Source organism: Ambystoma mexicanum, chromosome 14 (assembly GCF_040938575.1).
Source record: "Ambystoma mexicanum isolate Mex_15411 chromosome 14, UKY_AmexF1_1, whole genome shotgun sequence".
In the NCBI taxonomy this organism is placed as follows: domain Eukaryota; kingdom Metazoa; phylum Chordata; class Amphibia; order Caudata; family Ambystomatidae; genus Ambystoma; species Ambystoma mexicanum.
In genome coordinates this window covers 183,731,230-183,875,408 of record NC_090940.1, presented here as the reverse complement: position 1 = coordinate 183,875,408, position 144,179 = coordinate 183,731,230, and the positions used below count along the sequence as shown (strand labels likewise).

Sequence of the window (144,179 nt, the reverse complement as noted above, 5' to 3'; positions counted from 1 at the left end):
TCATGCCCTTCCTCGGGGCCTGTGATCATATATCTTTTATCTAACATGTGGTCAAATCAACGTAGATGCATGAATTATATAGTCCATAATCAAACAAACCATTTGATGACAAAGTATTCCATCCAGATTCGTACATGAAAGAACATTGCATATGCATGCGTCGTTTTTCTGCATCAACAGTTAGAAGAAATAACATTGCAAAATAATAACATTCGTGCGCATAGAATAGATTTCCAAAATATACAAATATCACATTAGCATTATCATATACATTACCGAGTATCATGTCATCTGATGACTAATTAAATGAAGCATCGTCAGGGATACAAGAAATAAGAAGAAAAGGGGAAAGAAAATGTAAGAGAAATAGTGAGCGAGATATGTAACCGTTAGGCTTTGTTTACTGCACTTCGTAAGAAGCACCATATTCATGTGTGCATGTGCGTAAGGAAATGTGCCAGTCTTACTGACCTGCTGGTAGCGTTCGTGCTGTACTACTGATAGTGGCGAGAAGCGTTGCTTGTAATTGCCGTGTTGTTCTCGTGGATCGGCGTCTTAGTCTACAAAAGACATACATGGAAGCCTATACTGATTACTCGATTCGGAATCGTGTTGGATCTTTCTATGTCGGACCTAAACTAAGATCTTTCGCTTACCTGTTGTCAGGGTACAGACCTTGAGCTTGTGTAGTAAAGGGCCCGGTGCAGGCTACAGACATGGCCCACAAACAAACATCAACAAAAAACACCTACAAAAAAGAATCCAGCCTTACAGAAGGCTTTTGTGCCCCCTCTGCAGGAAAAATAACCTGCAAACTACAATACCCAGAGGAACCTGGGACAGGAACTACAAATCTCCACCCACGTAGGGTGGGGCACGCACACGCATGCGCGCGCATGCAAAGGCACGGGGCTTGTGCTTGGACATCCGAGTGAAGCGGACGTGTGAACCAGAGCTCCGAGGAAGGGGACGCAGTCGAGGGGCCACACTCCAGTCAACCTTCATCCAGGCCCCTCGCAAGCCAGAGATAAGTACCGCAAGCGTAGGGGAGCCAGGGCACACGCGGGGGAAGCCGCGCCTGCTACAGCAAAGCCGCGCCTGCAATAGTGAAGCCGCGCTGAGGAGACAGTCAGCAGGGAGCCTTCCACAGGAACCTGGGCATACGCAGGGGTCACCGCCCATACTCTTGAGTCCCCCTGCTCTTGAGAAGATAAGTTCAGCACGCAGTAGCATTCATCCCTGTATTTAAAACTGCACAAGGGGAATTCAGAGGCGCAGCGACCCAGCGAGCAGTGCATATACTTAGCATGCATAATTAGCCATGTGCGCCTTCTAAAGAAGCCCCGACTTGCAAAACGGCGTGACTTGTATTGAAGTCGCACCACACCACGTGCGGCTAAGCAGCACATTCACAACTCAATCTACGTGTGCCTTTTGACACGTGGATAAATAGTACAGCGGAGCCACGTGCGGCATTAGCCCGCATTACGGTGTAAAACCCGGTTTCCTGGGGCATGTAAACTAATACGCACCCAGTCTGAGTCACGTGGGTCTGCATGGGGAAGTGTTACTAACCCACTGATTGCATCGTGTTGTGTGTGTGAGGAAACACCCACAAGGTAATAACTCAAAACTCTCTTTGCAGCATTTACTGCTCCGGATACCGGACCTGAGAGTGCGCAGGCGGGAGGCCAGCACTCAAACCCAGAGATATGTTTTCTTTTGTTCTCTTTACCTCACTGATAAGACGGGTAGTCTTATGAACATGCAATATGTGTGAATTGTGAAATGAACATGTTTATTTGTTAGCATTGTGTTTAGCCACATTCCCCTTGCCTGTCCAGCTCCCCTCTCCTCACCCTCTTTCCGGTTACCCTGAAACCAGTTCCTGTCCAACCTACAATTCCCTAACCCTCTTTCCCCGCTGGGGTCTCGGAGGTCTGTGTAAGTTGTAACTTGCAGGCAGCTAGACTGCGGAGGGGGTGGTTGGTTCATGCCACTCCTGCGCCTGGACAAACGAGGCCCTGACAAAAGCACAAGCCCAAGTGTAACAGGCGCCCGGGTGGTTCGGGCCAACCAGCCATGGAGGAACTCACTAAGGTCCTGCAGGACCTAGAGGCTGAGCTCGCTGCCACGAGGCAACATTACCCCAGCTGTTGGTTTTAGCAATTATGCTCCGCATGTTACGTTGTTGGGATTGTTGAGTTTCCTGGATCAAGAGGTCAGAGTCACGCTACTCTTGGACTCTGGGGCCACAGGCAATTTTATTGATATTGCGTATGCTACCAAGCTGGGGCTACCTTTGTGTAGAAAGCCAACTCCAGAATCCGTCAAGGCAGTTAATGGCACCACGTTATGCTCAGGGCCCATCACCCAAAGTACACAAGTTGTGACATTGCGCTGTCAGCAGAACCATCCAGAAAATATCCAGTTTGATCTGACAGCTGCACTGCAATTTGGAATTCTTTTGGGTCTCCCTTGGTTTTACAAACATAATCCTGAAGTAGTATGGTCGAGAAACAAAGTGTGTTTCCCATCAAAATTCTGTCTAGAACACTGCCTACGGTCAGAAGTAGAACCGTGTATAGCCATAGTAGAGTCTATAGACTTGAGTGCTCTGCCCGCTGAGTATGTGGAATACAGGGATGTGTTCAGCAAAGAAGCTGCCGAAACCCTGCCACCTCATCGGTCGTTTGACTGCCGAATCGATTTAGAGCCTGGGGCAGTCTCACCCTGTAGTAGGGTGTATGCGCTTACAGAAGCTGAAACAAAACATCTGAAGGAATATATTGACAATAATCTGCGAAGCGGATTTATCAGACACTCAAATTCCCCGGTCTCCTCGCTTCTCTTTTTCATACCCAAGAAGACCAGAGATCTAAGAACGTGCATTGATTATCGCGGAATTAACCGTATCACGATCAAAAATCGGTACCCTCTACCGTTAATTCCGGTCCTACTGGATCAAGTGCGTAAGGCAACTATTTACACAAAATTGGACCTCCGGGGGGCATATCATCTGGTACGAGTATGGGCTGGGGACGAATGGAAAACAGCGTTCCGGACTAGGTTTGGCCTGTACGAGTATCAGGTGATGCCTTTTGGTCTGTTCAATGCCCCGGCTGCCTTTCAGCACTTCTTGGATGAAGTGCTGCGTGAATATCTCGATATCTTCGTGGTCGTGTACATCGACGATATCTTGATCTATTCGCAAGATATACACGAACATGTAAAACACGTCAAGGCAGTACTCCAGCGTCTGCGAGAGCACAGTTTTTTGCTAAACTGGATAAATGTGAATTTCATTGCACTACCGTACAATTTGTGGGGTATTTTCTAACCCCGTCAGGGGTACAGATGGATCAGCGAAAGGTGCAAGCAATCTTAGACTGGCCAGTGCCCAAGTCAGTGAAGGAAGTGCAATCCTTCCTAGGATTTGCTAACTTCTACCGGCGGTTTATCTGAAATTTCTCGGAGTTGGTGACCCCTATCACTTCTTTACTCAAAAAAGGACGAACCTCTGTGTGGAGTGAGTCCGCCAAACAAGGCTTTCAGCAGTTAAAACGGGCTTTTACATCTGCCCCGGTGTTAAAGCACCCAGATTTGGCTTTGCCCTTCATAGTGGAAACAGGTGCTTCCAGCTACGCAATAGGTGCAGTCCTTTCACAACGGGATTTGCAATCAGGGCTACTCCATCCCGTAGCTTATTACTCACGAAAATTACTTCCTGCAGAAGCTAATTACACCATAACTGATCGGGTGTTACTAGCAGTAAAGGCGGCCTTCGAGGAATGGAGACATTATCTCATGGGGGCTCATCATACCGTGACCGTGCTAACCGATGATCGGAACCTGCAGTTCATTAAAACAGCTAAGACACTCAGTCCACGCCAATTACGTTGGGCATTATTCTTTGCCAATTATGATTTCCTCATTACCTACCGGCCAGGAACTGACAATAAAAAAGCTGATATTTTATCCCGATGTCCTGATTCCGATGATAAGGGAGCAATAGAAAGTCGGCCTATTGTGCCTCCACCGCAAATAATAGGGGTAGTGGGACGGCCTAATATTTTTGAAGATGTACAAGCAGCTATGACTGTGCAAGATTTACAAGATTGGTGTGCTAAAGGATCACAACATTCCTTAGTGAATGGACTCCCCTATTATGCTAAGGAGTTATATTTGCCCACGGAAGCACTTCAAAAGGAAGTTATGCAATGGTGCCATGATTCTATTTCTGCAGGTCATCCAGGTGTAGCCAAAACCCAGCGGAATGTAGCTCGGCACTTTTGGTGGCCTACATTGCTTCGGGATGTACGCCAATACGTGACTGGATGTAACGTTTGTGGGAGACAAAAGTCCAGCCATCAAAAACCAGCAGGGTTGTTACAACCCTTGCCAACTCCCCCGACTCCGTGGCACACTATTACTATGGACTTAATTGTGGATTTATCACCTGTCCAAAAATGTACTTCTATTCTAGTAGTGGTTGACTCTCTGACGAAAATGGGTCACTTCGTGCCATGTAAGGGTGTACCCACAGCTGGGGAGTTAGCGGAATTGTTTTTGCGAAAATGTAGTGCGGTTACATGGCCTTCCAAAACGAGTGATTACTGATCGTGAGCCACAATTTACCTCTCGCTTTTGGCACGCCTTTTGCCAACTGATCGGTATGGAAGTAAGTTTATCCTCGGGGTACCATCCAGAAACTGATGGGCAAACCGAGAGGTTAAACCAAGGCTTGGAACAGTACCTGCGCTGCTATGCTACAGACACTGAAACCTCTTGGGTGCAATATGTTTGGTTAGCAGAAATCGCATACAAATGCTCTTCATAGCTCCACAAAACATATGCCATTTTTTGGGGTTTACGGCTTCCATCCAAGGGCTTTGCCCATAGCTCCTAGTCCGTCCCTGGAGGATTTACCCACGCTAAGAGGGCAACATATTTATGCTCAACAAGTCTAGTCTGATATACAAAAGAATTTGAATGCTGCAAAACAGTCATATAAACATTACGCTGATTTAAAAAGAAGACAAAGCCCTCCATATAAACAGGGGGATCGTGTTTGGTTATCTACACGCAATATTCGAATGTCTGGTCCACGTAAGCTGCAACCACGTTTTTAGGGTCCTTTTACTATCTCTGCAGATATTAACCCAGTGGCAGTGAAGCTAGCCTTGCCAAAACAAATGAAAATTCACCCAACTTTCCACGTGTCTTTATTGAAACCCGTGCCTCCGACTGTCCCTACTGAAAAGCCACCCCCTATACTGGTTCAGGGACACCCGGAATATGAGGTTAAGGCCATTCTAAATTCCCAGCAACGCAAAAATGGTTTGTACTATTTTATTGATTGGGTAGGGTATGGCCCTGAAGACTGATCTTGGGAGCCGGCTCACAATGTGCATGCACCCAGGTTGATTAAAGCATTTCATCAGAATTACTCGAATAAGCCTAAGCCCAGAGCCTTCTGTGCGGGGGGGAGTACTGTCAGGGTACAGACCTTGGGCTTGTGTAGTAAAGGGCCCGGTGCAGGCTACAGACATGGCCCACAAATAAACATCAACAGAAAACACCTACAAAAAAGAATCCAGCCTTGCAGAAGGCTTTTGTGCCCCCTCTGCAGGAAAAAGAACCTGCAAATTGCAATACCCAGAGGAACCTGGGCCAGGAACTACAAATCTCCACCCACGTGGGGTGGGGCACGTTCACGCATGCGCGCAAATGCAAAGGCACGGGGCTTGTGCTTGGGCATCCGAGTGAAGCAGACGTGTGAACCAGAGCTCCGAGGAAGGGGACGCAGACGAGGGGCCACACCCCAGTCAACCTTCATCCAGGCCCCTCGCAAGCCAGAGATAAGTACCGCAAGCGTAGGGGAGCCAGGGCACACACGGGGGAAGCCGCGCCTGCTACAGCAAAGCCGCGCCTGCAATAGTGAAGCCGCGCTGAGGAGACAGTCAGCAGGGAGCCTTCCACAGGAACCTGGGCATACGCAGGGGGCACCGCCCATACTCTTGAGTCCCCCTGCTCTTGAGAAGATAAGTTGAGCACGCAGTAGCATTCATCCCTGTATTTAAAACTGCACAAGGGGAATTCAGAGGCGCAGCGACCCAGCGACCAGTGCATATACTTAGCATGCATAATTAGCCATGTGCGCCTTCTAAGGAAGCCCCGACTTGCAAAACGGCGTGACTTGTATTGAAGTCGCACCACACCAGTGTGGCTAAGCAGCACATTCACAACTCAATCTATGTGTGCCTTTTAACACGTGGATAAATGGTACAGCGGAGCCACGTGCGGCATTAGCCCGCATTACGGTGTAAAACTTGTTTTCTGGGGGCATGTAAACTAATAGCCACCCAGTCTGAGTCACGTGGGTCTGCATGGGGAAGTGTTACTAACCCACTGATTGCATCGTGTTGTGTGTGTGAGGAAACACCCACAAGGTAATAACTCAAAACTCTCTTTGCAGCATTTACTGCTCTGGATACCGGACCTGAGAGTGCGCAGGCAGGAGGCCAGCACTCAAACCCAGAGATACGTTTTCTTTTGTTCTCTTTACCTCACTGATAAGACGGGGTGTCTTATGAACATGCAATATGTGTGAATTGTGAAATGAACATGTTTATTTGTTAGCATTGTGTTTACCCACATTCCCCTTGCCTGTCCAGCTCCCCTCTCCTCACCCTCTTTCCGGTTACCCTGAAACCAGTTCCTGTCCAACCAACGATTCCCTAACCCTCTTTCCCCGCCGGGGTCTCGGAGGTCTGTGTAAGTTGTAACTTGCAGGCACCTAGACCACGGAGGGGGTGGTTGGTTCGTGCCACTCCTGCGCCTGGACAAACGAGGCCCTGACACCTGTTGAGAAGTGCTTCTAACAATGCGGCTGTAGAACGCTGTCAAGTGCGTTCACCGCGTTCCTCTAACTAAATTGTTTACGGTTGCCCAGGCGACCGTAGTGAATGCGTGGCGGCCATGTTACTCAGTTACTCATATAGATGTAAACGTTATGTTGGTGTAAGATCAGCTGTAGTAATGCATGTAGCCATGTTAAAATGGTTCCAGATAGTAAAAAACTAACACGCTGGCTATAAAAGTATGTTGTGGATGTAAATGACGCACTATGTGAGTATGTATGAGAGATACAAGTGAATGGTGAAGGATTAAAAATAAGTAATCATGATGAATGAGACAATATTCAAACAAAATTATTGTATGATAATGTAAAATAGTAGAACAAGCGGAAAGTGTGGAAAGATTGGAAGTACTGAGTCTGCGGAAAGATAATACATAAATGTGAGTATACAATCAAGTGACCCTAAAGTGTGGATCCCCCACCTAGAGTTACCGGATTCGAAAAATAGATATAAAAATTGAAATAAAAAAATAAAAAATATAACTCAAAGAATACCAAATGAGAAATAACCAAAATAAAAATGTTTAAAGATATAATAAAAACACAGCTGGTGTATATCTACTAAGGAAGTGATAATGGATGCTTCATAAGAAACAACTCATTTGACCACATGTTAGATAAAAGATATATGGTCACAGGCCCTGAGGAAGGGCATGAATGCCCGAAATGCATAGACCTACGATGTGACATACCTGCCATTTAAAATGACATTGAATATTAACCTAAAAAAAACTTTTGAATTAACTAGTGGAAATAAAAATGTCTTTCAAAAACAATATTTACTTTTGTGGAACAAGAATTACTTTATTATACCACCTGAGTGTGGTTCTAGAGTGTGCAGCCCACAACGCTGGCCTCACAGCCAAGGTCCTTTTCCATTATTTATGCAGTAAATATATAAATAAATACATTCTTTAATGTGGTTTAGTTTACATAATAAACTTTACACATAATAAAAAATATAGAAACTAGAAAAATATAACAATATGTACAATATAAAATATACAATAAATGGTGAAAGCAAAAACAAATATAAAAACATACAATACCAACCAAAACTATGGAAATATGGCAATCACAATTCCACCTGTGTTTAAAGCCAGGGTATAACTTAATCACTTCATTTTCTGTCTACGATTTAGATCACATCTTTGTATATTTACAAAATAACACATTACAGTGTTACATTCTACACATCCTGCAGAGCATTTTATAAATAATACAGGGGTAGCTTCAGAAGTCTCTTAATGGTCTATTCATAGGTTGGAGATACCCCCAATGCTTACAATGAAATACCCGGTTTTGTTTCTACCTTCAACCAGATATTATAAAGGGCAGTTAACAAACGCATATTCTCAGTATTAGTACAATATATCCAAAAGGGACTCTCCCCAATCGTATCCTTGTTGTGTACATATTTGCCAACATGATTTTTAATTACCTCCGCCACGGTGTGGCATTCAGTCAGCACATGTTTGGCCATCTCAAGGATATCCTGGATGTTGCAAGACGGCAATAACTGTGTTCCAATGGGACTTTATCTATTACCCCGTGTTTACTTTAGTGGGAAGCTGTTCCAACCTTAGAAGGAGACTAAATCTTCTTAGTCTCTTAGAGGGACATAAGTTCAGGTATTTCTGTGGGCTCTTAAATGTATAAAGCCTGTGCTGTATAAATTGATACTTTTTTAACCTTTGGAGATGTTCGAAATTCTCCAGCCAGTCCCATAGTTCTACCCTTCTCCCTAAGGCATTAAACATTATCTCTGAGTAATCCCCTGTTCGTTGGTACCAACCTATCTCTTTCAAAAAAATGTCCATATGTCTGTTCATTGGACAGGTGGTACTTTCTTTACTCAATTCTTGATGCACTGTAGTAAGTAGTGCATTATCTAATCCACAAGTCATTTTTAGATATAGCCCAGCCCTCTTTTTCATTACAAGTGCTTTAAGGGAGATCAATCCTAGTTCAAGCCTTATAAGGGCCATAGGAATACAAGGTGGGAGGCCTAACATCCTCCTCCAGAATTTCCCCTCAATCACCTGCAGCCAGTCCAGATCAATTTGGCTTAACGCTTCCAGGCCATATATCATCATGGGGGAAAATACTTGAATATAAAGTTGGCGGGTTCCCCACAGTGTGTAGCCTCCCTGCTTTATAGTAAAGCTTTTAAACAATGCAGTAAGCTGTGCTGCTTTGATGGTGCGATTTTGATTACGTATGTTAAAATTACCACTAAGTTCAAAATCAATTCCGAGATATCTATAGGACGGTACGTACAAGATTTCAGCATTGCCAACAAGTAACTTAACGCGTGCCGTTTTTTTACTGGTATATCTTATGGCTTGAGTTTTCTCCAAATTAATACTAAGACCATTTCTTTCGGAGTACTCCCAGAGTGCAAGAGCAGATCTACGTAACCCACTGATGGTGTGATTAAATATAACTAGATCGCCTGCATAAGCTAAAACCAAACAATGAACTTTGCCGATACTAGGAGGACACTTGTTAGCTAAAGATATTACTGCAGGTATGTCATGGACATATAGATTGTACACCAGTGGGGCAGTCATGCACCCCTGTTTAACCCCTCTAGTCTGCGGGACTTCTTCAGTCATATGACCTTACTGATCTAACTTCAATCTCACAGTTGTGTTGTGATGTAACAATCTGAGGTAGAAGAGGAGGTCATCGGGACAGCCCATCAACTTTAACTTACGCCACAGTTTAGACCTTGGGATGGAATCAAATGCGGCCTTAAATCATTGTACATTAGATATAGAGGAGGATACCCGCTTTTCCGAGCTCTAGTTCGCATAATGTCCATACCTAAAATGTTATGTACAGTGGAATATCCCTTTCTAAATCCACATTGGAACTGCAAGAGGATGTTAGTCTGGTCCACCCTTACCGGCAATTTTTTAAGAATTAGAGAAGCAAATAATTTTCCTGTCGTGTCTAGCATAGAGAGCAGCCTGTAATTATTTGTATCAAGGCGGTTTCCCTTTTTAAATACCGGGATTAAAATCACTGTTTGCCAGGTGTACGGAATTTTACCTTCGGCTAAGATTTTTTTAAACAGGATGTTAACAATGAAGCCCAAAATTCGGGCTGAGATTTCATAACAATGTTGGCCTGTCCATTGGGCCCAGGAGCTCTAGAAGATTTCAATAATTTGATCTTGGTCCGAAGTATAGCGTGTGAAATATCAATTGTGGTTTTAAGTGGAACCTTCCCCATAGGTATTGTTTCCTCTAGGGAGGTAGTAGCATTACGATGTTCAAGAAACCTTACGTCCAGATATCCCGTGACCTTTTGGAGCAGCTTTTGACAAGATCTAATTCATTCATCACTTCTCTTGGCCTTAATCATAGCACGATATCTATTCTTAATTTTCCTGATCGTCATCAGATAAGACCCTAAAGGCATGCAGAGTTTCTTAGCCTGCCGGAGCTCGGCCCTCATTACTCTCTTAGCGTCTCATATCTGTCTGTCAATGGGAGGTTGTTTCCCACAGTCACAAATCATGGCTTTAACTGGAGTGAATGCATGTTTACCCGCAAATGCAGAAATCCAGTTTTCAATCGCATTTACAGACATCAAGTGGAATTCCGAGAAATCAGGGTATTCTTGCACTGACAGTGCCTCCTTCGCTAACTGCACATTCTTATCCAACCAACAAATTGTTGTCCCTGCATGATTTACATTTATGTTTCCTATAACTCCACATTCCTTGTTCCCGACTCAAACAGAGAATGTGCATGCTAAGGTGGCGTGATCACTCCACTTATTAAATTCAATGCTCATGTCTTCAACATGCTGCACCATTGTTGGGCAGACAAACATGTAGTCTAGTGTCCTAACCTTTGTACCATTTCTCCATGTGTGTCTGCCCGGGTGGTCACTGCTCATTCTTCCACTGATCATTTAAAACTCCCAATTTTCAAAAAATTGTGACCATCCCAATCCCTCAATGTCAGACTTTCCATGGACCGTCACACAATCAGATTTTAGTTTCACGTTGTTTACTCTTCCCCTTACCCCCACCATATGGCAGTTGAAATCGCCAGCAATGCATACTGCTACATTCTTTTGGAACATCAACCAGTTTGCCAATAGGTCATGCAAGGCATCCTGGATAGTATCTCTCAGTACTGCCCCAGGGGGGTTATAGAGGTTCACTAACAGCAATCTTTCACAGATTCCCTTGCATACATACTCTATTTCAATTGCTATTATATTGTCTTCCTGAAGCAAATTAATTTGCCTAGAGTTCAGGGCATTTGTTACCCCTATTAGTAATCCCCCATAGGGTCGGCCTCTTTCTCCTCTCTTGGCAAAGGCCTGATACACCTTGAAGCCATCAAGAAACAAGTTATCCATAGCCAAAGTCTCTTGTAGACATAAGCAACTGTGCATGGCTATGTGGTCCGTAGATCCCTTAGGTGATAATAAATGGGTAAAGCCTCGACAGTTCCATGACAAAATGGAAAAATCTCATTGCTTTAAGATCATCGTAGGCAATGAGTCTGCCAGCCACTTTAAGATCTGTTGAATGTCTGTTATTTCCGCCTTCTTGTCAGTGGGTAAAATAGGACAGGATGTATTAGTGGCTGGTGCCGTGGTATCCGTTTCTACGCAATCAGGGTCTGCTTGATTCAAGTCAGCCTCTATCTCCACATCTACTGCTAACATTTCATCTTTGTAGGTCCTCAACATTTGAGCTGTAGACAGAAATTTACAATGCAATGCTGAAATGTTTGGGTTAGGTCCACTTAATGGTTCCACAAACTGGAAATTATCTGATTGCAATACTTGTAATTGCGGGACTGAGTACAATCTTGTCATAAATTCTGAGGGCGAGAGCCATTTAAGATCACTACTTTGGTAAAGGTTTTTAATCAGGCAGATACGATTACCCCAGACTTCTTTCTTGTCTTCGCTTGGGGATGATATAGCAGCTACTCGAGCTTTTGATGTTTTGTGTGGTCTGTTGACATTGGACACCCTTGAGGGGGTAAGATCGTCGACCATCCGTGATCCCTCATGAGGACTGGGAGCATTAAGCTCTCTAGACGGAGTAAGGTCGTCATCTATTTGAGACTTTATGATCGCAGCGTCCAGGTCTTTCGCCAACTCCTGGATGGTCTCCTGTTCAGGTATCAGCCAACTAGTCAGACGACCCCCGCCCAGTGCATTCCTTTTCTTAGCTCTGGCTGCTCTTTTTTTTTAGCTTTTTTAGAGCGAAAGGGGACTGCCCCAGAGTCTGCTAATGGTGAGGCCAGAGTATTCGGTCTCACTCTTCTGGCCAATCTTTGCTGTTTACAGGAAAAAAGTGCCTCAGTATCTTCTGAGTTTTCCGATTCCTGGGGTAAGTCCTGCAGCTTCTGTATATCCTCCGCAATCTGGATAGCCTCCGACAAATTACAATCCGTATCAACCTCGGCTTTCCTTCTTTGTACCTTTCTATTGCCAGTAGATTTGTGTTCACCAGGATACGTCCTGACATTTGAAGAAATATTTTAAGAGCAAATTGTAAAGATGCCACTGATGATTGGAGCTCAGCAATTTCCACCGCCCCAGGGTAAGCACCCACAGCTCTTTCCATTTAGTATCAAGCGTAGTGTCTATGACTAAATTGGGGGAGTGTGATAGTCTATCCATACCCCCCACAGGGCTAACTGGTACTACTGGATCTCTAATCGACTTTCCGTCAACAGCATGCTTGTGGTCCCCAGACTCACTGGAATTTGTGGTGTCATGCCCCTCTGAATATTCAGGCTTAATTCCAATAATGAATTATTGTCAATGTCTTCAAAGTTCATGGAATTCACCAAACTAGGAGCGTTGTCCTCTAGGCCAGTAGTTTCCTCCATGGCAGTAGAATTAATTTCCACTAAGGGAAAAAAGCCGGTGATTACACCCTGCTCTGGCGGGACCGTCCTCTTAAGATTCTTTTTTGCGTTAATTCTCTCTCCTTTAGGTTCCTCCTCCGAGAGTTCTTTAGCTTGTGCTTTCTTTTTCCTTCAATTATATTTAGGCTGGGTAATCTTCTTTGTTGCTGGCATTTCGTATTATCCAACTCAAGATTTCAATGAAAATTTTGTATTGCTGATCCCTTTAGTTGATTTGAGATCAAATACAATTCAGTGTGTACTTTAGTATGGAGTGCTTGCACCACTAGGCGCTAGTAGTTGGCAAAATAGGAACACACTCAGACAAAAGGAAGATCAACTCTGTAGTTCGCAGTTCCAGAGAGTTAGGGCCGTTACTGTCCTACAGCACTGCAGTCATTAAATTATCTTTTACCCCAGTATCTCTAACAAAAGAACTCAGCTTGAAGGAGATCACTCAGAGGGAGTCCTGAGGCCACCGCCCCTTGATACCCCAGGAGTCCCCCTATTTTACAGGCAGCTATGTATCCTAGCAAACCGTAGATAAATGAAGCGAGCAGGATCAAAGGGTAACTCTCCCCATAGTCTCCTGCTCACTTCAGTAGTGTCTTATGTGTTCTACAAATGCTCTTGGTGTTACTAACTCAGAGCGAATACAAAAACACAGGTAAACACTACAGGGTGCCAGCCACAGTGTCTGACACTGGTACACTAGGCAGCCTCTCAACCCGGTGTCAGAGACAACTAGCACATGGCTCACCTACTCCGCATATAAGACTGTATGCCAGATGTGAGATAACAGTAGAGGATGGGCCGTACTTGCACCAAAAGGCCGTGCTTGCACCAAAAGGCACAATAGCACAGCACTCTGCAGTGGTTGCAGAGGTTGTTTTCAATCGCCTCCTAGCCCCTCCAGCAACACCAAAGATGGGGCGTCACCGCTCCAACCACTCCAACACCACATCTCGCCTTAGCCTGGTGTCAAAAGACAACTAGCGTATGGCTCACCTTCTCCGCATGTAGGAATGTATGCCAAATATAACATGACGGTAATGGTGGGGCAGGACTTGCACCAGAAGGCACAGTAGCACAGCACTCTGCAGTGGTCGCTGGGGTTGCTGTCAATCGCCTCCGAGCCCCTCCGGCAGCCCCAAATGACGGGGCGTCAACGCTCCAGCCGCTCCGATACGACCTCTCGACTCACGCTGTAGCCGCTCGGCTCATTCAGCCCAGCTCAAGGCGATCCAATGATCAGAGTAACGGACCCTCGGTCAACGTAACACGGCGCAGCCTATCCAGTGGGAATACGTGTGTCAAGCCGCACCTCGTTAGTCTCCAGTGAACAGCGAACAGGGAGAGAGGCTGCCTCTATCACACGTCTCTGCACGCTCCACCACACGCTCTAAGGCACAATGAAAGAATGCTACATCAGTGAAGCACTCTTTCCAGTGGGTTTGCACCCCAAACTTTACAAGTTATATAATTTTATCGAATTAAATCGCGTTTGAACACTGAAGTAGTGCAAAGCTCACCCGCAACCTCATAACAGAGTCATTTCTACTCAGTGATGTCTTTTTTTAGTTTGGGCTATGTGGTGGTGCTTTTCGCCACCTATAAGGCACAACTACTGCATCAGTTCAGATAGGGAGACATGGAATATGAAGAGAGACACAAATCTTACAGGTGTTGTTTGGTTATTTGCCCACCCATTGACTGCCCATGGCCATGCTAATACCTATGGCCGTTCCCACCAAGTTCCTGCCCCTCCCCGCACAAAAATCCTCCTTACAGGGACTCTGAGCTTGCTTTAATTAAACCTTACCATAAAACTTTGCAATCAAGTGCCGGCCAGTGTTTTTTTCAAAGCAGTCCTCTGAGATTTAATACCATAATTGTAGCTGTAAATGCACTACTGATGTAAAGAAATGTCTTAGCCAGATCTGCCATCAGCCACTCGATTTATAAGTATAAGCACTTTGTCATTCGGTAAAGTCCAGTTAAAAAAAAACAAGGGCAAAGCCAACCGTTTTGGCTTGTGTATAAGTATTTGGTATTGGCCAGGTATGTTATTAGATACGCGGGTACTAGCACCATTTTGCACATGCTATCATCAATGGCCAGTTAATACCACTAAGGCAGTGCCTGGCAAGTGCCTTTCCAATGCCTAAACAAAATACAAAGTGGTTGGCATTGCCAATACTTGTTTAAAAGTGTGACAGCAGCAGCTTGAACTGCTGCTGTTAAACTTGCATTTCTATTCCTCAATAAGGGATAGAAAGGCTTTTTTCTATTGAAAAGTGGATTGAATGTTCTGCAAATACTAGCTATTTCTGATATCTTTTGTTATGGTTGACTAGGCTTGTTTCTAGATTGGTTGGCACTATTGATTTAATTTAATACATTTTTTTTAAAGTCCTGATTGCTACTGAATGATAGATAGCCACTCAAATGTAGCCAGCTGAAGAATTTCACTCATTGGCGAAAAGACAAGATATGACCAGGTTTCCAAAAACTGAGAGGTATCATTTGGGCTATCGCTAGGACTTACAATGTTAACTGGTCTTAATGAAATGTGGTCTTGCAGTGCTTAATGGGCATAATAGCCTTGCAGTGCTAACTTGGCACAATAGGAATTCTAATTCCATTGATAGAATCACAACTGTCAGTTGAATCTTAGGACTGATTGGTACTCTAAGGCATAACATGCAGGCTCCTATTATGCAAATTTCAAAGGCGTGAAAAAACAGTTGTTGAAGCATGCAGGACAGGTTTGTAACAAAATTTACAACATGTGGATATTCAAATGGTGTGCGGCAATAGTGTATGCAAAAAGAAAAGTGTTAAAGAAATAATATGTCAGGATAGTTGAGCAGTTGGCTTACCTTCCCCACGTTTTCAGCAAAGGTCAAGGTAGCATGTTTGAGCCTTGCACACACTCTAGCTTCTCTGCCATGAGGATGCAGTTCAAAGCATATGTATCAGGGCTTTCTGTCAAAGCATCTTTCTTAATAACAGTCTCTCACTGCAGAGGGCCTGTCGTAACAAACAAGCACCAAAGTTCCTTTCTTATCAGGATTTTCACATTCACAAGTTCTCACCTCCAGTGTTCATCATGAGTCTCCCCTTCCTTCAGGCTTGGGCCCCTTTTCTACAAAAATGATCACAATTCGTCTCCCTCCATCGGACCATGATCTCCCTCATTCAGGTTTGGACCCCTTTAGCGCAATGTTCAGAATTGGTCTCCCTCGCTCGGGCTCAGACCCCTTTAGCACAATGTTCACAATTGATCTCCCTCATTCAGACTCGGACCGTGTAATCTCACTTTCTACATTTTCCTCTTTATAAAAAAAATGGAAGACTTTCAAATGTGCGATGGGTTTGGCTTGAACCGTTGCCGGACCACTTCCATTCACTTCACAGGGATAGACGTTGTTATATCTGTGTACACATGTGACTCTAACTAGAGTCACATTCTCTAGGTCTGTTGTTGTTGTAACCAAATCGGCTCTTATGGTGGTCTGCTTGCTGCCTGAATCAATTAGTGCCTTCACAGGTCTTCCATTCACCTGGGGTTTTTCAAATGTAAAGTCAGTTAAAGACTGGCATAGACATATGCTGAAGTTTCTTAGATCTGCCTCTGTTTCCTCCCACTCGTCCTGTCTTAGCACCCTGTTTCCATAGGTTCTTCTTTTAGATTTTTAGGGTAATGTCGGGCCAAAAACAAATAGGAGTGGACTCTTAATTCCTTTAAGTTCTTCTCTCCTGCTTTCCTCTCAACCCTTTGGGTCTCGTCTTGACTTCTATTCCATCTTTCAGGATCCACTCTTTTGGTTTAGAGAGCCCTCCCCCCTTATCTGGTACCTGGGATTGGGGGCAGTAAGGGGTTTTGTGATCTTTCCGCTACTCCCTTCTCTGTACAGAGTGAAAGTATTTTACTGTGTCTGAGTGCTTTTGGGAAGTCTCAATATACATGGCTAGGGTGGGTCGGTCTAGCTGCAATACTGCTTTCTGTAAAAGGAGGCAAAGAATTGGAGAATTGTTCCAGAGTGATCGTTACTACCAATTCTTCCATGGTCTTGTTGTTAATCCAAAGGGATACCGTGTACTTAATTTGTTCGCCCAATTCGAGAGGGGTTTTGCCGGAGTTTAATCTAATGGCCCTTAATTCTGTCGATAGAAGTTACAGGTTTGGCCTAACCTTTTAAGAAGTCCCTCTTTTATGGAAATAAAGGTAACCCCCTTGGCAAGGTTGCCTTCTCCTGCTAACAGTAGCATGAAAGAGACAGTGCCACCCTCCCCCTGACTAGGGTTTACCCGAGATGTCCAGCCCTTCATTATCTCTGGTCTCCCTTCCTGGTCACATGCGCACAATTTTATAAAAAGAGATGCTCCTGCAAGCAGGTTCCTGCTTACCTAACTACTCTGTTACCAAAATGGAAACTTGCCCCTGCCCCCACCAATTCCGTCGCCCCTTGAGTTAAGGTCATATAAAAAAAACAAACCCAATCCACATAAAACCCCCTGACACTTGCTGTACTTGCACTTTGCCTCTCCAGAGAGAATTCCGAGTCCATTCTGTAAAATTCAGAGTGTGTACGGCAGAAGGCAGATGAGGGTTTATGGGGATAGAAACTCCCAAACGCACCCACCTGTTCTATGAAACAGAGCCATGTTGCCACCTCCGCTGTCACTCCCAGACTATGTTCGACAGAAGGGACAGGGCTCATGTGAACCTTGATTTGGTTGGATAACATGTTGGGAGAAAGAACTGTGGTCTTTAAGACCCCACCACCACATATCCCTCCTGCCAAACAGAGATCCACTCCATAGGCCTCACCTCTATCTACTGTACAGCTGGTCACTGGCCTTACTTTGCTAACTGGGTATAGTAGAATCTGGCTTCATTGTGATAACCGGCCCTAAGTAGATTTGCTTCAGTATGCTAAGCAGTCATGCTGGAATCTACCCGTACTGTGCTTCCTAGAATCTGGACCTGCCTACCTAACTTTGCATACTTCCATCTGCATTTATTGTGCTAGCTGAGCACATGTTAATCTGTGCTAACTGGACCTCTGGAGTCGGTCATACTCTGGAAACTAGGCCTACATAATCTGCTAAGGAGGCATACTGTTATCTCTCCATGCTATGTTAGTTGGTCAAACTATAATCTGGTCCAACCAGGTTGTTTGGTATACTGCAATTTGGCCTCATTGTGCTAATCGGGCAATAAATGGCTCTCCTATACCAACTAGTAGACAGGGTGGCAGCTTCCCTCACTGCTTTCATTGAGCATGAAGGAAATGTACCGTACTGTGCTAACGTCCCATACTGTAATATGTGCTTGCACCCCTAACTTGATATACTGAAATGGCACCTTATTGTGTTAGCTTGTCATACTGTATAATATGTGCTTGCAGCCCTACCTTGATATACTGAAATGGGACCTTAATGAGTTAGCTTGTCATACTGTATAATATGTGCTTGCAGCCCTAACTTGATATACTGAAATGGGACCTTATTGTGTTAGCTTGTCATACTGTATAATATGTGCTTGCAGCCCTAACTTGATATACTGAAATGGGACCTTATTGTGTTAGCTTGTCATACTGTATAATATGTGCTTGCAGCCCTAAATTGATATACTGAAATGGGACCTTTTTGTGTTAGCTTGTCATACTGTATAATATGTGCTTGCAGCCCTACCTTGATATACTGAAATGGGACCTTATTGAGTTAGCTTGTCATACTGTATAATATGTGCTTGCAGCCCTAACTTGATATACTGAATTGGGACCTTATTGTGTTAGCTTGTCATACTGTATAATATGTGCTTGCAGCCCTACCTTGATATACTGAAATCGGACCTTATTGAGTTAGCTTGTCATACTGTATAATATGTGCTTGCAGCCCTAACTTGATATACTGAAATGGGACCTTATTGTGTTAGCTTGTCATACTGTATAATATGTGCTTGCAGCCCTAACTTGATATACTGAAATGGGACCTTATTGTGTTAGCTTGTCATACTGTATAATATGTGCTTGCAGCCCTACCTTGATATACTGAAATGGGACCTTAATGAGTTAGCTTGTCATACTGTATAATATGTGCTTGCAGCCCTAACTTGATATACTGAAATGGGACCTTATTGTGTTAGCTTGTCATACTGTATAATATGTGCTTGCAGCCCTAACTTGATATACTGAAATGGGACCTTATTGTGTTAGCTTGTCATACTGTATAATATGTGCTTGCAGCCCTAAATTGATATACTGAAATGGGACCTTTTTGTGTTAGCTTGTCATACTGTATAATATGTGCTTGCAGCCCTACCTTGATATACTGAAATGGGACCTTATTGAGTTAGCTTGTCATACTGTATAATATGTGCTTGCAGCCCTAACTTGATATACTGAATTGGGACCTTATTGTGTTAGCTTGTCATACTGTATAATATGTGCTTGCAGCCCTACCTTGATATACTGAAATCGGACCTTATTGAGTTAGCTTGTCATACTGTATAATATGTGCTTGCAGCCCTAACTTGATATACTGAAATGGGACCTTATTGTGTTAGCTTGTCATACTGTATAATATGTGCTTGCAGCCCTAACTTGATATACTGAAACGGGACCTTTTTGTGTTAGCTTGTCATACTGTATAATATGTGCTTGCAGCCCTAACTTGATATACTGAAATGGGACCTTATTGTGCTAACTAGGGGTGGGAAACATTCGATAGGGTGAACCAAAATTAGCACATTTCACTGTATAATTCGGCTCTCCCATTATGTGGAAAATTACTTCTGGACAGATAAGCGCCTCACAAAACCCGAAAAATGTGTGCTCCACTAACACATATTTTTCGGTTTACAACTGCAATAGGTTTACAATAGCCATTTCGCCTGCAAAATGCAAAATGGATACACTTCAAAGATTGCGTGTGGGAAGCAGGAATTATGAGTGGAATGGGGTGCAAGCGAGTAAATGTCCTTGTGCTAACTCGGTAACTCGGTATACTGAAATGTGGACGTACTATGTGAACCAGGCATGCTTAAATCGTACTATGTAGTGTTAGCTGGGGATCTGTACTCTGCCTGTACTCTGACCAGTAGACACACTGAGATCCAGTGCCTACAAATGGAATTTGCCCTCCCTGTGCTTATTGGACTTCTGCAATCTGCTATGTTATGTCAACTGGCCATACATAACTATGTCCTTACTGCACAATGGAGCCTTTGTGGAATCCTACCTTATTGTGCAATATTACCACACAGGGATGCGCCCTTGCTCTGCGAACATGCTTCCTTAAATCTAGGCTTAGCATGCTATTTGTGCATACTGAAATGGGGCAACGCTGTACTAACTGGGCTATACTGTGCAATGTAGACATAACGGACCTTGTCACTATTTCTTTTAATGAATCTAATGCAATGTGGCACTTCTATACTCTGACAAAATTGCTGCTGCACTGTCTGAGTACAGCGATGAGTAGTGGCTAAACTGTCTACTGAGCCCCACACTATTGCTAAACTAGCAGTGATCCCAATTATAAAGGTGAAGCAGGCACAGTCCTTATGCTGTAGTCCAGGCAGGGGGCACACTATCCTCAGGAGGGCTGTGAGCTGGTAATCGTAGCAACCATAACAACTATAGTACTTAGACTACAAAATAAAATAATGTCCAATCAAGGTTCTATACAAATATATACTTTTTAAACAATACAAATGCAATCAACTAACTAAAAAAACGAACAAAATCCCACCTCTTTAAATAAAACGTAAAATGCTGACTTTTGTACAGTGCGGGGTAGATGAGCCGGGGTGATCAAGCTTTCAATTAGCATAATGTCAATGTTCAGGAATGTCTTACAAGACAAAGGCAGAGAAGGAGTCACTAAGGTCCCAAAAGGTGGACCAGGGACCCTTCACAGTACCCAATTTCTTTGTCTTGGGTGCTCAACAGCAACAAGCTAGGTTTCTATACATTTTCCTGTGTTCGAGCCGGTGTCGAGACTGGGCGGAGTGCGCTGATGCAGCAGCGATTCAGTGTCAAATCAGTTAGGAGACAGACTCTGTGTGGAGTGAGTCAGTGCTCGAGACAAAATGGGTCAATGATTGTCAACATCTATGAGTCAGCGGTTGGGTCAGGTTGAAACAATGCTTCTGTTTGGTTGAATTGGCTATGACATGATGGCTTCCAGCGGTTCGAGCCTGGGGTTGAGTCAGGGGACGACACGTTTCTGTTGGGTCGATGCACTGCTCGAGATAGTGCAAGTCACATGTTTATGCTTCCACACCGTGAACCGATGTGCGAGTCACTATAGCGGTGCTCTTCACTGGTGTGAGATGCCACTGAGGGCTTGAGTAAATGGGTAAGCAGTTTGAAGTTTCTAGAGTGCAAAAAGCAGCACCGTGGGTCCTGCATCAGCTCAGAGGGCGTTGAACACGTTTGAATCTGCTTGAAGATGTCTTGAGGCAGTAAAACAGGACTGAAGTTGCTCTTGGCCATCTAGGTTGCTGGGAGTCACAATCCATGGGATCCAGGGAATAGCGAGTCTTTCTGATGCATTCCCACTCAAGGGAGCTACACTGTTAGCCACAGGGGTTCATTCACCTCCAGTGGCAGGAGCCTGGCTCCATTGCAGCCAGCAGAGAGTGTCTTTCGTCTCGCAGCAATCGCCACACTGTCCCCCGGGATGGTTAGGGGACAGAGCTCTCTTCTACAGTGGATGCCTTCTGTCTTCATCTGTACCCAGAAGAATTTGGTATTGACGGCACTCCCAACAGAGGACCAAAAGTGCTTCTTTTGGTTCTCTTGAGGGTCCAAAAATGAATCAAAAAATGATAAGGTTCCCCTCGTTTTATGAAGACAAAATGTCACCGGGGATTGGTCTAAAGCAAACCTGCTTCAGGTGTCTAATCTCTTTTGTTGTAATGAGTGCCCTTTGCCTTATGGCATCAAACCCAGACTGCTTTGCTGGTAGGAAATGGAGGGGGCATGAAAAAGTAAGAGAGTCCTAAACAAAAACCAAGATGGTGGGACCCCTTCCCAGACATAACTTCCATATCTGGCTATTCTAACCTTACCCTCTTTTCATGCCTGCTGACTTCAAAGAGACTCCAGTGGACAACACCCTGGTGTGATGCTGGCTTTGCTTTGTCAGTGCTACCCCCGAAGCACCATTCCCAAAAAGACCTGCTGGGGATGTTTCTATTCCTGAGGAAAGGTACTATCCTTCCTGGAGGAGAAGCAGCATGGAGCTTCCTTGCTATTGTGCCACATAGGAGCTATAGTGACAGTCAGCCTAGATACCAAAATACATCACTCCTGTTATAGCTGGCCCTGCTCACAGAGCTGACACTGTTGTAATTTCAAACTGCTGTGGATGCATAATTGGTTGTCCTTAGCAGTAACCATGCCACAGCCAGGCATGGCTTATGTTTGAAGATGTACGTGGCACTTGACCGACCAAGGCAAGCGATCATAATTTACATTGAAGGTGGAGAAGATTAAAAAGACTTTGTGTTCCAGTAGCAGTCAGGGTTCCACAGGTGACCTTTCAATCTGCTCAAACGAGAACACCGAAATAATTTCAAGAGCACTTGCAAGATATTTACAAGAAAAATTACAGGATATTACAAGATAATTACGCAGTAATTACAAGGTGATTAGGCAATGAGGCAGAGCCTAGCAACGTAAAGTAGCAGAGAGCAGTGTGGGTTATTGAGATTGTTGAGACAGGTGGAGGATTTGAGTGTCCTGCGCTATGAGCCACATTTTAGCTTTATTCTTGAAAGCGTGGAAGGAGGATCCAGATCTAAGTGGATTGTGCCATGCCTAGGGATGTAACGGTATACCGTTAAAGATACCATGAACCACTTAATTGAACAATAATAACCGTCACATTGTTTATACCGGTATACCGTTTATACTGTTAAGTGTGCTTTTCAATCTGATTTGTAAAGGCTGCAGTAAGAAAGTTCTGCGCAGTCTTGGTCTTGCACTGTTGGATGTGTCGTCTGCAAAGTAGTTTCAGTTGGAGCAGTTTTTAATGCCATTCCATAAACCACACATGCCTGACACAAAATCAATGTTAGCAACAGGAAGAATAAATACAGTGCCAAGAAGGAAAAGGGTTTACTTTGGGTTGGTGGCTTTGGGGTTTATATATTTATAATGGATAATGTTGGCTAAACATATGACAATGGGGGATTTCCCTGGCTCTATCATTGAATTTACATATAAGTCACACTGCAAAATTCACTCATCTCTGTGGGTATTCCCTGCTGCCATACCAAAGGGTAACATGTCCGTGATTACTGAACACCTTTTGGCCCGCAAGTAAACTAAAGGCTGTAACGTAAAGCGAGAGTGCGTGTGTGTATGCGCACAAGCGTATACTACCATCAGCCTCCATTGATCTGTGGCATGCAGGTTATCAAGATGGCAACATGTTCATCTTCACCAGTAGCCAGTGGGGGAGCTAAAAGCCTAAATGACCACTTAAGAAAAGCTATTCAGTTTGCTTTGCCAGTCGCAGCAGGGCTCCCCACCCCCCCTCCTCCTCCTCTCCACACGTGCGTTTGTGTTTGGTGGAAGCAAGGGGTGACATTTCAGTGGAAAGTATGTTGAAAAGCCCAATTCTGGCGCTGGGTGCCTGGTTTTGTTTGTGTTGATAAATCTGACAATTTATGACCTTTTAGAAAATATTTGTTAAGATTAGTTAACTCCACCTGCTATACTGCGATAACCATGATATACCGTCATTTGGCAAGAAGGTTATCGTACCGTCATAAAACTAATCTGTGATACCCCTAGCCATGACTGCTTGTGCCTTCTCCGTACCGGTCTTCTAATGGCACAATCGTGGCATGTGCATTATAGTGCCACCACTAGTGTTGCAAAGGGAGTGGCCTGACATACAAAAGAGCATGAACAGGACTGACACTATCACATCCCCTCCTGCCTTCCAGAGAGCACTGCAACAGGGAGGGTTGTGTGTTTATGTGTTTTTCTTCACTTTTCCTTTGCCCCTGAACTACGTAATAACACATTGTGCCATTCAAATGCAGAAGACTGCAATGTTTTTGCGGTTTTGAAAATCTGTAATGCATGCCTCTCTGAACAATCTACAAATCAGGCCTACAGGCAGGCACTTGTAAGGGAATCAAAAATCCCAGAAGGGGTTAATTAAGCCATTATGCTTTTGAAATGCTTCATTCCATCTCTGCATGAGGAAGCGCTCAAGACCTCAAAAGCTTGCAAATAAATGACTTTAGCCAAATTCATGTATCAACTGATTTTCTTTTGGAACTACCCTTGCCTAAAGCAGTACAAGCAACCTGAACTTCACATTTGGAAGATTACATATTCACATTCTCTGGGTAATTTGTATGTGTTGTTCTTGTAATGTCTTCCTGTCTCTGAGTGTTTCTCCACAGTTTTGGGGCATTTTATGGTTCAGTATATTGTTAATCATGTTGCTCTGTGTTCAACTGCCTTGTCAGTTGGATATCCCATCCATTATTTAATGTGTCCCTACTGATTCCTATGGATCAAGATCCATTCGGACAAGATCTTATTAGCCGTCCTTTAGTGGTCATAGATTGCGGCAAAGAGTTTGAAATTACTAAAATTAGTGATGTTTTAAGTTCCTGGGGTTGATTGCAGCTTTTGGTTTCTGTGGAGAGCAACATAGCGAGTGACAGATCTTGGCAACTTCCTATGTGATTTAGGCACAAACACCACCACTAACTTTCTTGTTATGTCGATATAGGTGACATGTCCATGGGGGCGTGGCCAAGGTCCAAGCTGCGAGGATGTGTCTGGTGTGAGCTCCTGCTCTGATCCTGAAGTTAATCCGATCTGTGGTGTGAAGGATCCTGTATCCATCCTGATCTACAAACTGGAGCGTTCCTGAAGCGAATCACATGCCTTGTGCAAAATCTGGCAATCGGCGGCGCCGCCTGGAGCCGCTGCAAAGTAGGTGGCATGCTTGCACCTGGTGCCGACAAGATGGCAGGCTTGGAAGTTTACTTAGTGCTGTGGCTGAGGGGAGGAGAGCCCGTACAGCTGGGGGATGCTGCAGGAACTCCCCTGATAGTGGCGCTCAGAAGCAGGGACACGCAGTGCAGGACTGCATTGGAGCTGCCAGGGATTGCGGCATATCACCAGTGATGCCGCAGTATAGGTGACCCCATACCAGGTAAAAAAGTACCACCACATCAACCTTCAGATCCCATCCACAATTTATCAGTCAGTGGATCAGCTCCAAACACTTCAGGAACCTCTCTACCTTTTTTTAGAAAAAAGACCCGATGTGGGCACAAGATCAAAAAAGAAAAACAAGTGATAGGGTCAATTGTTCTAAACATTTCCAGTAAAACCTTATCAGATAGCCAATTGGACATTTTGAACAAGGGACTTTCCTTTGTTCCTACTTCCAACTCGAGTCTTTTCGAAGAAAAGGTTAATCTCCATCTTTTACTTTGTAAAATCAAACTTAGATTGTTTTTTGCATCACAAGCAGAGAAACCAGTATTTGAAGGTTTGGATGATCAACTAGAGATGAAGCCTAAAAGTATGTTCGATCCACCGATTGACAATCCTGTAATTAATATGTTTAAGTTGAAAGTTGAGAATGATTTAAAGAAGATCAATTTTCACTTAAGGAATCCAGTGAATTTGAAAGATTTTCAATTGAAGGAGTTGGAAACATTGGCTAAAGATCTTGAATTGACCATAAAACCGGCCGATAAGGGTGGGGCAGTGGTAGTAATGGATTCTGCATTCTACCACGCCCAGTGTAGATCTATGCTGGATGACACCACCACATATCTAAGGTTGAATGGCGATCCTACACCCCAAATTAGGGAAATAATTGAAGATTGTGTTAATGAGGCTTTAGATAATGACTGGATTACTGTGAAAATTAGGTCCTTTTTATTGAAGAAATATCCAATCATGCATGTTCTATATGGCCTTCCTAAAATACGCAAAGATCGAAATCACCCCCCCCCCCCCATTAAGACCGATCGTTGCTGGTACAGAAAGTATTCTAGACCCCTTATCTAAATATGTAGATAGAGTCCTACAACCATTGGTACAATCAATACCCACGTATCTAAGAGACACTGCAGATTTTCTTTTGAATGTGAATGAATTTACTTGTCTGTCATCAGATTGTATACTTTTTTCAATGGATATATGCAGTCTATATACCTCAATCCCACATCAGGAGGGTATTGAGGCTACTGAGTGGCTGCTATTACAATCAAATTCTGTTACAATGTGATCCACAATTTATCACTATTATCCTACATAATAGTTTTTTTTTCGATATCAACGAGAGTATTACTCACAAACATCTGGTACATCAATGGGGTCAGCAATGGCCCCAGCATATGCAAATATATACATGTACTGGTTTGAAAAATTGTTTGTATTGGATAATTTGGAATGGTCTTCTAAAATTATTATGTGGAAAAGGTATATAGATGATATTTTTGGTGTGTGGTGTGGCTCTAAACAAGAATTGGAAGATTTTTTGAACTACCTCAATTCAGTACACTCTCGGATCAGGTTTACCTTAAAAATGGGGGAACCCACACTTCACTTCCTGGATGTTCAATTGGAGATTTTTGAGAACCAAATTAAAACATCTATATATCACAAACCTACCGATGTGAATAGCCTATTACACTATGCGAGTTTCCATCCCAATCCAATGAAGTCTAGTTTACCATACAGTCAAATGTTACACTTAAAAAGAATAATTACAGACAGTTAGGTCCTAAATGATGAATGTATTACTCTGTCTAAAAAATTCACCTCAAGAGGGTATCCTGAAATGAAATGAAATAGTAGAAGGTGCTCATGTCACGACACTTCCCATCTCGAGGGAACAGCTATTAACTCCGAAACCTAAAAAAGGTAATGTTTTCATTCTTCATATTTCTAAATATTCAAGACAATCATTCCACATCAGAATAATTTTTCAAAAACATTGGCCAATTTTGCATTATGATCCTTCCTTGCTTGAATTGCTCCCTGAACCTCCAATGATGGTTTATAAACGGGGCACAAACATCCGTGATAGGTTGGTTAAGGCTGAACGAGTACCTAAAGATATGCAATTGACATTGGCCACCAAGAAGAGGGGAACTTTTCCCTGTCTATCTTGTAGCCACTGTAATAATGTCTCCAAGGGTGATTATATCATGCGTCCCCATACAGGGCAAAAAATTAAATTGAGACATTTTGCAACCTGTCGTTCAACTGGAGTTATTTGCAGTATTAAGTGTCCGTGTGGACTAATGTATATCGGGCAGACTGCAAGGTCTGCCCGAGAAAGGTGGACTGAACATAAATCAAACATCAGATGTAATAATGTTAAATCACCGGTTGCAAGACATTTTTCAGCCGCACGTCATACAATAGCCCAGATCAGATTCACCATTTTGGAAGTTGTTAGATGACCCACTAGGGGAGGTGATTATATGAGGATGTTATCACAAAGGGAAATGTTCTGGATAGACACCTTGGATACTATTTCACCTAGATGACTCAATGAAGAGTTCTCCCTCAACTGTTTTGTATGAATCCCCACGGACATGTGCATTGTCCTCTTTTGGGACAATTGTTTTCTATCTCTGGTTTTTACTTTTTTCATTTTATATTATTTTTCACTTGATCTGTTTGACTCCTGTCTTAAGTTAGTTTAACTCTACATTTTTTGCTTATTTATTTAGTTTGTGTTTGCTTTTCCTCATTAGTATTTGTTTAATTCTATTACTTTTGAATTTTTCTTCATTGCCCCATCTCCTTTCGTTTATTAGGTTCTGGAGATTTTATTTCGAATAACCATTAATGTGTTATAGATATTTGAATATTTTGAGCATATTTTACTTTTTTAAATTAATTTGTCTTTATTGGACTCCGTTTATACTTGACTTTATTAAAGAGTTCAAGTAACTTGATTCCACATTTAACAGTTGCTGTTAGCAATCACTGCTTATATGTGGTGCCCGCTCGAGATAGGGACCACGATTCCGCCTCCATGGCAATAAGATATGGCCCGGTACTTTGTTCTGGTTTACACTTATATGCACTCGCTGCGGCTTTATATGGGACATTTTTTTCATTTTTTTTACTGGATTTACATATTAGTTCTGTGACGAACGCATTTCCGCGTCGGATCAGACTAGATTAGAATTAGATTTTTAACTCACAGAGTTGTCTTGAATAATGTATATCCCTGTTTTTCTGAAGTGCGTCATCTACGTTTGTATGTTCTTGCCGTTTGACAGGAATACTTATATTTTGAGTTGGGTTGTGTTTCTGTGGAAACGAGTAATGCAGTCACATGCTTAAGCCACATGACTTGGCCACGTGACTTTTTATAGTCACGTGTTTAAACACCTTTATTCAGAATATGTCACGTTTTTTTCACGTGACTCGGTCATATGACCAAGAAAATGGCCGCCGCCATAGAAAGGGAAAACGGAGTCCGTTTTCCCTTTCCATTGCGGCCATCGGGAGCGGACGCGCTGGGAACATAACTGATCCCAGCGCGTCCGCTCCCGAAAAGGATTAAAAAAAAGGTAAGTGGGTTTGGGAGGGCGGGAGAGGGAAAAAAAACAAAAATAAAACATACCTGCATCCCCAGCAGGGGACGAGGGAAGCCCCCAGCCGTGTGGAGGCGCAGAGCGGGGATGGCCCCGCTCCGAGTCTCCACACAGCTGGAGGCTTCCCTCGTCCCCCATTGGGGACGCAGGACTAAGAAAGTAAGTTGGGGAGGCGGTGGGAGGGAAGGGAATTAAAAAAAAAAGACTTACCCCAGTCCCCGGTGGGGGCGAAGTCAGCCTCTCAGCTGCAGGGAGGCTCGGAGCGGGGATGGCCCCATTTCGAGCCTCCTCATTGGCTGAGGGGCTGCCACGCCCCTCGCCGGGAACAGAGTAGCCGGCACTCACGGCGTAACTGGTAATACCATGTGGTATGGCTCGCAAATGAGCTAACCACCACACATTATTCCCTTTGTGGCGCGCGTGCCGGGTACTAATGCTTAAAAATTGATTAACTTCTCTGGCTAGCGATAAAGGTGTGAGAAAACAGTGTGAAAAGTCAAAACACATGATTGAACATAGAAGTTGCATTAAAAACAAAATTAAAACAGACCACTCCATACATGGTTACCAGAAAAGTAATCAACCAAAATGGAGAACAAAGTACTTAATCCATCTGTTGGAGATGTGGCAGCACAGTCACCCACGCCATTAGTTATAGTCACAATCACAGCCAGTCAATCCACAAGACCTACACCAATAGGTGTACAAGTGGAATCTGTTCAGCAGTTGAAACGTCAATCACTGATTAAGCTGAAATATTAAAAGGGTCTGACACATCCTTTGCAGAGACATCCATGGGTTCTTTCCTGCTCACCATATGAAGTTGTGATGTAGTTTTCACAGCCTACATTAATCCTGTGGTACGAGGATAAACAACACTTTAAATGTAAACAGGATTTGGCGCAGCACCTTCCTTTTCACACATATAACCCCTTATTGAAAAGTTTACTTTAGTCAATCTTGCCATGTCTGTTTCAATATCCCTTATCAGGCTCTAAAGATTAGCTTTAATTACATAGGACTTTCTTGAGAATTCGATACCCAGCTATTAAAAATGCTCTGCCAACGATTCCATCCTCTAGTTCACCAGGTGGCCTTGGAAACTGCCCACTGAAAGAAAGAAATCCTCTGACTAGTTTATATTCACTTTGTGCCCTAGGAAATAGCCATCATAATCTGTGTTAGACACTAGGACCTACTTGCCATCTGGCCATATTGCCTTTATTTTCTTCGACTCACCTATAGTGTCAGTTGGTGGTTCTAGGCATGATGATAAAATATAAGTGGGTTAGAGGGCATCTTAGCCTTGAACCACTTTCTAGTTTCAAACTTGCTGAATGACGGCCATTCACAGAAACACATGTAAATTCTGCATCCAACCCAAACAAATCCAGTGCATTGAACATGAAGTTCAACTTGACCTGATCAAATGCCTGCATCTATTCTTATTGCTGACAGAGTACATTTCAAACTGCTTGCCATATTCTGAATGTCCAACAAAAGAAAAGTATTAGGTTTGCCCTCTCTTCCAGTTATTAAGCTATGCGATTTTTGTCTATGATTTTCAGCAACACCATACTCGGTCTGTTTACCTCCACATCTCCATATATCTTTGCATCATTGTTAATCAATGGGATGTGCCTTTGGCTGGGGCAACTGTGTTTGCCGTTGCCTTCTTTATGGAGAGCTGTTATAATTTCCTGGCTCATTGCTGGTGGGGTGTATTTTGTTTCGATTCTCTAAACATTTTGGCAACAGATTAGCTAGCCTGTTTTCAAACAGTTTAAGCAATTCTGCTGTATATATATGTCAAGATCAGGCATCTTTCCAGAGTACAAGCCCTTGATCACACTTTTTACCTTACATTCCTCCAACAGTTGAACCAAGGCTTCTGCTTCATGTTGTGAGAATCTTGGCAGGTTTTCCTTTCTCATAAATTCATCAATTTCAGCATCACCCAACTCACTGTTCTCCTGGTAAAGGTTGTTGCAGAAATCGGTTTATTCCTTGTTTATTTTCCCAGAGAAGTACACATCTTGCTTATCTGTGCATCCGTCAAGTTCTTAGTGAGCATGCTAGCAGTATGAATGCCTTTTCTGTGGATTCCCAATAATTATGACTCATGCCCATTCTGCATGGCAGGTGGGTGCTCATGATTTCATTCTTATTTGACAGCCAGCAGTTCACAGAGATTCAATTCACATAAATCATATTGAAATCTTCACACATTTCTATTTTTGTTCCTGTGCATTTCAGTCTTACAGTCCTAGCTCTCCGTTTTTCTTTTGAGTAGGACATACAACTGCTCCTGAGGTGCCCTTTAAATGATTCCCACAAACTACACCTGATTGACACTTTTTACATTAATCTCTCACAAGTATCTGATTTCGTTGGCTATCAACAGAGAGCAGGGTAGTTTTGAGTGTACAGATTGTGTTCCTTAGCAGAGCATCAGTGTGAAGCATATTTATTAGTTGGTCTGGGATACTAAAAAATCTTTTATCCTAGAAAATGTGTCCTATGCATCAGAGTACAAAAGTTTAATCTCTGCTCGTGGGATTATTTTAACTCCATACATCCTCCAGCACTGGGTTCTTCATTGTTTTCAAAGACCTCCTTGCCATTGAACTGCGGCATGGGCCACTGGCAGTCTCCTCAAGAACTGGATCAAGGCACAGATCATAGCTATCGCACTGAGGTCTAGAGGCATGGAAGGCCAAGCATGAACTGCCAGCTCGAGCCTAGATACGATGATGTTTCTCTTCTTTTTTCTGGTTTATGGCGTTTCTGTTGCATGTTTTGGTATTATTCTTTATACTATTTGTGTATATGTTTGTGCTAGCATCAGTATGCCTACGGGCCTGCATTTAGGCACTTTACAAATACATTTCTTTTAAAAATGTTAGCTATTTGCACCGCAGGGCTCTGTCCCGGGTGCCAATATTTTAAATGGTTTTTATTGGCAGCAAACAGGCTGCACACATTTTAAGTGCCCAATCTCTCACAAAAAGAGATGGCCGCCACCATAGAAAATAGAAAGGGGCTAAGTCCCTTTTCTGTTTTGATTGCAGCATCCTGGCGCAGACAATGGGAAAGTGCTTAGCAGCCGTAGTCAGCCTGCAGGTAAGTTAAAGGATCAAAAGGGGGTTTGGGGATGAGATGTGCACAAAGGGGGCAGGGAAGGGACGTGTGGGATGGACTGGGGGCAAGGTCCAGAGACACCAGAAAAAATATGGAGGCTGGTGGAATGCTGGTGGTCGCTAGCAGTTGCCTCTAGTGTTTCCAGCCACCTGATTGGTTGAGCTCCCTTCCCCGGTGGGAACGGTGATTGGGGAGCATTAGTATTCTCGCTCTAGACCAGCCTAAGTTCTTGACATACTTGCTATAATTGAGGAATATAAATTAACAGAATCTAATAACGAAGCAATTCACTATTGGGCTTAGTTCAGGTGTATTTATTTTTTAAAAGGTTCCATGGGGTTAAAACATGATTCCTGTGTGAGTTTATATTCTTTAAACATTAAAATGCTATCTGGGAAAATATGACAACGCTTGCCCTAGGGCAGGTCTTTATCTGCTTCTCATAATTAATTATAAAATGCAAACTTTAGTCTGAGTTTTGCTGAGCAAAGCATTTGGCAAACAAAAGCAGGAGGTGGGAGGCGGGACTGCTGGTTGAGGGCTTTAAAAGAGTGAGTTCTGGGAACGACAGACCACCTTTTCAGCAGAGCACCACTCGCTAGCAGAACAAATCAGAGACCGCACGACCTGCTTGGGTAATTATTCTATTTCTGACTAGGAAATATTAAAACTACTGAAATCTTGAAATTTTTATTTAATTTGTAAATGTTTCTGTGGGCTGTACTATTTGCTTAAGAAACATAACTCCATTTGCTAAAATGTAAGTGTAGAAAGCTATTGTTTATGAAATAAATCATATATCGCACCATGCTTAATATTTGTCGATTTATAGAGCACATCAGGGCTTTTTTAAGGGTGTTTCACCTTGCTGGAGAAAGAGCAGAGATTGCAGCTAGAAGTAGCAAAGGTTACAGCTGTGCTGGGCTTCCAGCGAGAGGAGGAGAGGGGGGAGGGACTAGGGGGGAGGGAGCCAGGAACAGATCCTTTTACTCAGGTTTGTAAAATGTATTTTGAAGACAATGAACATTTATTTTCTGATATTTTATCCTTGGCTTTTACATGTATGTCTCTTTTTAACAGAATAACAAAATAACTCAGCTAATTTATTTAAGAAAAAAAACTTTTGCTAATCACTGCATCTTTTGTCTAGGGGCTCATTTTCAATGGCGAGAACATATATGTCCATACAACTGCACTAGTGCAAACATCCTCTTCCAGCCATGGCATCTCTATTTAAATTAAATTATAATATTACAATGGCCACACAATAGTGCACTGTTGCCCTCCAAATGTTATTGCAATATTTTAATTTAAACAGATGTATATGTCAAGAATTTACGGTTCGAAAGCTGGTCGTGTTGTGCTGCAGAAAACCTGAAGTTCATTTGCACTGTCAGAACCTAGCACTCTAAAGATGCACAGAGACCAATGCACACAGGTTTGCACTGTGGACCACTCAGCTTTGCACCATCTACATTAAACCTGATTTTAAAAGTTCTCCACCGGAGGAAAGCTGCAGATGCCTGAAGAATCCCAGAGACGCTTCAGTGTAAACACGATTAGCAAAGATTTGCTCAAGTGCGTCTCAGAGATTCTCCAGTCACCGCCAGATCTACTCCAGGTTTAGTCTTTAACAATCAAGTATAAAGTGGTAGGAGCAAGTATGCCATTTAGCAGGAGCAAATATGCCATGTAGCAGGAGCAAATATGCCATGTAGCAGGAGCAAGTATGCCATGTAGGAGCAAGAATGCCATGTAGCAAGAGCAAGTATGCCATGTAGCAGGACCAATAATGCCATGTAGCAGGACCAAGTATGCCATGCTCAGGTCATCATTCCCGGTTTTGTTCCAGTGCAATTAGTGTGCATTAGGCCCGCACCCGTTTTTGCATGATTGCACGCTTGCTTGTATTGAGTTAAGAAAACTTAAAAAATAAAAAAAGCCTACAGCTGTTTAAAGAAATGTTCTAGTTTTGTTTTAAGAGAAACACTTTTGTAAGTGCTAAATGCAGTTGTTCCAGTATCTGACAGATGGAGGAGGATATTTTAAATCTTATGATTTTGAAGAAGATCCATTTTTGAGGAAATGGACACAGGTCATCCTTTAACAAAGGGCAGCACTGGCAGGGTGATTGATGGTCGGCATTGATTTTGGCAAACCTCTCCCTCGGGCGCTTTGGGCCTCTGAATGTCCCCCAATATATAACCTTTGCTAAATTTCTTCTCAGCAAGAGCGGTAAAAGGTGCATTAAGGAGCCCAGGTTAAATCATTCATAAGTAGTTCATTACAGCAAGAGGTCTCCAGCATTTGGGCTGCCACAGGACTACATGCTTGGTAACAACTAGCAAGTAAGTGGTTCCTAGTGTTGGGGGCGAGTGGCATTACAATATCTCACTAGTGGATCGGGACAGAGGGTGAACCCCAATCGTCCAGCCCATGCTGCATGAATACCAGAAGGAGGCGTGCTCCAGAGCTGTCCACCTCAGAAGGCCAGGTCCTCCTGACACCTGCAGCCCAGCACTACTTTGCCACTACACACAGCACCATTCTGTTAGTACAAAGGTGGGAGAAGTAGGGAGGCTTCTGGCGTGGAGCCCAGAGGCCTTTTGGAAAGCCACAACGGCACATTTTACTTAGTCCAGAACATATAATGATGGATGTGTGTAAGTTTTAATGCACTTACTCAGTTGCAGTAGGTATTCTTTGATGGCAAACATTAAATTCTCATGGGAATATAATGGGATGTAAGGAGGTGGAATATTATACTGGATCAGTGGTTACAGTTTTAAATATTGCAATGGCATAGTGGGCACAGAGAAGGGAAATAGATGATGTTCAAGCAATTTCTCCCAGGTTCCATTCATTAGAAATCATTACTTTGACATTTGCAGAAGATTGTTTAGGTTCAAAAATGATAATGTTTGCAAATAATTTTATAGGTAAACTTTAGCTTATGAAAAGGGTAACAGATACAAAAGAAACTCTCAATTTTATCAGTTTTGCATGTGTTCAACGCAGAGGTGTTGCCAGGGGGTGGCTGAGGGGGCTATAGCCCCTGGTCTTTTGCGTGTAGCCCCGGATAGAAGCTCAGGGGCTACAACCAAAAGGCTAGCCAGCCCGAGTCCCAACAGTCCCGACATTAGCATAGCCCTGGATCTTTAGCAGACCTAGCAGCAGGTTCAACGTGCAATTGCCCTAATCAGTTGTTCAAATATTATACATTTTTGCAAGGGTTTAAAGAAACACACAGTAACGCTACTGCACAATTGGGTGTGCTTGTTCCCTTAAGGTGATCATCAGCATGCCAAGCTGTCAAACCTGTTTCAGTCACATTTTTCTAGCTGGTCTTCAACAGGTGAAATAAAAATGTCGATACATTTCTATCACACTCAGTCCCATGGCATTACAGCAGGATTATGAGTGGTGATATGGCAGTGTAAGTCCCTTTCTTAGAGTCCGTAGGACTACATGAGGTGTTTTGGCAGATTTACCATAAACATCAGTGGGGCCCAGTATTTGTACTTCCGAACCTCTGGAAAAACTAACAGTGTAAAAACACAACTCCTATGTGAGAGTAATAAAAAAAATAATAATACACTCCTAACTTTTTCATACATCCACAGCTTCTCCTACAAAGCTCTGCACACCAAAATGTGTTTAGTATTTCATTCAAACCTTCGCACACAACTGCATTCACTTAATTCAATTAAATAAAAAAATTAAAACAGGTACATGAATACAACACACTCATAAAAAATAAAACCGTAGAGTGGGGGCTAGTAGGTGAGGCAATGCTGTACTCACGCCCAGTTAACACACTTTTTCTGGGCTCTTAGAATTCACCCATTGTAGATACTGAGGCTTGAGGCACACAGCACGTAAACAGTTTTTCAAGTGAAACATCAGTGTCTCATCACAATTCTGAAGTACGGTTTCCCTCCTGCGAACACAATCCAACACCACAGACACTAGTGCGGTGCTCATGCACCCCCCTTCAAAGACATTGGTTACTTGATTGCCACGTTATACAATGTCCAGTTTAAAATGGCCAGCCCAGAAAAAGTGTGCCAATTGGGCATGAGTACAGCATTGCCTCACCTACCTTATCAAAGAGGTGGCGCGTGGGGGATCTTCTCACTCCAAGCCTCGGCACGCCCAACACACTTAGAATGACTTGTGCAAAACTGAACAGTGTTGGATGGGAGGTTTTGAATGCAGTGAGTGCCTAACGCTTTATGTCCCACAGCCTCTAAGGGTGAAGTCTGTGTTTCACACTTCAAGAAATGCACCTTTTCAGATCAACATGCCATGGTTTATGGCTCCAAAGTATATTCATCTCGAGGTGCAAGTGGAATTATTAATTTACTTTAAAACTATGAAATATTCATTACATATGCATTTCTAAACATTCATCTATTAAATACAAGTGTAAAATCTGCGCTGGTTGCATAAAGTACATGTCGGTTTTGGGAGTATGGAAATGTAGAGCAGCACTATAGATGGGGCACAATTAGCACATTGCTATGGATAGATAATGAATGCATGTTTGCTTTTATCTGCCAGGTGCTCCTGCCTTCTTATCACAATGTAAGTACAATTTACATACAAACATTTTGTTTCATGGATGCATTTACTATTTTAAGAAATACAAATATTTGTATTCTACACACACACAAAACTCTCTCTCACTGGGCTGGGGGGCATGGTAGGAAGAAGGGGGCACATGCCCTCCACAATATGGCAAATAGTACATGTACAAAAACAAGGTGGACGTTGATGAGAACCCTATATTCTCAGGGGGGAGGGGCGCATCCCCACGGGAAGGAGGGATTCACAGTCAAGCAATCCGACATCTCACCAAGGTGGTAAAGGCCTGAGAGGGGTAGGTGCTGTAGCAGGGGCAGGGAGGGAATAGATGCAGTAGCGAGGAGGTTAAGTGAAGTAGCAGGGGGGATGGGTGCAGTAACAGGGGCAGGGAGGGAATAGATGCAGTAGCGAGGGGGGATAGGTGCAGTAGCAGGGGGGATAGGTGCAGTAGCAGGGGCAGGGAGGGAATAGATGCAGTAGCGAGGGGGGATAGGTGCAGTAGCAGGGGCAGGGAGGGAATAGATGCAGTAGCGGGGGGATAGGTGCAGTAGCAGGGGCAGGGAGGGAATAGATGCAGTAGCAAGGGGGGATAGGTGCAGTAGCAGGGGCAGGGAGGGAATAGATGCAGTAGCAAGGAGCTTAGGTGAAGTAGCAGGGGGGATAGGTGCAGTAACAGGGGCAGGGAGGGAATAGATGCAGTAGCGAGAGGTGATAGGTGCAGTAGCAGGGGGGATAGGTGCAGTAGCAGGGGCAGGGAGGGAATAGATGCAGTAGCGAGGAACATAGGTGAAGTAGCAGGGGGGATAGGTGCAGTAGCAGGGGCAGGGAGAGAATAGATGCAGTAGCGGGGGGATAGGTGGAGTAGCAGGGGCAGGGAGGGAATAGATGCAGTAGCAGGGGGATAGGTGGAGTAGCAGGGGTGGGGTAGGTGCAGTAGCGGGAGGGGGGGATAGGTGCAGTAGCTGGGTAAAGCACCACCCCATAGGAAACCTGTGGCTTTTAACCCACCCAGCAGGCAATGGACACACTCACTAGATACCCACACCCACCCATACACAAACACACAATCTCATACCACCTCACATATCCTACCCAGGCCCACTCACTTCGGTGTGCCTGGATGGGGGAGTTGGCAATCTCTTACTCACCTCAGTCCATCTCTTATAGTGCTCAGAGTGCTTAGTGTGGATGTACAGACTATAAGAAAGTGTCTCAATGCCTGCTCAAGCTATAGCTTGCGTTGCTCTGGATTGCCTGTTCGAAGCTTTTATCCTGCACCCCTCTCTCTGCGGTGCAATACATTGCAAAGAGGACATTTAGTTATGCAGTGCCCACAATATAAATGAACTCCCTGACTCGCTCTTTTGCAAACACTGAAAATCCGTATGATACTGTATAATATTTATTAATAAAATCCAGGGAAATGAGAGCCGCTGTGACTTCACCTACCGAGATTTTAAAAACCGTAGTAATTCCTATCATAATTTGTGTCATTTCACATCATGGAGCGTCAATGATGCGTGTTAGAAATAATATGGTGTGCTGTGTGCTTCATGAAAAGGACCCCGCCAGGTGGTCCTGCATCACTGTTTTGCTGTAACCTCCATCTTGTAAATCACTATTGTGATGGGACCCTCTCCTCCACTTCCTTCATCCCCTAAGTGTTCCTCGGGGTATTCACCTCAGGCAGACAGGGGTCTAAAGTGGGGGTGCCCACCTCAGCATGCATCCCGCCTCTGCTGTCTGATAATGTTGAAATATCTGCATGCTGATAGGTTTTGGGGGCCAGAGCATGAATGCCTACAGACGTACGCTGGACTTGGCAGTTCTGAGGCAGGGAAGTTAAGGGTAACTACTTCTTTTGGTACCAAAGTGAGTGCAACAAGACCTGCCTTCCTGTGAGCTGTGCTGGAGACCCTGGGATTAAGAATAATGTGGTTGAGAGGGGGAGAAGAAGCTGTTGTGGGCGGCTTGCCTGTTACTTCCCTTTCATTGTTCTTTTCTTCTTCACTCTTTTTCCACACATAATTTATATGACCCCCATGAGTGTAGTTTCTGGTGGGTTCCACCACTTTTGGTTCCTTGAATTCTTCAATCCCCCCTCAGTCAACACAGAACCACAATGACAGAAACAGCAATTGGCCAATGATTACAACATTTACGATGGTTACCAATTCTACTCGGGGATATTAACGAGGATCCAACAGAAGGGTGAAGGAGATTGAGGCAGCAGTGGAGAAAATGCACGGGCGAATGTAGAGTCGCAACGGTCTGGTGAAAGAACTATCAAACTGTCCTAAAATGAGAGTATTATCCAAAAAAAACTTAAGATTCAAGGTGAAGGAAGCTTGGGAAATAGATTACCCAGCATCTGGAAAGCACAGCAGTGGGCATACCTATATTGAAAAAAGTGATTGGAAATTTACAAAGTTTCAACCAAGCTCAGCCTGAAATGAAGGGGCCCCATGTACAAGCACAACAATGGCAAAATTAGATGATTTAGAGAGCAAAGTGGAAATAATCCCGCCTCAGGGAGTCAAAACCCTAAAATGTGATGGCCCGGCTAAATATGTTCACTGAAGTCAGTTTAAGAACGATGCACTATGCACTTGAAACAGACAAGCAGGAGGCTACGTGTCTGAAGGAAATATTAGAATAGAAAAACAGGAATGATCCAGTGGCATATAACCCGCATCAGATCTCCTGCATGACCACAGAATTAAAATCACTTATAACTTTTTAGGCGGATCCTAGGAGCTAAGGTGGATTGTACTGAGCAAAATATAACTAAGTGAAATATGAATACTTAGTGAGTATTAAAAGTATTACAGGGAATTCAAGATCATTTCCAAAACTCCATTTACCATAAACCACTGATTTGGGCCCCATTGCTGATCAATTCAGATATTTGCCTGATGCAGAAAAAGGCACGGAAACCCCTGCTCCAGTAGAAACCCCTGCTCCAGTGGGATTTCTGTGTGTGTAAGCAATCCAGGGGGGCAATCTTGGGAATCTCCTAAACTAAGCTTTGGCCATGGAGGAGGATGCGGTTGGGTACTCTCTGCCAGATTCTCCAGCACAATCATGAAGAGGCTGACAGCAGCACAGAGAAACTCAGCATAATATTGACAAAAAAGCGTGCAACCACTCCAGATAATAGTTAATGTAATTTTATTTCATACTTTTTATTTATTTGTATAGCGCTTTTGCCAAAGCGTTGAACAGAAGAACATATATTTTAAAAAACAGTACAATCAAAATGAGTAATACATTCCAAACATATGAACAGTCAAAAAGTATAATCAGTTATTTGCGAGAGCAAGTAAGAGATGTGTTTTTAGATTGGTTTGAAAGATACGCAGAGAAGAGTTTGAACAGACAGAGGTGGAGAGTTGGGGGCAAGCAAGGCGAAGGAGTGGAAAAGGGACGATGCGCTTGGCGGCTTGAGGACAGAAAGTAGGAGGTGGTTCTGAGAGCACAAGACACGGGTGGGGGAGCAGTGAGCGATTAGTGAGGAAAAATAGAGGGAGCAAGGCCATGGACACAATAGTGAACAATAGAAAGGAGACAAGACTCAAAGGGAAGGCAGGATTTAGAAAGCAAAGAGGAAGAAATAGAGTAACAAGGAGGGAGAGAGAAGAGAACATGAATGGATTAATTATATACAGAGCGAAGAAGGGTAAGACGAGAGGCAGGAAGAGCAAGAATAAGGGCAAAGCAATAGTCGATGCGAGAGAAGACCAGGCAGGAAAGAAGCAGCGTAGAGGCGCGAAAAGAAAGACAAGGACGGGTGCTGCAAACATTAAAAAGAGCACAGCGGCAAGAGCGAGCAGTGGAAGAAATACAGCTGGAAAAAGAAAGAGGGGCAAAGATGACACCTAGGCTGCAAGCTGAAAGGGGGAAAAAGAGAGGCAGGAGGGGGAAAAGAAAGAAAGGGAGGAGGAAGGGGAAATCAAAGTAGCAGGAAAGAAAAGGACCTCAGATTTTCAGGGGTAGAGGTGTTGAAAATGGGACGATATCTAGGGTTGAACCGCAGGCAAGCAGTTAGACACAGTAGAGTGGGATGTGTCCGAAAAAGAGGAGAAAGAGAAAATGATTTAGAGATGAAAAGAGAGCTGAGCATAGGAGATAAGCGTAGCGAGTGGGATTGTGTAAATGGAGAATGACGAGCAATGATAGACCCTTGATGGACCCCATAAAGAGGGGTATAGGGAGGAGAGGTTTGGCCCAGCGAGTAAGAACGATTAGAAATATATGAGTGAACCCACCTAAGAACAGACACAGAAAAAAACAATGGAGGAGTAGAAAGAAGAAGTAGATGGTTGACAGTGTCAAAAGCTACACAAAGGCCAAGAAGAATAGAAGAGAGGATTGTGTGTCGGGCATATGATGGCATAAGTGTCCTCTGTTGTAGTGATTGTCCTGCTAATACGTTTTCACTTTATTATGCAGCTTCTAGTTTTCCTGAAAAGAGTGGATCCCCCCCTCACATAATTGTGTCATTTGAAGTCATGAATGACAAGGTGCCACAGTTCTTCTCTGTGATTGGCTCATAGTATTTTCAGAGCATTGACAGATTTAGAAACTTTCACAGAATCCAAACCTGCAAAATGTTCGGGGCCAGGTGAGCACAAACTGCGCTAGCTGGTGTAAATCAGCACAAACATACAATTTACTAACAGAGTCAATGCTGACAGATAAAATAATTTACATTAATGATATAAAATGAAATGATTGATTGGTTGATTGGTTGATTGATTGTTTATTTGTATAGCGCCTATACACAATGTGTTTGAAAGCGCTTCAAGGAGGGAGGGAAACAAGGGAAAATACAATACATTCTTACAAGTCCTTGAAGCAAATCAGAATGTGAGAAATAACTATCATATCATAACTGATAGTACAAGTGCATGGAACAAATAATGGAGAGGTGAGGGGGGAAAAAAGAAACAATACAAGCAGTAGCATTACTATGCCTGACGGCAATTGTTGCATTGCAAAAATGACAGAAGGAGGGGGAAGAGGGGAGGAAGTGGGGGAGTGTAGGGAATGGGAGGGGAGAGGAGAAAAAACGGGTGACTATCTTAAGGGTCAATGAACAATCAAGGTAGTGCTAGGGGGAGGGGAGGAGAAAACACCAAGGAGGAGGGGGAAACAGACAAGCTCTTTATCAGAGGCCAAGGACCGTGATAAAAGTAAGTGCTTGTAAAATAGAAGGAAAAAAAGGGGGAGGAGGGAGGATGGAAGCATAAAGCAGGCGCTACACTTAATATGCCTAACAGCAATTGGGGTAGTGCCAGAGAAAAGACAGAGAGGGGAGGGAGGGGAAGGAAGGAAGGGTGGGGTGAGGGAGACAAGAGGAGGCAAAGGCAAGTATGAGAGAGCAGGAGGAAGAAAGGGGAAGGGAGAGGAAAAGAAGATGAGCCAGAGGGGGAATCAGAAGGATACAGGGGGGCACAAAGATGAACATGTGGCAGGGGGGACGAGCAACAATGGATGCAGGGGCAAAATGGGGGGACCACATGAAAGGACGCAAGAGGGAGTGGGGGGGCAAACACAGATGGACGTAAGGGCAAGGAGCCACCAAAACAATGAGGAATGGGCAGGAGGGCACAGATACAGGACTATATCTTGACTTCAAGTGGGTAGGGGGACACAGAGAGACAACACAGGGCATAGGAGATGGGGGTACAGAGAGAAACATGGGGATTCTGAGGAGGGTGGTGGGGATAGGGAGACAACACGGGGCATCATCGGAGGAGGGGGGACAAGAGCACAACACGGGACATGAGCGGGGGCTCTCCGCAGAACCGTCACCGAACAGGAAACGAACAGGAGCCTTAGAATCGAGCCTTGGAGGCGGGCCGTCATTCGCCTGCCGGCTCGCCCGATTGGTGCAAATGTAGGACAGCTGCACCTATCATAGGCAGGCAGTCAGGGCTGCAGGGAGGCACTTCGAGCCACGAGGAAGGGGTCGGCCATGTTGGAAAGGCCTTCGATAACACAGGGCTCATTGAGCAAATGCAAAAAATAAACAACACACGATGGAAAGCAGTGAGGGGCACAACGTAGCAGCAGGCTACATAATCCATCAAAGTCATTGGATGTTCCAGATGAAATATGGAGCTCAATTTCTCCCAGCATAGCGTTCAGTACATAAGCCACAATGGGCTTACCTTCCATAGAGAGTCAGGTAAAGGAATCACAAGGCCTCCTAGCCACACAATGTGAAGAGGAAGGGGTCCTCCAGGGTCGAAAAAAGGCAGAAGAAGAATGAATATTGAATGAATAAGAATGAATATACAGCATGAATATTGTTCCCGGTTCAAAGAGATCCACCAATCCAGTGTGCCCCATAGTACCCCAATTAATTACCAAAAATACACTTTTTGCACTGTTCAGTGAACAGCAGGGCAATGCTGCCTTTTGAAAAGATATGTTTCTAGAGGTAAGCAACGGAAGCAGAAATAGGACTACAATCATTTCAAGAAGAGATTTTTCAAAGTTGCAGCATGTGGTCTCAGCTGCCAGTGGTATTTATAGTGGAGCAAGAAGCTACTATGTGCCTGCTACTGTACATATTGCTTCATGTACACTGCATGTATGTGAGGTCTGGTCAACATACGTTTTAGTAATTTACTTTTTAATATTTTAAAGTAATGCTATTTGTGGTCAATATTTCACAACATAACCTTTTTGTTTTAATTTATTTTGGTTTTAGGTGCAGCGTCGCAAGTGTATTTGTAAGTTTACATTTATATATATTGTTCCATGTATGTTCCTTGATTTGTTAAAAAAATAAATCCAATGGACCCCTGAGCCTCATTGGATTTCTTTGCTTCTTATAAACATTCCTTTTTTTTGCAATTAGTATGTGATGTTTTGGCCAATCTGCTAGGAGTTGGAGTGGGCCTGCCATGTCACATTCAGTGCTTGTGCATTGAAGAGGTTTTGCTTCAATACCAAGTAAATGTGTGTGCAGTAAGAATAAAACCAAGACAAAGCACGCTGCACTATAACGCAACAGGCGTATTTGTAAAGTGCACTTCACCCGCATGGGGCCTCTTGGCGCTCATAAGGCATGTTTATTGTTACCCAACTTAATGGTACTCATTTTATTGACCTCGGAAGGATGAAGGGCTGAGGGGACCTGCCTGGATTTGATCCTGTGACCATGAGGTAAAACGCAGGCGCGTGTAGTGGATGCATTAGTTCTCTGAGGCACAATGTAGATTACCCCTGCTATCTGCGCAGGGAGTATTAATTCTATTAAAGACTAAGGAGGCGAGCATTATGCTTCATCTTCTTTTATTACTACTCCTCAGCAGTTGAACAACATATATAAAACCATGGAAAATACCCAACAAACTTTTCCATTTTCATTTTTTTTTTTTTTTTTTTTTTTAACTACAACCCCCATGAGTCTCTGTAGTCCGTGCTCATTCCACCAGTCCTGATCTCCTTCCTGTACTTAGGCTCCTCCTCTGCTTTTACTCGCTCTGATATTCACTCCTGTCCATTAACTGATCCTCGTCAACGGTGCGAAGAATCTTCAGAACTCTAACTCAACTGCCGGTGCGCTCCCGGCCTCCTGATGGTCTTTTCTACAATCCTGTCTTCAGTTATTCTTCTGCTCTTCCCCTATGAAGACACAATCATAAATCTTAGGGTGGTGCGTATGTACTGTACTCTCACATATAAATTTCTCAACATTTTATACAGTACATCAATCGGGCGGGAATTTAATGCTCGCCTCCTTAGTCTTTAATAGAATTAATACTCCCTGCGCAGATAGCAGGGGTAATCTACATTCTATGACAAGACAGGAGGCGAGCATTATGCTTGTTCAAAGCTTCCCCAAGACCGTACTAGCCAAACCCTCTGCTGGCTTAAAGTAAAACTCTTTAAATGTACGATCGCTCGCCCAATCCGCTGCTCTCATTATTTCACTCAAAGGCACTCCTGCTCTCGCGGCTGACGAAGCCATCGCCCCTCTCACTGAATGAGCTCCATACTCGTCCACATTCACTCCTGCTGCGCACATAATCTCTTTGACCCATCTGGCTATGGTGGCCGATGCCACAGCGTGATAAGGTTTCCTACGCGCTATTAACAACTGAGTAGTGCTAGCTGCTCTGTTCTCTGCTGTTCTGCTCTCGTACTCTTTAATGCATCGAGCTACGCACCATTTCGAGTTGTCCGGAAAATAAGGGTAATGGACTGCGAAGGTGCCTGTCTTAGTCCTCCTGACTATGGAGAACGTAACTCCCTCCGGTCCGAAGACTCGTCTATTAATCTCTAGCGCCTTAACGTCTGACACTCGTTTACATGAGATCAGACACAATAGCATAGCTAATTTACCTGATAGCTGTTTGAGAGAAAGGTATCTATCTGCTGGCCAGTCTGATAGTAATCGTAGCACTGTCGCCACGTCCCATGTAGTACTATACTTAGGCCCTGGTGGCGCTCTAAATCTCGCTCCTCTGATGAGCCTCACTACCGCTGGATGTTCCCCTGCCGGTACTCCCTCAATTGACATATGTCCCGCTGATATAGCCGACCTGTACACTCCTATCGTACGGAAAGCTTTCCCATTCTGCAATAGATGCACTAGGAAATTTAGGATCTCCACTACAGGTGCTGAAACGGGATGAACACTTCTGTTCTTGCACCAACTCGTCCATTTTGCCCAAGCTGCGTCGTAGCTCCTCCTAGTGGAAGGAGCCCAGGATTCAGCGATAAGCTGCGCAGCCTGCTCCGAAATTCCTGGCAGAGCCCAGCGTCTCCTGATATCCTGCACGCGACTAATGGGAGTGTCCCTCTCACTCTCAGAGGATGACACGACCCAGCTGGGTCCGTGAGCAGTCGCTCTCCTTCGGGAAGAACTCTGGGAACGTCTGCTGCTAGCTCCATTAACGTTGGGAACCACACTTGAGACTTCCACAAGGGTGCTACTAATACTAGTTCTGCCTTCTCCCTCCGACACTTCGCTAGAACTCTGCTCAGCATCGCGAAAGGGGGAAAGGCGTAATGCGGACCCCCTGTCCACTCTTGCAGAAATGCATCCGTCCCTAGAGCTCCCGGATCCAGCCTCCAGCTGTAATATAAGCTTGTCTGAGCGTTGAGCCGGGAGGCGAAAAGGTCCGTATGCAATGGACCCCACTTCCTGTCCAGCCTCCGAAACACTCCTGGGTCCAGTCTCCAATCGCTGGAATCTGTCAGGTAACGGGAGTTCCAATCCGCTACTACATTCAGTGAACCCGGCAGGTACTCTGCAGTCACTGACGTTTCTGACTGAAGGCAAAAGTGCCATAAGTCCTTCGCTAACTCCGCCAGCATCTTGGACCTCGTGCCACCTAAGTGGTTTATGTACCTTACTGCCGAGATGTTGTCCATCTTCAGCAGCACACAAGACTTCACTCTCCCTCTCGTGAAGGCCTTGATCGCGAACGATCCCGCTAGGAGTTCCAGACAGTTTATGTGAAGCTGGAGCTCCTCTTCGCTCCACTTGCCTCCGGTCTGTAGGCTCCCGCATCTGGCTCCCCAGCCCTGCCGGCTGGCGTCTGACTCTATGATCAGATCCGGCTTGTCTCCGAATATGGCACGCCCATTCCAGGCGTCCATATTCTTTAACCACCACTCTAGCTCTGTAATGGAGTCTTGATCTAGAGGTACCTGTTGGTGATACTTCAGACCCTGTTGAAGATGTTTTATCTTCAGCCTCTGCAGTGCTCGGTAGTGTAGAGGCCCAGGGAATATGGCCTGAATGGATGCTGCTAATAGCCCGACTATCCTCGCCAATGTCCTGAGGGATATTAGCCTTCTCTCTAGGCATACTCTGATCTCTCTCTTTATATCTCTCATCTTCCGCGCTGGTAGTTCTAGAGTCGCTTTCTTTGTGTCTAGCACAAACCCTAGGAAGTCTAATCTCTGCTCTGGTATGGTATCTGATTTCTCTATATTCACTAGGAATCCTAGCGATATCAGAAGGTCTTGTACCCATCTCGTTTGGTATAGCAGCACATCCCGATTTTCTGCTAACAGCAGAAGGTCGTCTAGATAGATGATCAGCCTGACGCCCTTCTCTCTGATCGCCGCTGCTACGGGTTTCATTAGCTTTGTAAATGCCCAAGGAGCCGAAGCCAGCCCGAACGGCATCGTCTTGAATTGCCAGAACTGTTTGTGCCAGCGGAAAGCTAGGTAAGGTCTGTACTCCTCGAGCACCGGAATCGTGAGATAGGCATCCTTCAGATCTAAACGCGTCAGCCAGTCTCCTTCCCTTAGGGAGTCTCTGAGCTGATGAACGCCCTCCATCTTGAAGTGGCGGTATACGATCCATCCGTTCAGCTCCTTGAGATTTATAACTGGACGCACCTTCTCTTTCCTGTGCACTAGGAACATATTGCTTACGAATTTGGGCTCCCTCGCGCATCTCTCTATCGCCTGTTTGAGCGCTAGCTGCGCGATCTCGCCGTCTAGCCATGCTTGCTCCGCTTGCGCTAGTCTCTGGCCCTGTGGCCTGTGCCTCTGAATTGGGGTTTCTATAAAATCTAGCTGCAGCCCTCTGACGGTCTGCAATATCCAGGAATCGCTTGAAATCATGCGCCAATTTTCTAAAAACATGCGCGTCCTCCCACCTACTGGAGGATACTGAATCGCTCTCACCTGGCGTAAATCCTTGGCCTCGGCCTGATCCCCTGGATCTGCGACCTCTCGGGAATCTTCCTCTGGACGGGAAGAATGTATCCTGGCCCTTGTTCTCCCAGTATTGTGCTCTGGGATTATGGGGTCTTCTTCCTCCTTGACTGCGACCGGCTGCGCGACCCCGACCGCGGCCGGTCCCTCCAAAAACTCTACTCGGAAAGATTTTGCGGATCGATGCTTGGGCTTTCTCCAGGGAGGCATATGTTCCGACGAATCGGCCCATCTCCTTCCCGAAGGTCTCTCCGAATAGAAGGCCTTGAGCCCCTTCTCCCGCTTCATACGATGATAGATCGCTGAGCTTCGAATCAATCTTGAGTAGTAGCCCCTTTCTCCTCTCTGAGGCTATGGCGCGATTCGCATTTCCGAGCAGACAGACCGCTCTCTGCGCCCATCCGGCGAGAGCCTCCGGGTCCACTGCTTCACCAGTGTCCTTGGACCTCTCTGCGAGGTCCATTATCTTTGCCAGTGGCCCTGACAGGTCTAGGATCTTCTCCTGGCAGCTTCTCCAGGACCTATCGATACCTTTGCGGGGGTCCTTATTCGTCTTTGACACGAAGGTCAGCATTTTCGGGTCGAGTTCGGGGGCCTCTGCTACTTTGCCCGGGAGATCCGGTCGCGGACACTCTGCACGCAGCCGTTGTCTCACTTCCTTGTCTAATGGCTTGCGCAGCCTAGCCGTCATGTACTGAGCTACTCGGGGGGATGGCTGCCACTCGGTGGACCTTGGATTCCTGATGCTGTCCGGGTCAAACATATCTTCTTGGCCATCAGTCAAGTGTTTCTCTTTCCGAGCTCTCTTGCCCCCACTGGGCTGGGCCCAGTCTCCCTCGGTCTCCTCGTCTCCTTGTGAGGTCTGATCCTCCCCCTGCTCATCCTCCGAGCCTGGGTCATCTCCAGTATTGTCCTCCCCTGGAGAGGGGGTCATGAGGTCTGGCACCGCCTGTCGTCGTAGATAAGCTTCCTTCAGCTTTGCGAACGCATCAGGCACCTCTGGGGCCTCCTCTTCTGCCCCGTCCCAAGAGCCCCGGGGGTCGGCAGAGGCTTTCCTCTTAAGGGCTAACTTACTCCCCTTGTGTCCCTCTATCAAGGGATCTGTGGGCGTGCGCTTGCGGTCTGTGGTGCTGTCCTCAGGCTGTGAAAGCATAGCTTCCAGCGTCTCTAGCCTTTCTTGAAGGGGCCTAACGCCCTCCGCCACTGCATCAATGAGGGAGCTCCCTAGCACTTTTTTGAAGCTGGCAGCGAGGTCATGTGACTGCTCCTCCTCGCTCCACTCAAATTCTGACATTTTTAAAACAGTGCTGTGTGCCAAATTACCTGGATCAGGTGTCTTAGCACGCCCACTGCTCCCTCCTGATGGTATAGAGACAGTAGGGTCACCTACTTGTATTCTCTTATGTTTTTTTTTTTTTTTTTTCTTTTTCAGTGGCCGCACCTTGCTTGTCCACAGCTCAGTGGCTCTTGAGAGGTATTCTCTCCTCAGTAGCGCCGGTCCTCTGCTAGGAGCAGTATCGTTATTTTTTTTTTTTTTACACGTGAGCTGCCGTGTGATGTCTTTCTTAGGCATGGAGCTCCCGAGCGATCTGATCGCTACGGCCTGGCGCTTCCCTTGTTTAGGGGAATCCTGTCCGAACTAGCGGCGTCTTAAATGTCGTGTGGTCGCGGAGTTTGAAGCCGTCGCAGAATGTACTGCGCGGCACGTCTTTGGTAGGCTCCTCCCACCCGCGGGTGGGGGCTGCTCTGAGAGCGTCGCTCTTCGCGCTCCTCACGCGGTAGTTCCGCCCACCAGCGGGTGGGGGCTACCTCTGCGAGAGCCGTCTGGCGGCCTCGTACAATTCGCTAGCGCCGCGAGTGTCCCGCGGCCTCAGCCGCGTAGTTCGCGAGGCCTGACTGAGCCCCTGCGGTGCCGGGTACTCGACACGGGGCCGTCCGCCTCGCGAACCGGCTTCTGTCGTCTAAAGTGAATCCCTGAATCGGCTGCCCGCGTGTACGCGAGCTCCCCTCGAAGTAAACTCGCCTATGCGTGCTATCAGTAAACTACTATTTTATACACATTTTTTTTTTTTTTCTTTTTCTACATAAACTACAATCTCCTATACACTCCAGCCGTGTCTCAACTTATTTGCCGATAATCACCCACTCTCACACAGGCATTTTACCCCAGTCGTACAGAGAGTGGAGAAAAGGTACTTATCTGCTTGAAGAGCAGTAAAAGAAGAGGAGGAGCCTAAGTACAGGAAGGAGATCAGGACTGGTGGAATGAGCACGGACTACAGAGACTCATGGGGGTTGTAGTTAAAAAAAAAAAAAAAAAAAAAAAAGAAAATGGAAAAGTTTGTTGGGTATTTTCCATGGTTTTATATATGTTGTTGAACTGCTGAGGAGTAGTAATAAAAGAAGATGAAGCATAATGCTCGCCTCCTGTCTTGTCATAGAATCTCATCTCATATGTAGGCCTAACAAGAAATGGAGTGAGCTCATTTCTGTCCCAACTCGTTTATACCACCAGAAGCCTCTTCAAGAATTTTGAAATGAGGTAGCACCCATAGAAAGGGATTCAAATACTTTGGAAAACACCTGAGCCTGAGGCGCTAGGGTCGGTGGTTGTCCATATGTTCTTCATAAAGGCCCTTATAGAGAGAACGATAGAGAAATCCAAAGCTCTGAAAGGGGTCCAATCCCAAGGCAAGGATGGACAGAATCACAGAAATGTGAAAGTGGAGCAAGGGCAGCACAACATAAGTTTGCTCACATGTTTTTATTCACCGTGGTACAAAACATTATGCACTTAAAGACCTGGCCAGATCTGGAGCTTACCCTGCAGATCCCACCTTCCACATTAGCCACTATTCTCTGAGGCGTATATTACTCAAGCAGCACGAATTGCCCAACATGGATGTGTTCATGTCTTTGCACCATTGTAAACTAAATAGGGCAATCAAAACTTTTTGGGGCTAGCACATCTATTTTGACCAAAGGAAAGGTGCGCCCCAATCCACAAAGGGCAATTGAATGTGTGCATCTCTGGTGTGCACATTCAGATGCCATTGCTCATTCCCTTTGCACTTTTGTGCAAATAGGACAGTGTTTCTGCACATGTCAATGCATATATCAAGCTCAGCAATGCAGTCCACTTTGAAATGCAGCAAAAACCAAAGGCGCCGGTTGCACCTGTTTGGACTAGCCACACAGGCAGGCCCAATATAGGAGATGCTCCTTTCTGAACCTTTCATGCATTTTCTTCGAAGTGTTAGAGCAGCGGTCTGATCTGCTATTCTTTCACCTACGTTTTCATCTTTTGAAACGGAATGCATCTGCCTCAAGGCCAGCAAAACAGAAATTCTCCCTATTGTGTCCCCTGCACCATACTTCTTCCATGGCATTCCTCCATGCAGACCCCTCCCCCCCAAATCCCCTCCACTGTAGGCCAGGAATCTCAGAGTCACCTTCAACTCCTCCCTTTCCTTCATCCCTCATATTTAGGACATTGTCAAGAAGTCCTACTTTCAACTCTTCTCAAAGGGCCTCTACCCTTCCTCACCTTCCCTCAGAGACTCAATGTCACCCGTGCTCTGGTTCTCTCCAGGCTAGACTACTGCAATAGCCCCCTCCTTAATATTCCTTCCTCCACGCTGCAACCCCTGAGCTGGTGGGAGATCACTTTCCTTGACTGGCTCCCTCCTGTGGAACAGCCTCCCTCTCCCTCTGCATCTTGAGCAAAACCTCCTTAAGTTCTGAAAAAGCCTGAAGACCTTTTTCTTTACCTCCTGCTTCTCTGCTAATATTACAGCTGTGTGACTGATGTGCAGGGCCCTTATGTGTCCTCAGGGCCTTGACCCCCCACATCTCTTATCCCAGCCACTGTCTTTCTACTGCACTTACTTGGCTCACACACGAATCGGTGGTTGCACTTACTTTCTCCTCCTCTTAGCACTTACCCGGAGCACTTATCCATGAGCTTCAAAGCACCTTATCCCTTTCCCCTCCCCACTTTGCACCTGCACATTATGGACACTTACAAGCATAGTAGGTTTGTCTCCCCTTCCCTTACTCTCATTATTTTGTACTACATTGTCTTACCCTGTCCCCATCCTGTCTGCCCTGTGGGCGCTTTGAAACAGTTTTGCTAACTGCATAAGCGCCTAATAAGTGACCAATGGATAAATAAATAAAATAAAGAAATGCATTTCTCTTTCTTACCACCTTTGACAGTGACAGGAAAGGCTCCCGACACTAACGTATGCAAGGTGGCTGACCAGCACATGTTTGTGCTACTGTTCAGCCCGTCCCAACCCCTGTGGAAATGTGCAGGTCATTTTTGAGAATTTCATCAATGGGCCCAAATGAAAAACGAAAATCCTCTGCACTTTTCAATCACACCCATTTAGTTCTCAGAATTGCATCTCAGAGACATCACCAAAAGGTATATTCCACATTTTGTTTGACTATCAAGCTGGTTGAATTACATTGTGCTGCATTATTAACCACCTTTTTAAATGTATTTTAAAATATAGGTGATCAGTTGCGGTTTGGTGTAAAGAAATTAGTGCGAGACAGTAATTGAGGGAGGTGTGTGGGACTCCCATTTTTCAGTAAAAAATAAATCAATAAAAATAATGTGAATTGACTAGTTAGAAGCTTCAAAGATCCCTTCACAGTGGTGAACATCTAAAAAACATTGTCTGCCACCGCCCCCCGAGCCATGTTTTTTCTCCAGTGCACCCTAAAATCTAAAATGCTTAGTTCAATCTTCTAATTATTAATTTCTTCTAATAGCTCCATGTCCAAAAATTAGGTGTGCAGGCCATACCCGAAACAAATAGACACCTAAGTAATGGATCACTGGGGTCCATGCAGTGAAAAACCATCTGGTTTTTCACACTGGTATGTGGGATGGTGCGGCATCCCCCATTCTGTTACCTCCCACATCTGCTCTAAATGTGCCCTACCTTTCTTGTCTGCACACCCAACACTGGGGTGGTCCCGCCATTGGTCTCTGATAGCCCTCCTGAAACCTCTCTTTCCCTAGTTGCATTTGATGTCCACATCCTCTTCCACTGGGCGCTTCTCCATGACCCTCTAAACCTGTGGTGTACGTCTCCTCGCCTGGCGAAGCCTCCTCCCATCGTTGGCGGTCTGTGCTGTGCCTGCAGCTTACTGGCACTTTCCCCACTGGTAGAGACTGCTCCTTCCATTGTGTATTTTGATAATTTCTTCTGCACTAGCCTGGCTTCCTCTTATTTTCTCTCCTCACACTTCTTTCTTGCGTTCTCTTGCATTAGTCTGAATAGTGCACTATAGCTGAATTTCTGACCAGGATTTGGCCCCCATCCCCACTAGTTTCTTGAGCTGCTTTTGTACCTGGTCAGGCAACCCCTGACACAATATATGATAAAATAACCCCACAGTTTTATCCCACGGTTTCCATGTCTTCAAATGCCATTTCTCTTGAATAGATTGAATATATTGAAGTGAATCCTCGTCCTCCCTCATCTTTCATGCCATAATTGTGCCGATGTCTGATGTGTCTGGGTATTGCACCCTTAGAGCATGCCATACAGTCGTTTGGCAATTATTGAAAGGCGCACTATTGTGTGCCGTGTTTTGTACTGTCACTCCAGGGTATCCAGCTCTTTTCCATACATCATCTGCTACTTCCGCGAGAATTGTAAAAAGTAAACTCTTCATGTCCCCTAACCACCAATTTTGTTCCTGCCGCCAGTCTCTCTAGTTCATAAATCCATTTCCCAGCCCCAGCAGTCAACAAAGGTAACTTGCATCTCAAATTGTCTTTTTCCATCTTCTGCCATGGTATGTATTGAGGTCTCCCTCCTCCCTCCTCTAACAGTGGACACTGTGTCTGTCCTATCCCTCTGCTTTGTTTCCCCATGGGCTTGGTGGTGGGGAAAGCCCTTGTCATTTCTCCTTTCCTCCACCTCGACAGGGCCCTAAGCTTCTGCGCATGTGGGTTAATATTGCCTGCGCTGCGCGATATACCCTTAGGACGTGGCAGCCATTCTCCCACAACTTCCCTTTGTCTGTCCATGTCTCTATTGTCTCCCCACACTTTGGGCATCATTACACGGATGGCGGTGAACCATGGCACTATTAGCGCCATGGCTCATGCCGGTAAAATACCGGCACCGCCTTGGTGGAAAGGGGAATAACTGCCCTATTCCAAGGTTGGCGGGACGGTAATTCCCCCTTCCACCATTGCCCTTCCCCATTCCCATTTCTGCCCCATAGGGCTCTATGGGAATAGGGAAGGTGCTAATTACGGTACCGCAAATTGCGGTACCGTAATTAGCTCCCTGGTCGTCCCTTTGCGGGTTGGTTTTTACCGCCTGCAAAAAGCAGGTGTTAAATTCCCCAACCCGCAAATGGGCCTCGTAGTAAGGCGGTACGGATTTACCGGTACCAGTAAAATACTGGTACCGGTAAACCCTTACCGCCATCCATGTAATGAGGCCCTTAGTCTCTGTCTGGGTTTACATCTCTGGAGCGATGAGAGGCTCTCTCCTCTACGTCATCCTCACTCCCCAATGAATCGTTGTATGACCCAGTGGTCCCGTTGGCACTGTCACTGTCCTCTTCAACTCTAAGCCTCCTCAATACTACATCTCCCTGCTGCTTTCCTCCTGCTTAGCTGATATTTCTGCATTCCCCTCTCATTGAGTACTCAGCCTCCTTTCTATCCACCCATGCAGTAGCCCTGCTATTTATCCCGCTTCTGTCTGGTTCACTCCTCCATTGTGTCTCCTTGTCCTCGCCATCACTAAAATGTGCCAAATCCAACTTGATTTCTGTCACCCTTAAACAGCGTCCCTCGTCTTCACTGCCCCACCGCTCCCTGAGGAGTCCAAGTTTCAACTTACCTTTGTTCTTATTAATTTGCGCTTGCCTCTCCTGCTCTTCTTCTGCCTTCTTTTGGCTATATCCTCAATTTTTACTTCATATATTTATACCATCCACCTAGGGACCCGAGGCTTATGGGCACAAGCTCTCTCTGTCTCCTCTTTTCCCTTTCCTCTCTCTCTTGTGCATCTGCTCTTCCTTTCTCTCTATGTGCCCTTTTTCTCTCTTCCCTTTCTTCTCGCTCCCATCTTTGTACTTCTTCTGCGTCCTTGTTACCCGTGACTTCTCTGCTCAAGCACATTAAATCTCCTGCTCTCTTCCCATCCAGTTTAAGCAATATCTGTCCACCTACCCATTCATTCAGGACTATTGCCTCTTGCCCCTCATTAACTCCCTCTTACTCCAGGTCATTCTTCGTAAACCTTGCCTGGATCTCGCTAAGCTCCTTGCCTTCTCTCCCAGCATTCTGCACTTACTTGGTAACCTGTCCTGCCTTGCTTTGCCCCTTATCCTTACTATACTCTGGCGGTGCATCCCGCTGTTGCTTTTAATTCCCCCGTAGGGTATAATCCATGACTTTTCGCTGCTGTTCCTTCACCCACCATTTGAGGAGGAGGATGGGGAGCCAAGGGTAAATCACCTCCCACCTCTCGCTGGCTCAGCATCCATTGTCACCTCGCCACGTCCTCTTCCTCGTCCTGAAACATTTTCCACAACTCCATTATGGCCATTCCCTTGCTTAACCTTTTCCCCTTGTAAGATGTATGTAAGTAAGTGTGTAATTGTTGCTGCACACATTTGGAAAAGCTCTCCTTAGGCCATTGCTTTGCCAATTTGCCTTCTATACCCCAAGTCCATTATGTGCTATACTTACAGATTTTGTCCTTTTATTGTGGGAGGGACTTGCACATATGCTGTGGGGGTGTTACCTGGATACATTTGTCAATACTTACTTGACCGCAAATCGGGATGTCGTCACCTCCACTTACTGGAGTACTTTTATTCAGTTTTTCACCTCAATACCACTTAACCGGTACCACTCATGACCATTAAATCACCACTTTAACCTCAGCCTCTCTGGCTTAAACCCATTACCATGGGTGTGCTCCACGCACGCCCATCTGCAGCCCTGCGCCCCAAAGTCTCACCTAACAACCCTGCTCATGTGCTTTCCATGCATGGCCCCAAAGGTGCGGCCACTGTTTCGAACCTCAATTGTAGTTTTTATCCACCTAAAGCTGCGCACCTCCAGTGTACCTGAAGTCCTACACAAAAACCTTGTTGGTGACATCACCTCTACAAAGAAGAAGAAATCATCATCCCCCGCCCCTTTGAATCTGTCTGCCTATACAGTCCCCCGAGCACAATGCTAAACCTGAAAGAACATAAATAACATATACAAGGCCACTTCCCTGCCTAACCAACAGGGAATACCAATAATTCATGTGATCCTGTACCTATAGCGTCACATTATAGATAAAACATCTCTGCGAGACTTAACCAGGAGAGCACCTTCCGTGACACAAGCTAGCTTCCTCTACTAACCCCTATACACAGGAATACCATCATCCATGACGCAAGCTACAACGCTCAACCCACAAGCAATATGATATTTACATGTATTTTGTCATACGTACCCTGAAGTCAATCGTCTAAGCTGACTGCCAAAACCGATTGACCCAAGACTGAATGTTCCCTAACTAAGAACAAAAATTCAACAACAACACTCCCTGCTAGACCAAAACCCCAACACAACCATGAAGTGAATCCTTTGAAAACCCTCTCCTTTTGCCACATAGCAAAAGTCTATACTTAGATTCTGTGATCCGCTGATGTCGCTTGGACAGCGACTCTGCCCTAACCTGCTGCTCTGCATTTCCAGTCTGCTGGGCGTCCCACGGAAAGTGGGCAGGAATTTCTCCAAGGTGGTTCTTGAGGACCTCTTCACGCACGGTGTGCACCTGCCATGTGACTCAATTTCTGCCGGTCACCTTACAGCCCTCCAGGCATGCAGCAGGACAAGACAGCTTCTTGCCACCCAGACGTAGCAACCATCCTCTACTGCCAGCTTTGTGGACTGGCATGTGGAGAACTCACTGTATTTTTTCCGGTAAATAGCGGAGACACTTGGGCACATTAAAGACTCTGCACCGCAAGAACGTAGCTCCATCTACTACCACCCAAAAAATGTTGCAACCTATACTGTTGCAGAGTTGCAGGAAGACCATTGGCCCATGCACCATTTTATAGCATCTCATGAAGAGGGCCTCTGGATTGGCTAAAGCAGGGTCTCCCAGGTCTGGGACCCTGTCTGGTCACAGAGCTCAGTGTACCTTTTTGAAGGTGATGGGAAGGAACATTGAGGGCTGTGTGTTCCATATTGTTGCCACTGTTGCTCATCTAGCCTGAGAGAGTGCCTGCAGATTACAGTTATTGGGAGCAACACTTGTATCATTCCACTCCCCGTCTTGCTGGGAACGGCTCCATTCCCACCACGAGTGAGTGAGCATTGTCCTGCTCTGCTGGGTCATGTGTGAGAGGACGGCAAAATAAAGCCTTTCCATCGGTAATTATTAGGATTTTTAGTCTTAATTCTTGCAGGTGGCTTGTTGCCTTGGGAACCATGAACTTTCCACCTGCCCTTGTCCTGTGATGTGAACAGATGCTCTGCACCTGTGGCAGGGATAATGTCTCCTCCCCTTCCATGTATCTGAGGCCTCTGTTTCCTTCCTGATTCACTGAAGTCACCCTGTAGGCTCCTTATGTGTCTCCATGGCTTCTAATGGTTAGTTGCAATAAAGCATGAGAAAGCGTGGTCCACGTGTGTTCGGCATCTTGCTTTTTCCACTTTGTTGAAGAAATGAAAGGTTCTCAGCGTTTTGTAAATGTATCCATCCTTTACCTACCGGAGTCATAAGCATGTTTTTCATGTCTATAAGAAATACACTAGTGCATGTTTGTGTAGCTTCATGCATGGTTGCATATATGCGTCATGACTAATGCAGCTATGTCAATAATGACGCCATCGATATCTGGCCTTATTGTCAGTTGACCTGGTCTATTGATGAGACCTCTGTGTGCTTGAAATCATCAACTGGATATGGTTTAAATGGTTGTCTGAGTGAGTAGCGCTTCTTATATCTGTGGGGTAGTCGGTGACATCATTCCTTATCCTGCGAGCTGACATTCACGTAGGGGTCATAAGGGCCATTCCTGGGACCCACTCTTCAGACTTGTGCCTGGTAATTTTCTCTTTTTTATGAATAAGGTCCATGTAACATACAATAGGTGCAAATTGTGCCTTGTGCATAAGGGGTCCTTTGTGAATCCCCATCCATGTGCAATTTGTATGTCATCACAGTTGCACATTTTGCCTACCTCACTTTACATGCGTAGATGGATTTCCTTGTCAGGTAGTGTATTTGACTCAGCAGCAGTAGTGTTAAGCTTGACACACCCTTCATGGGGTACCATTTATAATTGAAATGCACAGCTTCCCTGTGAATTTTCTGGGGATGTATGGATTGTAAATGGAAGTTCTGCCTCGGCACCTTCTATTCAGCTGTTCTGCTATTCTGAAAGCAGATTAAACATGATCATTTTTTAACTGTAATGAGTGCATTATGTGAACTGTGAGTGTTTATTTAATCTATTTGTGAGCACTGACACTGCCTTCTTAAATTAAGCTTTAGTAACTACTTTATTATTTTCTTGCATATTTCTGTTTTTTTTATCCCAGTTACAGAATATAATCTTTACCTGTGGAACAGCCCATGTACACGGGCCAAAGTGTGTGAGGAAAGACATTTTCAGAGTGTGAATAGAGACATTGTGGCAGAGTGATATGGTGAAACTAATTGTATTTACAGAAAGCTCTCTGGATGGGGAAAAAAGTAATTTATTTTGTTGGAGAAATAGTGTTTAATATAATGAATTTGTGTTTATATGTTTTTTTTAATGTATATATTTTCTTAGTGTATGCAACTTGAAGTCTTATTATTGTATGCATAAGGCAACAGCTCCCTGTAGCGGTGATAATAGGTGAAGCAGGCAGTCTCTACTGTGCAACATGAAGTTATATTGTTGTATGCGTAAGGCAACAGCTCCCTCTATTGGTGGTAACAGGCGAAGCAGGCGCATGCCTGCTTCGGACAAACATATCTGGCCTTTTATCATATAGTAATATGCAGGTGTGATCAGGTGGAATTTTCGATGTGCCAACTTTAATGAACTTTTGTGAGCAAAAATAGGTGTTGAAACATCATAAACATTTTGAAGAAAAAATGGTGGGTATCATGAATACACATTTGTATTAATGATATGCTTTCTTCCACAGCACCGTGATTTATGTGGTCCTTTGCAACCTATGAAACGATTGATAGTGGACTTCAATGTACCAGCTGATGTAGAGAGGTATGTACCCAAATCTATTGATGAGTGTTTGTTGTGCAGAACATGTACTGATTTAGTAGCGATTTGTAATGTGCAATATGCACAGATTAGCATCACCACTTTGTCCCTCTTTCATTACCCAGTACTTAAATGAGGTTGAGAACATGAATGTAAGCAGTGGATAAGGCAGTTTCTGGTGCTGATGAGGCAGGGGACTGCCTTCCTAGGGGGCACAAGCGTTCTAATTAATAACAATCAGTTTAGCCGATGAATATTTGCAATGCATGGGCTAAATAGCTTCCAAAATTAGTGTGCGTGACTGAGCCTAGTAAGGTAGCACAACATAAATTATGGGTGAGGGGGCTTCTCCACTCAAGATCATTTTTTGAAATAATGAGTTGAAATGGTGCAATTAAAGCACAATTTCTGTCTGAGAAAAATGGGGTAAAAGCAATGCTAATACATGCCAGGTAACCAACAGTTAAAAAGCATTTTATGATGCTCTGCCCACAATATATGCCAGCATTACCATTGTAAATCCCTTTCATGATGCTGTGCTAACAAATATATGCAAACATTGCTACTACAAATAACTTTCAAGAAGCAGCATTCACAACATATCACAATGATCAGGGTCAGGATGGTGCATCCGCCGAGAATACATTCCAGCATTGCCACAGTAAATCACTTTCATGATGCTGAAGCACAATGTATACCAGCAATGCCACTGTAAATCACTTTCATTATGATTCTCCCACAATAAATGCTGGTTTTATTAAAGTAAATCGTTTCATGGAGCTGTGGCACAACGATTTATGCCATCATTGCTAGGGTAAATCATTTTTATAAAGCTTCCCCCATAATGTATGCTGGTATTGGCACTGTAAATGACTTACAAGATGTTGCACCCGCTATACATGCCAGCATTGCCAAGGTATATCTATTTCACAAAGCTGTAACCACAAGGTATTGTGGCATTGCCACTGTGAATCAATTCCATGATATAGCACCCATAATTTATGCTAGTATTGGCACTGTATATAACTTTTCTGTGGCCACAATGTATGTCGGTATTCATATTGTAAATCACTTTTATGATGTTGCCCCTGCAACATATGCCAGTATTGAAACTGTAAATCACATTCATAATACAGTGTCCAAAACACATGCCAGCACTACAATTGTAAATCACTTCCATGATGCTGCGAAAACCAAATATGCGGGCATTTTCACAATTAATCACTTTAATGATGTTGCTATCAAAAAAATGTGTCAGCATTCCTAGTGTACTTTCTTGAAGATGCACCCAAAATATGTCACTTTATTTCACTTCCACAATGCTGGTGAAATATTGCTCACCATGAAACAAAGGGGATGCCTGTCACGACCCTCGCCCAAAACCCCCTCTGGCAAACCCATTGGCCAGGTGGAGTCAGGACTCGGGCTTCTAGAGCCTGGCATCCTCTTCAAAATCCCTCCTGGGGCCAGTCCTGGCACCTATGGCGAAAGGCTCATACACCATGAAAAACATGTGCTTGGGAACTACTTTATTGTGTTTGTCAGCCAACACGGAGGCATCCACATAACTTGGTTCCTAGGAATTAAGCCATGCGGTACAGTGTTTTGGGTGTGGTAGCCTAGGGACTACTTTACCTGGACTATTTTGTTGGGGCTATTTCCACCACACCCGAGCAAGACAACACGCTTCGCGTTGCTTTGCAGTTTGCAACATGACGCTCACTGTGTCCAGCTATACCCACGAACCTCAGAGAAGCAGAACCTGCAAGGAGACAAAAGGAACATCATTAGCAGCAGCATCTTACCTGCAGTCTTCATCTTTAGCTACTCGCAGCTCCTGAGAACAGCTTCCTTGAATCTGTACGCCTCCCGGATTGAACGACCTGAAAGAGGAAGATAGAGGCAACATTAAAGAAAGCATACGAGACATTGCAAATTATGAACTGCTCTAAAGGCTTACCTGGCTGGTCGCCTCTCGGCTGGCACCACTCTGGAAATTCCACACCCGCTGAAGAACACCGCAACCTACAAGGAAAGAAGGAAAAAACAGGTTAGCAAAGGCAAGACATCGTAGCGCTGCGCATAGCGCTTACCACATCATAGCACTCTTAATGCGCCATCATTTACCAGCGAGGCTCAACCAAGCCAGTTCGCCACGCTGAAGCTCTGCATACCTAAGGGAGAAAAAGAGACATTATTAAACAAAGAAAGGCATGCAGGATAGCAACAATACTAAAGAACAGCAATAAGACCTACCTGAACGATATCAAACAGGGCGGCGTCAGTGAAGTAACTGGACCTCACACGCCCACGAAAGACAACGCGCCCCTGCAAGAAGGCAGGACGGAGAGCACGTCTAACTCTACCACAAGGTGAGGAGAGGGCCCCAGAGCAGCTGAAATCATACCGGGGTGGAGGGAGGATACTTACCCCGGTCGGCCAGTCCTGAACACAGTCCTCCTATATTTTTAGGCGGAACCTTCCCTGCAGACCACATCTGGGCACCACTGAGAAGTATATTAGCAAGTAACCCGGCTGGGTGGCGTCCTTGTGGATACCAGATGAGCGTAATAATGTCCCTATGCACTTGCACATACAGTGAGTCACACTCACAGAGACGCGCATCGAAACATACATGTGGGCGAAACATTCCATTTTTATATTGTGATTGTCAGTGAATAAAACCACCAGGGATACATTTTTCAATGCACAAAAATAAGTTACAGTTAACAATGCTCCTAATAATCCTGATAGTGTAACAAGAACGCATAGTAAAAAAAGTATTTTATCAAAAATGTTTTGTCACAGAGTCCTTCAGAATCTACTAAGAAGAGGACCGAAATCATCCTCACCCCTTAAAACCTACCGTAGACAGTTAATCCTACAAGGTCTTGTGGACAGTGAAATCCTTCTCAAAAGAAAGTTGTTTATATTAGTGTTAAATAGGATGAAAGCACTAACAAAACTAAGTACTAAACTACAAAAGAAACTGAGCAATAAACAGAATGTGAACAAAAATAATTTCTTACATGTTTGTGGTTGTGAATGGAGTCACACAACAACCACAGAACCATATTTTAATGAAGAAGCATACAAACAAAAGCAAAAAAACACAATTGCCATCCATAGCAGTGGACGAGGGTATGAGAAAATCAATACTACCATCATGGAACAAGAAACACTGCTTACAAATGTATTCCCTGAAAACTCGGAATTACCTCTCGATTCAGCAGAACCACACCATGCAGTATACAAATGGCTGTGCACATCAATGTGTACCATTCCAAACAAAGCGTTCAAATCTTTATGTCAGTTCCTTAATCAATATGTAAAAGGTAAAGAGAGAAGTAAAATGAAAGTGCTGCAAAATATGGATATTTGTCCAGTGTGGAAATACACAGGACTAAAAAGACATTCATTAGCCTGCATTTCTGGACCTATTTTCAAAAGCAACTTTCATGCTATCAAAAGGATATCAATACATCATTCCAATGTAAAAAATCTAGTGTATAAAATATACTATGCAAAAAGTCCAGCTTCAGAATTAGGCAACTTAAATACCACTCTTCTGCATGGTACACCCAAATACTTACAAGAAGAAATTGACCGTATTCAGAGAAAGTATTTTGGAAGTGAGAGCCACTTACAAAATGCAACAGTTTTAGAACATAGTAGCAACAATTCTGCACATACCAACCTTCTACTACACACATACAGAAAAGAAATAGTAAAATTTAAAAGGTCATCGGCTGAAGTACCAAACCATGTGTGTGTGTTGCTGCAGAAAGTTTTACAAAAGGAACACAAAAAATGTGGACATAGCATACAAAATAGAAGACAATGAAGATTCTAAATGGTTTGAATGAGCTCTCTATCTTTTAGCAGAAAACAAATATGAGCTAACTGAACACCTAATATTTTGCAGTTACTGTACTACAAAATTAGACAACAACCACACTCCTTCACATGCTATTACAAATAATTTAGAATTGTTTCCATTACCAAAAATCTGGCAGCAGCTCAATTTGTATGAGAGCATAATAATTCAAACAGTTCACGCATTTCAAGCAATTATACGCCTTCATCCAAAAACAGCAAATTTACCTTCCTCTGAATTGATGAAAGGCATTCGTGGCAAAGTAGTGTATTTGCCATTAGATCTAATGGAAAATGTACACACTCTAGGAGTGAAACGTTCAATAGAGCATTCTTTAATAGTCTTGGTAAATGGAGTACCAACAAAGGACAAAAAAATTTGGCAACAATTTGTAGACTTACACAAAGTTAGACAAGCATTGCAATAGCTAAAAGAAAATAATGAGTACTACAAGGAAATAAATATTGATGAAAGCTTAAGGGAAACAACTGAAATAATTCAAGAGCCATCGGAAACTGGACAATTCGAACTTCTGGATCCTGCTACAGTATCCACTCTTTTGGACCATTACACAATTCATCCATTGCATTCCAATGAAAGCATAGATGATGCACTAGATACTTACCACATGCGACAAACCAAAGGGTCACCAATGAGTATATGGGAAAAAAGTATAGAAGCACGTGCCTTTCTACTGCTATTTCCTACTGGCAAAGGTGGAAGACACGATGATAGACCCACTCAGATTGGGGCATCAGAATACTGTTCATTACAAATGTATTCGCAAGATCCCAGATTTAGACAAAATGTGGAATACATATTCCACCTACTCTATGAAAGTGAATTAGCAGCACTATGTTACGGAGTTGCACACATTCTTAAATCTGGTACCCACTTTCAAAATATGTCAGCTACACAGTTAATACAAAAAGTACAGGAAAAAGATGAGGTTTTACAATCAAGTATAACAAATTTGTTTGCAAACATGCATGGTACAAAGGAATACTGGTTCCGACGGCACATAGACGTGCGTTGTATGATCAGAAACCTAGGACCACCGACTTGGTTTGTTACGCTAAGTTGTGCCGAATATGCAGGGAAAGATTTACATGAGTTCCTACGCATACCAAACAGCAACAAAAACAACATAGATATAGTAACACCTGGAGAACTTTGCTCTCTAGATCCAGTTAATGTGTCAAGATATTTCCATCATCGTTTCACTGCCATGCTACACTTTATTTGCAATAAAACTGTTCCTCCCCTTGGAGAAGTGCAGCACTTCTTTTGGAGAAAAGAATATCAAGCGAGAGGAGCACCACATATTCACATGCTGTTATGGATCAAAGGTGCACCGAAATGTGGTCACGACAGTGACAGCACTGTTTTGCAGTTTATCCAAAAATATGTCACTTGTGAAATCCCTTCTGAACAGACACATAGTGAGCTGCATGGGCAGATTTTACAATTTCAAAGACACACATGTGGCAAATATTGTTGCCGCAAATACAAACACAAAGGTAAATACTACACCAAATGCCGCTTTGGTTTCCCTAGACCAGTTACAGAAACAGGTGAAGTAAACAACTTCATGTCTTCAGTTCGACAGAGTGTTAAAGGTAAATCACCTAAGAACACGAATTACATAAAAAGAAGGGAAGAATCAAAATATATCAATGATTTCAATGTAATCATTGCCCTCTTATGGAATGCAAACATGGATATGCAGTACATTGCAGACAATTTCACTGCTGTTGCACGATATGTTACAGCCTACTTAACAAAAGCAGAAAAACAGAGCTTCAAAACCTCTGGGATGACCTAGCATCAGACAAAACATTACCACAGAAATTGTACAGCCTAGGCATAAAAATGCTCTCTCATAGAGAATGTGGCACCTATGAAGCAGCAGATCATTTAACCAGTATTGCTTTGTATGGAAAATCAGACAACATAGTATGGCTCAGTCTTGGTCCTGCAACATCTAGAAAAAGAGTGCTAAAATCATATGAGGATATAGAAACAATTGCCAGAAATGATCCCAACAGCCAAGACATTCTGAAAAACAATTTACTGGACACATACTATTCAAACAGGAGTAGCACTCTGGAAAGCACATGTCTATACCACATAGCTCAAAACTTTGCATACAAAAATAATGTAAAACCGGATTAAAGTAAAAGTAGATATAGAGTGACCGATTGTGAAGGGAGCTTAGTGAAACTAACCAAACGAAGCTTAATTAATCATGTAAAATTGTAATTAAAAAGTCCTCAACAGAAAGAAGTATATTACATGTCTCTGTTACAACTTTTCAAACCATGGAGAAAAGAGGAAGACATACTAGATGACTATGACTACTATGAAGATGCTTTCAAAGCAAATGAAAGCGCTATCATCAATGTGAACTTTACACAGTATAAAACAATGTTACACAATGAGCAGCAACAGGAAGAACTACTTCAGGCCCAACTAGATAAGGGCTCTTCCAACAATAGTCAACCTTCTGTAACAGGAAGTCAAGAACCACTAGGACAACCACTAATAGCAAATGAGGCTGAAGTAACTATGGCAGAAGTAAAAAACACCATGTATCAGTATCAAGAAGATACAGAAGACTTAACTGTACAACAAGCAAAACTTAACAACGATCAGTGCACCATTTTTGAAGATGTAACAAAACTAATTGTACATGGTGTACAACATGAAAATAAAGAATGTACCTGCCAAAAATAGAAAACTATACTGCTGTACGTCAGTGGTGAAGCTGGATCAGGGAAAACATTCTTAATCAAAATCATCAGCAAGTTCATTCAACAATTGACAAACAACAAACTGCCAGCTGTTGCTACGGCCCCCAAAGGTCTAGCTGCCTACAACATAGTCGGTGTCACTTTACACCGATTGCTACTGCTTCCAGTAGAACATCAAAATAAATTAGACTACTGCAAACTTTCTGCAGAAGCTGCAATGGAATTACGCAGAGTATTGAAACAAATGAAAATGCTACTAATAGATGAAGTGAGCATGATCTCCAACCTAATGTTGGCTTTGATTCATCTCAGATTGCAAGAAGTACTTAAAAGTAACAACAAAGAACTCTTTGCAGGGAAACACATTATCATTTTCAGAGATCTTCTACAATTGACACCAGTGAAAGGTGAACCACTTTTTAAAACCTTAGGCCACAAACTCTGCCGGAAAACTGTTGGTAGCATAGGTAATGTTAACCTTTGGCAACATTTCCAATATAGAGAATTAACTGAGAACATGCAGCAATCTGCAGATCTCACTTATGCCAACATCTTAAAGAGTAGTAGAGTTGGAGTATTATCGCAAGAAGCAACCAATACTGGAAATTAGTGCCACAGACAAACTAGACGTACATGGTATGACAGTACCCATGTGTGAGCAAACCACAACAAGACTAAATAGTTTAAAAAATTCAATCTCCAACATAGCTGGGTTGGAGAAAATATTGAAATTATCCTTAAATTGTAGAGTAATGCTTAAATGTAACCTTGACGTAGCGCAAGGGCTAGTTAATGGAGCACTGGGCACAGTTGTTGGCTTTCAGTCATACCCATGTGATAGCAACATTCAGTTTGTCAATATTCGCTTTGATAAACTTTCAGAAGTGAAAAGGTTAGGGGGCTCAATTGCTTGATTCCTTCTCTTCAAAGACATGTATGTAGGTAGAGAGCAATTTTCTCTAACTCTTGCATATGCAGTTACCATTCATAAATCCCAAGGTCTTACCCTAGACAAAGCATTGATAGATATAGGAAACACAGTCTTTAAGGAAGGCATGAGCTACATAGCATTATCACGCTTACGTACACTTGACGGTCTATTGCTAATGAACTTTGATGCAAGTAAAGTCAAAGCTGATATTCCTTGCATTGTAGAATACAATAGATTGTGTTCACTGTACACCCCTCATCTGAAACAATACCCCGTTTCAGTTAAAGTAAAACGCGGTAAAAGAAAACTAAATGAAACAGAAATGCAACAGAATCCAACAGCAAATTCCGGAAAGAAAAGAAAAGAAGCTAAACTTTCATCAATTACTGCAAACATAGAAGAACCTACTATGGAATGTAAACCAGGGACGTCGGCAAAGAAGCAACAGAAATTCCGAAAAATGCCCTCAGATACAGAACTTGCTGGACCATTCAAATTTGCAAACGAAAGTGGGGTAAGTTGCTATGCAAATGAAGAAAATGATATTCTATTTCAATTGCCACCGATTGTTAACAATATTTACCTCCACAGTACAGACCAGTTGTGTTTGAAAATGTTAGTGCTGCATAGAAATGCAACAAGGAATCCTGACAACACATACAGTGTTCATGGTGTGAGGCAGCAATTGGACAACTGTGCTGGAGTGGTGAGAATGACCATGAACTCACAAGAAGATCCACAAGAATTTCTAATGTACATACTGTTAGTGTTGGAAAACAAAAGCATATCTGTAAATAAAATTTTCCAGATTTCGTACATGTGGAAACACACATGCACTCTCTGTAGCAAAATGATACAGGAAGAAATCCCAAATGAGCGATTTGTGTATGTTTACATACCAAATTGTGAGAGCATTCCATTTCAGCAACTTGTACAAAAAAACAAACCATGGCAGATTATGTACTCTTTGCAATTCAGACAATCGCTCCACCTTACTGATACAATCACATAGTGCCTACATAATACTTATGCTTCTACGTTGTAATCCAGATGGCACCAAAAACAATTGCAAACTGATTGGATTCACACACTGTCAAGTGTCACTTGGAAAGAAAACCTTTACAACAGTAGGTATAATCTACCATGCAGGAGCTACAACCAATGCAGGTCACTACACTGCATACATTAAAAAGAATTGTGGATGGTTTGAATGTAAGGATAGCACCATTACTCTAAAGCAGAGATTGCCAGTTAATCTTACAAATGCGTATTTAATGTTCTTAATGCCAAAATGTATGAAATAATGTGTACTTCAAGATTTAAAAAAAGAATTATGGGAAAGACTACAAACAGTTAGAATATGCCAACAGGTATCTAACTACCCAAGAGGTTGGAAGAATGACACAAAGAAATGAATATCACAGATCGTTGGAAACACATGCACAGGTAGAATACGCCTACAGGTATCTAACTGTTGGTAAAAATCGGCAGGAAGACAACAAATATTACATTAATGGAAAAGATGAAGGAAACAGGATATAACAACGACACAAATGAATGAATATCATGAAGCTGTAGGAACAAATGCACAGTTAGAATACGCTTACAGGTATCTAACTGTTGGTAAAAATCGGCAGGAAGGCAACAAACATAACATTAATCAGAAAGATGAAGGAAACACTCAAAGGAAACAAGGAAGTAGTTACTACCATAGTAAATGAAGGTTTTTTTAATCCAACAAGGATTTTTTTTCCCCAGACCCAAGCATTGGAAAAGCAAACACAGAAACTGAGCGCAATGCACAGTACACTGGTTTGTAAACTAAATATGAGGGTAAAAAAAAAGGTAAACTGTCTATTAAGAAATGTAGTAAATTTTCAAAAAATGCAAAGACTAACATACCAGTACAATAACCATTTAAAAATTGTATGTGGATTCTGAACAAAGTAAGGAGTAAGTATATTGGCAATCATTTTCTACACATGCAAATCTACACGTCTGATCTATGGTACTAATATGCTGCAGTGCCTGTAGGCTGGCCCTTGCATCTCTGGTGTGTAACCTACCATGTACGTCTTACGACCAAGGTACAAGGAGTATAGGTCCTAGCCACAACCATTGCTGCATATCAAAATCATGGTCCTTGTAAATTAGCTACTTATAAATTTACTGTTCGGACCAGCGTCTGCAGCCATGCAGGCAAGACACTAGGGCGCCAAACACAACAAGCGCATTACACCACACCCATATTCACTTGTAACCCCACTGCTTATGACTTCAGTCTTGGGTGCATGGCCTTTGGGCAAGCAATCAAGAGTCTGGGTCCTGGCTAGAAACACCACAGCATATCAGAACCATTGTGCCTTGTCATTGTACTATGTACAAACTTGGTTTTGGGAGCATGGCCTTTGACCATGCTCCCAAAACGCTACACACTCCCCACAACCATCTTAATGATGTTGCATAGTACAAGTGTACCAATAGCTGTGATATGATGCAGTAGTTTGTAGCCACAGGCTACAGAGGTGAGTTTGAAGCCATAGCATTATGAATGTATGGGTATACAGTATTTAAAATGCGTAGTTACTTACAACTGCAGTGCTTATTACTTTGTTCAAATACTCTGCATTCTGGCCACTACTACCACACCATATGACATCCATTGTGGCATATAAGTACACTACGAACAAATCTACTTTTGTGGGCATGGCCTTTGGCCATGCACCCATGATTGCAGCCCCTCCCCATAGCCGCCAGAGTGATGTACTACCACACCATATCGTACCCATTGTGCCTTGTAAGTACACTGCATATAACTGTGCTGTTGGGTGCATGGCCTGCGCCCATGCACTCATGACTGCGGACTCTCCCCACAGCCACCTGACTGATGTTCAATACTAGGGGTGTCTCTGTAGCTCTGAAATGCTGCACTGTTTGTGCGAGGGGCCTAACATTGTAGGTGTATGGCCATACATTTCAATATATGGTTGTGAAGTGTCTTATAACTGCAGTGCTTACAAGTTTCCTGTTGGGTACATGCTTGGGTGTATGGCATACAGCCTCCAACCATGCATCCAAAAGTACACATCTTGTCCACAACCACCGCACTACATGAAACCCATGTGGACTTGTAAGTGAAGAGGTTATAGTGTTGTTGTTGGGGGCATGGCCTTCAGCCTTGCACCCAAGAGTACACACACTCCCCACAACCAGGCAATCGATACGCATTAGTAAGGGGGTATCCATGGGTGTGACATGCTGAAGTATTGGTGGCCAGGGCCTAGAGTTTTGGAAGTAAGGCCTTTGGCCTTCGGCCGACGGCCATGCATCCAAGACTCTAGGCCCTTGCCACAACCACTGTAGCATGTGACACCCATGGCGGCGTACTAATGATTATAATAATAATAACCATCGGGGAAAAGTAATGCAATCACGGCATGTTGTCAATTTCAATGTTGCCTACCACTACGCGTGTGCTTTCAACAGTTAGAAGTTTCCTGTCCACTGCATGGACTAAAATACTGTCCTTATTGGACCCCTCATTTTCTGTGCATACAAGGTGGGCATAGGAAATACATCATGAAGAGATCATAGCTGTGTTATTGGTTGCAGGGTCTCTCCACAACCACCTCAGTGATGTGTGGGAGTAGGGGTTTTGCTATAGGACTGGTGTCCTTCAGTGCTTCTGGCCAGAGGCTTCACTCCTAGCTGTATATCCATAGATTTTACATGGGATGGCTGTGCAGTGGCTTCCATGTCTAGTACTTATAACTTTGTTCTTGGGTGCATTGCCTTCGGCATTGCACCCAAGATTGCACGCACACCCCACAACTTGCCAATTGAAACGCAATACTACAGGTGTATCCATGGGTGTGACATGCTACGGTGGTTGTGGCCAGGGCCTAAACAGTCTTGGAAGTAAGGCCTTCGGCCTTTGCCGACGGCCATGCATCCAAGACTCTAGGCCCTGGCCACAACCACTGTTGCATGTGACACCCATGGCGGCGCACTAATGAATATAATAATAGGCATCGGGAAAAGTAATGCAATCACGGCATGTTGTCAATTTCAATGTTGGCTACCACTATGCGTGTGCTTTCAACAGTTAGAAGTTTCCTGTCCACTGCATGGACTGAAAAGCTATCATTATTACACCCCTCATTTTCTGTGCGTACAAGCTGTCCATGGAAAGAACATCATGAAGACCGACCCCCATAACAAATTCATTGATCACCCATGTCTTACTGTCTGAACCTTTCCCAACGGTCTGTGACACAGCAAAACAGTTTTATAAATAGAGCATGTGTACGATGGTTCTTGCTCCGCTTTCAGCGGATCAAGATGTCGGCCGCATCCAAACAATCTGACGCAAAACACGTCTTGCAGCAGCCAATGGGCAGAGACGTCGCGTGTCCGCGGTCATGACGCCAGCCCCTTAGCCAATCGGTATCTTGTCTGTGGAATGAACAGGTAAGTGTGACCGCGAAGCGGACATGGATATCACTAATTTTTTCAGACCTACTTTTTGATAATTTAAAAGAAAAGTACAGCACGGCAGGTCACCAAATTTACAAAAGCATGCATTGTGGACCAAGCCCCTGTACCTGCTGCAGATTTTGTGAAAATCCGTCCAGCGGTTTGAACTGTAGCCGTGCACAAAGTTTTTTCCCCCATTCAGTCTATGGGAAAAAAAGACGTTTTGGGACCCGCCCTATAACTTTTGCCCCCTGGACCAAACATCTCCAAACTTTGCAAACAAGTTCAGAGTGGCACACATACTTCCTTTGCAAAGGTTGGTGAGGGTTCGTCCAGGGGGAGCAAAGTTATAATCCGCCCACAAAGTGCTCTTCCTATGGAAACCGCAACTTAACCATAACTACACAGCCACTACTGTGGCCGTGTAATATATATATATATATATATATATATATAGGTGGCACGTCTGGGAAGGTCGCTGGCAAACCCTTTATGAAGGTTTTAACTGCAGGGTTTGAGACAGAGGATGTAACTCCAGGACCTCAGGATTAAGGCATGATGTCTGGGACATTAACCTTGACAGAATCCTGTGACCGGACAGCTGTAGCCAAGTGAATCAGGTCGGGCAGCAATTTGCTTACTATGGCAGATGAAGGGTCCAGCTGTTGTGTCCCACCACAGGTTGTAAACTGGTTTTCTTCCTTTCCATATGGCATGCATGGGGCACCCTGGATTCTCAAATAATATCGCAATATTTGCCTGCCAACGTTAGGTTGGTGTGTTTTTGTAGTTCAACAAGCAAGTTCTGAGAGAGAGAAACGCGCCGGCGTGGTTAAGGATTTGCTTGTTGTCTTGCAATACTAGCGCTTGGTGCACTCTGATATGGGTGGGTGTGGGACTCGCCGTGTGCAGGAGAATTGGATACCATACTTGCTGTGCCCATGCCAGTTTTATTAAAATCATACTGCAGGGTTGTTTTCCTGCTTGCCTCAGTGCCCTGACTAACCAGGTCATCGTCAGGAAGGCATCTGGGGACTTGCCAGTCCATGCTAGGGAGAAGACAACCCCCAATGAGTCCTCTTCTAGGTAAATGAATTCGAAGAGAGGGCATTCGCTTTTGTGCCTGGTGGCAAACAGATCAGTGTGGGGGAGTCCCCATCTTTTGAAAATTCATTGGACCTCAACCCATACAAATTGCCATTTGTGGGATGTGGTGAAAGTCCCTGTTCAGTTGATCTGTCAGAATATTGCTGTGTCCCTGCAGACCACAGTGCAGATATGATACCTTCTTGCTTGTTGGTGTCATGCGTTGAGGTTCTGTTGTCCATCTGTACGGTGACCACCTTCGCTGTGAGGACCGGTTGAAAGTGTTCCGGAACCCATTGAATGGCTCTTAATTCAAGGATATTGATGTACAATTCTGACTCTTGGGTGGACCATGTGCCCTTGGCCTGCAAGTGCGCAAGATGGGCTCCCCATCCTGACATTGACGTATCTGTCCCGAGAAGAAGCTTGGAAGTGGGGGCCTGAAAAAGGCATGATTTGCTCTAGGTTTTTTGTCCACCCACCAGGAATGTAGAGTATGGTGGAAAGTGTGTGACCAATGTACAATTTCTTCCCACGAGCCCGATGCTTGAATCCATTGTCGGTCGTGTTCTTCCTGGATTGCTCTCATTCTCAACCTGCAAGTAGGAACTAGAAATATACATGATAACAAAATGCCCAGCAGGGATTTGTAGTGACGCACGTGAGTGTTTTTAAGAACCCATTGACCGGATGGGAGAGCTGCTCTGCTCTTGGATAAAGGTCTGACTTGCAGAATGTGGGTGTCTAATTCTGTGCTTAGGAAAAGGGCGTTCTACGCCAGCATAACTACTGACCTTTTGTGATTGATGGAGAAAAACTAGATTTCTGATGGTCTCTTTCGTCTGATGGACCACTCTGGTTTTCTGTACCTTTCAGGTTGCTTTAATGAGCTAATTGCCAAGGTACAGAAAGACTTGTACACCTGCTCTTGTTAGGTGTACTGCCACCGGGGCAAGACATTTGGTAAAGATCTTTGGTATTCACCTTAGGCCAAAGCACCCGGAACTGATAATACTTGTCTCCTACTGTAAACCCAGGTAGTGCTTGTGCGTTGGATGAATGGGTATGTGGAAATATACATCCTGTAGGTGGATTGTAGCTAGAAGATCGCCTTCTGAAGCCAAGGAAGGCCCTGTTTGGGTGTGGTCATTTTGAACGGCGTATATAGAATCTCATCCCTCCTTCATTGTGAAGAATAGCCTTTAAAGTGGCTTTTTGTAGAAATGTGTCCCCTTCTAGCTTGAGCAGGGCCCGGTGGCATGTATTGCGTGCACGTGGGGGTATGGCTGGTGGCCAGGTGAGGAACTTGATGTTTTGTCCATCGTTTATTATTTGTAGCACCTACTTGTCTGATGTGATCTTTTGCCATTGATGCCGGTGGTGGTTGATCTGGCCGCCAATGGGGGTGTGATGTGGCAGGGGATGGTGCTTCCTGTACATTTTGCTTGGACGACTGAGCCCTTGTCTGGCCCGTCCCATGTCTGCCTCTCTGTATCGTGTATCTGGATGACGGCTAATATCTGTCGCAGATTCATTTGTTGACCTAGCCCTTTTGTGTGGATTATGGCTTTTCGCTTGAACAAAACATCCCTGATCCATCACAAAATGTGCAGCTTTCTTTGCAGTTGTCTCTCAGTGAACTGATGGCCCGGTCTGTATCAGTGTCCAAATTAATACTGTGAGGGGTCAGACATGTGAGGCGGACAACTTTGCAAATGTTTTTCAAAAGATGCTATTTTATTAATTCAAAAGATTTAATAAACGCCTCACTGCCTTACCCTGGGGAGAACTTCCATGCCTATCAAAATAAACTAAAGGAAAACAAGTATTCTGTCCCTCATACTTATACATAAAACAAAATTAACAAGGTATTGTATGACAATTCAAATATAACAGACATAAAACTTATTTTCAAATTCTGACAACGGTTTCTCCTTATAACCTGGTTGAATCCCCTTCCCCAGATTCCAACAGGATTTCAAGCAACAGTTCAAAAGGATAAGGAAATCCCGTCTTGCAACAAAGTTCCCATAAATAGCTTCTGTCAAAAGCGCAGCTTTCCTGCCACTCTGGTCTTCTCACTCTTGTATTAACCAAATGCTGATACTAGTTTTCTCTCACTCTTACTCTTGTTTGGCTCAAGCAATGCTTGTTGAGGTCCGTTTCCCCTATTGCTTTTTTTTCACACTCTGGTGATAGGTTTTACAATCACCTTCATTCTTTATTGCCCTCTCTTTGCTTTGGCAATGTTGCTTCTTTTAAACTTGCCTTGCAAAAGTTCTCTTTGGGAAATAATAATTTGTGTTGGCTTCTCGTAGTATTGACCTCTTTTGTTGCTGGCAATTATTCTGACCCACATAAATACAATGGCTTCCCCATTTCTTATTCTGCCACTTTGTCCTCTTTGTACCAGCTTGGTTTTCAAAAGGATCATTATTCTGCCTTTAATTCGGTATTCGTAACCCCACTCTTGGCCATCGGGTGATCACAGCGCGCTCCGATGTCACAATACACTAGTGAACTCACCTGGTCTGGTGTGTGCATCTGCTCCCTCTGCTGATTCCAGGTCCTCTGCTTCTTCCACTCTACTCGGCCCAGGAACCTGCTTTCTCTTGGTTTCTATGGCCGGTGCCAGTCAGAAAAGGTGCACTCCTCTGACCAAAGGCTCTCCGGTGCTCGCCTGCCACCGGAGCCTGACTTGCTAAGGGGAACGTTTTCAAACTACCCGCTTCCTGCCATGTGACCTCTGCAGCTATGGTCTACAAGGGAAAGCTTCCAAAGCTAATGCTTTCAACCGCGCAACCTCTCCAATCAAGGTCTCTGACAGTAGTGACCCTCTGAGGACAGGGATCCGTTCGGCAAACAACGGTGGCCCCAGCGTTTCTGCTCTCCTCCAGCTTCTGCTTACACAACAACATGTTGCTACAATGTTCACTCCAACTTCTACTACTGCTGTCTATGTCCTGCACCTGAGGGGGCCTTTTAAGCCTCCCAGTTTCCCTCAGGTGTGGGTCATTAATCCTATTAGGCTGCAACTTGCAGCCTCGTGCCTCTGCAGCCCTCTTCTTCGTCTCAGTACTTTGGGCATTGTGGGACTTGGAGTGCCCAAGGTTCCCATCTTTCTTTAACAGGGACTATCGTTGTCACTTTAATTTCTATCCTTACTTACACTTTCTAAATAAATATTATAAGGATTTAATGAGTAGTTTGTTTGTGCAGGAGTTTTAGGGATTTCAAAATCTGAGATGTTAACATTGGAAGATTCACGGTTGACATTCCCTTGTTGACTACAGGAGCTTTCACCTCTATGAATGTGAATGACTTTGAGAGGGGGTTTATTATTCCTAATATATGACTCCTTATGATAGTTTTCAACAGCATTACGATAGTTAGCTTTTGGAAATAATAACTCTCTCTGACAGCAATTCATTACATATAACGGTATCCCTGATATTTCATCCTTCGAAGAAGACAAATACTGCGTCTCACCCAACAGAGTCCTCCTGTTCCCTTGGGGCCCTTCTCTTCCCAGGTGATCCTCCAGGCTAATACCACCCCCAAGGTCAGGATCAGGAAGCAGCTGCCTTCCCCTGGGCACCTGGGAGGAGACTTTAGGTAGGGTCTTTGTGAGGACTCATCACAATACCTGTCAGGTGATCGTCAAAGGTTTTGCCAAAGGAGTTTTGTCCTTCGAATGGTATATCAAGGATCTGCAGCTGCATTTCAGGTCTGAAGTTGGCTTCATGCATGATTGGCCCCTGAAGACCAGTCCATGAGCCATCTGCCTGACCCGGACTCTGCGGCCTCCACAGCTGAGTTAATCATGTGGTCAGATGTTGCTACTCCATCTCTAATGATGGCCCTTGCTTCGTTTTACAGTCCGGCTAGAAGGTGGAAGACAAACTTGAACCTATTGTGGCACAATTTCCTGTCATATTGCACTGTCATGGTGAGGACATTGGATGTCCTAATAGAGAATTATGACGAAGCCGAAATTTTCCTGCCTACAGCTTGGAGTTTCCTGCCTTCTTTGTCTGGCGGGGCGTTAGTGATGAAGCAGGATTCACAAGTTTCTTCCTGGTGGCCACAGTGATGACTGAGACAGGTTTTGTGGGGCCTTGTATTTCTTTCCTGGCCTAGCTGTTGTGGAACGAATAGAAAGTGGATTGGCCAGGGTCTTCTCGCATGCTTCCCATATAGTGTCTAGAAAGGGTATGGCCGTGGCCATCCCCCTTATCTTGTCCCTATGCTCATAGATCGATGACTTCTTTTCTGTGCAAAATACTTGGAGATTGAACATTGTTGGTGCAATGATTATATGGAAGGAAGTGATGTCGTCTGGCAGTGAAGAGCTTCCAGGGGAGTCAAGCCTCTTTTGCTACTGACCAACGTACTCCTCGCATTTGTCAGTATCTTGTTGCAGTGAGTGTTGTGGGATTATGCTTATAAGTCCAGCTCTGAAAAAACCTTGTAGGGGTCATCAGCGAGATCTTGTCAGTAGGTCAGAGACAGTAATAAGGGTGCGCTTATGAACTGTGGCAGAGCAAGATGCTCTTTTGCCTTCATGGTAGTGAAGTGTCCATCCGTCCCCGAGGTGGGGAGATGATTATGGGACTCCTAGTTGGAACAATATGAGCTTCTTAGCGAAGCGAGACCCTTGCCTCCTCTGAAATTTGTCCAGGATTCTTCATTCAATTGACTGTATCAACAGGCTTAAAAGGGGTCTAAAGTATCTGCCGAGGGCAAGTGCCATGCAGGGCTGTGCTCCTTGGGCACAAACTGTGGCATGTCGTCTCCTATGTCAGATAATTCCTCTTGTAAAATGATGTCTGTAGGTTTAATCATTTCTAGACAGGGGACAGGTTAACATTAGCCACTGAGACCTGTGACAGAGGCATGGTGTGTTTATCACTGTGCTCCACTCATCATTGTGCTCCGTGGATGGGCTAGGTAGGGGATTTACAGTTTTTTCCCATGAACGGCAGAGTAGTCTTCTCATTAATGTGTTTTCCATTGACTGTTCAGTCGTGGACGAGGGTTCCTTCATGGACGAGTAAGTGGTGATGGGTGAGTGGCTTTCCAATAGCCGTGGATGAGGGTTTTTTCATATACAGTGGGTTAGCCATGGACAAACTCCTCCCATTGATGGTTGTGGATAAAAAGGCTGAAAAGGTTGACTCACAACTCGATTATGAGGACATCTAGATTTGACAATGATCCTATGTAAGAGAGTATTAGCTGGTAAGGAATTGAGAAGAAATGTGCAGCCTGCTAGGCCCCTAGGACTAAGAACACCAAGAAGGGAGCAGGACACTATATCCCTAGGACTGAGACTGCTGGGTGTTGATTAGGAGTTGTATCCCCGAGACTGTAAGCTTGAATCATGAGACTGCCTCTTAGAATAGGGAATCAGGAGAAGATCGGTATTACCATTGACAGGCCATTGAGTTTTAACCATCGTGATCCTTTTGTTGCATACATTCTTATCAGAAAAGAAGATCCACATTACAAATAAACTTTGATTGAACCCACACCTGAATTGTGCATGTTCTGTTGATCTTTCTCACAGGCCTGTCTGCTATTCAGCCACTGAGTACCCCGGAAGAGGAGCAGTGTTGAGAGGTGTCATGAGCCTGGTCCAGGGGAGGACAAGCAGTATGTGGGTGACCTTAGGGTTGGAGGTAGCACACCATTGTTTCTGATTTTGGGAAAGAGCTGGTAGTTCTGTGAGAACAGGATGAGGTGTGATTTTGACTTTAATGGAGATATATATATATATCCAGGTAGGACTGGATCCTATGGGCTGGCTGTGGTTTGACATGGACCCGGAGAACTGATTCTGTCACGACTTAGATGATGGGGGCTATTTTTGGTGTGTCCTGGACCCTGGTGACTGGTTGCGGTGTAAACCAGACCTTGAGGGATGGTTGTGGTGACCTGGACCCTTATTCTAGTTGCCCTGTTTCTATTTTCTGCCCTTTCCGTGGCCAGTTCACCAAGTCAAACACCCACACACGTGACCATGTTACCACCATTCGAAAGGATTGTAACTGGCTGCTTCTCCCAGCCAGGATCCATTTTAAAACCCTATGCATTAAATAAGAGGCATGCTTAGAAATCAAGTGATTACCTCTCACAAAAAGTGACCTTCTCGGCGGGACTTTAAATCAGAAAATGCAACAAAATAAAGTCTGCAGACATGTCTCCCATCTCCATCCAAAGACTCTGGAAGGATCACACTCTCTGTCTTTTTTACAGATGCAAATCAATATGCACTCGCAAAAGCCTTTTTGATTAAGCCCTTCATTTATAGAACGTTATCTGATCCTTGAACACATAAATGGGCCTGTACGTTGCATAATTATTAGAGGCTGGTGTATTCATTATTATTTATGCAAAGTTCAGCTCTTTTGAAGAAGACAAGTCAAACTTGTGGGCGGAAGGGTTAATCTAGTTCACCCGAAAGCGCTTTCTGGCTTGCCTGCCAGGTACCATCTGTAGATAGTAGAGTTAAATTATTGGTTTCAAGTAAACCATGCTAAACCATATTGCAATCACCAAGCAAACGCAGCAACACGTCACCCATCAGATTTGTTTTGGACTACGCTAATTTTCTCATTCCGTGTACCCAGCAAAAGCTGAAAGCAGAATGTTGTAAACATTAGTTTACTTTGCAATTCTGTTGTTACATTGAACAATGTGTAACCTTGGATCCAGTTTGACCTCTGTTTAGGAGAATAGCAGAGTGAAATAGTAATTAGGATTGACTTTGTGGCTCCTCTATTATTCAATCTGTACACTGATGCCTTGGAAGAACATCTTCAAGTCTGCTTTGCTGATGTTCCCACTTTCCTGGGGCTTAAACCCCACGGTTAGCATATATGGATGATGCAGAGCTATATTAGTCAGAACACCCAAAGCCCTTCAAACTTCAGTCAACTCCTATCTTGATTTTATGGAATCCAAACGAATGAAAGTGAATAGTTCCTTATGGTGCACAATAGGAATACACAGGCTAATCCTTTCTATGGCCACTAGCTCCCGGTCACGGCAAGGATCAAGCTCAAAACCCTCTGCATCGACCACAGGGCTTTCTGGGGCCGGGGCTCGCACTACACCAACTCGCTCTTCCGAAATACCTCGCTTCTAGAGACCTTTGCTCAGCTACCACCAACTCTCTGAGCGCGACACACTTCTCCAGGTAGAAAGTGGGGATCTCTCTCCTCTGCAGGTGCCTCACTCTGCAACAGCCTCCCTGCCACCCTCAGACTTTTCACCAGAGCACCTGAAGTTCCAGAAGCAGCTTAAGACCCTACTTTTCTCTTCTGCTTTCTCTCTCTCACTCCCTTGCTAACTAAACTGTCTGCTACGCCGACTGGTTGCTTGGTTCTCTCAGCCTCTCGCTGGGTACCAGGCTCCTCCACGACCAGTCTTCCTTTGCCTCCTAGCCTAGCTCACACTTAGGGGCTGTAAATGTAACCTCTATACACCGCCTGCCTTCCTGCACTTACCCAGAGCTGTGATGCCCTGGCTGCACTCACTCATAGCCATGCTGCCCTGATCGCACTTCCCCCTTTCCTTTCCTTTCCTTTGCACTTCCCGCTCACCTTCTCTGTGCACTTCTATTGTCACACTTGCAAGATCCAAATGACACAAGGCCTAGTAGGATCATTTATCTTGTCCTCCCCATGCCTTCCCTCCCTTGTCTTGTGGCGACTATAAACAGTTGTGTACAGGCGGGTTATAAATGCCATATCATATCATACTGGGTAGTACAAAAGTATAATGGGTGAGACCATTGATTAGCTAGGCATAAGGTTTCTGAAAAATAACAAATGGTGGGCATACATGTTAAAAACAATGAAACTACTTAACCAATCCAATGCTGAGATTCTGAGCTTCTATGTCACTTCTGGAATATGTGCAGTTTGCCCTTCGTTAAGGCATACCTGGCAGATTACAGAGGGTTTGCACGCAATGGTACTGGCATTTGGGGGTTTACACCTTCACCAGAAATTCCAGTGATTGTGCATACATTTCTGTGCTCATTGTTGGGTGTCTCCCCGGCAACAGCTGCCAAAGCTCATTTTCTTGAAACTGTTATTACACCACTAGTCAACCAATTAAAATATAGCCCTATAACCTTATGGCTCTTCATTTGTACTAAAGTCAAGGCTAATTTGAGCAACATTGTTGTATGTGATATGTTTGCCTTGATAATAGACAAGCGATCTAGTTGGATCGATTAATTCATTAAAATACTGCACCTTCTATTTTTCCAAGTTCGGTATAAATCCACATTCTGTGTCTCTTAGTCAAAGGAAATGAATGTCACACCGTTTAGGAGGAACCAAGTTAAACATGATGGTGTAAATGAGATCCTTACAAGAACTGTACAGGCCTTTCTGACTTGCATGCAGTAACAATTCAGCAATGAGGTTTGCTTGTCCTGTGTTTATAACACACACGCCAGGAAGCTCACAACAAGCTTAAGCTCCAACCAGCTTCCTTTGGCAGCAAATAGGATGTTGTGGGAACCTTTCGGTGATTCTAGATGCCTTTATGACAAAATACTGTTCAAAACCAACATACTTGCCATGTTCTTCTGCCCTTGGTATACTAACACCAGGTGGAACTATTTAATTCCTCTTCTGAGGCCACTGGGGTTTACGCAGTGCAGGGTTGCCTACTATAAGTTTTGAAGTTCTAAGTCTCACATTTCTTTCCTGTTTTCTGAAAGATCGGAGACTCTCACAATTCTTCCCTGCTACTTTTTTGGTCTAAGAATTGTCTTTTTGTTTTTTTGAAAATCAATTTTTATTAGCATTTTATAACATGGAGAAGGACAATGCAGAAATTAACAACATTAACAACAGATCGCTAGTCGAGACCACCAATATGAATTCTCCCCACCCTCACCCGTCAGCACCAGCCCCTAGAACAACATGAAACTACCAATGGTAGAGGCAGCTTCATTTCCCTTGCTTTTCCTCCCTAATTCGGTCTGTCCACCCAGTTAGCTGCCATATTTAGCAAAAAAGGGTAACCACATCTCTCCAATCTTTACCCTGGGCTCATTGAGGATATGTGTCAAATATTCCATTTCATAAATCCCTCTTACTTTCCGCTACCATTCCTTTTCCGTAGGGGTTCTGTTCCGTTTCTACACTATCATGGTGCGGGTCATGTGATTTCCCAGGTCTTACACTTCATTTTCATCCCATACCTCACACAAGAGCCCCCATTGGGACAGCTGTCATGAAATCCCATCAATCCCCTTGATCCATGAGAGAACCTCCCCGCAATTAATCTTAATATGGGAACAACCCCACCATGTGGTAGTAATATGCACCGCGGTGTCGCATCTCTAACACTGTGAGTCTACACCTGGGTACAATTTAGCCAAGAGGGTGGGCAGGTGGTGCCACTGATGAAGGATTTTAAATCGCCTGCATTCTATATTGGAGGGAGGCTGTGGAGTGTGTGATGCTTTTGCACATAGTCAACCATAAATCATCAGGTACCTCCTGCTGAAAATCCCTGGCCCATCGTCCCCTGGTCACTGGGCCCTGTAGGGTGTCCGCCCTTAATGCTTTAGTGGGGCTCACTAAACAACCCTTTGTGTCTCTGCCCTGTAAAAGTAATAATTATAAAGTCGTGAGGTCCTTCCGCAAATTGTTCACCCATTTTATGTCGTGAAGAGCACCCTTCAACTGCAAATAGCGAATGGGGAGAGTCGACCTATCTGGAGACAGTTCTCCAGTGCCTCCATAGGTAGGAACTCCCCATTCTCCCAAATCTGACCCGCTCTACTGAGGCCCGCCTCATACCATTTCTGAAATTGCAGGGGTTCCGCTATCAGATTCCTTAATGGGGGGCCCAGATGCAGCTCAGTGGGGAGGGCCACATTGTGAACCATCTCATACTACTTCCTTCCTTTCAAATCGACCACATCACCTCTAGCAGGGGATGCTGCAACACTATTTGGAAAATCTCCTTCTGGGGCACCCACAGCCATTTACCCAGGGAGACCGTGCTGAGAATCGAATTGTCCATGGCCACCCATTGCTTTTCAGATTGCGGTTGCGTCTCTAATTGGTCAATGAGTATCTGTAGCTGGCCCACCTTATAGTAGGTCTTCAAGTCCAGAAGCCCGACCCCTCCCTCATCCTTGATATGCTATCCTGAGCATTTTCCCTGCCCACAAGAACTTCAGGAGTCTGCATTTGACCGTCTCTAAGAAAGCCAGGGGAAACACCACCGCATTTGGAACAGGAAGAGGAATTTCGGGCGGACTACCATCTCATATAATTAAGTTTAGCCATCCAGGACAGGTTAAGACTGGACCATCGGTCGAGATCTGTTTTAACTTCATCCCATGGGGTGGGGGGGGGAGTTTTTACTGAACAGATTACCAAGGTCCCTCAGAATCGTCATCCCTAGGTACTGAAACCCATCGCTTCTAACATTAAACCTCACTCCCTTTGTGTACTCTCCAATGTGGTCCCTCTCAGATCCCACCAGGTGGGCCACTGATTTATTGAGATTCTCTGTGAAACCGGATAGTTGCCCATAGACCTCGGAGGGCATCATCCGCGTAAAGACTGTTTATTTTCCATCCCACTCACCCAGACCCCATGGATCTGGCTAACGCCTATGGTTTCATTACCAGTACATATAGGGGATGCGACCAGCATCAGCCCTGTCGAGTGCCTCTTCCCAACACGAACGGTTGTGATTCTGACCCATTTACTACTATTTTCACCCTGGGCCTAGAATATAGGGCCGAAACCCAGTTCGCCCATATTTCTACTATTCCTGCCAACTCCAAAACCCCCCGCAGGAACGACCAGCTAACACGGTCAAAGGCCTTTTCGGCATGGAACGATAATATCAATGCTCCTTGACCCTAGGCGAGTGCAGCACATGGATGGTTTTACTGATGTTGTCTGCCCCCTGCCTTATTCCTGATAAAACCCGTCTGATCAGGGAGGATCATCTTTAGGAGGTATCTTTCCAACCCTGTTGCCAAAACCCCTGCAAAAAGCTTGGCATCCACATTTACGAGCGGGACGTGCCTGTATTTATTTTCTACATTTGTAAAGCACACAAGGCGGCCCTGGGGCATCGTGGCACTGTTGCATTAGGGCTTGCTTAGTTACATGAGCGTGACAGTAGACAGGAAAAAACACAGAACAGTGCAAAGTTACAGATTTGAAATACTATTTGAAAGAGACGCAGAGAGGAGAGCTGTCAACTTAATGATTCCGTGGAACAAGTTGAAGCTTGTGGTGTGTATCTGAGGCTCATGTTTAGTTTAATAGCTTGGTTTTCAGACCCTTGTGGAAGGCAGCATAGGATGTTACATTTCTGAGAGATGGGAAGGTGCTCAATTCCCAACATGCAATAGTAGATAAATAATGAGGACACACCCCAGTAGGGAATGAGACCAAGAGATTGGTTGTTAGTGAAATAAAGGTTTATGTAATTCAGCATCCAGAGACCTCTGCTGCCTTGAGAGCGCTCTGGCAAACATTACAAAAATCATACATTATATGGACTGGAAACATACTATTGACGTCTCCCTATAGGGATATAGGGTTACATCAGGATTGGTGGAGAATACAACTACATTATAGCGACATAAGGGCCGTCTCCATGGGATAGGCTGGTTCAGATCTGCTGCTTCGTGTGACACGTTGGTCGGCCAGGTTCATCTGGGCGGCGTGAAGGTCAGGTTATCTCCGCAGGAGGGGGGTCACCCTGTCTAACTAAACTACATAATATTTTCTGACACATGATGATCAATGTAGGAGATGAAACAACATTCTAGAATGTGGGGTTACCAATAAATTGCAAACACATATAAACACCGTTCTGCTTTGTGTCAGATGTTTGGCCGGGGAGCACCGGGCAAAGGTTATATCTCACAGTATGCACTGCGGATTAGGGGAGATTCCGGAGGCAATGCTAGCATATAACAGAAACAGGGTACATACCAAGCTGATCTGAATTGAAACAGGTATTCACAGGAACTGCAGGGGCAGAAGCTGGCTGCAAACAAAGAGACAGAGAGAAAGCAAAGCAAGCAAATACACTGGGCAACACAGATTGATCAGAATTAAGGGTGTACTGGAATATGATAAGGGGTCTCCAGTGAATAAGGAAAGACCTTGGGATCGGTACCAGCAGATTACTCTTAACAATGGTCATACAGCAGCATAATGAGTTAGGCATGCCGAAGAAACTGTTGTACTTGGTGCAAGGGTAAAACTGGAGACCATATACTGAAGCAGGTAAGACTTCAACGGACTAGGGGAAGGCAACAGAAGTCTTTCCCTTATCTAATCTGAACGGAGACCAACCCAGGGGACACACTGTAAACAGATTCAAAGTGGAGGCACAACAGCGGACCAAGATGTAACACAGGTAGAAAGCAGCGTTGAAAGAAATAACCAGGTACAGGACTGGATAGAGAAACAAAGTGCAAAGCATAGACTGGAATATCAGTATACTCAAGGCAAAAGACTAAGGCAAGATAGATCGCTTCCAACACAGCGAACACGAGGGATTCAGGAAACTCAGAGAGTACTTAAGAACAGGCACTAGAACTATTGACTGAAGTCGGTAAATATCAGGGGCAAGGAACAACCAGGAAAACTTCAAAAGGTTGGGTTTGCAGAAGGAAAGGGAGAAAAGCAAGGCGCAAGGCAGAAACAGGACAAATCTGTGAAGCAGAAATGCTTACAGAAAACAGGGCGTTTACAGAAAGTCAGAAAGGCAGAAAAGATATCAGTTAAGAACTGACTGTCTCAAAAGGTGTCAGAAGTCAATAGCTGGAATTCAAGGAAAGGTTGAATAACAGGCAGGCTGCAAGACAGGGAGCCCAGATGAGCAGGGCAGAAGGCAGAGGAGAGTGGCAGGGCTGCCAGGCAGGGAGCCCGAAGGAGCAGGGTGGATGACAGAGGAGAGTGGCAGGGCTGCCAGGCAGGGAGCCCAGAGGAGCAGGGCAGAAGGCAAAAGCAGACTGGAGAGGGTGCTGCAGGCAGCAACAGCAACATGATTCAAAAGCCAAAATGAGGATTTTCAGGAAAGGTCAAAAACTGGTAACAGGAGCACAAGCACAAACTCCCAGTGGAAGCAGTTGACTGACAACTGCTTCTGTTCAAAGTGAGTTTATAAAGGCCCTCCCTGCCAGCAGGCCAACACAGTGGAGCCGATTGCAGTCTCAGGCAGCTGTGTTCAATTAAGCCCAGCCCTGGCTTCAGTAGCCTGCAGCAGTGGTTTCTAATTAAACTAGCTTGGGACAAGTGAATGCAATCAGGTCCTCTGCAGCTCTTAGTAGTTTACTGCAAACAAATGTATTTAGTATGCCTCCTCCAGCCCTCTGCCTTTTGGACAGCATACATGTACCAGAATGCATCTGCTGGTTTAACCCAAAAGCCGGAATGGAGCATGCAATTAGATTGGTCCAAAACTGCAGCAATAAAACAAGTAAATAAATGCAGGGGCAGTTTTAAGGTTTTAACTCTGCAAGTATACCATAAACAGAGTCTCTGAATGTGTGCATGTAGCAGTGCTGGGTGGCAGGTGAGTAGGATTGTGACATTTTGGGACTTTGTAGCAGTAGAGTATGGGTGAGGGTCTCGCCCCCCAGGTGCGTTATCTGAGGGTTTGGTCTGAGATTTACTGTCAAGGCGCCACAGAGCTCGGATGGGCAGATTGATGTATGTTGGTTATAAGTATAATATATAATGACATGAAACCAGTTATATGGGGGGCACTTAGGAGTGGTCAGTGGTGAAGGGTCACACTTCTGTTACATCAAAAGGGAGAATGGAGCGGCACAGGGTTGTGCAGGCAATAACTTTTCCAAAGGTGGGGGTGACTAGAGCAAGAGCAGGTTTGCTGAGATGAATGAGCTACAAATCAGTATTCGGCCCGGTCACCCACAGAGCAGTGAGCTCAGAGGAAGGATAAAAGAATACACTGTTTGCTTGCAACAATTTGTGCCAGAACATCAGTGAGAACATGAGCTTGGGCCGCACGGACACAGGAGCGGGAGGTGGGGGCTATCACTGATCTCTGTGCACGGCACTGCTGAGGGGAGAGGAGGCTTCACACTTACTTGAATGCAGCCTAGTCTCAAAATAGAGTCTGTGGTGTCCAAGATGGAGTCCAAATGTATCTTGCCGTATCCCCTCTTCCATTGGTACCAGGGATCTCTTCCACTGGGACCAGGAAAGGGCAAGGAAGGCTTCCCCCCACTATTACAAGAGCTGTTGATCTCCTTCGTATCGAATGTACAGGGGTCCAAAATGACCCCTCCTTCCTTACATTCCCCCTTTCGTTGCATTTAAGTAACACATTATTAATTAGTATTACTAACATCCCTGTAGTGTTCTGCCTCCAATACTGCCTCGTCCCATGCTGGAGTACCTTTTATGGGCATCCGTGCCCTACAAAAACCTACAAAAACCTCATAAACTCTGACCCCTTCTAGCATATTCATCCTGAGTGCATGTCATGTATATTCCCCCATCCCCATTCAGGTCCACCCAGGCCTCTTTATACCATTCCAGCTCCCAGGGTTCTTTAATAGTTGTATGATACAAACTGTCCACCCTGTCCCCTGGATTGCAATATACTGCTGTCATACGAAATTTGGGTTCCTTATTCTCCCCAGTTTGTATTTGCGCGTCTTTCATTGTTTGCATGTTTGTCGGGCTGCCCATGGTTACCATCATCATTGTGGTACAAGGCACTGATTTTGCACAGCATTGAACACCTACCTGGTAAACACTAAAAATCAGTAACAGGAAAACTGTGAGAGGGATAAGTATTTTCATAACAGTTCCAAACCAGGATTGGATCCAGTCAAAAAGGAAGTCAAACCAATCGGTTGGCTCTATTCCCCCTTCTTTCTTCATGCTTCCCATGGTTATCGACTGCCACATGTCGGTGGCGGTTATCACATGTGTCGGTGTCAACAAAGGCACAAATGTGCAACATGCTCCCCCGATTTTTCAGCAAACACCACCGTCCATTGCTGTGAGGAGCTCTAGGATGTAGCGGTTCTGTATGGTCATTAACCGCAGGGCTCTAAGTTCCACTTTGATGACGTTGAACCCTTCTTCAGTGTCATTGGACAACTGGATCAGCTCCCACTGGACAATCTGGAGCCCCTTGGCGTCTACTCGAGCCTGGATGCTTGGTACGAGTGATGCGAAAAATATGTCTGCTGAGTTGAAAAGTTTATATTGATCGGGTATCTGTTCCAGGAGTTCTGAGGATTCCTTGGAGAGGTAATTTGATGCTCTCCTTTTGCACGACTCCCTCTCCAGCATCTCATCTTTCGATAGGATATCATAGGCAGGGGGTTCTTCGGTTGTTGACTGGGGTGCCGGGGATGGTCTGACGGGCACCCTCTCCCCCTGGACATGGCTCTCTGGAATTACCATTAGAGCTGAGTGGAGCGTGGCCAGGGCACAGGTGCCTGTCCATGATGATGGGAGATGCAAGTAAGCTTGTTTGCCACATACCAAGTAAGTGTCCATTATTGCTGCTGTGCCTTACTTCATGTCAGGGAGAATGATCGTTTTGTTGCAGTGTTTGTTTGATTCCATAGGCACTTTTCCTTCTCCATGGAAGCAAACTTCATATTGGAGCTGACGCTGGATCTTGATGGGTTTTTCAAGAGCTGTTACCCATGTCAGTTTGGCAATGTGTTGTGACCAAGATGGAGTGCATGCTTTTTTGACCCATTGGAATTTCACATCAGACAGTCTGCGCAGTGTGTCTGCTTTGCACATTACTGTTTCGTCTTGCCACCTGTTTGCTGTGAACATTGTCCCTTTTATGATAAAAAATTGCTCCTTGATGCAGAGTACTCCCTGCAGTTTGCTGTGGCAGGATTTTAAATTTTGTAGCAGCTGTAACGTTACTTTATGTGCCTGGAAGGTACTCCAAATTCTACAAAGGGCTAGATGAACTAGACATTGGGCGTCCGACAAAGGTGCTTCTTGGGGTATGAGGACTTTGGGCGTTCCGGAGGCATGGGGTATCAGGGAACAGGCATAAAAACTTTCGCTTGTTGTCTGCTTAGCCATTGCACTCATTTCAGAGTACCATTTATTGGATTGATCAGGGTGGCAGGGATCCTCTACTACGTCTAATCCCAGGCCATGATATGCGTCATATCTCTTACGCTCCACCCCCCTTCTCTGCCTTCTGTTCCCCCTACAACACTTTGTAACTTCATTAATGTTTGGTACCTAATTGGAAAAATGCCTGACTATACTTCATCATTGTCTTCAATATTGCACTCCCAAGGTTGTGCGATAGAATATATTTGTGGGGCGGTTGTTGGGGACATAAAGTGCATGTACTCGTCATTTGAAGTAGCTTCATTAGTTGCTGGCATATACATATATGACGGTGCTGTTACATCAACAATTGCATTATCATCATAATAAACAAAAAACTGATTTGTGGCATTGGTTACTTTCGATATTTCAGACCACGGTGCTTTAATTGTGCGGTTCTTGTGTAACAAGGTCATGTTGGTAGGAGCATTGTGATCCCACATTAGCTTTACCCCGTCCCATATCAATTGGATTCCTTCTTGTACAAGAGTGCCCCCCCTTGCTTTATATAACCCAATATAAAGCATATACTCCAGTAGAGCCCCATGCAAAATAACATTGTGGAGAATACAATGGCCACACAATAAAGCCTGCAGTCATATGAATATGTTCTAGTACCACTAAGACTTCCCCTATTGCTATCTACATCTGTGACATTGTCAGTGAGGGCCCTCGTTTCTGCCATGTTTGAACCTGAAGAGGGTGATACAATGGATTAAGTACACACCTAATTATCATAAAATCGCATATTTTAATTACGAAGGAAAAGAGACAGAGAGAACTACAGAAGGAGAGAAGGAAAGAAGGAGAGAAGAAGAGAAACTAGAGAAGGAGAGAAGAGGAGAAAGAGAGGTGGGGAGAAGAAGAGAAAGAGAAGGAGGGATATATATTTTACGTTTTTAATCACTCTTTAACATATTATACTTTTAGCAACTACTTTTGATAATACATTTTACACTTGTCTTCTATGCTGTTATATACATCTGATTTTACCTCAATATCATTTTCCCCATTAGGGTACAGCTACCTCGTGTTCTTGTTGCTGTCCCTCTTCTGTTACCATGCTACCATGTGCTTTCCTTACATCAGATAGATGTATCCAGTACTTCAGGCCCTTAACCTTCACTGCGGAAGGTGTGCAATATATTACTTCATAAGGGCCATGAAATCTTGGAGAGTCCCATCTCCGTCCAAAACTGTGCATATACACCCATTCCCCGGGCATTAACAGAGAGGTGGGGCTGTCTGTTGCTGGCGTGTTCGTGCCTGTTTCTTCCTCCCTTGTAAATGGAGGTGCTATCTGTCTGGCTATGCTTCGTACTGTCCTTATGAGTTGTGTCAGATATTCTTTGCACTGTGGCAGCTCTGTGAGCATCAGATGCTCTTCTTATTGGGGATAACAGTGTCTGAATATGTCTACCCGTCAGTATTTTGTGCAGGGACCAATGTTGGTACTTGTTTGGTTGAGTTCTGAGCTGGAACAGTGCTAGGGGCAAGCAGTACACCCAATTCTTTTTTAGGGTGTGGCATAGTTTAGACAGTCTGCTTTTAAGGAGGCCTTTTTTTCGCGACCCCCCCATTCGCTTGCAGGTGGTAAATCGAACACAGTTATGTTTTATTCCTAACAGCGATGCTACTTCTTTGAAAAGGTCATTTACAAAGTGGGTCCCGTTGTCAGACCTTATGACATCACAAATGCCCCACTGTGGAAACACCTCTCTTACCATAAATATGGCTGCACATTTCATGTCTGGGTGTGCACAAGGACCTGCTTCCACCCAGCGAGAAAAGGGGCACACTACTACTATAAGGTATCTTGCTCTATTGCATCTTTCACCCACGTCTGCATAATCTATATGCAGCTCTCTGAAGTGTCCAACAGGGCGGGGCAGTGTTCCTCGCAGTGTTCTGAGTGTAATTGCTGAGTTATATATTTGGCAAGTGATGCATTCTATTGTTATTTTTGTCCGGTGTTCTTGAAGGTTCCGAACGAACCATTGTTCTTGTATATCTGCAGTCATCTTTTGCTTAGAAGTGTATGCTGGGAAGTAGAGCTGTTGGAACCCTATGTGTAGTAATTCTACAGGCATTACTACTTTCCCAGTTATTTCCTGCCGCCAGATAAGAACTGTTGGTGGCTGCAATCTCTTTTTACCCAAATGTCTTGCTCATTGTTCAGTACTCGTTGTTGAAGATCTATTATCTGTTAGATGGGCAACAAGTTGTATCCTTCCTCCCTCTCTTCAGTTGCGTTATTTTTTAGTATGCATTCTGCTGTTTGGCGTTTGTGGAAGTATGCTGCCTGCTTTAAAGCTGTGTCAGCTACCTCGTTTCCTAATGAGATGACGTCATTGTTGTTTGTATGGGCCTGGCATTTCACTAAAACAATCACTGAGGTTCAGCTAACGCTTCTATCAGGTCGTTCAGTAGCTGGGCATGCTGTACTGGGGACCCATCCGCCCTTCTGAAACCTCCCCTTCGCCATTGTGACAACCCGGGATGCACCGTTGTTGTCATGTATGCTGAATCTGAGTAGATTGTTACTGCGCATCCTTTTGCTGTGTATAGCGCCTCAATGAGTGCTATCAACTCTGCTGTTTGTGCAGCTTAATATGAGGAAAGTCTTTTCTGCACTATAATCTCATATTCCTCTCCCTCCAACCTTACTACTGCTGCACCTACATGTTTGTCACCTGTCTCTGGGTCGATAGATGCTGACCCGTCCACAAAGTACACTTCACCTTCCCCCAGGGTGTTTTCACTAGCTTTATAAATATCGTCACCCTCTCCTTCATAGGTGGCACAATCATGTTCTTGCATATCTGCCACTGTGCATGGCTCTGTGATAAAGGTAGCTGGGTTAACAGTTTTGCAGCGTACTACATATATATTTGAGCTTGAGATTATTATCTCATATGCATTTGCCCGCTGTTTGGTGAGAGTTGATTTTGATTGTTCAAGTATTGCGAATAAGGAGTGCTCAAGAAATAGAGTCACTGATCATCCCATCACTATTGTAGCACTCTTCTCTATTGCACAGGTGGCGGCTGCGAGAGCTTGTTCGCACACAAAATGTCCTTGCATCACAGAGTCTAGTGTGCCGCTGTAGGAGGCCAATGGCTTGTGGCCTAAGGATGTTTTCTGTGTGTTTTCTGTGTTAGTACTGCTGTCATGAGTGTGCCATTACAGTGTGAGAACAAATAGAATTCCCGATCATAATCGGGGGTCGCCAGGACGGGTGCTGTGGAAATGAGATCTTTCAAATGCAAAAACGCTGTGATCATCTCCTGTGTCCAGTTTAGTGCTGCACTCTCTTAATGTGCTTCTTTGAGTGCTTGAAGCAGGGGACATGTGTATGCTGCATAATCCAATATCCAGGCTCAGCAATAATTACATATGCCGAGGAACTGTTGCATATCCTTCACACTTTTGGGCATCCGTGTTGCACGCATTGCTGCAGTCCTGTCTGGGATTATTCTCTTCCCATCCTTAGATATAAGTTGTCTCAGATACAAAACCTCAGCTAGGCAATATTGCAATTTTCCTTTGTATACCTTGTACCTCTTCTGTGCTTACAGGTTCATCAAGGCTATGGACTCTGCACTGTTCTTCACTTTCACTGCAAACTAGGAGGTCATCTACATCCTGAATTATCATACTTTTGACATCAATATTGACAAGATCTTCATGCAATATCCTGTTGAATAGGCTTGGGTTTTCACAATAACCCTGTGGTATTCTGCAATGTTAATTTCTTTCCCCCCCCCCCATGGTAAAGACTGTCAAGTTTTAGGTACTGGGGTCAAGCGGTATCGAGAAAAATGCATTTTTCAAATCCACCACTGTGAAACATGTGGCTTCTTTTGGAATACTGCACAAGATGTATGCTGAGTTCGAGACAAGGGGAAACTCCTTCTGTATGACATCATTAAGTGGGCAGAGGTCCTGTATCATCCTCCAAGCCCCGCCCCTCGCTTTTTGGATTGGATAAATCGCTGTGTTATAAGGTGAATTTGATGGTACAATGATACCTTTCTGCAGCAGTGCATGTATGGTTTCTTTTATTCCCACCTCTGCTTCCCTGGACAGGGGGTACTGTTTAACCCTTGGCAGTACTGCTCCTGGTTTGAGTTTTATTTTTACTGGTGTCAACTCTTTTAGGAGCCCTACGTCATGGGGCCTGTGGTCCACAAATTCATGGGTACCTGTTGCATATCTTTGTCAAATATTGACGGCGGTGCATCGACGGTGGCCATGAGGGGGTTGGCTATTCGTCTGTTTTGGATCATTATTTCACATCGCATGTACATTTCCATTATAATTTTCCTATCATTGACATCGTCAGTAAACAGCTCCTCCTCAGTTAAATCTCACAGTGCTAAATTTGGGTCTATGCACAAAACTGTTCTCCATTCACATCCATGGATGTCCAGTTCTATTGCCACAATACGTTTAGCTAATACTTGTACTCCCTGTAAATCTATAGAGAGGACCGAACCAGGCACAATTTCTGGGGCTGCCACTGGGGGACTCCCTTTTCCTTTCACATTATTTCTGGCACCACCCTCGCTAGAACCTGTATGCCATAGATAAACGTATCTGCATTAGTGGGCACCCCCCTTACTGATACTTTGTTTGTCAGGGTGTGGATCATAAGCATTGCTCGAAGTGGGCATGCTCCTGGAGTTGAACATACATGCCCCCTCTCGGTAAAAGAAATTGTCATGTTGAGCTTACTTAGGAGGTCCTTTCCAAGCAGGTTCATTGGCGAGTCTTCGTGACATAGTACGGGTGCTCACACTGTCTTTCCTCCCACTGTCACATCCAAATCTTTTGTGTAGGGAACCTCTAAAATTGCCCCAGAGAATCCCTGGGTTTCCAAAATCTTGCCCGACAGCGGAAACCGGCTTTCCACGAGGCATGATTTTTCAGCCCCCGAGTCCAGCATAAAGATGAACAGTGGTTCCTTGTGTGGACGTAGGGTAGTTGACAGGACTAGACACGCAAGTGTTCTCTGTGGGTTGTCCTAATCAGGATGTGTATTTGTACCTGAAAATGAGAAAACGCTTTCCCCCACAACTGCTGTTCTGTGAAATAGTGCTGGTGCGTCATTTGCGGTAGTGACAAAAAGGTTTGAGTGTGTGTTTCCTATTATATTTTGACATTTAATTTGCTGTTGTCCTCTCTTGTTGTGGTGTTTGTGGCCCCTGCTGTGGTGGCTGGGGTCCTTGTTGGTACCCGTTATCATATTCTTCCCGCTGTCCATACACTCCCATTGGCAGTCCATATGGGCTGCCTGGTTGGGGGTGACCAAACTGTTGCTCATCCCCGAAACGTTGTGTATTTTGATAATACCACATGGGGCGGGCGACATTACCTTGAAAAATGGCCCCACCTACCACATGTCCAACATGTTCCTTGTCCCCTTCCTCTCCCTCCCTCGCCTCTCAGAGGGTGGGGCAGCTGTTACCGCCGTGACCTTCACCAGTTTATTTTGCACAAGTTTTGCCTCATCTGCCAACCTTCTCTATGCAATTTATTTTTCTCTTTCTTTGATCCTCCTACAATGGTGCACTATGATACTCTGTATTTCAGGCCAGCATTTGGCCTCTATCCCGGCAATTTTTTCTAGGGCGTTCTGTACCTCCTTTGGGAGTTCTCTTTTCATAATGAAGTAAAAAAGGGAGGTCGACTTGTCTCAAACTGTGCCCGTCTCCACATGTCCGACACCCAATTAATGTATTGCGCAGCATCTTCCTCATCCCCCATGGGGCATTGCATCCCTAAGTGTAAATCACGGGTGTCAGGGAAGGTTCTCCGCAATGCATCCCATACTTGAGCCCTTACATTACTGAAGGATGACCCATCATGACGGTAACAATCAATTGTTACTCCCCGAAAACCTGCCTTCACCCACACCCCCGTCTGCTTGATCACCCATGGCAGACATCAGCAAGCTCTTAACATCCCCTATGGCCAGTGGAACCCCTGCAGTGTTTTTCGTGAACGCGTATATCCATTTCCCGGCCTCTCCCGAGAGCGGTGGTAATGCTTTCAGTAGGTTTGTTTTATCCATCGGTGCCCAGGGTACATAGTGGGGCCTCCCTGCTCCCTTGTGAATGAGGGGCATCTATAATTTCGTCTTTCCTTTTGTTTTACTTACCTTTACTCCTTTCTTTTTCGTCACTACCATGTTCCCTACCCTACTCCTGAGTGTCCCTTGCCATCTCTCCCTCACCGGTTCCCCATCTTCCGGCTCGTTTCGCAGTGGCAGTGGTTGGCCAGCTGTGGCCAGTCCTTCCTCATACTCATCTAAGTCACTCCAACACTCATCTATTTCTACTTCCCTGCCAGGTGCTACACTACCTTGCTCATCACTTGCTTTGTCACTTCCTTGATCTACACGTAGCACTAAACTGGAGGTGTTTTTAGACGTGGCTGGCGATGGACTTTCCCTGCCTCCTGGCAACATTTGGCTCCTATCACACAGTGTTCCTAGCCGAGTTAATTCTGCTTGTGTGATGATCAGTTGTCTTTCTAGATCCCTAGTTAACGTTGCAATGTTTACTGGTGGCGCGCATGTAGGGTCATACAGATCTCTGGGATCACAAGGGCGTGGGGGTGCTGCTGCAGTTGTGGGTGGCGTGCTTGGCTGGTGCAGGTAGGACAGGTCATTAATAGAGGGTACAATTTTGTTGAGACTCCTTTCTCACTTTCTCCCCCTCCTCCTGTTATCACAGATCCCACCTCGGGGGACACTTCCTTCCCCTTCTCAGTAACAGGAGGTGTTTCTTGAAACATTCTCCAGAGATCAAAGACCTCCCTACTATTTTGGAGCTGTTTCCCCTTACACTTTGCTAGCAAATAGGTTGAAACAAGGTCGAATATCCTTTTGTCAAACGATCCTCCTTCTGGCCATACTTGGGACGTCCCTTCCCCCTTAATCTCAGTGAGCCACCGGTCATGATACGTCTTTATTTTCTTGCTGTAAAGAGGGAGGTGCTTACAAATGTGCATTAAGGAGGTATTTGTCCCCATGGGGGGGGATGTGGGGGGGTGTGTGGGGGGGTGTGTGTGTGTGTGTGTAGACATATACATAAGCGGACGTACTTTACTAACAACAATGAACCAATATCAAATATCAACAACACTGTGCTTTTACTCCCTCACTGTTAAAAACCTATTGGGTTCTCTCTCTACATTCAGTCTTTACATTCACCTCTCCATGGGACCCTTCTGGGCTTACTTCTACAAATATCTGCACACAAGAAAAAGAGTTTTAGCAAGATCTCTTGAGTCTCCTTAATATACAAGACTCCTACGTTTTTTCCTTTTTTACTTCCACTTATATCCTGCACTGGTCGAGACAATACCATGCAGCGCTTCCTTCCACCCCCTTTCGGAGCTAGGTTCCTGTATTCTCCTTTTAAACCGTTATCTCTTCCAAAACACCTAATGGTCATATAAGAACAGAGAAAGAAAAGCTCACTAATCATTACTCTCGCCCTCCCATACAAACTTAACCCGACTCCCAGGCAGTTCCTTCACCTTAAAACTTGTATTTCTTTTTTTACCCTGTTAACTTCCCCTCCTTTAAGTTGCTCACAACCAATACTCAAATGTCCGAGGTGATCCGAGAGCCTCGGTTCACGGTCTATCCACAATCAGGGCACTGCCCCCAACCAAGCCATGACCCGGCATGGCAAACAGTCGGGTATTTGCAATGGCCGGGACTCTTGGAACCTCTTTTGGTGTGTATGCTCACTGGTAAGCCACAGGTGGTGATGGTTTTGCTGGGTGCATTCCGGATCTCACCACATGACACGGGGGCCTCTTCGGAGCACCCACGATCGCGTAGCCGGGGCCACCAAGTGAAGGTGCTCACTCCCCAAAATGCAATAGTAGATAAATAATGAGGACACACCCCAGTAGGGATTGAGACCAAGAGATTGGTTGTTAGTGAAATAAAGGTTTATGTAATTCAGCATCAGGAGAACTCTGCTGCCTTGAGAGCGCTCTGGCAAACATTACAAAAATCATACATTATATGGACTGGAAACTTCACCATTGGGGTCTCCCTAGAGGGACACAAGGTTACATCAGGATTGGTGGAGAATACAATGACATTACAGCGACATAAGGGCCGGCTCCATGGGATGGGCTGGTTCAGATGTGCTGCTTCGTGTGACATGTCGGTCGGCCAGGCACATCAGTTTGGTGTGAAGGTCAGGTTGACTCCGCAGGAGGGGTTCACCCTGTCTAACTAAACTATATAACATTTCTGACACATGATGAACAATGTAGGACATGAAACATCATTCTAGAATGTGGGTTTACCAATACATTGCAAACACATTTCTGCTTTAGGCCTTTGTAGAGGTAGACAGAGGTGAGGGTCTCACCCCCATGTGCGTTATCTGAGGGTTTGGTTTGAGATTTACTCTCAAAGCACCACAGAGCTAGGATGGGCAGATTGATGTGTGTTGGTTTTAAGAGTAATATATAATGACATGAAACTAGTTATATGTGGGGGCAGTTAGAAGTGGTCAGTGGGGAAGGGTCACACTTCTGTTACATCAAAGTGGAGAATGGAGGCGCACAGGGTTGTACAGGCAATAACTTTTCCAAAGGTGGGGGTGACTAGAGCAAGAACAGGTTTCTGGAGATGGATGAGCTACAAATCAGGATTCGCCCCGGTCACACACAGGGCAGTGAGCTCAGAGGAAGGATAAAAGAATACACTGCTTGCTTGCAACAATTCGCGAAGGACACGGGAGGGGGACGAGGGGCTATGATTGCTCGCGTTTCGCGGCACTGTTGAGAGGAGAGGAAGCTTCACACTAACTTGAATGCGGTCTAGTCTCAAAATGGAGCCTGGGGTGTCCAAGATGGAGGCCAAATGTATCTTGCAGTAGCCCCTCTTCCATTGATGCCAGGGATCTCTGCCACTGGGACCAGGGAATGGCAAGGAAGGTGTCCCCCCACTATTGCAAGAGCAGATGATCTCCTTTGTATTGTATGTACGGGTAGGCAAAACGATCCCTCCTTCCTTACAGATGCCAGAAATGCATTCCAGTTTTTTGGAGCTGGACAGAGGAAGCTGGATCCTCCCGCTTTGGCTCTGTTGTAGGTAGGTACAGAGGGCATGTTGGTGAGATGGGGCTGCTTTGGTCTGGTGGCAGTGGCACTAACAGATTTTTTGAAAGATACAGAGGGGCCGTGAGGGCAAGGCACTTGTGAGTGATTGCTAGCGTTTTAAACCAAATGTGCTCTTTAACTGGGAGCCAGTGGGCATCTCTTCTTGCCTTTGAGATGTGGTCCCTTTTTAGAATGCTTAGCGCTGCTCTGAGGGCATTGTTTTGTGTGATTTGTAGCCTGTTCAGGTTTTTGGCAAACATGCCTACAAACAGAACATTGAAATAGTCCAGTTTGGCCCCAATAGTGGCTCTGGGTATATTGAGGCAGTTTTTTGCTGATAGGTAGGTTTTGACAGCGTCAATGATTTTGGTGGTGAGTGCTGCTGAGGAGGCAATGGCACTCACCTGGCGGGTCATGGAGAGAGAGGAGACAATGTAGACTCCTAGGGTTTTCACGGCTGGTGATACAGTGAGAGGGGTATTCTCAATGTTGAAGGAGCGGTGTTTAGTGTCTAGCTTGTTCAGGGTTTCCTTGGACCTAACCAGGAGGATTTCGGTTTTGTCCCCATTGAGACACAGTCCATTAGCTGCCATCCATGCCTGGATGTAGGCATAGATTTTACAGCATGCAGCAGTGTCCTGTTCGTAGGAGCCAGTGAGTGGGTGGACGACTTGGGTGTCGTCGGCATAGTTTGTGTAGGCTATGCTGCTATTATCCAAGTCATTGAAAAGAGGTAGAGTGAAAATATTGTAAAGGGTGGGTGATGTGCTTGAGCCTTGAGGGACTCTGCAGTGAATGGTGGTTGGTGGGGCTCAGGCTCTCGTGAGTCTTCCTTCATGGAAGGAGATGACCCAGCTTTTAGCATCAGGGGAGATGTGTGCTGAGTTTTCGAGTTGATTGCAGAGTGTCTTGTGATCAACAAGGTCAAATGCTGCCGATAGATCAAGGAGCAGCGCAGGCTTCCTCTTGTCAATAATTTCCTCTAGTTGATTCTTGGGGTACAAAAGGGCCGACTCAGTACAATGGCGTGGGCGAAATCCCAAATGCCTTTTGCCAAGGATATTGTTCACTTCGAGGAAGTGTTGGATTTGTAAATAAGCGGCTTTGTCCAGAATTGTCAGCAGATAGGGAACGGTGGTGATGGGTCTGTAGTTATTCGGTGAGTTTGGGTCTAGGTTGTTTTTTTTCAAGAGGGGGCGGACCCAGGCCTCTTTGAGACAGGTGGGGATGGTGCCAGCGGCAAATGTGCATTAATAAAGGCTGTCATGAATGGGACTAGTGTTACTGTGCAGTCTTGAATGAGATTAGCTGAGCAGATATCACCCTTGCATTTGGATGGTTTGGTTTGTTTGATGATGTTTAGTACTTCAGTCTCAGTTACTACCCTAAAGAAGAACAGTGTTAAGTCTTCAGTGATATGGTTCATCGTGGGAGATGTGGGCCTGTTGGCACACGGTAATGCATTAAAGTGGGTTTTAATTTTCTTCTGCAGAAGATCTATTTATTCGAGAATGGCTTTTTGCACTCTGCTGCACCAGTCCTCATCTTTCACCAGATCTTGTGTAGAGGTGGCAGTTATGGCCAGTTCTTTGAAGGTGACGAAAAGCTCTTTCGACTCAGATTTGGTGTTACAGATTCTGGAATTAAAGGCTGATGATTTAGCTAGGATGATGGCTTTTTTATTATTCTACAGTAATTGTTTTGTACGCCTCTAGCGTGGATATTTGTGAGTTAGTTTACCAAATGGAGAGCGCCTTGCGCTTGTGGGAGCATAGTTCTTGGAGATCCTTAGTGAACCAGGAGTTTGTGTGATTTTTTTCTTTTCGCTTTCTTGCTCTCTAGGGGGGCAATGGTGTTGTTGGCTGTTTTAATTGTGTTGTTATGTTGTTCAACTAACACCAGGGGGTTGTTGGAGAAAGGAGGCTTGAGGGCCTGCACTTCAAGAAGTGGGAGGATCATATCCATAGTCAAATTACCTGAACATCTAGCTAGTGCTGGTGGGGCGGGAGAGTTGGTTTGGAGGATAGAGGTGGTGGTTGGGATGGAGAAGCGGATGTGGTGGTGGTCTGTCCAGGGGCAGGGAGTGTTTGAGCTGATGTCTGCTGCACAGTTGTGGTCAGCTACCCAGTCCATGATACGTCTTTTGGTGTGGGTAGGGTCTGTGATGTTTTGGATGAAGCCCATGTCCTGGAGTGCTGTGGCCAGGGACTTTGCTTGTTTATCTTTCGGGTCAATGAAACCCAAATTGAGATCCACAAGTTGGATGGATTTTGAGGTGTTTTTCAAGTTATCTCCTAGCATATGGAGTAGGCTTCCATTGAAGTTGAGTAGGTAGCCTGGAGGGCGGTATATGACATGGATAGCCATGGTACAGTTAGGTGAGAGGGAGAGTTTAACAGATAGAACGTCAGCGTTACCACCTAGTGGTGAGTTAGTTTGGCTGACTGATAGGGATTCCTTGACGATCAGGGCTACTCCTCCTCCTTTGGTGATGGGTCTATCTTGTCGGAAGTTGGTGTATCCTGGTGGCAAAGCTAGTGCAATGGCTGGGCCTGATGCTTTATGGAGCCATGTTTCTGTGATGGCAAGGGCATCCAAGTCTAGGTTGGTGATCAAGTCATGTATCTCTGTGGCGTGGGCTGCGAGAGAGCGTAAATTTATTACGTCACAGTGAAGTGGGGTGGACAGGCTTTTTTTGTGGCTTGGAGTTGGTTTAGTTGCCCATGGGGCAATTTTGGCGATGGGTGCCATAGAAGGGATGGGTTTGGCGGAGTGCTGGGGTTGTTCTGTCCGCTTAGGTTTAGTGTTAGTAGGTGCGTAATTGGAGCATGTGCCTAGAAAGTGGTTCCTAATGGGTGAAGGTCTCGGGTAACTTGGGTGCTGCTGGGGTTCAGTGCAGCATCTTAACCTAGCTAATCTATCAGCTAGGAAGTTAATGGGGAGATGGGTAGTGAGCTGTTGCTGGGTGAGGTAGGCATGGGCTTACTGAGGAAGGATGGTAGAAAAGGTGTGGGGGGAATGTCCGAAGGGTTTGGTGGAAGAGAGTGCTTGGCTGGTGGAAGTTGTGTAGGTGTCTGCTCGTGTCATGATGCGTAGATGGGCGTGGCCAGCGCCGGCTTCCATAGCAAGGGCAGGTGCTGTGGGGTACATACTTCTAGTGCACTGTTCTAACGTGTCACACAGCACACAATTTCAATGAGACAATGTAGTTCTCATGAACTGAGCAATATGTAGTTATAAACAATTTGTAGGATGTAGTTTTCCCCTACAATTACTAATAGTTTACAGAATGAATTTTTCACATACATATGAGTAATAACAGTTTGGAGGATGCAGCTACCAGGTAACACAGTTCTAGTGAGCCGAGCAGTACCTAGTTCTAGCGAATTGTGGCTAAATGTGGGCAGTGCAGCAGCCTAGCTAGGTGGCTTTGGCCGGAGGTTATTAAAAATTGTTTGCAGGATACAATTACTAACAGTTTAAAAAATGCATTTTTTCATATCCAAATAAATAATAACAGTTTGGAGGATACCATTTGCATTTACAAATAGTCACAGTTTAAAAGAAGCAGTTTGCAGATATCATTTCTAACAGTTTGCGGGATGCAGTTTGATATTACAGTGAGCGAGCCCCTACATGGCCAGTGTACTGCGCTCTGGAGTGTGCCATGGGATTCGGCCAGCAGGGTAGGCTAGTTCGGGCAGGAGTGTTGGGGAAGGAGCAAACGGGGTATCGGGCACATTCTTTTTCACCCTTCCCTGTTAATGGGGGGTGCAGTATAGACCTTGCGGAGGCAATGTGTGCTGGAAGGCAAGGCTGACAGGTGGGCACAAAGTTTGGAAGTAAATGAAGGTACTCGCGATTATAGTAGACACAGTGGTGTAGCACTTGGTCAATCAGCGGGGCATGCGGGTGGGAGTCTGGCACAGCGGCACGGACAGGCACATGCATGGAATGTCTTGTGCTTGTGGGCCTTAGGTGTGGCGGGCCGGCTTCTGCCTACTGGTGCCCTTCACTGCCTATAAGCCAAACGAAGAGCGGTTGCTAGGCAACCAAGTAAACAAAAAGAGCTTGAAGAAGCCTTCTTAGGTGAAAAACTCAAGGAGCAGCAGCTCCATGTGGGGCGTGCTGGTCAGCCAGGTAGCCTGGCCTGGTGAAATCAAGTTATCATCCAGTGATGGGTCTCCTGACGTGGGATGATCAGGGTAGGCGTTAGCTTGAACGACGGCTGGTTGTGGGCGATATTAGCAGGCAGGAGGATTCAAAGTCTAGCTGCTCCTGCAGTAGACAGGGACGTCGGGTGGAGGGAGAGCTGATCCCTCAACTCCGGCCGTGTTCTCAGCCAGCCCTAGCTGATGCACTGTGCCACAGATAGGGAGGGCCTTGTGCTTGTGGGCCTTAGGCGTGGAGGCCGGCTTCTGCCTACCGGTGCCCCTCACTGCCTATAGGCCAAACGAAGAGCAGTTGCTAGGCATGACAATATGTATGCCTAACAATACATCGGGTCTTTCCCCGGTTTCGGTATTACTACTATTCTTGCTTCTAAATATGAAGGGGGAAACTTACTGCTCTCACTAATGGCATTGAAGACCTTTGCCAGCTGTCCTGCAGGCAATTCTTGAAATTATATACCCATCTTCCTCCGGGGATTTCCCGGCCTTCAATTTCCCTATTGCTGTCACTAATTTTTCTGCTGTAATCTTGGCTTCCAAAACAGCAATAGCTTCAATGAAGATCTTTAGGATTGCCAGGCTTTCCAGCTATGTCCTAACTGAATCTTCCCCAGGATCTGGAGTCTTTCTGGAGCCTCATAGTAATCCGCAAAGCATCCAGGGATTCCTTCCTGCGGTCAAACCAATCCCCCATCTTTGTCCCTGATCTTTTCCACATGCCTGTGCCCTCTATTTCCCCAGACGCTGTTGGCCAGCAGTGACCCCCCACGATCGCCTTGTTCTTATTACCATTGCATGGCACATCTCATTTTCTTGACTACCTCTCCCATTAGTGTGGCATGTAATGACTGTCTCTTATCTAAAATATCTTTCAATAGGGCTGTCTTGTCACCGGATCTCCCAGTAAGCCTTGCCCTAAACCCCCAGATTTCCCTTGGTAATCTGTTTTCAATGAGTCCCCTTTGTGGCTTTTTCCGTGCCCCATCCACAATCAGCAGTCCCCCTATTTGTAGCCTTGGTGGCAACCCACACCAGATTGGGCTGGACTTCCCCTGTGCTATTTGTCTCGAATAACGAGTGGATCTCCTTCCCCAGAAATTCCCTGAAAATTGGGTTTCTAAGCAGGACGTCATGACAGCGCCTTCCTTGGGTGGCCCTCCATTTAGTGTTGAACTGCCTTGAAGCCATGACCATCTTGTGATCCGACCATGTGACTGTTTATACCTTAGGGCAGGTAATGTCCCTCTTCTGCTCTTTCAGGATGAGCAGGAGATCGATCTTAGTATAGGTCATGTGGCGTGGCAAAAAGAAAGTGTAACCACCAGCCTGAGGGTCGGAGGCCCTCCAAACGTCAACCCAGAAGTGGTCTTCTAGGAGGCTAGCAAAGCCCCTATTCTCTTTCCCCATTTGCTTGGTCGTAAAACCTCTCGCTGACCACCAATTCCAAACTCGGGTCGCCCACTAGGTTAAAATCCACCCCTACTAGCATATGTCCCTCCCCCTATTCTTCTAATGCTACAAAGATACTTCTTAAGAAAGGGAGCTGGTGCACATTCAGTACGTATACCGTGACCAGGATGAACATTACTTAATGTACCTGTTCCTTGAGGGTGTGGAATCTTCCCCCAAACTCCCTCTTAACCTTCTGGTGCCCTTTTATCTGGAAGGATCTTGCCAACACAATTCCCACCCCTTCCTTTGTAGGGTCTTTATAAGAAGCCCAAAACATTAGCCCCACCACCCCCCTCCTCAATGGCCACCCCACCCCCTACCTAAAGTGCATTTCCTGCAGAAACAAGACAAATAACTGGAGGCTTATATGTCAGTGACCGTTTGTTTGGGAAGTCAAGAGCCTTGAGGTTAAGGGTTGGCATTTTTAGCTCGACCATTTCCTTTTCTGGGAAATGTTCCTATACGAGAAACCTCTGCCCTGTGTGGGGCCCCCAATGCTCCCCTCTATGTTTGCTGGATGCCTGTCCTTTGCCCTCCCTTTCTCCTCTCCCCCCACCCTGTCCACCCACTCTATCCTATGAAAAAACTACCACAATCAAATTGCATATAGCCCTACTAAGTAGAGACACCTGGATATCTCCAGGTTGCCAGGGTATGTGGAGGCTAGTGGTGGGCCTCGCCTCCTCTACCCTGACTGGTAGGCAGGGGACAACAGTCTTGTTCATGACCCCACCACTGACTCATATTTTCATCCTCACCCGTTCATTTCGGTGGCAGTGACTGCCGCACCCTGGACTTTCTTGTTCCTCTTGACCTCCCCTCCTTCCTGTGCTCCTTAGGCTGGGCAAATGCACTATTGAAACATTCCCTCAGCTGCCACTGACTTTCCCTTTCTGGCTGTGCTTCTTCACTCTGCGATTTCTCAAGGAGGTTATCCACTTCTTCTCCCTGGTGTAAGACAATATTCTCCCCCTTAAACTCGAATGCCAGGGAAAAAAGGAAGCACCAGCGATATCTCACCCTCTTTTCCTGGAGCCATTTCATCAGGGCTATACATTTACAGCGTTGGTCCAGGGTATACACCGATATGTCTTCATACATTGTTACCTGGACTCCTTCCCATTCTATCGCGTCCAGCTCACGCGCCTTTTGCAAGACCTCTTCCTTGTTGCTGTATAGTGGCACTTTGCCAACACTCACCGCGGTCCCTTGCCAGAACCTGCGCCCTGGTGGAACTTATCAAATTTGATGTCTCTCTCTCTGCTGGGGCCCTCAGTAGCTGGCGTAGCATCCACTGCACATACTTTTCCATGTCTTGTGGCATTTCTGTGTCTCTGCTGGGGAGCCCCAGAATGCACAGGTTGCTCCCCTTTTCCCTGTTTTCAAAGTCATCCACCTTGCAACAGACCTCTCTGTCCCTGCGTTGAGCTCCTTTAGCCTCATCTCTACCTCAATGTCCACCATGTCTGTTGAGCGTTGCGTGTGCTCCAGTGCCTCCATGTGGACCTCCACCTTTATGACTCTTTCCGTGAGGGTCCCCTAACGAACCCTGGCCCTCTGCCCGAAATGCTTTTTACTCCATAAGGACAGCCTGGATATCCTGGTGTATGCCATCCAGGGCCCCAATCTCATGTCTGGCTCCATCTACCCCTGCCATAGTGCCCTTTCTGGTGAGGCCTGTCTTTATGCCCTTCCCTCCCTCTTGCTCTGCCTTGTCAGGTATGTGGGGATTTCTCACTCCTCAGGGTGGTAAGGCCACTCCAACCAAGTCCTTTCTGTGGCCCCCCTAGGCGGACAACTCTTCTCCTCTTACAAGTCCTCTGTGGGCCTGTGTGCTCTCCCAGGGCTTCACCAGGGTATGGCTGCCTTTGCTGCAATGTTGCTGGGGGGTCGGGGGGCTATCCTGTTGGAACCGGGCCACTCCTCCCACTCCTACGCCACAGGGTGCTGTGGGTCTGGGGCCCCCACCGGGCTTGGGTCGTGTCTGGGCCACTGCTGCACTTTCCCACCGTCTCACCTCTCAAAGGCCCCTGCCTGTGTGCTCTTCCCGGTTCTCCCCAGGGTATACACATCTTGGTCCAGGCCGCACTCCCCTATCCTTCACCAAAGGCTGCTACGGGCTGAGGGCCACCACCAGGCGCGGGCGTATCCGGCCCACCACTACACTCTCCCACCATCTGCTGTGTTATATTGGGGGGCGGCACCTCCTCCACCAGGTCCTCTCCCTGTCACCCTCTCTGTCGGCTGATCAACGGTTCCGGTGCTTCTTGTCAATTAGGCTTCCACTGGGGGGGGGGGGTTGCAGTTCTCCCCCAGCTCCAGTCTTCCCTGCACCACCTCCGTGGACATTTCTGTGGATCGTGGCGTGCCTTAGTGTCACTCCGCTTCATGATTCGCACTCCTAAAACGACAGCACTGCAGGGCCCAGGACCCGATCTGTCCATCATCGCTCGCACTGCAATGTGGGATCTGTGGGTAGGGGCTAGACACTGCAACACTCCGGGCATATTCCAGGCGTCCAACCAAGTCATGTCGGGTCCCCTATATTACTTCTTTTCAAGGCCAAGCGCTGAGCTCCTCTCTCACGCAGGCCATCTTCTTTCACGCCCCCTGGTGGTCTGGAATAGTTTGTTTTTAATAGTGTGAGCTGTTTTATAGAATTTTTTAGGTGTTCTTAGCTATCTCATTCAGCTATTGCATTGCTGTTGATGATGAGGCTGATGGATTGGTATCTGGTATGCAATTGATATTTGAATATACAAAAGAAAATGCATGTGTATTTGTCTGCTGTTTGCATTCAAAATCTTGCACAACCATCAACTTATGGCATCTTCGTCTTTTACAGATTCACAATAAATTTCCACAAAGATGAAAACAATATTCTGTTCCACTTTGATCCACGCTTTAACTATGGCACCTGCCAAAGTCTCCTCGTGTGCAACATAATGCAAAATGGCGAATGGGGAATAGAGGATCGCTTTGCTGGTGATGAACATCCATTTCCATTCACTCCTGGAAGACATTATACGGTAATTAAAACTGCATCTCTTTCATTGGTCAATATTTCAGTCATAATGTTATGCTTGAAAATTGCTGCAGGGCAATTAAACTTTCATTGTAAGCATGGTGGTAACCTTAAAACATGTGGCATTTCAAAAGGTTGCAGTATTTAAGATAGCACCCAATGATACGCTAGGATTGCATGGGATGTTTGCTGCCTTGGATACCCAACATGGAAGGCACTTGTTGGGATATGTATCCCTTGCAATGCCAACTCATAATTAGATTGCCTTTTTACAATGGGAGAAGTTTAAAATAGCTTGTTTTTTACCGTCACCTACACACTAATAATGAGTCTCAACAGTAAATATGTCAAAGGTATCCTACATTATTTATTCCTACAAAGGGGAGCCCTCTCAATTCACAATCCACTTAAAAGGGGCAGGGAGGGGGATTCATGACGGTGAGCAATATTTTCATTTTGATGCACTTTGCTGATGTTTTCCCCTGTGTCTTCTATCGACGTAGGATTGTAATATGTGCCCTGTGACTGTGAAAGAGGCAAGCCATCCCCAGGGCTGTGCTTGTTGACTCCCCGAACAGTAGAGTTGGGTCTCTTCAAAATGACCATCAAATTAATCACATAGTAATCATTCACACTCATTATCTGTAAAGTTAGCTAGTGCACAAGTGTTGTAATTTGGTTACGATGAAGACATCACGATTGTGCATTATCGCTCTGGGCCAGAGTCAATGCGATTTTATATATATTTTGACTCTATGCTTAAGTCAATTTCTGTAATAAGATGAAAGTCAACTTCTATAGTGAACATAAGGAGTGATCAGTTTGACATCAGGAGGTGCTTGATATAAGAATGCATATTTCTCAATTGGTTGTGACAAAATTCAACAATATGCATATTCAGCATAGGGTTGGCATGAAGGGAGGACAAGGTTGTAATGGCAATAAATATTTACCAAAAATGTTTCCAAAGCGCCTCACTGTAATTTTCTTGCAAATGTTCGCTTCATCACCTTTCCAATTCATATACGTTTTAGCAGTAAGTACTCTTGGAAGGAGTGCTGCCCCAAACCTAAAGGATTTAGCCTTGTACCACTGGCGTCTCTTCTTTGGAATTTGGCTGTGACTGGTATGTTCGCATGATGTTCTTTGAAGGATATGATCACAGTTATGCTAAAGATTCCTGCTCATCTCCCAAGTTACTTAATTCCTGTCGAGGCAAATTCTGACAACTCTTGCTGGAGACCTGCTCTCTGTCCCATTTAGCCAGATGCCTGCCAGAGCATCCTCAGAGCACAGTTTATTGCATCATAAAATGTCTTTATAGCATTATTTGCTTTATTAAATGAAACTTAAATACATAGTTCTAAAGTTACAAAATGATTATACACCCATACTTTTGAGGTCTTAATTATATTCACTTACACATAGCTTCCAAGATTTTAAGTTCCATGCTGAATCCTTGAGCCATTCCTGTTTTTTTCGCCGCACTGCATGCTGGGACTTGTAGGCCCCCCCCTTGCAATGGGAAAAAGAAACTACAAATTCCAGCATGTAATTGGAAGCAAAAAACAGGACTGGCGCGAGGTCGCTGCAAGAAACTGGGAAACTTGGTAGAGAGGCTTACATGTATTTAATATATAGAACAACATTAAAATACATCTCCATGAATGCATTACATTGATCCAGATCTCAAGAAGATAATTGTTGAGAAATTGCACACACAGCTAATTAAAAAGTTAATTAGAATAATGCTTTTTTTCCCCCCTACAGATGCTTATGGGTTCATTTTGGATTGTCCCATTGATTCCACTGAGGGAACTTCATATGAGTGCACTGCTGTACGTGCAGACCCCTCAGTGCAATTTCGGTTGTTTGCATTATGTTGTGTAGACAATAGATAAAGCAAGGAAAGCTGGGTTTCTGTACTTTTTGCTAGTAGTGGAAGGTGAATTTTTTAATTGAAAGGGCATAAATGTTTACCACAAATATGAAGTAGTGACCGAGCTTTGTGAAGCAGACCGAACCAACCAAGTGAGATTGAGGAGGAATGCCGGATCTCCCCCCAAGCAGCAAATTTTACAACTAATGGGTAAAATGGTGTATTTTACAGCACACCTTTAATGAGAAATTGGGTTTAAAAGCCACACAGTTTGGAATCAGCTTTGTAGAGCAACACATGAGAAAAATCCATTAGATGCCAAGTCACCAACAGTGCACAGGAGCATATCCCAATGCAGTTTCATGATGCCTTGCCAACAATATGTGTCAGTATAAAAACATTTTCAAACTGGCTGTGCCATACAATTCATTGCTGTCTGCACAAATATATTCCCACATAAGAACATATTCATGTTTGTTTTGCTCATAATGCCAGCAATTATACTATATGAAAGCATACCATTATAAATGGCAGTATCCCCATGTAAGAACATACTCCTGTTGGTTTTGTTGCCAAAAAACAAATGCCATTCTACAGCAGGAAAACATGTCCAGACTGGCTGCACCACAGTAGGCTAGTATGACCACTTAAGAGCACTCCTCGTGTTGACTTTCCTGCCAGTAAAAATGTGCATACCACAGTAAGAAAATATGCCCAGAGTGACTGCAAACATGTACGTCAGCATGGGCACATAAGAAACTCATGTTGGCATTCCTCTTGGTTCCAGTAGTAAATGCTATGCTACAGTAAGAAAACAAAATTGGTGAGGAAAGCCACATAAGGGCACTCCTCATGTTGGCTATACACTTGATGTCAGTAAAAATGCCACGCCACAGTAAGAAGATATGTTTAGACTGGATGTACAAATGTATGCAGCAATAGTCACGTAATAAGGCTCATCAAGATGTCTTTAACTTTGAAGGTTGTACAAATGCCATGCTGCAGTAACACAATTATTCCCATATTGTCTGCACTAATGTAGTCCTGTATAGCCATGTAAGAACAGTCACTATGGTGTCTTTACCTTACATGCCATTAACAAATGCCACACCACAGTAAGAACATGTTCCTACATGGCCATACTTGCTAACATCGGTGCAGCCTGGCTAGACATGTTTAGAACATGTCTAGAGTAGACACACACATTTGGACAAGTATGGCCACGTAAGAACACTCATCATGTTGTCTTCATCCTTTATGCCAGTAGGAAAAGTCCTGCCACAATAGGAAAATATCTCCTTATGGCCTGCACTAATGTAGTCCAGTATAGCCACATAAAAACACTCATGTTGGCTTTACCCCTATATGCCATTAACAAATGCTACAAAACAGTAAGAAAAAGTTCTTCCATGGCCATATTTGCCAACATTGGTGCAGCCCGGCTAGACATTTTTAAAACATGTCCATACTGAATGAACGAATGTAGACAAGCATGGCTACATAAGACCACTCATCATGTTGGCTTTACCCTTGATGTCAGCAAACCATGCCATGCCACAGTAAGGACATATGGCCAGACTGGCTACAACAATGGAGTACAGTATGGTCTCAGAAGGGCAGGCACTCATCATGTTGGCTTTATCCTTGATGTCATTAAAAAATGCCACACCACACTAAGAATATACCCTCCTTGGGCTCCTAGAACAGCCCTCCCACTTCTGCGTAGCACGTAACAGGAACCAGCACAAAGGGAGAGTTTACTAGTTCCTGCACATGATCGGTGTAGCCCAAGAAGCTCCAGCTCATGGCCCCTGGGTGTCTGAATGTGCAGGGAGAAGCAGGAGCAGCCTTTGGACTTGTTTAGTCCTGCAGTAACCCAACCTACATCCCAATATGGTATGCAAAGCAAAACGTCCCTGACCCGTCATGGTCCATTGGGCATGTGCTCTGGGGTACTCAACTGTCAAAGGGAAACCAGGTTTTCAGGTACAGTTAAAGCCCGGCCAGGTGTTCTCCCTCAACTGCTTGCTGCAGCTTGGGAAGTGCTCAGTGTGTTCAATGGGCTGGCTTTACTGGTGCATCATGGGTGGCAGGTCAGCACCATGTCACCCATTATGTATGAGACACCTCTGTTTACTCCCCATAATGGGGATCAATGTAGACCAAGCCTGTGTCTTTGGAAATCAGCACATCTTACGAACATTGCTCCTGTGAGGAGGAACTGTGCAGGCTTTATGATTACACTGCGCTTATTATATAGCTGTTCCGAAGAATATGTAAACCTTTGCCAAGATTAGAATACAAATCTCTAAGACTGTATTGTTCCTGAAGAATGTTCAGCATAAAGGGCATAAGAACAGAAACATGTCATGTTGAGCATTGCTTGCTACAATTCAAATTGATTATCATTTATGAATAATATTATCATTTGTTACCAGGAAAACGGACAACTGATGATTAGTGGCATCACTGGTTGAGAAAAATGTATCGTCATTTCAAAATATGTATGTATGAGGAATGTGGTGCAACATAATGACATACGTGTTCAAGATTAGAGCCTCCTGGACAGTGTGTGATTAGTCAGATGGTTGGCGTGTTGTGATAAAACGTGGTACAGGACAATAGGTTTTTGACACGAAAGGATGATGAGAGAAGATAGGAAGATTAGATTTGGAAACCCTAGAGGGATCTGCATGCAATATAGTCTTCCTGAGAGAATCCCATAATGAGTAGTCGTATGAGGATGCTTTTAAGTGAACATAATAGGAGTATGAAAGTGATATTATATATGTTTATGAACCTCCAAACTGAGTTAGGAGTAGAATATGATATACGTAGTGTAGTTTCTAAGCCTGCAATGCATAATGAAAGATCATCCTTACCATACATGCAATTTTATAGAATAAGATGCAATGTTTAGAAGAGTGCAGTTGTAAGCAATTGTAGAATGAACTAGGGCATGTACTGTCCTATTAAGCCCTTTCATTTTCCTAAAGATAACTTTCCTATCATTGGCAGCTGTAACTTGATGAAACAATTACAATGCATGCATTTGGCAACAGTGAGAATGCTTTCTTTTGTTATAGTGGTGTGCATACACTAAGGAACCTCAGCAGGACACTTACTTATGGCAAATTACCTATGGAGAGTTTTCCTTTACTAAGAACTATTGGAAAGAATGTCCTCTGAATGGAAAGCAGTGTAAGGCTTTTGCCAGGATTTCAGAATTTCACATTCTATGCATTTGCATCTATGACAAAGTAAAGTTTAATAACTGGAAATAGCAAATAACAGTATTCAAGTTTAACGTAGTAATTGTATTAAATCATAAGACAACATACCATTTAAGTAGCAGATTACACAAGCATTGTCTTTTGGAATTTAAATAGCAAGGGCTATTAGCAGATATAGATTGTTATTGACCTCCTCTCACCAAATAAGATTGGTTAGAGTGCAGTCAATAACTACTGCTATTAACTACTTTCTGAATTCAAAAGAAACAGGCAGCCATTACATTTTTAGGCAAGATTCATTTCAACAAGACACCTCCATTTTGCAACAAACTATTAAACACAGCAAAGAGAAGCTTAAACATTGGAAATGCTTTCTCTTTTATTAAGAGAAGCCATTTACTTTTTACATGGCACCTACTATTTCATGCTCGTGTTAAACCTGCTGCAGAATTACAAAGTTTGAAATTTAAATGGAGTATAAGGACTCTTCCCCAATGTATGGGCCTGGTCTTTGCTTCAGACCCTAATTTAGTGGCCTGTCATTATCTTGCAATAAAGACCCCGCCCTAATCTATTAGGGTATATTATTGCCCAACTTTAATAGAGCAATGTTATCAGGGTTGGAGGGAAGGAATTTTGATGCAAACCTGATATTTATATTAAGATGTCTGCAGCAGCACCAATAACCTAGTGAGTCACTTTTCCAGCATACACGAGTGTAAGAGGTGTCAACTGGGAGGAAGGGAGAGGCTGATGGGCAGCAAAAGGCAACATGAAAAGTGAAACCACTGCTGCCCACCAAGTAGTCTGGGCTTTAAAACAAGTGAAATTATATATCTTTTCCTGGAGTTCCAAAATTCTGCAGAAACGTAGAAATAATAAATACATATACTGTATAGTGTGCCCCCTAAGGGTGTCCCATGTTAGCTTCTGCTCATTGTGCCCCAATGCACACGATTTCCTTTATCCTAGAAGTAGGGATTGCTTCTTTGCCAGTGCTATCATTAATGGAGAATGATGTATGAACAGCTTAGCAGCACAAGCACATGCTCCCTGCTGCCTTGTCACCTCTGCTAGGATGGGGGCAGTCCAGCAAAGGCAGCACTTTGTAGGTTTGGGAGATACATTAGAAGCATCAATGTTGTAGAATATGTTGAGTGGACCAGCCAAGGAAAACACGGCCATAAAGTTTGCACTCCATATTTGGTGGCAAACCTTTTGCACTTTCACATACTTAGTTACCTTTCTTTTGCTTTCTAGTTCCTTAAGATGCTTTCCCATATCTTATTTTATTAAATCCACCTTCACATCTTTTTTAAGCAAAGGTTTCTAATTGTTAATGTTAAGTTTCCAATGTTGATGGAGTTTAGTGCTGTACCAATTCACCTCCTTTGTCACTACGAGAATGGTGTGCTGTGGAATACAAACAGGCTTTTCTAAGACACACTCCCTCCGACCATGTTTGTTCACAAGGCAGAACATCATGGGTGGCACACCTGTGATAGTGCACACCTTGTGCAATTAAGGGATTATTGCCTGCCAGACCTCCGGAACATGTGGGATCTTTCTTGCTGAAGGCAGTAAAAGACACATAACAATTCCCACAAGGGCAGGATTTTAAGCTGTAATTCTTTGTGAATGTTTAACTCCTAGACTGAAAATAAAAAGTGGCGAATGTGTTGATGCAGCAAACAAAGTGAAATGGAGAAAGAATTAGAGGCAAGTCAAGCCTACTATTTCAGATACTTCACGCATCTGCAGAACCCAAGGTTTGACTTCTTGACTCACAGGTTGAACAGTGAAATGTTAAGGGAGAAGACAGGCCACTGTCTCTCTGTAGACTGTAGCTGTACAAGAAATGCACCCAGATCTGCAATCCTTCTGGTTCATGTGACAAGTGTTAGGGCTCTGTATTAATTCATCTTTTGTTAGGCACTTAATATCGGAGACCAGTCTCTAAGTGTGGGACCGAAATTCGGACCTGAGTTGCTCTGTGTTGTCTTGCATCCAAGACAAATGTGTTGCCCCTGAGCTATCCTCTTTTATGATCGTAGAACGCTTTAAAAAAGCATAACTTTTTTTAAAAAAAACACTCTAAGAGGAGTTGCCATCACTGTTCATTTATCTAGGCTTCTAGATGCTTAACAGATTGCACAAATATACGATTATGCACAGTGAGAGACTGCAGCAACATTCTGTAACCTCAGTGTTTGGATTTTATGAATGGGAGAACGCGTTAAATCCCAGTCAAACCTATGTAAAAAAAAGGGGGTACAAACCGACTGGAATGGTTCAAAACACTTGGCGTTGAAGCCGAAAATTATTCAGATGATTTGAACCCCGAATACTGCAGCACAAAGAGATGGATGTGTACGTGTTGGAATGACCTATCTGGAAATGTTGGAAGCTTTTTCTCTTCACTTCATTTTCATTTCATTTCTCACATTTTTGGGGTTTAATTTAGTGTTTAATGTATTCTAGTGTTGGATCTTTTTTCAGAGTCAAATCCATTCAACCTAATTTAAACCAATCAGTGCCTCAGGTTCATAAAGGTTTGAATCTGCTTGAACCAGGATCAGAAAATGCCAATCGTGTTAAGGGTCAATTCGAATCTAATAATGAACTAACTCGGAAGGTTTATAAATAATTCAAAATGGTTCAAGCCATGAATGATTTGAATTCAGATTTTCAACACTAACGTTATAGAAAGTCATAATTCTATTAAGGACATGTAGGCAAAGGATTATGCTTCACTCTCAACTTCACTTCTCGAGCAACAAATATTAAACAATAATATATACAGTCGCAAAGCATAAAAACTACAACTCCCATTTAGTTTGAGTTTTTGGTAGTTGCTATATTATTGATCTTTCTCAAAAACATGTGATCCTCATGACCTATCAGACTCCCAATCTTGCGCAGAGGTAGCACGTACACCTTCCTCCGCGTTGGGTCTTGGCACCTGGCTCGGTAAAACACACAGGCCACCGCAACCCGCCGGGGAAAGAAAGTTAGGATCCGTTGGATTGGATAGGTACGCGGAATTAGGGTAACCGGGTAAAGGGTAACGAAAGGGTAATGGATAGGGAAAGGGTTTGAGGAAAGGTCCGCCTTGATGTGCCCCGCTGGAGCTCCTGAGATCGATGGTACTCCGCCCATGCACACTTCCACACACTCATGCAAGCTATGGCTCCAAATTACTGTGACATAAATGCAAGACCCTCTAATGGCATTAGCACATTACACCATATGCAAAAGCGTTCTTGTCACGCTCTTGTTTCAAACATTAGCTTGGTTGTTCTTATCACAACCAACCCACAAGGTTAGCACCAACATTACTACCAAACGCAATATTGGAATAATCAAATGAGCACTTAGCTTCGTTAGATGCTGCCGAGTTGCGTGGTAGGTGACTGCAACAGTTCTTGCGTAACGCTACGGCGGCAAATCGAGTTCTTGCTGCTAATACAGCGGGGCGCCGCTACAAAGGACCGAAAAACAAGTATGAGCTCAGGCCACGGACAGCATTCCTTCACACAGCACACAAACACTGGCAATCTGCCCTAAGTATCTGCAAGGGCCGTGATGCTTCACACGGCACACAGAATTAGTTACACCAGATTTATAAGCCGGCCACTTGGCTTTGTCTGAATAGCAAATGTCACCGGGACTTCTCCCAGTCCGGCGCACACGTTTAGCATCGAAGGTTGTGGAGACTTCTCCCACAACGTTGCATGCACTGGCAGTCTAGCTATTGTTAAAGAGGTAGTTTTCTCTTGTCTATTCGCTTGCTCGTAACAGAGTATGAAGAGAAATGCACTTATCTTTGTTAGGCAGAAACCTGTGCAGTTCCCTCTGGGATCACTGCAAAAGATTTAAGACTACAGGTGTTTGGCAGTAAACCCACTTGGTAGCAGTCTGTACCACACAGATTCACTTGGTAGCTGTGGCTGAGCAGTCAGACTTCCCTCAAGAAGAGTTAGGCAGTATACAGAGCATACATGATAGGTACAGAGGCACAGTAGCACAAGCAAACAGTGACCAGAGCTTGTGTAAAAGTATATACTTATTTATTTAAAAGACACACTTGTAAATTACACTAGCACAGAAAAAGGTAAGTAAATTCAAAACACAGTCCTAATTACTATATGTACATCCCTAGTTATTTGTTGGACAAGTCTTAGTTAACACCGCTTATTTCCAGACAGAGGTGAGCGCTTAACGTTAGATGGCACTCCAACAAGTTGTTTAAAAAGGGAGGGAAAAGGCAGAATTAAGAAAGCAATACAGCAAAACACTTTTCAGAGAACCACAGTAAGTATTAGAGAAGGCAGTCTATTGATGAGCAAGGAAGTTCAGTGCCAGGCCCACTTTAGGGAGAGCCAGGCCAAATATGCCCAAGATCACACAATGTCACAAAGTCTCAAAAGTCTTTGCAGGTGAGTAGAAAAGTTCTGTTAAGCTTAGAAAAGTTTAGTTAGGGTGTCCCAGGCTAACCCAGGTTCGAGAGCCGAGGGCTAAATCTACCTCGTACAATCGGTGGCAAGGGAAGCCGGGCGGAACACAGTACCTTCAAAATGGAAAGGATCCTCCAGCAGTGGCAGTGGTTCCTGGTAGTGGGTGCAAGTCGCGGCATCGTCCAGAGGAAGAGAAGATCTCGACGTGGAGGAAGGCTGAAGGTCGTTGCACTACCAGGGAAGAAACCAGCCGTGGAGTTTTCCGGTTAAAAGGATGTTACCCCTCTTTCGCGGTAGAAGTAAAAAGTGGTATTCCGGTTGCCGGGGTGCTTGGCACAGGCAAGGCAGCCACGAGATGCTCAGGGAGGCGAAAAGAAGGCAAAAACTGGTTATCCCCACCAGTCAAGGGAAGAAGACTCTCCGGACTGGAGATCTCCTCTGTCGTTGGGAAGTGGTGAGACGGTTCCGCAGGGCTCCACCGGTGGTGTCGTCGTGGCAGGTCGGCTCAGCTTCTCCCTTTTCGGCTTCTTAGGTCCTGTGACGACTTCTGAAGTTCCAGTCCCCAAAGCCCTGCTTTTATGCAGCAAACCCCCATTCACCAGTCCTAGCTGTCACTCAAAACATGCTAAGTGGTGAGCCGGGGGGCTCACCACTGGGCCAATCACACAAGAGTGCGACTTGAGTTTCCAAGGCAACTCATTCCAGGGTGCCTAAATCCCCCTCCCACACATCCTGTAGACCGAGACACAGTGGCACCACTTTGGAGGGCTTCTGTGCAGAAGCCCGCCAAAACTGGAACAAAGGCTCGACTCGGGTTCAGGGTTACTTAAGTGAACCCAGACGCCATTTTGGCGGCGAGTTCTGGCAAAAAATCCCAACCGGTGAATTAATATTAAATAAATAAACCGGCGGTATCTTTAACATTGCACCAAAAAGTGGTGCATTAAAATCAATGGGAAATCCCATTGGGAAATATTCCGGTGGAATATTTCCGTGGTATCCACTGCCACCAGCCAGAAACTCGGCGAGGGAGGACGGGACAGTACCCCCTCGACAAACAGACCCAGGGGCAATCTAATTGCCCCTACCAGTACTTCCACAGTATGATGGTTTGTACTGGTTCTGTTCACAATTTAAGACTAGTAAAGTCAATGGTGACTTTACATGCCCAGGGAGACAGTAGTCAGTCCCAGGGTATGGAGTCTATGTTTGGGGGTCACTATGACACCCCTGTGTTACTGCACTGAGGGTGCTGTGTAACACACATACAAAAACCAATGATAGCCTATGGGGAAAAATACCCCAAAGCCCATAAGCACATTACAAGTCACAGGAATACACTCAAATCATGTCCAAGAGTGAGGGTAAAAGAGTCTCACTCTTGGCAGGAGAAGAAAATAAACCCCAAAAATCCAGCAAAGCTGCTGGGGGACTCACTAGGTTAGGAAATTCAGCCTAAACAGAGAATTCTCCCTAACAATCTTGCGAGAGGCGCGGGCCTGCAGTATTCTCAGGCGGGGGGTGGCCCCGCATGTCGCAGCCTGCAGGAGCCCTCAGCCGATGCGTCTTCTCCGGTCAATGTCCTTTAGCGCAAGCGGGGATCCGTGCGCGCACCCCGCACATGCGCAGACTGTCGGGCGTTGTCACGTGTAATTCTTCTGCTCGCAAGCGTGCGAGTGTGCTGGGATTTGTAGTTCTTGCTAGCAGATAGCGTGTTCTGCTATATTCAGCCTGTTTCCTGGAATATGGACATAACAGTGTCCTATAATACAATAGTTTACACCTGCACTGGCCCTTACAGGACCCAAACCCCACACTGGTTACAGCTGTGGCATTGGTGGCTCTGACAGTACTCCCCCTCCCAACAGGTCCAGCTTTCGCTGGGTTGTTCCTATGAAACATGCGCACTAGTCGGGGTGTATGAACATTGAATGCTGGTTCCCATGAGCCTTCTTCAGGCCCATAACCCAACCAATCCACCAGGTAATACAACTGTCCTAGACGAAAGCGTGAATCTAGAATCGCTTTCACCTCGAACTCAGGCACCCCATTCACAGTTATCGGGGGAGGCCTTTTGGAGTGAATGGACGCTGGGGTGGGTTTGAGCAGTGCCACATGGAATACAGGGTGGATTTTCATTTGTGTTGGTAAAGTGAGACGGACTGCTACCGGATTGATAATTTTTTCCACAGGGAATGGGCCTAAAAACCTGGGTTGGAACTTGCGTGGGCCTATCAGATGCAGGTTTTGCGTGTTCAACCATACTTTGTCCCCGACTCTATATGTAGGAGCGGGTTCCCTATGTGCATCCGCGTATTTCTTATAGGATGCCTTAGCAGTGTTCAAATTGGTCATGATACCACGCCAGACGCTCTCCAGATGTGTTTTAAATTGGGTCATGGCAGGTACTTCAATATTGGCTGAATGTGGCACCGGCTGGAATCGTGGATGATAGCCATAAATTCCATATAAAGGGGACACCTTAGTGGAGGCATGTATGGTGTTATTATATGCTAACTCCGCCAACCAGATGACATCCGCCCACGTGGATTCATTGTCATACATCATGCAGCGCATGTACTGCTCTAAGGTTTGATTCTCCCTTTCCGTTTGCCCGTCTGTTTCGGGGTGATAACTGGTGGATAGTTTCAATCGCATACCCATATTGGCACGAAAGGCTTGCCAGAAGCGTGAAGTGAACTGCGCTCCTCGATCCGAAATAACATGTAGTTGTATGCTGTGTAAACAAACAATATTTTGAAGGAAAAGGTGAACCAAAGCTTGGGCCGTAGGGATCCCTTTACAGGGAATGAAATGTGCCAATTTAGTTAAAGAATCCACTACCACCAGTACGGTGGTGTAACCTTGACTTAATGGTAGATCCACTATAAAATCTAAAGATATAGTGTGCCAGGGTACCGGTGGAGTGGGTAAGAGACGTAACTGTCCAGCTGGTTTTCGATGGGCTGCTTTGTTCCTTAAACAACATTCACACGTACGTAAATACTGTTGAACATCCTGCTTTAGACTGGGCCACCAAAAATGTTGTGTTAATAATTCGCAAGTTTTGGCATTTCCGGGATGTCCCACGAAAGGAGAATCGTGACACCACTTGATGGCTTGTTGACGGATGGCAAGCGTAGGTAGGTATAAAGCTGTTCCAAAAAAGGGTAGCCCATCCTTTACGGTTTTCTTCTTGCTTGGTTCGTTCCACTGAGCCAATTCCTGTGCAGTCAATGCCTTCCTGATTTCTGTAAGCATGTTGTCCACTACTACAGTTCCAATGATGCGAGTTGGTGATACTATAGGTTTTGGCTCTTCCACTTTGTTGCATTTTAAGTCTAGTTCTGGGTAGCGGGACAAAACATCTGCCTTCCTATTTTCCACTCCGGGGCGGAATGTAACTATAAAGTCGAAGTCAGCAAAATACATGGTCCAACGAAGTTGACGAGGGCTAAGCGACTTGGCGGTTTTTAGGAATTGCAGATTTCTGTGGTCGGTCAAAATCGTTATAGTATGTTGAGCCCCCCATCAGATAGTGACGCCACTCAATGAACGTCGCCTTAATGGCTAGCAACTCCCTATCTGCTATAACATAATTAGGTTCTGCAAGTAATAGGGTGCGAGAGTAGTATGCCACTGTCTGCAGTTGGCCGGTATTGTCTTGTTGGGATAAAATGGCCCCGAGCGCATAACTGGAGGCGTCTGTTTCTATGACATAGGGATGGGTTGGATCTGCATGCAGTAACACTGGAGCTGTTGTGAACGCCTTTTTTAAAGGTTTAAAGCTTGCTTCTGCAGCTGTATCCCACTGGAACACTATTCCTTTCTTCAACAGGCGAGTAATTGGTTGTACTTTTCTCGCAAACCCATCGATAAACCGGCGATAGAAGTTTGCAAATCCCAGTACCGTCTGCACATCCTTAACTGCTGCAGGTGATGGCCAGTCAACTATAGCCCGTACCTTGTTTTGGTCCATGGTCACTCCTTCTGGTGAGAGGATGAACCCCAAAAATTCCACCGTTGTTTGATGAAACACGCATTTCTCAAGTTTAGCGTATAATTTATGTTCTCTCAAACTCTGTAGTATGGCTTTTGCATGGCCTTGGTGTTCTTCTAGATTCTGGGAGTAGATGAGTATATCGTCAATGTAGACGATAGCAAAGAGATCCAGATAACCCTGCAGAACCTAATCCAGGAAATGCAGAAAGGCGGCGGGTGCGTTGCAGTGGCCAAATGGCATGACTTGATATTCGTAGAGCCCATACTTGGTTCTAAAGGCAGTCTTCCACTCGTCCCCCTCACGCACCTGCACCAAATGGTAAGGCCCTCGTAGGTCAAGTTTTGGATAAATCTTTGCATTTCTCACCTGGTCTAGTAAGGTGGGTATTAAGGGCAGTGGGTACCGATTCTTAATGGTTATTTTATTTATCGCTCTATAGTCTATACAAGTTCCTAAATCCCCAGTCTTTTTCTGGACGAATAATAAGGGTTACGACACTGGGGACTTTGAATGTCGTATAAAACCATTAGCTAGATTTGTCTCTATGTAATGCCGTAAGTGTCCATTTTCAGATTCAGTTAAAGCATAGATTCAACTACACAGTAACGCTGCTCCAGGTTCTAAATCTAACCTGCAGTCAAATGTTCGGTGAGGTGGCAAGGTTTCTGCTGCAGCCTTACTGAAAACATGCCTATAGGCTTGGTAGACAGCTAGTAGGGTTTCCGTACTCCCGATCACATGTCTTTGCCTTGGCACAGGTTGTACTTCTGGAATTTCCGCTGAACTTCAACGGCAATGTTCTGAACAGTAATTGGATGCAAAACGTAAGGAGCCCCGAGTCCAGTTTACTTCCGGATTATGGGTTCTTAACCAGGGTAATCCTAAAATCATTCCAAACTGGGGTGCCGCAATTACATTGAATCTTATGTCCTCATGATGTTCGGAGGTGCATTCCAAATGTACCCACCTGGTTTGTTTGGTCATAACACCTGACGTGAGTGGCGACCCTTCCACATATTTTACTTCCTCTTGGCACTCCTTGCCGCAATGAGCTATCCGTAATTGCGATGCTAAATCTTGATCAATGAAATTTCCTGTAGCTCCGGGTGTCTACCATTAATGTTACTGGTACTTGCTGGTTAGCCCAACTAATAAGACCTGAGATTGTCACATGAGCTACCTGCACATGATGGGTGTTTGCCAAAAGTCTCAGGGTATTTTCTAGTTGGCTCGCCCGGGCCACCCTCACTGGCGAGCTCTCTCATTTCCCAGCAATTCCTTCTTGAGTTTGTTTGGACATTCTTTAACGAAGTGTCCCCCCTTACCGCAATACAGGCAAAGTTGTTCTCTACGCCTTTTGTCTTTTTCATCTTTAGTTAGTGGTCCCCGTACTGTTCCTATTTGCATAGGTTCTTCGGCTGGTTTTTCAGGTTTTGTTGACTTGGGTTGTTGATCTAACCTAGCTACGGGTCTTGAATCCCATTTCCTCTTGTCCTGCCTTCTTTCGCTTTGCCTTTGGTCCAATCGTAATGCAAGATCTATCATGGAGGAGCAGTTTTCAGGCGGTGGATCCACTTGCACTATGAGATCTTTAATCTCATCACGTAGCCCTTGGTAGAATAAGGCTAAACGTTTTTCTTCCGGCCAATCTGTTTCCACAGCTAATAGATTAAACGTGGTTACATAATTAACCAAATCCTTTCCCCCCTGACTTAGAGAGAGAAGCTATCTATCCTTAATTAAGGTTGCTGCCTTACGGTTAAAGATCTTTCCAAACTCCTCAAGAAAGGTGTCCCAACTATACAGTATGGCATCATCCTTAGTCACCAGTGGAGTGGCCCAAGACGCTGCATCCCCTCCCAAATATGATATAACAAACGCGGTCCGGGATTGGGCCCTGCGGAAGATGTTGGGCTTGGTGATGAAGTGCAATTGACACTGCATGATAAACTGGTTATAACGTTGTGGGTCCCATGATACCTTTCTGGGGCTGATAAGGGCAAAGGAGGTTCCGTAGACACGTGTACTTGAACTGGGGTGGGCGGAACATGATCCCTGGGCAAGGGGGTAGCCTGGGCGGTGCTCGGCAGGGTAAGTGTATGGCGGGTAGCCTGTAATTCCCCTTTTAAATCTTGCAATGCCGCCAGGACCTCCTCCATGGTGTCGTGCTACCCAGGCACTTGATTATCCTTGGGCTTGCATTACTATCAGACTCCCAATCTTGCGCAGAGGTAGCATGTACACCTACCTCGCTGTTGGGTCTTGGCACCTGGCTCGGTAAACAACACAGGCCACCGAAACCCGCCGGGGAAAGAGGGTTAGGATCCATTGGATCGGATAGGTAGCGGCAATTAGGGTAAAGGGTAAGAAAAGGGTAATGGATAGGGAAAGGGTTTGAGGAAAGGTCCGCCTTGATGTGCCCCGCTGGGGCTCCTGAGATCGAAGGTACTCCGCCCATGAACACTTCCACACACTCATGCAAGATATGGCTCCAAATTACTGTGACATAAATGCAAGACCCTCTAATGGCATTAGCACATTACACCATATGCAAAAGCGTCCTTGTCACGCACTTGTTTCAAACATTAGCTTTGTTGTTCTTATCACAACCAACCCACAAGGTTAGCACCAACATTACGACCAAACGCAATATTGGAATAATCGAATGAGCACTTAGCTTTGTTAGATGCTGCCGAGTTGCGTGCTAGGCGACTGCCACAGTTCTTGCCGTAACACGACGGCGGCAAATTGAGTTCTTGCTGCTAATACAGCGGGGCGCCGCTACAAAGGAACCAAAAACAAGTATGAGCTCAGACCACAGACAGCGTTCCTTCACACAGCACACAAACACTGGCAATCTGCCCTAAGTATCTGCAAGGGCCGTGTTGCTTCACACAGCACACGGAATTAGTTACACCAGATTTATAAGCCGGCCACTTGGCCTGGTCTGAATAGCAAATGTCACCGGGACTTTTCCCAGTCCGGCGCACATGTTTAGCGTCGAAAGTTGTGGAGACTTCTCCCACAACGTTGCATGCATTGGCAGTCTAGCTATTGTTAAACAGGTAGTTTTCTCTTGTCTATTCGCTTGCTCGTAAACGAGTATGAAGAGAAATGCACTTATCTTGTGAGAGGCGCAGGGCCTGCAGTATTCTCAGGCGGGGGGTGGCCCCGCGGATCGCAACCTGCAGGAGCCCTCAGCCGATGTGTCCACTCCGATCCCTGTCCTTTAGCGCAAGCGCGGATCCGTGCGTGCCCCGCGTACATGCGCAGACCATCGGGCGTGTAGTTCTTCTGCTCGCGAGTGCGCGAAAGTGTTGGGATTTGTAGTTCTTGCTGCCAGATGGCGTTTTCTGCTATCTTCAGCCTGTTTCCTGCAATATGGACATAACAGTGTCCTATAATACAATAGTTTAGAATAGTTTACGCCTGCACTGGCCCTTACAGGACCCAAACCCCGCACTGGTTACAGCTGTGGCAGTGGTGGCTCTGACATGACCAATCACCACATCACTAGTCCCATAAACACTGAAACCATCTTGTTCTTATCATCTTTCTTTCGCTGATCCTTCCTTGAACTTTTGCGTCCAAACAGATAAATACGAAGTGAAAAATATAAGTCCAGCCAACTCTTCAGGTCCCTGTCGGCTTATTATTTGCGTTGGAACCCACAACATAAAATCACATCTCAGGAATCTGGTCTATTGGAGTGGGTAATCGTGACACAGCATCAACTACATAACAATACAGTAACATAAACATCATAAGTAATAAACAGAATATTTATAATCACGATTGTTAGCGTTGGATAATCTTTTTCGTCTTTGTCTTTAATAGAATTATGATTTTCTATAACGTTAGTGTTGACAATCGGAATTCTACTTCAAAAATTGGAGGCTCGCTTGTTCAAAGCTTACGTACCACTAACGTTGGCATCTTTTCAATCGGTTTGAAATAAAATGTTGTAAATGTCGACTCATTCCACCAATCTGCTGCTTTCATAATATTCGCCAAATCAGCTCCTAAATTACATGCCTTAGAGGCCATCCCCCCCTCTCACTGAGTGTGCGCCATAGCTTTCTACATTGATGCTCGCTTGTTGCATCACCGATCTCGCCGGGTTGCCTGGGTTACCGACCCAAAGGGTCTCTGTAATGCTATGAGTAATTGCAACACTCCTGCGTGCTGCAGGTCTCTTGTCATGTTTTCGTATGCAGTTAAGCATCGAACTGGACATAGCTTAGGTTGATTCAGGAATGAGTCATAAAATACTGTCCTCAAACGCGTCTTTTTTCTGTTTGTGATATAGAATGTCACTCCCATTCGGGATAGCGATTTTCTGGTAACTTCTAACACTTTCACATCAAATACTTTGGCTGACAGTGCCTTTCTGGATAAATCCATGTTGTCAGGCCATGTTGAAAATAACCTCAATATATTGACATCCCACATCTGAGAATACCTCGCCGTAGGTGGCTTGAGCATTTTGATTTCATTCAGCAATCTGCATATTAAAGGATGTTCTCCAACAGCTTGCCCCTCGACATGCGGGTGACACACAAATTTCTGAGTGTGCTGTATTAATGGTCCTTGTAAGCTTTCCCTTGTGCCCCCATTAGTGCTAGGAAATTTGTTATATGTACCACATCTGTTTCAGAGGAACGTACTTTCCTCTCTATACACCAGATGCTGATCGATGTGCTTTCCTTGTCCCTGGAGCACAGGACTCTTTAATAATGCGCTCAGCCTCACCCGATAATCCCAACCTAGCCCAGGATCTCCTGAAATCAACCATACTTCAGGTTGAGGCTGCCTGCTCATACCAACGGGTGGCTGCCCACTGTGGGATTTCGTTTGATGAATTTGTCCATCGGGAGAGCTTTCGGGTTGTTGTAAGTCATGTCCAAAAGATTGGGGAACAAAGCCTGTTCCTTCTAATCTGGAGTGATGAGAATCAGAGGGACCTTCTGTCTCCTCACCTGGGCCAAAGTCATCGCTATCATTGAAAATGGTGGGAATTCATACTCTCTGTCCATGGCCCCAGGATTGGAGAAACACAACCGTTGCTTACGATTCTGGATCTGGTCTCCAACTGAAGAAGCAATGTAACTGTTGGTTCAACCTCGAGCAAACACATCCGTCCGGCACAGGCCCCATCATGCCACAAGTTCTTGCAATACTTTCACGTCAAGCTTCCAATCGCAAACATCCCTGAAGAACCTGGAGTTCCAGTTGGCCACTTCATTCTGCTGACCACGCAGATATCCTGCTGTCACTGACACTTTCTTCTGTAGGCATAAATGTTAATGTTAATGTTAAAGGACATTTGTACCGCACACTATCACCACCGGAGTGGACTCCTGGTGCTCTGGCGGCTCTGAAAGAGGAGGGGAGGTTGAGTTAGTGGGAGGAAGCAGGAAAAGTGCAAGAGAGCAGTGATGTGCTGTTGGCGGCCTCAGCCCGGTGGGTCCGTTGGCTGGGCCTGGGGTGTTTGCAGCCGGCAGTCGTCGTGTACTGTTGTGCAAGACTATGTGTTTTTGTTTTGTTGTTGCAATGTAGTAAAGTTTGTGCCGTTTGTTGTGCTGTAGGTTTTGGTTGTGTTTGGTTTGGAGTTTGAGAGGTGTATGCAGAAAGGAAGATTGTTAGTAGGGTTGGTTAGTTTGCGTCTCTATCCTGAATTGAGGCGCTCAGCTTGCGTAGTCTCCCCTGATGCGGCTCTGTCCTGATCTGGGTCCAATTGGTAGGCAGGGTTCCTTACTCCTCTGGCCCGCACCTCTAACATGCTCTCTCATAGCTCCCCTTATCCTCCCTTCCTACTCCTGTGGCCAGTGCACCTGCCTATGTCAGCCTCTCAGGTAGTGTGGTGACAGCCAATATCTGACAATTCCACGCTACTGTGGTACCTGTCGATAACTAAGGGGGCGGGCGAAAGTGTTGGTGGGATTGTCTGGGATAGTTCACTCAGTCTCTATGCGTGCCGCTTGTGTTCCAATCTATCTGGAGTCACCCGTTAAGGTGTTGTGGGAGCTACTCTCTCGGGTCGGGGATGTCCGTGTCCTTTCCGGCTTAGTCATCCTTTTTCCGGTTTTGGGTTCCAGATTTAGTCTACGGTGTTGAAGAGCCAGGTTTTTAGTGATTTCCTGAATTTTAGGTGATCTTCAGTGTTTCTTATTTCTTTTGGGATGTTGTTCCAAGTTTTTGCGGCTAAGTGGTAGAAGGAGGTGCCTCCAAGTTTTTTCTTCAGGTATGGTTTTAGTTCCAAGCGGGTTTCGTTGCTTGATCGGAGGGGTCTTGTTGGTTTGCAGAATGTTATTTTCCTTTATAGGAATTCCACTCCTTGTCCGCTGATTGCCCTATGCGTTATGCACATTGTTTTGAAGGTGATGCGTTGTTTTACTGAGAGCCAGTGTAGTGTTTTTAGGGATGGAGTGATGTGGTCTCTTCTGGATAGTTTGAGGAGTAGTCTTGCTGCCGCATTTTGGACCTGTTACAGTTTTTTTTAGGAGGTATTCTGGTATTCCGAGGTAGAGGCTGTTTGCATAGTTGATTTTTGACATGATTAGGGCGACAATAGTGAGTGTTTTGTGCGTGAAGGAGAGGAAAGGTAGAATTCTTCTTGCCGTGTGGAGGAGAAAAAAGCATTTCTTCACTGTTGCATTTATTTGTGGTTCCAGGGTTAGAGTATTGTCCATTAGGACTCCCAAATTTTTTACTACCTTCGATGGTGTTGGTGTGTTTCCCATTTCCATAGGCCATGGGATGGTGGTTTCGTTCTCTTGGTCTTTAGATACGATCATGATTTCTGTCTTTCCTGGGTTGATTTTCAGGTTGTTGGCATCCATCCAGATGAAGACTTCTTTTAGACAGTCGATTAGGGTTGAATGATCGGCATCGGTGTCTTCGATTTTGTAGATGATCGTAGTGTCGTCCGCGTAGTTGTAACATGTAATGTATTTTTTGAAGATTCTGATGACCGGAGTCTGATAGATGTTGAAATATAGTGGGGATAGTGAGGATCCTTGGGGCACTCCACCGTCGTTAACTCGTGGAGTGGATTTGAAAGGTTTGACCCATACGGTTTCTGTCCTGTCTGCTAGGAATGATTTGGTCCAGCGTAGTGCTGTGTCAGTTATGCCTATGTCTTCTAGTCTTTTGGTCAGGGTGTCGTGGCTAACTGTGTCAAAGGCTGCGGAGAGGTCGAGCAGAATAAGGGCTGAGGTAGTGTTCGAGTTTGCGTTAGTTTTGAGGTCGTCCCAGATGGATAGTAGTGCTGTTTCCGTTCCTCTCTCTGGTGTGAAACCGATTTGAGCTGGGTCCAGGAGGTGGTGTTTTTATATGTGTTCTTGGGTTAGTTTATATACGTAGGTTTCTAGAAGTTTTGCTGGGTAGGGGATGTTAGAGATCGGCCTGTAGTTGGAAAAGTCATCTACATCACCACTTGTGTTTTTCAAGAGTGGCTTGATGTATGCTGATTTGAAGATCTTTGGTACAGTCCCTGTTGATAGTGATAGATTTAGAAGGTTTCTGTAGTGTTCTGCTAGCGATCCTAGCGCGAGGATCGATTTGTAGATGTCTGGGAGACATGGGTGATCCCGCTTTCTTGCTTTGTTTTACCATAATTGCGAATGCCTCTGCTGATATATCAGGAAAGCTTTGCAGTTTGTGCTGTGGTTCCGTGTTAGGTTCGTTGGGTTGTATGTTGTGGTTGGTTGGTCGCTTTTATATGGTTTGACTGATGTGATTGATTTTCTTTTTGAAGTGGACCGCCAGGTCGTTGCATAGTTTTTCTGAGGGGTTTGGGGTGTTATCGCTGCCTGGGGGGTTTCTCATTTCTTCGATGATGCTAAACATTTCTTTTTGAGTGTTGGTGGCATTGTTGATTTTGTCATCATAATGTCTTCTCTTTGCCTTTTGAATTTCCTTTTTGTATGCACGGATTTGTTTCTGGTACAGTTTATTTTTGGGTTGTATTCTTTCCTCCATTCTAATTCCGTCTTTTTGTTTTCCTTTTTCATGTCGTTTAATAGTGGGGTGAACCATTTTGCCGTTGATCTTTTTTTTGATGGGGTGAACGTTTTTTCTGGGGCGATCTTGTCTATTGTATCCGTGATCCATTTGTGGAGAATCTCTGCTTTCCCGTCTAGGTCCGCAAGTTCCAGTTCTGTAGTTGAGGGTTTTTTTAATTCCAGTTGTTCGAATAGATTGCTTTCTTTGACGTGTTTCCAGTTTCTTTTTGTGGTGGTTGTGAGTTTCAGATGTTGAATGTAGGCTTGGGTAGGCATAGGCAGAGTGATCACGAATGGGATGATGAGATGGTCGCTCCACAGTATTTGTATAGGAGGTGCCGTGGTGATGTGTTTTTCTTTGGCGAAAATTGCGTCTAGGGTGTGTCCTGCTGAGTGCTTTGCTCCTTTGACTAGTTGTCGTAGTTTCATGGTGCTGAGTTGTTCAATTAGTGAGTTTTGGGAGTTGGCGTGGCTGTCTTCAAACCAGATGTTGAAGTCCCCCAGGATGATTAGGTGTTCGTGGTTGATGGCTAAGTTGGTTATGGCTTCTATGAAGTTATCGACGAATGTTGCATCATATGTTGGCGGTCTGTATACCAGGATGAATGTGATGTTGGTTTACGGGCTCACTGTTAGGTGTATGACCATGGTTTCACAGTTGAGGATGTTGAGTGGTTCGTCAGTTTTTATTTTCAGGTGTTCTTTGAATGCTAAAGCGATGCTTCCTCCTTTTTTGTTTTTTCTGTTTATTTGTAGGCATTTTAAGTCGGTCGGAAGGCAGCTTTGGAGTGTGATTTTGTAATTGTCATCCAGCCATGTTTCTGTGATGAACAGGATGTCCATGCTGTTGTCGTTGAGTAGGTCGAAGATCTCTGTTGAGTGTTTTGACATGGATCTTGAGTTTATTAGATTGCAGTGAAGTTTGGAGGTGTTGTTTGGTTTGGGCTTTGTCGCGGTCTTCTTCTGCTCGGTGTTGAGGTTTCCTTCCTGGTCGGTAACTTGTTGGGCTGTGGGATTCAGGGTGTCAGCGTCTTCGAAGAGTTCTTCTAGGTTTTGTCTTGGGTTCTTTGTGTTTTCATCGGGTTCGTCTTTCGGGAGTTGTGGTTGTTGATTGGAAGTTTTTCTTGCTTTGGTGATGTAGGGGGTTATTGCGTCAGTCGTCTGTTTGTTGTTTGTGTTGGTCATCCTTCTTCTCCTTGCTTGTGTTAGATTGTTTGATGTTGCTGCTTCTAGAGTTGGATTGGGTTGCCGTGGTGGCCGGTTGTCTTTGAGGTATGGAGTTAGGTAGAGGGATTTTTCTCTTCGCTCAGAGTTGCTTTGGTTTGTGTTCTTATCTGTGAGGGTCCAGTCTATGGTTGTTGTTCTAAGTTGCTGTTCTGAAGTGTTTGTTCTTTTATCTCTTCGTCTTTTCCTTGGGATGGGTCATTTGCGCGGCATTGTGAGATTGAGTGTTGTTTAGCCTTCGTTTGGTGACATCAAGTTGGTCCTGCTTTGGTCTGGTTCTCTTGTGGTCTTGTGGTGTAGTGGCGGGTGAGGGGTGTCTGCTACGAGTTTGGGCTCTGCCTGTAGGTGGTATTCCGGCTGGAGTTGGGGACTCGTTCAGTAGCTGTCCTAGGTGGGTAAAGGAGGTGGTAAGGGTTATAAAGTTGGCTGTTATCGGTGGCTCTCTTTACTGTCCGTCTCCCTGAGCGTGGTACATTGTGGTGAGCAGGCTGTGTGGGTTGGGTAGGGTGCCTGCTGGTTGGGGGGTGGCTTAGAAGGGCGCAGCTTGGACTTTCACCTTGTGGTGCGAGAGGTCCTAGCCAAAAGTCCTTTGCCACCTCTGCCAGCATTTTGGATCTCGTACTGTCCAGTCTGTTAATGTATCTGCCAACAGGCGCATTGTCCATCCTGAGGGGCACACAACATTGCGCACTGTTCTGGTTCCAACATCTCACTATGAACAACCCCACTAGCAATTGTATGTGCAACTCCAATTGTTGCTGTGACCATCTGCCTCCTGTCGTCAGTTCTCTGCACCCGGCACTCCTGCCCTATCTGCTGGCATTGCACTCTATTACTAGGTCCAGGGATGAGCCAACTATTGCTCTCTCATTCCAGGCATCCATAAGTTGTAGCCACCACTCGAGTTCCACTCTCGCTTCTTGCAATATCAGAACTGTTTGCTCATAGGATATACCCCTTCTTAGATGCTGAATCTTCATTCTCTGCAGGGTCCTGTAATTTAGTGGTCCTGGGAATATAGCTAAATTGATGATGCCAAGCGCCCCACCAGTCTGGCTATCTCCTGCAAGGACATCACCTCTTTGTCAGTGTGTTCCTGATCTCTTTTTGATGCTGTTCACTTTGCTCAAAGGCAATCTTAATGCTCCCTGTTTCATGTCTACCACATAACCCAGGAACTCCATGGTCTGCTCTGGTTGTGGCTGGGATTTCTCCCAATTCTTTAAAATCCCTACATGTTGTAGCAGTTCTAATGTGACTTTCACTTGATCTCTGATCAAATTCTTCTCCTGGCACATTATGCATATGTCATCCAGATATATGACCAATCGGATACCTTGCTCTATCAGGTTGTTCACCACCGGTTTCATCAATTTGGTAAAGCACCACGGCGCCGATGTCAGCCCAAATGGTAGGCATGTGAACTCCCATGTCTGTTCCCTCCGGCGGAACCTCAGATATCTCTGGTGTTCTACTGCAATGGGAACCGTTATGTAGGCATCCCTGATCTCTATCCGGGCCAACCAGTCCCCTTGTTGTAAGATGTCTCTAAGGAGGTGGATCCCCTCCATTTTGAAATGTCTTTATAAAATGAAGCCGTTCAACTCCCTTAGATTGATAACCGGCCTCAGATTTTACTATCCTTTTACCAGAAACATATTGCTTCTAAAGTTGGCTGCGGTATCTGCTACTTGAACAATGGTTGCCTTTCGCTTCTGCCCCCTTACCTCCATGTATAGCAACTGCTGGTATTCTTCTCTTTGCACCATTGTCCTTGGTAGCTTTACTTGCACTGGTAGGGTATAGAAATCTATGTGAAACCATTGGACTGTGTCTAGTACCTAAGAATCTCTGGATATGAGACTCTAATTCTCTATTCATTGAGCAAGCCTCCCGCCTATTGTGTGTATCACTTTGTTTACTATTTGCGCTTGCTGCCTTGCGCATGCTCTCACATGTGCTATGCTGTTGTCGAACTGCATGCCGCCAACTTCTTCCTCTGCCTCTTCCCCTAGAGGGGAAGAATGGGTTTCGCTTACGGCCATCCTGTTCCTTTCATTGCCACCTGTCATTGAAGGACCTGCTACATGCGTAGCGGCTGGCAGAGTGGCCCCTGCCTCTGCCAGTACAACTGAAAACATGTTTCCCAAGGACCCTCTTCAGGGATGCTTGGCCTTGTCTAAGGCAGCGTAGGTGTTGGAAAACCTCATTAGTTCCTGCATGATTGAATCTCCAAAAAGTTTGCCTTTGGCCGCAGCAGCCGTCTCTGAAGTAGCCAGCTTGCTTAGTTTCGGGTCAATCTTAACTAAGATGGATCTCCACCTCTCTCCGGTGATCGCACTTCTGCCATTCCCCAACAGGCAGGTGGCCCTCTGAGCCCACCCCATCAAAACCACAGAGTCAATGCTCTCGTTATTCTCTTTTGCATCTTCTGCCATCTGCAAGATTTTCGTAAGCGGCCCCACAATGTCCAGCATTTTATCCTGAAATGAACGCCAGGATCTATCCAGACCCTTCTTTATGTCTTTGAAGGTGGCCATCCATTAATGTATATCAGGGGTTTTAGCAATCCCATCTGGTAGATGTGCTCTAGGACACTCTGTTCTAAGCTTACTTCTAGCTTCTTTTGCTAGAGGTGTCCTGAGTTCAACAATTTATGTCTGAGTCTCCCACTCCGATGACCGTGGATAAATGAGGGAACCTGGGTAAAAGTCATCTGTGTCCTCGTCTTCATTCTCCATGGCTTTCCTTTTCTTGGGAGCTTTCCTGCGTTTTCCCTCACTGGAAAATGATATTATCTCCACCTCATCCTTGATGGATTGCTCCTGACAGTCCTCATCTTCCTACTCATCTAAGCTGCTTGAGGATATGTCCTGCCACCTGCTTTCCTTCACCCTGGACCTCACTGCTTTTCTTTTGCCACCTTTCACCTTTTGTGGTGTGCCAGTGGAGTTCTGGGCATCTCGTACCCTACAGGCATTTTTCGTTCCGCTTTTCTCCCTCCCAGGTTCACTTGCTCCCTTGAGCTCGTCCATGCCCCGAGGGAGAATTTCAGCCAGTCTTCCATGAGAGAATTGTTGGGACCCATGTCCCAGACTGGCCCATATGACCTTTTCAATGACTTGGCCCATGCTGGGATGTATTTTTTTCTGGCTAACATGAACCCTTTCTTCGTCACTAGTGCTAATCATTTTGCTCAGTGATTATTGGGAAATTTTAAACACAGGAGTCTTGGGCTTGTTCCCAATAACATATATTATAACAGTGTAATGTATATCAATGGGTCAGTGTATTGCTGAGTTCTTAGATTGCAGTTTTTACTGTGGACTGTGCGCATCACTGTTTAATGATAAATCACACATATCGGTAGCAGGGGTGATCTGCCGATAGCGCAAGCTTCTGGCAGTCTTCTTGAGGTATTATGCCTCACGCTTGCCACGTGTGACTACAGGTTCGTTTTTATAAATATATATTTGTTGTATTTCAGACTCTTAATCACTTGCTCCCGCACTGGTCGCTAACGGTCACGGACGTGTGATCCAAAAAGTGCCAGAACTACGACACCCTGCATCGTTTCAAGCACCTCCTGTGACCATTACGCCCCCTACCAGCTGACCTGTTATGTTGTGGACGCCAGGGCATGAGCCCCGTTGTGACCGCAATAACGAACCTGCTGCGCTCGCGCAGATCCTGCCTATGAGAGTGCTGCTTTCATCATAAAACAATAAACATTAAGTATTAAAACACACAAGGAATACAGTCATAGGCCCTCATTCCGAGGTTGGTGCTAGTCATGGCGCTAATAGTGCCATGAATAGCACCAATACCGGTACCGCCACCAACTTGGTGGTATGGGGACTTACCGGTCTATTCCGACCATTGCGGGACCAGTAAGTCCCCATTTGAAATGCCATTCCCCATTCCCATTTGAGCCCCCATAGGGCTCAAATGGAAGGGAGAAGGCGTCAATAACGGTACCGTAAATTGTGGTACCGTCATTAACCCCGGTATCGCTTTGCGGGTCCTGTCCTTAACGCCTGGTAAAACCAGGCCTTAAAGGAGGGACCCTCAAAGGGACCTCGGAATAGGGCGCAAAGGGATTACTGTCACCGGTGTCATTACCGTTGCCCCGTGTCCCTTTGCGCACAGGTCGTAATGACCCCCATAATAATGAAAGGTCTACTTAACTATAAGAACAAGATGATGTCAGTGTTTATGGGACAAGTGATGAGGTGATTGGTCATGAGGATCATGTGTTTTTGAGAAAGACCAACAATATATGAACTACCTCAAACTAAATGGGAGTTGTAGTTTTTATGTTTTGTTACTGTATATATTATTGTTTAATGTTTGATGCTAGAGAAGGAAAGTTGTGAGTAAAGCATAATCCGAGCTTTGAAGTAGAATCAAGATTCAAGCAGAGCATTCACAGGCTAGCAGAGTACTTGTTTGGATGCCATGGGTCACATGCTAACAGGGTGTTTCTTCTAATCATTAAGTTACATTTGCATATATAAATGCCTGAGATTGTAAGGAGAATGTCATTATCTGAGGGGTGTGATGTGATGACTTGTGGGAGGAGCACATTATGAAGAAAGTAAGTTGACAACCTGTAGTAGGTGAAGTAAAAACTTGTTCCAAACTGGCAACGACAGGAATAGAAGTTGTGACGTTATGATCATGTGGAGACATAGCTGCAGTTTAAAATATGTACATAGTTGTTTAAAATGTGTTGTTGGATACCTTGAAGTGGTAAAATGGCATAACTAACAATGGAAGAATCGTGTATTTATAATACCAATGATATCTAACTACCAAATTGCAAACATGCATATACTTAAAGCAATATTTTTCTCTGTTATTATGATTTCAGGTTGCCTTTGAATTTGGAGATAACGAGTTTGTGGTCTTTGTTAATGACAGTCCCTACATAACATTTAAGTGTCGTGCGCCATTTTCGATGCAAGACATCCACTATTTTGAAGTTTTTACAGCCGAGGTTCGCATGGCTAAAGTTGTCAAGTTGCTTTAAATTGTCATCCCTTAAAAATGATGACCGGCTGTGCAATATTCATCGAGGAAGTTGAGAGAACATGATTGCTGTGATTTTAATTTGGAAAAATGTTACATAAAAAAGATTCCCCTCCACTTTTTTCTTTTCAAAAAGCTTCATTAAAGTTTCATAAAGATAAGAGATCCAATTCAATAATGAAAAAAACCTGATCTCTTAAATGAAATAAATTTGCATCAATAAACATACAAGCTTCTGTAAAAAATAAAAAGTGCTGTGTTTTGTCCTCCAATTTACAGTGCTCTGTCGTGTGTCTGTATCTATGCATCAATGAGTACAAATAATGGTAATTATTTATTTCTTTATTTATGGTATTATTTCTCCGGTGCTGGGTGCCAGAACAGGGAGCAAGCCATTGCTGGAAGTAGGTACTGTAGTTGTAGAATGGCTGCCTATGTTCACATAACTGCTCAGTTTCAGGTGCTTTAGATGCTAAATGCTTGGTAGACGTTGCCCTCTTTTATCCTCCTGCTGAACCTGAAGTGGTCGTGCTTATGGGGCACTGCAGTGTTCTGCTACCATAGGGCTTCTAGTTAATGGTTCCACTGTAGAGCAGTTGCCCTTTTTAAAGATGAGTCACATTGTTTAGGTATTTGAACCTTTGGGAACAAGTGTCACGTGGACAAGGAACAACATCTTGAAGTTTGCCCTCTGTTCTTCTGAGAAGTAGCGTAGAGGCCTGTAGGTAGGATTTATGTGGCTTGTTCACTTAACACTTAATCGCTTCAGCTGTGTCAGTCTTTGTTGGGCGGAGTTGGTATCTGTTGTCAAAGCAGTATACTCACAACATTACCTGTGCATTCATTAGATCTGCTGATGTTGGTGCAACAGCATATGTTCATTGATGTCAAGCTTGCACTAATTGTCAAGTTGTTTATTTGTGGGATGAAGCATAGTGTTCTTGTGCGAAAGTACCATCTGGCAAGGGTGCAAAGACCTGGCTTTTTATATTTTTATTAGTACATAAAATGACGCAGATAATTACTTCTCCAAAGGTGTAATTTGCTAATCTGACCCCCTATTTGGCAACTCAATGCCAATAGCATTGTGTATGTGTGCCCTGCTTCATCAGTAGCCTGATCCACAGTACCAGCTCTGCTTGTGGGGCAGACCAGGTTTCACAGTCACAAGACGCCCTCTCGACCACTGCAGCGAAAGCAAAGTCGCTGCAGCACAGGGGCGGCATTTAAGATATGTCCCCTGTACAAAACTACAATGATCAGGAGTACGCCATGCTGGTGGCAGGGTAATCTCCAAGAATGAGCTATCCCAATTTTAGGCATAGTGTATGGTGTTACTTGCGATCATGGCCCCCACATCCCATTTGATATTGGACACGTGTCAGCCCCTGTGAGCTCACTTTGCTGTGGAAGGGAATGTGTATTCAGTCAGATGGGTCGACACTGCCACACGGCAGGACAGAAACCCAGACGACTCAGCCTCTTTTTGATTCTCTTTGTGAGGGCCAGTAGCACCCTCCCCCAGAGACTGCCGCACAACAAGCATCTGTCCTGGGCCCAGGTTTCAAAGGAGCACACCCATTCAGCAGGAGTTGCCTCACACCAGGTTGCTGCATGTATAAGGTCTTTGTTGCAAGCAGGAGGGAAGGGGTGGGAGTACGATAGGCAGGGGTGCTCTGGACACTGGAAGAAGCATTCCACCACCTTGCTGTCTCTCTTTCCCTTTACTGTCTTCTCCACGTCTTCTAGAAAAAAGCACTTTAGGTGTGACATCAATAAGGCAAAGTCACTGCAGCCAGGGGCAGTGATTGGTTCACTGAAGCAGGCTAGCTTTAGACCAATCACCTGGGGACTTGGGCTTTTAAAAGAAGGGGGTTTGCACCCCTTCAGCAAAATTCACTCAGTTCCTCAAGGATTCTTTAAGGCCGAAGAGAGGTTCTGAACGTTCTCACCTGGACTTCCTTTGGGACAGATGCACTGTCGAAAGCCCTCAGCCTTAAGTGAAGAAGGCACCGCCCAAGACAGAAGGGAGATCTGTCCCCTAATCACACCAGGGAACATCGGGAGTGATTAATGCTATGGACCAGGGCCAACCACTCTGCAACGGGTCTTCTGATCCAGAAGAACAGACCCTGAAGTGGAGTATCCTGTCCTTGAGTCCTTTACGAAGGCCTCACAGCAACCAGAGGGCTGGACCAGCCGAAGCTCCCTGTTCTAGCGCACTAAACTCGTCGCTCTGTGTTCCCTGCATCCTGAACAACAGGGAACATACTGGGGCTGGTGTCTGAGTCAGTGGCGTAACACAAGATGTGGGGGCCCCCCTTCGATCCATGCTGAGGGGGGCCTCCAACTCAGCAACAAATCAAGGGTCGCGCCACACTCTGGGCCTGCCTATATTATCACACTTGCCCAATACGTACAAACCGTGCTGCTGAACGGATATGCCGCACAATGCACTAGGAGAAAGATATACATATGTGTTTTAATATAACATACAGCACACTGAGAAAAATTGGCTAAAAAGCCAGAGTGTTTGCAATTGTTTTGTAGGGTAACACCAATCCAATAGATGCAAGTCACCAACAGAGCACAGGAACATTAAAGCTTTACTATTAAAAATGCCATGCCACAATGAAAACAAGTCCAACTGGCTGCACAAGGTAGATCAGTGTCGACATGTAATAACAATATAGTAAAGCTTGCCAGGCCACATTTAGACATATCTAGACTGGTTGCACCAAAATGTCCGTCGAAGCAATAACACTCATCAAGAATAGAACACACATTCAAGCCTGTGTCTCTGTGACCTCTAACAACACGGCCAAACTCTTTAAAATCTGAAAAGAACTGGTCAATCCTGTTGAGGTCTTTACATCTCCTGTTCCCTCCCAGACCCTCTGTATGGCTCTGTCATCTCACTTCTACGCTAAAACTCAGGACATCCTGTCCTCCATCTCCTCTTCCTCTCCCTCTCTCGGCCGCCCTTTGGCCATCTCTACCTCTCTTCCTCCTTTCTCCTCTTTCTCTCTGACAACACCTGACGAGGTTTCTAAACATGTCCTATCTATGAAAGTGTCATCCAAACAGGTGCTCTCCTGCTCCACCAGAACCATCAAGAACCATATTGACACCCTTGCTCCAGGCTTGACCGATTTCTGTAATCACTCTTTCCCCTCTCCCGTTAAGCAATCCCTTATGCACCCACTCTTCAAGAACCTTTCTGCCGATCCTGCCTGCCCGGCAAACTATCACCCAATCTCCATCACCCCTTTCCTGGACAAACTGTTGAAAAAGCTGGCCATCTCCCAGCTTACTCTCCACAGGGAATCTGTTGGTTGTCTCCATGACCATCAGTCTGGCTTCAGTGCCAGAGCCACGGAAACTGCTGTCCGGAACACCTGTGAAGTTCTGCTCTCTAACCTTGATTCCAGCATTCCTTCGGTCCTCATCCTCCTTGATCTTTCCTGTGCTTTCCACACGGTCAACCATGCCATCCTGATCAATCCTGATCAATCGACTCCATGAGAACCTGGGCATCACGGATCAGGCCCTTGAGTGGCTGACCTCCTTCCTCTTGGACTGCACCTCCCAGGTCCAACTTGGTCCCTTTCTCCGCGCTCCATCCTCTCACTCCGGTTTTTCAACCTCTAAGTGGCCCCTTTGACCCACCTGATCTCTACACTCTCCTCTAACATTCATTGTTATGCGGATGACACTCCGCTTTCCTTCATGCTCCCCTCAGACTCCTCTCATCTCTCGCTCATTCCCGACTGTCTATCCGCAATTCAGGATTGGTGTGCCTCCAACTATCTCTGCCGTAATGTCAGTAAGATGGGGATCCTTCTTATTTGGACTCCTGCCCCTGCTTTCCCTCTCTCACTCTGGCCGCACCCCTGGGGCCCTCTTCCTTCGCCTTCCTGTGAGGCAAACACTGGTGTCATCTTTGACTCCACTCTCTTTCCTCACATCTCAGATGTTGCCAAGAAGTCCCACTACCTGCTGCTCCTCCTCAAAGGGACTCTTCCCTTTCTCACTTTCCTCCAGAAGCTCACTGTCTGCAGAGCCCTGGTCCTCTCTAGGCTGGACTACTGCAACAGCCTCTTTCTCAATCTGCCTTTCTCTACTATCCAGCCCCTGCAACTAATCCAGAAAAGGACTGCAAGACGTATCCTTGGCCTCAAGCACAGGGATCGGATCTCTCCAGCCCTGAAATCTCTCCACTGGCTCCCTGTTGCTGCAAGTATCAAGTTCAAGACCCTTTGCATTGTCCACACGGCTTTCTGGGCCCGGGGCCCGCACTACATCCAACGATCTCTTCCAAAATATCTTCCTTCTCAAGCCCTTCGCTCAGCTACCTACAACACTCTAAGGGTTAGACGCTTCTCCAGGAAGAGAGTGGGGGTAGATCTCTCTCCTCTACAGGTGCCTCCCTCTGTAATAGCCTCCCTGCCCCTCTCAAGCTTTAGCAGACCACCTAAAGTTCTGGAAGCAGCTCAAAACTTTCCTCTTCTCCTCTGCTTTCTTGCTCTCCCTCCCCTGCTGGCCTACCTGACCTACCTGTCTGTTGTACCGACTGGTTGCTTGGCTACCCTCAGAGTCTCACTGAGTCGAGACTCTTTCTTGATCAGTCACCCTTGCACTGCCTCTGGTCCAACCATGCACTTAGGGGCTGTAACTGTAACCCTACAGTCCCTTGTTCTCCTTGCACTACCCAGAGCTGTGCTGCCCTGACAGCACTTACTCAGAGCATTGCTGCCCTGTTTTTCCCCTCCCCTCTCCCTTGCACTTCCCCCGTCCCTTTCCCTTTGCACTTCTCGTTATCGCACTTGCACGATCTGAATTACACAAGGCCTAGTAAGATCGTTTGTCTTGTCCTCCCTATATCTTCCATCCCTTGTCTTGTCGCGCCTAGAAACACTTGTGTGCAGGTGTGTTATAAATGACTTATATCATATCATTTGATCACAGGTGCCCAGAAAAATATACAATGCTGCAGTAAAGAAACAGCTGACTGGCAGCACCCAAATGGCAGTCTAGCCAGGTAATTCACTTAGCAGGACTGCTTTATCATAAATGCCCCATTAAAAAAAGTCATACCAAACTGAGGAATGACTAGACTGGCTGCACCAAAATGCCTCTCTAGCCACTAATACCACATATCATGCCTGCTTAGCCTGGACATGCACAGCCATTATAATTTGTCGTATAATCCTGCCCCCCCCACACATCCCCTCTCCCTCCCACCCCAACCTCCAAAATCAGCTCCTTGGCCCAGAATTACCTCCACGTCCCTCTTCCATGCCCCAGAGCTTATGGTTGAGGCTCCTTGCCTCATAGGTAAGTACTAGGATGAGGAAGAGTGGGCCTAGGAGTAATGAAGATTACAGGTAGCTAAATCAAGCATTACTTCCATGTACCTCCACCTCATCCCAGTACTTGTGTATGAGGCAGAGTGCCTTATACACAAGTACTGTCGCATACACACTGGGACGCGGAAGAATAGGGCTAGGAGTAATGAAGATTACCAAGAAGTAATCCAGGCATTAAATACAAGTATTGGTGCAACACCATTGAGTTGACTGGGATTCAACACTCCCCCCCCCCCCAAAATGTTGGGCTATGTTGACCAGACATGGCTGACCTTCACAGCAGTTGCCAGACAGAAAAGGACACAGATGTTAAATGGCACCTGGGTTTCTCTTTTAACAAGAACACACCAATTACTAACATAAAGCAATTCACTGTTAGTACCTGCATTCAAATGCCAAATTTTGTAGGCAATTGAAATCGTGATGTGGGTTTAATACTTGCATGCCAGGGGAGTGATTGGAAGGGTAGAGAGGGAACAGGAGACCACTCATTGTCACAGCTGTCCTTAAGTGGGTGCTTTAAACCTTAAAAGAAAGAGAGAACTGCTTGTAACATTAAAGCTGCACTAGAATAGTCTCATAAAAATGCATAAAGAAATTAGATGACCCAAACAAATAAGTTTGCCCCTCCCCCACCGCCCATGAAGTTGGCACCCCTCCCAACATTTGAAGGGTTAGCCCTCGAAATGTAGGTTTTGTTGCGCCCCTGAACGCTAGCACACACACCATTCACCATATACACACACGCACACCCAGCCATCCATACATTTAAGTGTGCATTCATTCACTATACTGGCACACCCAGGGACCCACCCGTACATTAAAGTGTGGACCCTTTCACCATACACTCGCACAGGCACACATCATGGGGTTGAGGGGAGCCCTAACACTTTAAAAAGAAATTGGGCCTCATTACAACTATGCCGGACTGTAAACAACGGTGCTGGTAAGCTCACCGGCACTGTTTCCGGGCCAGCATATTACAGCTCTGCAGGCAGTTGCCGTCCTGCTCGGCAGGTCAGACCTGCCGGGCAGAACGGCAGCGACCCGCATAGTTTTCACAGAAGCACTGGCACGGTTATTAACGGATCCGGTGCTTCTATGGTCCCCATTCCCATAGAGTCCGATAGGACTTTATGGAAATGGGGACTTACCATTTGCCAGCGCCTGACTTCCCAGACCGCCGGGATTGTAATTCCCCGGTGTTACCGGGAAGTCGGGCGCCGGTAAATCATTACGGGTCTGGCGACAACCTGCTGGTAGCAATGGCACGGTTGCCGCCAAACCCGCAATGAGGCCCATCGTTTCTTTTTGAAGTCACTCTGACTTCATGAAGAAATTATTTCTGTTACAGAAATAATTTCTTTATAAATACAGAGGAATTCAAAAAGAAAAAAAATATTTTTTTTTGCTAAAAAAAAATATTTTTTTTTCAACATGTGGGGGCCCCTCCCAGGACAAGTGGTGGCGGGGCCCCCCGCACCGCGGGGACTGCGGGTCCCCTGTTGCGCCAGTGGTCTGAGTTCCTCCAACCAGCCAAACTATTGCGCTGCATCTAAACCAGCTCAACACTACATTGTCTCCTAGCAAAGCAGGTCAACCGCTAGGCCCAAAGTGACTGCTCAACACCGGAAACCAAACCGAATCTCTTGGAGGGTCACTTGCTGACTGTAACCAGGGGTTACAACCATGGCTCGGCCCAGCTAGCCCGAGAGCTGCAACATCATCGAAAGCACCTTGACTCATCCTCAATCACCACTTCGACGACCGTTGCACGCCGACTCAAACAGCTGGAGCATCACTCGTCGACCTCTTCTAGCGGCTAATGCCTGACTGCGCTTCGCCAACTGTAAATCGTTCTTAGGATACCCTGACCTACATCATTGAATCATCACAGCTCGACCACACAAAGCATCTGCATTCGCCCCTACTAGATACCTGCTTGCTGCTTGGGACTTCACGATCCTACATTCCCAAACTGAGCCTGACCAGCTTGCATCATCGTTCGACACCAGGTCTGAAGAGTCAGCCCACCAAGAACTGAATCCAGGTACTGTTAACAATGAACTGCCCCCACGGTCCACTAGGACCCTAGAGAATGGTTAGGTCACAATCACTCCTGTTTTCAACCCAATATCCTTTTTATAGTAGTACCTTACCTACAACCCCTGGAACTAGGCTCAGAATGCTACTTTCTTCAGTCTGTTGCATCTTCTCTGTTTTTTCCTTTGGGGTGGGTTGCTGTGTAGTAATCTCTATTCATGCAGATCGTTTGTTTTATTAAAGTGTTTATGTTTATAGAACCCTGAATGGACATTCCCTTTATGTTGGTCTGTGTCACGTCCACCAGGGTTCACACTGATGCACAGAACAACCCGCAGCCACTCGCAACCCAACTGAACCTCAATCATTCTCTGGCTCGCACACGAAGCCTCAGGCAAAGGCTACAGTTCCCTACCAGTTTGCTTGGTACTTCAGGAGTTTATCGACCCTCTCTCTCCTCTGGCAAATGAAATGGAGGTACCCTTTCCTCTGGCGCAGCTATCGGCACAACCGCCACGGCAAAACGGACTAGTTGTCACGTGACCAGCAACCAGTATCACGTGACCAGCAACCAGTATCACGTGACTCTAGTGCACGTCGACCGTGGCTTCATGGACCTGTCATGTGACTGCTGTTTTGTATAAAGCCCGCTGAGAACTCGGAAATGGTGCTTCTCCCCTGCTTATTCAAGTACTGCGTGGAGCTTTGGATTCTACTGGTTACTTTGGAACTTATGACTACGGATTTCTTCTTTGGATTGGTTTCTGGACTCTGCCCCTGAATTGCTACGACGCCTCGGACCCTTTTGGATTGCTTTTCCCCTATATTTTGATCCGGACTTTGCTTATTGTTTTCCCTACGGATTCTGCTTCAACGGACACCACAGGAACTTACTCTTGTTGGTTCTGGTGTGTGTCCACTCGATTGGGTTCTACCGGACTGCAACATAACACGGTCCATTGGTTATCATTTAAGACCCCTTCACGTTTCCTATCTGGTGCCAAGTCCCGTTTCCCATTCGTGCTAGCTTACACAGCCTTAGGTAAGCAGTGTTTCTATTGCCTGTATATTCATTTATATTCACTTGCTTATTTTGCACTGCTTGATTACTTACCCATTGCCTTGCAGCGCTCAAGGGGTCTCTTCGGCAGTTCCCGGTTGCAGTTCCCGGTTCCACCTCGACGACCTACCAATCACCTGTGGCCGCAAAGACTCCACAGGCAGTGGTTACATTCTGCCTGTGGGGTACTTGGGACGGAGGTATCACATAATCTGCACGACCATCAAGGCTACAGAACAGACTGAGAAGCCGCTTCGTCATCCAGATTATGGATCCCTCTGCCGGGGACCCTGTGACCGCTTTAATGCAGGCGGTTGCGGCTCTTAGGACCGACATGGCCGCAGCCACCGCCGCGATTCACCATCGTTTGGACACTCTGCAAAGCGCACACCACCCGTTACCCGCAGATGAAGAAATAGGTGATCCTGAACCCCAAGTCTTGCCACCACCCATGCCTCCTTCTACAGCACCTACCCCAGTATTTCTTTCTACCTCATTCCCACTTGCGGCTCCTGAACGATACCAGGGTGAACCCCGGAAATATCGCACCTTCATTAACCAGTGCAAGCTCCACTTCCTATGTAAACCCCAGGCTTTCCCCGATTCAGTGACCAAAGCCGCCTTTCTTCTCTCCCATTTATCTGGTGTGGCGGCAACCTGGGCAAATCCGTTCATGGAAAATAATCACCCCGCTTTGTATGATTTTGATCTCCTAGTGACAGAGATGGCAAAGGTGTTCGACACCAAATATAAGCCCCAATCACGGGATCTAGAACTCCTGGACCTTAGGCAAGGTAAACATTCACTGATTGAATACATCACCCACTTCAATCAACTTGCCGCAGAAACCTCATGGCCCGAGGAAAAAAAGGCGGTAGTATTTTACAAAGGTCTTAGTAATGCCATGAAAGACGCATTGTCTGTGATACCACCCCTTCCCTCTGTCTTTTCGGACCTAGTTGATCTAACCCTTCAGGTGGACGCCCGTAAGACCGAACGCAGGATCGAGGCTGGTCATTTCACTCACTCCTCTCTAAGCCTGACACCTGCAACCTCTACTCCAGAACCCATGCAGATAGGCGGGATTCGGAGTCCCATAACTCAGGTCGAACGGGAACGCAGGAGGACGGATAACACCTGTTTTTACTGTGGAATAAATGGGCATTATGTGAAAGAGTGTCCCCGCCACCTAAGATCAAAACTACGGGTTTTCAGAAGGCTCGCCCTTAACATCGGGGGTACGGACGAGCACTTCAACAACCCCCGTTGAACCGACTTTTGGTCCCATTAGACCCATAATAGTGCAAGCAGTGTTAAAACCCACCAAGGAAATCATTCATCCTGTACATTTAGTGATTGACTCCGGAGCCTCTGGGTGCTTCATTGACATCTCACTAGCACAACAGCTCAATCTACCATTGGTCAAGAAGACACATCCAGAACCCGTGCAAGCGGTGGATGGGAGCAATCTTGCTTCTGGTCCAATCATCCACCAACCCGCACCATTAGAAGTAATAATCCAAGATGTCCACAAAGAAACCATGTCCTTTGACCTCATTACTACTCCACAGTTTGGTATTATATTGGGGATTACTTGGTTGAGGCAACACAACCCTCTAATCAATTGGGGAACAAGACAGGTGGTGTTCGAATCGGACATCTGCCAACATTTCTGTTTATCGGAAACCGATGCAACCACCTCTCCCGCCAGTATCCTCGGCGCTATGGCCGCTTCCCATATCAGTGACAGTGCACCTGACGCCCCCACAGCACACACCGTGGGGGCTGTGCTAACCAGTATTCCCACCGATTACCACGAATACCTCACGGTCTTCGATAAAGCCACGTCCGAAGGTTTGCCACCACACAGGCCTTATGATTGCCCCATATATTTGGTACCGAATGCTGTGATTCCAAAAGGTAGGGTTTATTCATTGTCACAATCCGAGGAGAAGGCATTGAAGGAGTACATCCAGCAAGCACTGAAGTTGGGTCATATTCGACCCTCTTGTTCCCCTGCTGCTAGCCCTATCTTCTTTGTACCTAAAAGAGAGGGGGATTTACGCCCTTGTGTCGATTACAGACGATTGAATAACATTACCATCAAGAACAGATATCCAATTCCACTCATCTCCACGCTACTGGACGGGTTGGCACGGGTTACCATCTTTACAAAACTAGATCTGCGGGGGGCTTACAACCTGATCCGTATACGTCAGGGAGACGAGTGGAAGACGGCATTCTGTTCCCGACAGGGTTTATTTGAATACCTGGTAATGCCCTTCGGGCTCTGTAATGCCCCTGCTACGTTCCAGCGTTTTGTTAACGAGATATTCACAGATATCCTTGATATCTATGTAGTGATCTATTTGGATGACATCTTGATCTTTTCATCATCTCTGGAGGAACATATACTCCATGTCAATGAATTGTTGTCCCGCCTAAAGAGTAATCACCTGTTTGCCAAACCCGAGAAATGTCTCTTTCATACCAATGAGGTGGATTTTCTGGGCTTTCACTTAACACCTGGGGGCCTGTCCATGAACCGATCTAAGGTCTGTGTGATCACTGAATGGCCCATCCCATCTACTCTAAAACAGCTACAAACCTTTCTTGGTTTTGCCAATTTCTACCGGCGATTTATCGCCGGTTTTTCATCAATCGTATCCCCGCTTACAGCC

The 144,179-nt window shown here is 45.1% G+C and overlaps 1 protein-coding gene across 1 annotated transcript; it reads left to right on the top strand.

Moving 5' to 3' along the window:
• Nucleotides 1-32,159: 32,159 nt before the first annotated feature.
• On the top strand, nucleotides 32,160-133,269 carry LOC138527266 (galectin-1-like). The gene is made up of 6 exons (XM_069638361.1): nucleotides 32,160-32,220; nucleotides 36,149-36,172; nucleotides 42,894-42,915; nucleotides 58,065-58,141; nucleotides 105,014-105,197; nucleotides 132,869-133,269. Coding segments are annotated over exons 2-6 (444 nt in total). The 5' UTR covers nucleotides 32,160-32,220; nucleotides 36,149-36,170; the 3' UTR covers nucleotides 133,028-133,269.
• Nucleotides 133,270-144,179: the final 10,910 nt, after the last annotated feature.

Excerpts from the sequence above, each read along its gene's own strand:
- LOC138527266 (XM_069638361.1), top strand. Across the intron at positions 58,142-105,013 it reads GTACCAGCTGATGTAGAGAG|ATTCACAATAAATTTCCACA; the intron begins GTATGTACCCAA and ends CGTCTTTTACAG. Across the intron at positions 105,198-132,868 it reads CTCCTGGAAGACATTATACG|GTTGCCTTTGAATTTGGAGA; the intron begins GTAATTAAAACT and ends TTATGATTTCAG.